Source organism: Phocoena phocoena, chromosome 14, assembly GCF_963924675.1.
Source record: "Phocoena phocoena chromosome 14, mPhoPho1.1, whole genome shotgun sequence".
NCBI lineage: Eukaryota > Metazoa > Chordata > Mammalia > Artiodactyla > Phocoenidae > Phocoena > Phocoena phocoena.
The window spans coordinates 58,169,500-58,313,678 of NC_089232.1; the positions used below are offsets into that span (position 1 = coordinate 58,169,500).

At 43.5% G+C, this 144,179-nt stretch overlaps 1 protein-coding gene and 1 pseudogene across 2 annotated transcripts; one reads left to right on the top strand and one right to left on the bottom strand.

The window, feature by feature from the left end:
- Window positions 1-16,648: 16,648 nt before the first annotated feature.
- On the bottom strand, window positions 16,649-63,263 carry TMEM178A (transmembrane protein 178A). Its single transcript, XM_065891548.1, has 4 exons — window positions 62,864-63,263; window positions 28,763-28,876; window positions 25,798-25,935; window positions 16,649-17,619 (listed from the first exon to the last, which is right to left on the bottom strand). The coding sequence occupies exons 1-4, from the start codon at window positions 63,261-63,263 to the stop codon at window positions 17,378-17,380; spliced, it is 894 nt and encodes a 297-aa protein (XP_065747620.1). The 3' UTR covers window positions 16,649-17,377.
- Window positions 63,264-115,743: 52,480 nt separating this feature from the next.
- On the top strand, window positions 115,744-118,681 carry LOC136134040 (josephin-1 pseudogene; annotated as a pseudogene). Its single transcript, XR_010656531.1, has one exon. The product of XR_010656531.1 is annotated as a josephin-1 pseudogene (transcript).
- The last annotated feature ends 25,498 nt before the right edge of the window (window positions 118,682-144,179 follow it).

Consider the following 144,179-nt stretch of genomic DNA (forward strand, 5'->3'; position numbering starts at 1 on the left):
CTCACAGTGGGCCCAGTGGGACTGTAGCCTATCACATATTTATATGGTAAATATTTATTGCAAACCTCCTATCTGCCAAGGCACTGTTCTAGGCCCTTGGAGCATATCAGTGAACCAAACAGATCCCTGCCCTCATAGGACTTAAATCTAGTGGGGGAGACAGATAAGAAATGATAGACATAACAGGTAATTTATTTGATAGGTTAAAAGATGAGGGGCCTTGCAGGGGGAGCAGTGATTAGGGGCGCACAGGAGGATGGGGACAAGTGTTTTGCATTCTTTTTTTTTTTTTTTTTTTTTTGCGGTACGCGGGCCTCTCACTGCTGTGGCCTCTCCCGTTGCGGAGCACAGGCTCCAGACGCACAGGCTCGGAGGCCATGGCTCACGGGCCCAGCCGCTCCGTGGCATGTGGGATCTTCCCGGACCGGGGCATGAACCCGTGTCCCCTGCATCGGCAGGCAGACTCTCAACCACTGCGCCACCAGGGAAGCCCCCTTGCATTCTTAATAGAGAATGTGAGATTTGAGGAAATATGTGAAGGGCATGGAAGAGTGTCCAGGCATATGGAACAGCCATTGCAAAGGCCCTGTGGCAAGAGGGTGGCTGATGTGTTTGAGGAACAGCAGAGAAGTACCAGTGGCTGGAGTAGAGTGAGTGGAGGGGAGAAAGAGGGGTTAAAGAGGAAGTGAGTGGTGGGGGGAAGGGGGGCAGGTTAGATCGCATAGGACCTTGAAGACTGTTAGAAGGCTTTGACTCAAAACCACTGTAGAGTTTTGAACAAGTCGCAGTCTAACATACATTTTACAGGATCACTGTGACCACTGTGTTGTGAATCAATGGGAGGGAGGCAAGGTGGGAAGTAGAGAGGCCAATTGGGAGTTTCTTGCAATAATCCAGTTTTTTGCAATAATCTTGTCCCAGGGCAGTAGCAGTAGAGGTGGCAAGAGGCAGCTGGATTCTGGGTATATTTTGCAAGTAGAATCAGCAGGACCTGCTGATGTGTTCGATGTGTGGCGTGATGAGTGGAGAAGAGGCAGGAATGACTCTAAGATTTTTGGCCGAGCACCTGAAACAGTGGAGTTTCCTAGTCAACTGATCAAGGAGAGACTACCGGAGGGCCGGGCTTGGTGGGAAATACCAGAAGTTTCGCTTCAGACTTGCTCAGTTTGAGATGGGCATTAAACATCCAAGTGCAGGTGCTGAGTAGGCAGTTGAATATACAGTCTGCAGTTTAAGCCAGACGTCCGTTCTGGAGACAGGAATTTGGGAATTTGCAGCGTAAAGGTGCCAGGAAACTGGATGGGATCACCAAAGGATGGAGTGGAGGAAAGAAGGGAAGAGGACCCGGGCCAAGCCCTAGGTTCCTCCAACAGAAGAGGGATCTGCAAGGGAGACTGAGAAGGAACAACCAGTGAGGCAGGAAGAAAACAAGAGCGGTGGCCTGGGAGGCAAATGAACAAAGAATACGGTGGAGGGAGCGACCAACTATTAAACGCTGCTAACCAGCCTCGTACGAGGAGGACTGGAAACTGACCGTTGGATTTAGCAATGAGGAGGTCACGAGTGACCTTGACAATGGGAATTTTGATGGCGTGGAGAAGAAGCAAAACCACACTGGGTTGGGCTTCAGAGAAAAGAGCCAGAGGTAGTGAGTACAGGCAACTCTTTCAACTAGTTTTGCTGAAAAGGGAGCAAAGAATGGAGGCAGTAGGTTGTGGCAGGGGACATGGAGTCGAGGGAGTGACTTTTTCTTAAGATGGGAGAAGTAGCAGCATGTTTTTTTTTATGTTGAAGAGAATGTTGCAGGAAAAGCAAAAAGCTGATGAGCTAGGAAAAGGGAGATAATAAACACCAGAGCCATGTCCTTGAATAAGGGGATGAGTCCACAGGAGGAGGAATTAGCTTTTGATAACAGCGTGAATAATTTCTCCATGGTTACAAGTGGGAAGAAGCATGCAGGCATTTCTGCCATAACAGGGTACAGGCGCTCCTGAACATTTTTTCATTCCCAAACTCATGCACTAAGAGTAACAATTTACGGAAAAAATAGCGTTGGGGCAGACCACTCCAAACCTATCCAACTTTGCAAACTGCACGCCAGCAAAAGCACCAACAAACATCGTTTTTAAAGAACTTTACACACCTAACAAATAAATGCGTCAGAAAATAAAGGATTCCACCTTTCCAAGAAAAGGGCAAAGACAGCTTGCTAGAATTTGGTAGGAGGGTAGAAGCTGCTGAGTTACACAGCAGGCACTTCCAAGACAGAATCTGTGGCCAAACCACCAAGACCTGGAAGGAGCAGTGGGCACGCATCATGTAAAGTACCTTATGCTTCTGCAGCTCCTCCAGTCAGCTCATGCTGTTGCTGTCCTGCACGTTCGGCTGCTTTTATCTGGTGGAACAAAACAATGTGCTGGGGGAAAAAAAATCACTTGTGATCCAACCCAATTTCCACGTTACAGTGACATCATCCCCCTACTTAGCAATAATATTTAATGTCCATTACAGAAACACGCAGTGTAGAACAGACTGTAAGTGGGAGATGCTGGAAGGTGGGCGGATGTGGTGGTGGAAGACCGTGGAAGTTCACTTCTGACTGTTTTAATTTTGTCAGTGAAAAAGTATGTGGTAATTTCCCCAGTTCCTGAGCCTGTAGTTGGAACGGTTCCCCTCGGCAATGAAAGAATCCGCACAATGGCTTCCGAACCCTGGGCCAAGGGTGTCTATTATTGGAGGACCGAGGTCACATACTCCCTAGGCTCCCCCTTCCTACCAAAATGGACAAACAAAAGCAATACTGTCTCTTTGTATGAACCGCGGCTATTAGTGCCACCAAGAAGAAAGAGGCACAGATGCTCAGTGGAGGTCTTTGGCATCTGAAGGCAAAGCTATGTCAGCCTGGGGTCTGCTGCTTTGACTCATTTACTTTTTTTGTTTGTTTGTTATTGCGGTACGCGGGCCTCTCACTGTTGTGGCCTCTCCCGTTGCGGAGCACAGGCTCCGGACGCGCAGGCTCAGCGGCCATGGCTCACGGGCCTAGCCGCTCCGCCGCATGTGGGATCTTCCCGGACCGGGGCGCGAACCCGTGTCCCCTGCATCGGCAGGCGGACTCTCAACCACTGCGCCACCAGGGAAGCCCTCATTTACTTTTAATGGAGGCCTGAGCAGGGGAGGGCTCTCTAGCTGGTCCAGGCACACTGTAAGCATCTCTGCATTTTGCCAGGAGGACCCGGGAGATCTAATTGCGCTCAGAGTGTCTGTGACCGGCCTGGATGCTGCGTGGAGCCAGCAGCAGACCCCAATAGGGAAAGTGCAGCTGTAGCCTCTTAGTTTTTGGAGCAAAGCCAGGCTTTCTTATGCAAGTAATTATTTTCCTCTTAGAAATAACTCTTGCTATGGAGGGCTCGACCACAGGAGACTAGGTGACCACGTGACCTAAACTGCCCATCTTGCAATTTGATCCACCAAGCCAGGAGTTCAGTGGGCCCAGCCCGGCAGCACGCCCTCATCAGGTGGGAGTGGTATATATCAGCACCGGAGGCCACGTGGCGGATGGTGCCCGTGAGCTGCAGGGACCTTATCCTGCGAGGCGCCTCCTGCCTGCCCCTCCCCGCCCCTCCCCTTCCTCACAACCATGGTCCTGTGGAGAATTCCCAATGAGCAGTTTGCCAGAGGAAAAAAAAAGTCAAATCTGGTTTGGAGACGGCTCTGCCAGTTTGGCTGGCACCTGCTGAGGTATTTCAGCCCCACTTGGGGCCGAGGGACAATGGGGAAAGGAGATCGTCTCAGGGACCAGAACTTGGAGTGGTCTGCATTGTATACTTTACCTAGAAGGAGAGATGACCTGGGAGGAAGATAACCCACCATGTCATGGGCAGTGGCTACCACTCGGAAAGGATGGTCGGCGACATGAAAGGAGGTCTGGGGTAGAGGAATGTGGCTGGACATCTCAGAACGGGCCCCAGTGTGGGAGAGTCTTTGGGTCTTAACCACTGGAAAAGTCAAGAATTCCCACCATGCATGAGGTTCTAAGTGTTCAAGCGGCAGATTGCCTGCCCTGTGCCTTCGGCCCCTGTCCTCAGCCACCCTCACTCAAAGTCCTCATGGACAAAGTGGCCATGGTTTCAGGGACACAGATGATGCATTGGCCCAACAAGGACTTCTCATCAAGGCTAACTGCCTACTGCCCCAGCTGATGAATTTTCAGCAGCAGTGACCAACCCCGAGACTTGTTATAATACCCCATCGAGGAGGGGGGTTAGAGTGGAGACCCTTCCCTTGCAGAGAGGGCAGTCATTTGTCCTCACTGGACTAACTGCTCACTCTGGACTTGGATTCTCCAGACCAGACACACCTTTCATGAACTTCCCAAATTGCCTTAATTCACTATCATTTGTTTCCCGGCAACAATGCTTTTCACCTGAGTTCAGTTACAGTGGTGTGTGTGAGGCAATAGACCTAGGCTCACAGAATTTCTAGTCTTATAGCATCTACCCATCACCTGAAACGTAAGGCCTGAGGGCAGGGTGGAATGGGCTACTCAACACTCAACTGTGCCGCAGAGAAGTCCTTGAGAGGCTGAGACGCCGCCCTGCAGGATGCTGTGTGTGCTATGACCCAGCGACCAGTAGATGGCGATCTTTCTCCAAAAGTCAGAAAAAAGGGACCAAGGGGTGAAAGTGGGAGGGATGCCTGTTACCATGTCCCTTCTAATGAAGCAGGCACCATGATGGAATCTGCTTTCCGGAAGGGTGTCAGAAGCATCTAGCCTCAGGAGTCAGTAGGGACAGAGCGCAGCATTCGGGGCCCAAAAGCAATGGCACAAGCTGTGCTATGGGCACCCAGCAGAGGCTGCAGTGGGTCATTGTGACAACAGCCCTGTCATGTCAGTTGGTTGGTGTTCCTGGTTGAGTAGCCACCTAGACTAATTTCCTGCCCTCTTGAACACCTTAATGTATTTTTTCAATGAACTCCTTTTCTGCTAAACTACCTAGAGCATATTCTGTCGATTGCAGCTGGAGACCCTGCCCCACACACCTGGGTTACTAAAGCCCACTCCTGTCCTCCAGGCACTGCCCATCTCATTCTCAGTAGGATGTTCACATCTGTTTTGCATTTATCCTTTTGCCAAATTTTCCAGGTCTGTTTAATATTCTTTGCCACCTCCCACCCAAAATTGCTTTTAATGCTTGGGCCTCTCAAAGATGTTGAACGATACAGTCTTCTTCATTCTGTGTCTAAGCCTTAATTGAATCTTTAGGAGAAAAAAAAATGTGTGAAGGTGGACATCTTTGTGTGTGTAACCAAGATGCAGCAAATGGCAGGTAGAAAATGTGTTTCTTCATGGACTTGAATGACAGTGGTAGACATATTAAAAGCGGTGGTTCTAATTACCTTTGCGTACTTGGCAGAATTAAATCATGGTTTCAGTGTCTGCCTAAGTAGCTTTAATATCAAATGCACAAGAGATAAAGCTTTTTGAGGATTTTCCCCAGTTTGAGGATATCTTCTAGTTGGAGTATTCTACAGGACTTTTTCCCCTTTGGCACAGGGTGTGGCCACCAAGAACAGTTAATATTTCTTGGACTAAATTAAACTGGCTCCTATTAGAAGATAACAGATGCCTGTGCATCTGAGGACAGTGAACCAAAGGGACACCCAGAAAGCCATGCGAGAGACGGACAGCTGTCAGGGGAGACACCTACTCTCTACATGGCCTGGAAAACTAAGCCTCAGGGATTCAAAATATATTGATTTTTCAAGAGGAAACACTCACTTGGATATTAGGTAAATATGATTGTGCAAGGAGCTATGCAAGAAAGCTTTGGGGCAAATATTAGGTGAGATGCAAGGTCTTCACAGAAAAATCTTGGTAATAAATCTTGAGTATTTTCATGCATGTTATACAAACACTACGTATTTTCAGAGTGTTTATAGCCTTTCCAATTCTCTTATTCTTTCTCTCATTCATTTGCTCCTTCATTCATTCGACTGCCAAGCGTCTCTGGGAACTTGCTGCATGTCAGGTTCTGGGGATGCTCGATGGTAAAGCAGCCCTGCCTGAAATGCTGCTGTGACAGCTCTCCAGGTGAAGAGGCAGGCAGGGAGCAGGAGAGTGATAGCCAGAGGTCCCAGTGTATGACCGATAGGAAAGGCTATCCTTTCCTATCCTCGACCTCTGGAAATAGAGGGATGAAAGCACTCTCTGGGTTATCCTCGACCTCTGGAAATAGAGGGATGAAAGCACTCTCTGAAAAAGCTCGACAAAGAGAGAAAGATGAACAGAGTCCAGGAAAGTATTTGAGAGTGAAGAAGAACTGATTTGTGGGGAGTTTAAAAAAAAAACGGGCTTCCCTGGTGGCGCAGTGGTTGAGAGTCCGCCTGCCGATGCAGGGGACACGGGTTCGTGCCCCGGTCTGGGAAGATCCCACATACCGTGGAGCGGCTGGGCCCGTGAGCCACGGCCGCTGAGCCTGCGCATCCAGAGCCTGTGCTCCGCAAAGGAAGAGGCCACAACAGTGAGAGGCCTGCGTACCGCAAAAACAAACAAACAAAACAACTGAAAACATGCCTAGGTGTGGTTAGCTTCGTCTTTTAGTTACATCCTATGAATTTAACGTGTTCAAGAAAATCAAGAATTTGAAGTGTCATTTTGCCACCTGAATGCCACAATCATTTAATATTGTCAGTTCTCATCAAGGTCCTTCAGCAAGTAACTGCCTTCTCAACTGTGTAACAAATGAGAGCAATTACAACGGGTCCACCCCCTGCCCATCCCCCTCCTCTTACACATTTTTTCCTACCACTGAGTAGCCATCCTTCTAGCTGCCCTTCTGTGGCTCCTGCCCTTGATATGTCTACGCTATTTGCAGTTGGGCACCTTGGAAGAGTGCGCATATTAACCACACGTTCTGCCAGGCGTCCCCAGATGCCCAGTCCTGGCCTCTGGGTACTAACATGACTCACTGGGCCAGAGGTTTTTTGGTTTTGTTTTTATGTAAGTCAGATGATATCACTCTCTTGCGCAAAACCCTCCAGTGATTTTCCATTTTCCTCAGAATAAACCCCAAAGTCTTGACCTGGCCCCTGGCACCCCTCTAACTCCATCTCTAACACACCCCCTTTCATTCTGGCTCCTTGCTGACACTGGAATGTTGCAAAGCTCTGTCCCATTTCAGGCCTTTGGACTTGCTGGCCCTCTCCCTGGACATTTCCCCGTACGCCTACACTGCTCAGGCTCTCTGCTCAAATGCCCGCTTATGAGCATGGCCCTCCCTGGCCTCCCAACCTAAGCCAGCCACCACGGCACCCTTCACGCCTAGTCTCCTAGCCACTCCTCCATGTCTCTTCACGTGGCTGACATGCTTGCCTGTTGGCTGTCTCTCAGCCATTTCATTGGCCACTCCATAAAGGCAGTGACCTCTTTGATTTGCTCACAGTTTATCCCCTGTACTGAAGTCAGTCTCTGACACATAATAGGCACTCAGTATAGATTTGGTAAATGATGGCCCACGTGAAGATTCCCTTCCATAGTCATCTGCCAACCAGACAAACAGAGCCAGAAAGGCCCCGGATGCTACAGCAAGTTCCCCCTCACTCTAACCAAATCCATGCCCTCCAAAAAGGAAATGTGTTCAACTGTTATTCCCTGCAGGGAAATTTTTTCCTTTGTGACATTCGAATGTATGGAATCAGGCAGCACGGAACAAGCTGCTCAGTCGTTACTAGGTAAAAGCCTGACATTTTCTGTGATACCCTTCTTGATTATGTAGGCGTATCACAGCCCCGCAGGCTGATTGCTTTTAGAAATAACGAAATTGTACTAAATTTCACCTCAACCCATGACATTCTTCACTCCTCTGGCTCCCCGCAGTATCTGACGTGTTGTTCTGTTTGTTTGTTTTGACAAGGTTGTGAGAAGAGGGCGTCCACTTGTCCCGCCCTGCACCCTCTCAGCCCCTCAGCCCATCCCACATTCTTCCCTCTCCTTCACTTCAGTTCTCTTGAAGACCCTTTTCCACTCCTGTGAACACTCTTTAAGCTGTCACTTGATTTGGAAAATTCTTTAAGAACTGGCTCATCCTTCAAATCAATACTGCGTTAATCACTTGTGTTATCTCCCCCAGATTACCTTGCATACTTGGTTTAGTTTCCATTCCCGAGTCCACTTTATCTGAGAAACATGTTGGCATGACAGCGATTTACTGTATTCACAGCAGAGACATATAAAGCAGAGGCTGATGCCACATCGACATGTTTGCAGGAATACAGATACCTACTTTGGCGACCTCAAAACCTCGTTAGCTCATCTGCTGGGGAAGATTAGACACCTCACCAGAGACTGGCTGAGAGACCTTGGGTTAATGCTCAGAGTCTCAGTTTCCTCTGTTGTCAACAGGATGACAATGAGAGCCTCCATATACCTCCCAAGGCTGTCTTGAGGTTTGGTTTGGTTTGGTTTGGTTTTGAAGTCACCATACAGCGACCAACCTCTCCGAGAGAAAATATAAAATGAAGTACTCTCCTTGATTCATAATAAAAAACTTGGAGGAGATCCTTATTTGACTCAACATCAGATGACTTGACTTTACTGTCTGTGTAATTTCCATGCCCTGTTTTCAAAATCAGTTCTCATTCAACTTGGATAAATAAAAGTTTATAGAGGTATTCAAAGTATTCAAAAGTGTGGTTATTGAAAACATCCCTGGAAATCACATCAGCTCATGGAAGTGTCCAGAAGTTCAGTAGAGATGACTGGCTTTCAGGACCACACATCAGGACTGCAGGACCTGCATCGGCAGGCGGACTCTCAACCACTGCGCCACCAGGGAAGCCCTATTTAATAATTTTTAAAAAGCCATCAGGAATGCTTTCACAGGACAAAGGAAGGAGGACCTGCCCACTTAAATATTAATCTTTGAGCCACACTGACATGGGAATTTCTCAAAATGTTCTGTCGGGGGAGTGCCAAGAAGGTAATTAAAATTGCTGTCATACCTTTAGGCTACTGCAGGGAGAGGGTCTGCTGAAGGTCACTCATGTAAGGAGAGTTTCCATGCTTATAAAAAGTCTGACATTCTTTACAGAATTACAAAGGGCAGTGTGTGCTCCGGTTTAGAAATGCAGCAGCCTGAGGCCTTCCCTGGGGGCGCAGTGGTTGAGAGTCCGCCTGCCGATGCAGCAGACGCGGGTTCGTGCCCCGGTCCAGAAGGATCCCACATGCCGCGGAGCGGCTGGGCCCGTGAGCCATGGCCGCTGAGCCTGTGCTCCGCAATGGGAGAGGCCACAGCAGTGAGAGGCCTGCATACCGCAAAAAAAAAAAAAGAAAAAAATAGAAATGCAGCAGCTTGATTAAAAACTGCAGAGCAATAATTTCCAAGGGGAACCATGAAAAATGTGGGGGCCGGTGAACCTATGTAGATGTATAAAATTTTGAAAACGAAGCTCAGATGTGGTTAAAAGTGCACTTTGGGTGTTTGTGCTGGGTTTCGTGTAGGTGATGTGGATGTCATGTGGAAAAGTGGAAAGAGAAATGACTTTGGAGTGAGCAGGCCAGAATCCAAACCTTGGCTTGGCTACTTGGTACCTTAGGGAAGGTGATTTAACCTCTAGGAGCCTTTGTTTCTCCATCTATAAAGCAGAGGCTATAAAACCAAGATAAGGTTTGTAAGGAACATGGCCTGGGACAGTCCCTGAGGAAACAGTCCATCCCTTCAGCATCTCATCAATGTTGAGAGACAGAACTGGAGAGGACTTGAGAATCAGAGCGTTCTTTTCCACTTCTCATTTATGTCTAACATTTACAAGACTGAAGGAGACCTAGGAATTGATAGGAACGGGACTCCAGCACCAGCCTCTTAGAATCAAGTGCTTTGAAAGTGGGAAGTGGTTTTTTGAGCACCTGAGAGAGTCCAGAACTAACAAATGGAAACCAGGGCTTAGGGGGAGACGAGAAAACCTCAACAACTTATGCAGGTGTCTGGGTCCCTTTCGTCCTCCTGTGCTTAACAGCTTCAATCGGTGTGATGAGCTGTGACGTGTTTCACATGTGGGGAATGAGTTTGAAGCCCACTGATGCCACAGCTGGGTGAATTTCAGTTCCGGCGTGGCCAAATCCCTAAAGCAAGTATTGAAGTGCTCATCACAGTCAACTTGATTGACAGGCAAAGCCATGAGGATAAAAATAAATGGTGTTTTATAATTCAAGAAATAAACATGCTAGGCGTGACATCTGTCTGTGATTGTGAGGGACTTATTGTGTTCTGAGGCCATCGTCAGCAGGGTCCCAGGCCCTTCTTGGCAGGATCTAGTGGAGTCTCCATGAACCCCCGATCCAGCAGTGCTTCCATGCATTTCCCAGAATCCCCAGAGGATGTCACTCCACATCTATGCAGCTATTGAAGGAATTTACCTCTATGGTCCTGTGTAGATTTAGAACGTTTCCTAAAGAGCCTGACGGTACAGTTCATCCATCCTCACCAACCCACGCTCAAGGTGGTGGCATCATCTGAGTTTTGGCCATCCAGAATGAGCAGATGACGGGGCAGTGGTCTGTGCATTTTGTGAATATCAGTAATGCCAGCCCTAAGACATGATGGAAACTTAACAAAAGCAGGGCAATAGTCTCTGAGGTAGGATTTAAGATGGGGGTGGCCAGGGCATGACATCTGCCTTACCATTCACTCACAATCACTATATCCTTTCCTCTGTGGCTGGACTGAAATCTTCCCAATCACCACTAATTGATCAAGTTCACACTCAAACTGAATCCTATTTGCCAACCCTGGTATAGGCAGCTTCTGGAGAACAACTAGAAACCAAAGAGGAAGAGGCTGGCCATTGGATCAGTTAGAGAAAAGGCGTGTTGGGGTCATTGGACCATATTCTCAACTACGGCTTTTCAATCCTGGGCTCCACTCAGTTAAGGATTTATCCTAACCTAGGTGCCATCCTAGGTGACACTGGGTTTGCCATAAAACTTTGTGTTTTTTCTTTTTTCAAATTATGGTATCCCCTTTTTGATACAAGAACCATAATTTCCTTAGTAAATAACCTAACTCTCAAAATTACTTAGTTGTCATCCTTGATAATATCCCTTCTTTCCCCGCTCCATCCACTTTACCAGCACACCTCATCAATTCCATCTCTAAAATCTATCCGCCCACTTCTATCTTCCTCGCCGTAGTCGTGGCCACCATCGCATCTCCTGAACTCCAGCAACAAACCCCTCCTCAACGGGCTTCTCCACCTCCAGTCTTGCCTTCTTCTAATCCATTCTCCATCCAGCGACAACACTGACAACGTTAAAGTAGAAATCAGACCCCACTGTTGTCCTTTAAAGACTCTCATTGCTTTCCATTGCCAGAATAAAACCCAGTGTCCTTATGGTGGCCAGCAAGGCTCTGGCTATCTTGGAAATCTCGCCTACACCACTTCCCCCCTGGCTCTTGCCACTGCATTCCTATCTGCAGAGAGGCCCTGACAAAAGTCCATGTGTAGCCCAAGGTCTTACACATAGCAGGCAACATTTTACAGTACATGCTGACAAGAGAAAAAAATAGGAAATAAAGACAGAAAGGTATCTTACTTTTTAGCCAACCAATTTTTTTTCCTCTTAAGGTTGTTATAAGAAGACATGTTCTATGAGGTTTTAGAACAATTAGAAATCTTGCTTTGAAGCATGGCAAAATATAGGTTGTGTATAAAGAGGAAGTATGTTGGATAGCCATGTTCCCAGTATGCAGTGGGGTGCCCTGAGTGTCTTCAAGCATTTGTGGTTGTCCTACAGCAAGGAGAACTTCCAGTCAAAGGACAGGGCCCTGGGGAAATTCAAATAATGCAATTTCAAAGGGTTAGGACTTTCCTGGTGGCGCATTGGTTAAGAATCCGCCTGCTAATGCAGGGGACACGGGTTCGATCCCTGGTCCGGGAAGATCCCACATGCCGCGGAGCAACTAAGACCGTGCGCCACAACTACTGAGTCTGCGCTCTAGAGCCCGCAAGCCACAACTACTGAGCCCGTGCACCACAGCTACTGAAGCCCGCATTCCTAGAGCCGGTGCTCTGCAACAAGAGAAGCCCAAGCGCCTAAACGAAGAGCAGCCCCTGCTCACTGCAACTAAAGCCCACGCGTAGCAACGAAGACCCGATGCAGCCAAAAATTAAAACATAAAATAATTTTTAAAAATAAAATAAAAGGGTTCTTGGTCAGTAAAGCTATTTATTTTCAAAGGAAATCCTTTTTGAAGCACTCCTTTCAGAATTCCAATTAGAGATTTGAGACGTATCGGCGCATAAATGGAAGAGCTTTAAATTGTAGAACAATATTGAGGACATCATACTGTTTGAGCCATCAAATAAACGTTCCACAGTATTTAGTTCATAACACATTTCAAGTTATATCTGTGTTAGTGTGTGTTAAGAGTCCCTTTAATTATTCTAATGAGACCTCCTTGCTTGCCAAGCTAGATTCTCATTCCATTTAGCCTGTTACGTTACTGTTCAGTTTTTCATGGGTTCCCTAAAATTGGTGGTAAGGGAGTCAGTTCTGTCCAGGGCAGCGGATAGTTTGTGTCTGTGACTCTGAATTCACGCATTTCTTCCACAAAGGTTTATGAGCACCTGTTGGGTTCCAGGACTAAAGCCTGGAGACAAAACTCAACCAAGACACAGTTTACACCTTGCAAGAAGAGTCTATGATCCAGTTAGGGGTGAGCAGGTGATTAGCATGCAGAGTGTAACTGGGCAGGAAAGGGGTTAAAGCAGGGGAGTGTGCTCAAGCCTGGCTTCTAGGAGTGTTGTGTTGAAGCTGAGACACAAGGAAAAGTCTAAGAGCAGGTGTCCCAGCTCAGAGGAAACAGCCTGAGAAAGACCTGGCGGCATTAGCATCCCATACGCACCGGCCTCCACTGGGTAGGTTACCTTGACCTTGTGGCCTGAGTCTCCAGGATCCCAGGTCCCTCTTCATTCTTAGCTCAGATAACCTTAGGAACCGGGTTCCCTAGCTCGGGTGACTGAGGCGTACTTGTGCAGTACACCTTTGTGTTCTCAGATTTCAGTTTCAACTGGGAAATCTTCGAGAGGCAAACTCATCCCCCAGCACCACAAAAAAAGTTAATAATGTACTTTTTATGTTACTGAGGATAGATTCAAATAAAATGACATGAAGTGAAATATACAGCCAATGAAAACATAAGTCAAAAGAAACTTATTTTAATAACTGGGTTCAACTACTTTAATCTGGGATTTATGAAATCATGTGGGGCTTGGAAGGGTGACTTGAATTTTTTACTTGTATTGTACTGAATTTTACTAGAATAAGCTTCACAGGGGCAAGAAGCTTGGTCTGTTTTGCTTCATGGATGTTTCCCAAGTGCCTAGAATACCACTTGGCACACAGTAGGAATTCAATAAATATTTGTTGACAGATACAAGGACTTTTATGGAGAAATTACATTCTGGGTAAGTTTCCTACATCCTGGACCCTTGATTATCAAGGGTCCATGGTGCTGTAAAGAAGGAGGGGGTAGGGTTCCCTTGGAGTGGGCAGCTATGTTCTAACATTGCAAATAAGCCAAAAATGACATTGGTAAGAGGAGGGGCCTATGGGGCCTATGGTTGTCTCATCAAGGGTTTGGGTAGAGCTCTTTTTTGGTAAATGTTGTCTATATATGGCAGATGGACATGAGGTGTCCTGTAAATCCATTTACTTTCTATTCACAGTCCTTTCTTGTAGGTTTAGGAGGAATTAGCCCTCATTCATTACTGCAGACACACACACAGCTGTACCAATATCCCTGGACCTTCCAAGGGTCAGACTGGCTGCCACTGAGAAGCCCATTATTCCAAGGCTTGGTTCTTCCCAGCCCATTGATTCTGCTGCTCTGAAACCATGGTTGGGTCATGAGAGCCACTGTACCAAGGGCTCCAGTATCTCTGGACACCCCATATAGCCATCCTTGCCGAGGTCCTGATAACCTCAAGAAATGCAAGGACCCAGCTAATCACAGGACTGCCATCCTTTTTCTTTCCAGTCTCCAGGATGCCCTTAAGTACTTCTAGCCCACAAAGTCAGCCCTCTGGCCTATCCTCCCTTTTGGACCCAATGCATCCTCACTTCAAGGAGATCAGCTACCTCTGCCTTCTGCCCTGCAAAAAAATGCCCAAGGCAAAAAAAAAAAAAAAAAAAAAAAAACCCACAGCCTGGCTATAGGCATGCAATTAGAATTGGGACAGAGAAAACATAAGAAGAACAAACAAACTATCTCAACGAATGCTTCTGCTCCTGCAGTACTGTGCAGCCATTTCAATTACTCCTCATTTGCAAGCCAGTTAAGAAAACACCCCTAAGAGAAGCCTAAGGACTGGGAACCAAATGCAAGACTGGCAACATTTACACTCTGAAATGTAAATAGAAAGCAAGGAAGCTTGCTCTGAGCTCACTTTGGCTGAAAGGCAGGGAAGCTCTGTTCTTGCCAACACACGCTTGAATCCGAAGTGAACTCCCCTGGCTTCTGGGCAAATCTTTCTGGTGTGTGAACCCTTCAACTTTCTGTCATTCCGAGGCTGTCTTCCACTCACACCTCAAACCCCTGGGAAGCTTCTCAGAAACTTCAAAAGTCACTCACTCAGACGCTGCTTTGGTGGTTGGAATATAAATGCTCAAGAGTCTTGACATCTTCTATGGGGAATCTTTAAAGAAAACTTCAAAGAAACAGCTCTCCTGCTTTGAAAAGTAAGTAATAAATGAAAGTAATAAATGAAAATAATTGCTCCTTTCTCTATGTCTCTGATCTCATCCAGAGGGATGGGTTTATTAAACAGGCCTGAGAGATTGCCAGGGAATACAGCCACAGGCCTTGGTGAGAGCTTGTGTGGTCACCGGGATCACCTAACCTCTTCCAAAAGGCTTACGTAACAATATGTGGACACCGTCACTTGGAAACCAGGCTTGATTTTGGGGTGGGGGTAGGTAGATTATCATTATCCTTTTACAAGTACCAAATCAGGTTTTATAATGAAGGGGAAAAAAGCATTTATTTTTTTTGCTTTTGTTTTTTGCGGTATGCGGGCTTCTCACTGTTGTGGCCTCTCCCACTGCGGAGCACAGGCTCCGGATGCGCAGGCTCAGCGGCCATGGCTCACGGGCCCAGCCGCTCCGCAGCATGTGGGATCCTCCTGGACCAGGCCACGAACCCGTGTCCCCGGCATTGGTAGGCGGACTCTCAACCACTGCGCCACCAGGGAAACCCGGAAAAAAGCATTTTTTATTAAATTAAAGTCTGAAGCACCGTTATACTTCTGGTATAGCACCTTCCCTCTTTTACAGACCATCTTTTTCGTGTGTACAATACAGCATAATGATGGAGTTAAAAGGAAAAGCGTAGAAGTTAGCTAGTGCCCACCCTTCCATTTAAAGATAAAGAAATACCATGGAAGGGTTTTAATTTTGTCCTATACCCACGCGTCGAAAAAAATGAAGCAAATGTTCTGAGTCTGCCCTTCAGCTTCATTATCAGTAAAATGGAAGAAGAGTTACCTACCTGTATGGTCAGGCCGCCCCAGATGGTTCTTCTCTTGCTCTTTGTACATTCTCTGCTCATCTCAACCAGTCCCTGCTTCACCTACACCCTTCTCACAGGAATGTGCTCGCCTCCTGACCCTTAGGCCAGAAGGGCTCCACCTGCTAGTTTATTAAAGCGAAACAAAAGCCCTGGTGATAGTCTTAACCTGAGGGGCTGTGAGGGACTTGCCTCGGCTGATGGTTTCCTTGGTAACTGAGGAGCCAACCTGTCATCAATTCCCCCTATAAATGGGGGAATTCCTCCTTCTCCCCCAGGTAGCAGAGTGCTGCTATGTCCTGCCTGCCGTCTATGGTGGGGTGTCCCTCCAGGACCTTTTGCTTCAGATGTGTAAGATCCCCTATCCAGTAAACAATTGATGTCTCTGTCGCTGTCTCTGGGCTCTTTCTTTGGTCTTGAGGCCGGGCATCCACAAGGCTTGCAGGCCTGCAGGGTGCGGCCCAACACTGCCTCATAGAGCTCTTGAGAGGATTAAATGCAATTATACCTGGAAAAAACAGAGCCCAGTTACTGGCACACAGTAAGCGCTAAGTAAATATTAGCTACCAAGGAGATAACTGTAGCTCTGACCCAGTACAGTGGCTCTAAATCCCAAATGAATATCAGAATTATGAGATTTTTTTTTTTTTGAAAAATACTCAAGCCCAGGCCCAGCTGCAGACACTCTAAGTCAATTGGTCTGGGGTGGGGCCCAGTTCAGGCACAGGTGAAGATGATTAAGCAGGTGATCGGATATGCAGCCAAGGCTGAAACCCACTGGGGTAGGAGGTTCAAGGATATGGCCGGAGCCTGTGAGTCCTTATCAGTGGCTAAATACCAGGCAGACGGTAAACACAGATGAAGAGGGAGAGAAGAAAACTCAAAATACTATGGTAAGGTTTTAAAAGAAGCTTGGAAAATGATCTCTGTTGTCAAGAGCATGTGTGTGATTGCTACAAATGATAAATAGAAATGACCAACCTAACTGAGAGGAAGCAAGTCTCTTAAAAACAAAGAGTTCTCACCTGTCTGAATGGCTAGGGAGACCTACTGCCACGGCTGAAAGACAGGAAAACACACCCAGATTAACAAGGGGGCAGTCATTTAATGCAGAAATCCAGTTAACGTAAAGAGACAGGTCGAACGACAGCTATGACTTCTCACAATACTGCATAGCATTACAGGTTAGCTCTTCCAGGGTTGATCTGTTTCTCTTATGATTTTGATTCCAGTACAAAGATGGAGAAGAGACTTCAATTAAAAATAAATAAGGCAACAGAAGAATCTCCCTGTGACAAAAAACATCCACAAATAATGCACACATGTTTGGTGCTGACACAACAAGACACCATAAGGACAAGTTCTGAAGGTGCTGCATTAAATTTAACAAGCATGGTACAATGACAAGAAAATTATACTCGCTTTGTCATGAATCCTTTTGCAAATAGAAATGACTCTCGGGTAACTGTTATGTACAAACTCTCTGAAATAAATGGTAATCATACAAAGTTTTCCATCGCGGTTTCCTCTTTTTCTGAACCCAGAAATGTTCCACGGCTCTGCTCCCTACTCCTCGCCGTCAAAGCATGAATAGTCATTAAAGCAGTTGAACCCACAGTAGTCTTGTCCTTAGAAAGGTATGGAGCTTCTGCATGATTTGACATCAGTCATCCAGAAGGGGCTGGCAGGCAACAGGCTGGAATGTACAAGACCGATTTTGTGCTTGGGATCCTGACTCAGACTCTGCTCCGTCCCCTTCAAGGTTCGTCCGCACTGTGGACGGGCCACCAAGCAGTGGACTTGAGTATGGACAGTCATACCGTGGAGTCCCTGCCAGACTTTAGATGTGCAATCTTGGTCCGGCTAATAAATGGGTAAGCGATGCAGAGACCTCCAGCTGCCACAATAAAGCCTAAACTACACCAGGCACAAAAGATAGACCAGCTGTAGCCGTGTTCCACATCATCAGGCAGGCTATAAATTAGCTTCGGGACCCGGTTCAAATCATAGGAGATGCTGGCGGCGTAAGTGCAGAGGGAGATGGTGCAAAATATTCCTATAAATAATACAAAGAGAGCAGGGTGATGGGTTACGGTTTTGCCCGCTACAAGGCAAATGCCAGACAGGCCTTCGTGAACATCAGATCAACAGATGAGATGATGAATCCAAATGAATAAAGGATTGACAATTCTTTCACTTGAGTTACTTCATTCAACAAACATTGGCAAAACCTTTATGCGCCAGACTGTATGCTAGGTTCTGGAGATATAGGAGTGAAAAAGATGGGAAAATTCTGATAACTTGAACTATTCAGACTTATCTCAATTAAATTGGTATGTATACATGAATTTTTTTTATACTTAAAAACAACGTAGTAGAAATTTTAATTATTTTTAAGGAAAAAAATAATCACTCAAACCTAATACAAACAATTTTCATTTCCCTTTGTTCTACAGCTGAGTTGACACAGTTTTCGGTAGTTGCAATCATCATACCAAGTCTTTTTCAATTACCGTTATCATTAGTATTTATCATGTTGCCTGATAATATCTTAAATGAATTTTTACAAGTTTTTTTTAAGGCACAGAGCCTGGCACATTCTAGGGCCTCAAAAATCACTTTTTTAAATAATGAATGGATAAAAAGATTTTAAATAATATAAATTAAATCCAGGATGTTGGAATTGTCGTAAAATAGCTGACATCATATATCAGCTACCGGATTGCTCCTTTGTCTTATTTGTATCCCTTATTTGTATTTATTTTATCTTGAAATATTATATACATCTCTGTGCCACTTAAGTTCTTTTAGGATTAGGACATCGCCAAACCTTGATGAAAACCTCCTTTATTTCCTTCTGCCTTTACTCACTCAGCTGAGATGGAGGGGTGGAGGAGGTTACGTGAGCCCATAAATATGCCTGATGTCTGCCCCTCCCCTTCCCACAAATGTCCCCAGAGACTGCTCTCCAAGGATATTTTTTCTCCCTCCAAGATGCTCCTGAAGTAGTTCTGAGTGAGAGAAAAGCAAAGATGAACCAAAGAGCATATCTAAGAATCTCCCCTTTCTGGACCCTCACATATCTAAGGAAGTTTGCAAATACATAGCTGCCATAGCTGTTATCTGTAGCATGGGCAGGACTGTTTGATTATTACAGAGAAATGTAGGGAGAGGAGACAAAGCAACGTTTCCAATGTAGGCAAACTAGCTTTTGTAAAAGAGGCCTAACCCATTCAAGATATCTTAATAAGGGGAAAGAAAAACCCTTCTAACTTTGAAGACACTAAGGAAAAGTGTTTAAAGGATGAAGACATCTTTGTTGTAGCTAGATTAGTAGTCATAGGTCAGTTTTGATCCTGCGGAATTCTATTTTAGTTCCATATGCATGTCTTACAGTCCTCAGTGTATTAGTTTGTTCGGGCTGCCTTAACAAAGTAGCAGCAGACTGGATGGCTGAAACAACAGAAATTTACTTTATCACAATTCGGGAGGCTAAAACTCTGAGATCAAGGTCCCAGCAGGGCTGGTCTCTTCCAAGGCCTCCCTCTTTAGCTTAAAGATGCTGGTCTTCTCCCTGTGCCTTCAGTCTTCCCTCTGTAACTATCTGTGCCCAAGTTTCCTCTTCTTTATGAGGACACCAATCGTACTGGATTATGGCCCCACCCTAATGACCTTATTTAGTTAATCACCTCTTTAAAGACCCTGTCTCCAAATACAGTCACATTCTGAGGTTCTCGGGGCTAGAACTTCAACATATGAATGGCAGGGCTGCAGGGCGGGCACACAATTCAGCTGATAACAACATGCGCACGGGCGAGTGCGTGTGTGTGGGGGGGGGGGGGAGAGAGAGAGAGTTTGTGTGTGTGGTCAATGTATGAAGTCTATTTCCATCCCTTTTACAGGCCTAAGCAAGGTTTTACTATTTTAAGTGTTATTTAATCAGTTATTCAAGAATTATTTATAAGCATCTACTATGTTCCAGACCCAGTTCTGATTATGTTAGAGGTAGTTAAGTTGAATGAGTTCTTGATGGTCACAGCCATCATTGCTTTGACGCTGATGTGATCAGGAACCCCAAGTGTTCTTTCCACTCACTTTCCAGCATGCATGTCAGGAAAAAGGAGTAGAGACCCCTGGACTTCCTGTAAGTTCCACATGGACCCTAATAGCACTGAGGACACGGAGTGTGCAAAACCTGCTTAAGAAAACTGAGTTCTGCAATACGGTGAGTTCTACACACCTAAGAATCAGTCCATCCTAAATCACCTCCTGTAGGATTTACCTAGATGGCAAGTTATTTCCGATAATGTTGCTTTCTTGTCAGTAGCAATCTAGTTAATGCAAGATATGGAATGAGGGCATGGAAAGATAAGGTACCAGCCTTGCATTTCAAAAGTTCAAAATCTAATGGTCATTCCTGAAAAGCCACGAGGAGAGAGGTCACCTCTCCTCCCTTCTTCTCTTAGACATTTCCTTCCCTTTCCCTTCTCCCCTGACCAGCCAGGAGTTCCCTTGGGCTACCACCAGATACTCTTCAGCCCAGCTGGTGGCGCCAGGGGAGAGGGGTTTATAAGTCCCAAACTCAGTCCTGGCTACTGCTGGTAGCATCTTCAAAAGGGTGAGTAACTACTTGTTCTGAAGAGCGCTGTATGCAGCGACTTTTCTTATAAAATATTAAAAGTTGTTCCACCAAAGTTCTTCATTAGAAGATACAGCGATATCACAGAATTACAAGACCGGAAAGGATATTTTTGGATCAGAAGAGAAATAAATTTATGCTGCCATCCCAGATCATCAACCTAATTTCCTTCCCTAAACTTCATGGTGCCTACGGCCAGCTGGCATGGTGTAGTTAGGGTAACGGCCCACTCTTTTGACCATCCTCTTTTGATGTGCTTGAAAGGCGGAAAGGAGTGGAAGTTGCTTCACCCTGGTTAGCCTGCTTGATAAACATAGCTGCAACACCCACAGACATAAACATTGATTTTTTTTTTTTTTCACTCCTTCAAAAGATGGCCTGCCCATCATTCTGGCCTCTTTGCAATTCCAGAAAAGAAAAACCGCCTCAAGCTAATTTTCACACAGATTGCTCAAAAAGCCATTGCTAAGTTGCCTTAACTAAATGACTGGGCAGGACTAATAGAGACAGACAACACTTTTTTAAAAAATCAGATACAAGACCCACAATCTGCAATTAACTAAATCCGAAAAACATCTGCTCTTTTTCCCAAAGATTGCAGCAACCTCACTGACCGGCAAATCTGGCCTGACGTGACACAGGCTATTTAGAGTCCTTACTGATCCCACCTAGTGTGAATATTCATGTGTTTGGCTGCAGAAATGTTAATGTATACTTGATTTCAGACCCTGCTCCAGGGTGTTAGATGATATAGAATACATGCACTATATTACCTTTCTAAAATAAAACTTAAAAATCCTGAATTCCAGGGACTTCCCTGGTGGTGCCGTGGTCAAGAGTCCACCTGCCAGTGCAGGGGACTGGGGTTCAAGCCCTGGTCCGGGAAGATCCACGGAACAACTAGGCCTGTGCGCCACAACTACTGAGCCTGCGCTCTAGAGCCCGTGAGCCACAACTACTGGGCCCATGCGCCGAGGGAACGTGCTCTGCAACAAGAGAAGCCACCGCAATGAGAAGCCCGCACACCACAACAAAGAGTAGCCCCCGCTCGCCACGACTAGAGAAAGCCCGCGCTCAACAACAAAGACCCAAGGCAGCCAAAAATAAATAAACTAAATAAATTTTTTTAAAAAAATCCTGAATTCCAAAATGCACCTGGTCCCAAGGGCTTCAGATATGGCATTAAGGACCTGTAGTTTTAGGTCATAATCAGTGGCTACCCTAGAGAATTCAATACACCTACAGAGGAGTCTTTGTTTTAATTTGAATGTATTGAAGCAAAACAATGGGTGGCCTAGCGTGGGTGTTACCTTCCCTGAGCTTTGCTGGGGCAGCCTGGGCCGTCTCTTCTTTCTCTACTGACCCGAAGGCCCTGCCTCGTCCGGCAGTAGCCACCCAGGGCACAGCCTACGAAGGGGAACGGAGGCCCCCATCAAGGGAGGACCAAGCTTTATCCAATTTTTGAGACTCCCAGTATATTAAAAGGTAATTAAAACCCTACTACAGAGACATAAAAATTGTATTTAAAAATATTTGCATTGAATAAATTAACCTTTTAAAATATTTACATTCCTAACAAATGATAATTATCATACTAGCACAACAGCAATCGAATAGAATGCGTCATTTAAAGCTGAGGGAATGCCCACTCGCAGTGCAGGAGGCAGTGCGGTCGGGTAAAGGGCAGCCCCTCACTGTTGGATCATGTCTTATTCCCTTATCTCTGGATATGCCTCCGTGACGGTGCGTGTGTAACTTCAGAGGACATGAGGTCAAAAGGCTACATTTGAGGCTCTGTGCCCCTGGCCCTGCTGGAGGACCCCTTGAGAGGCCCCAGGGAATTAGGGATGGGAAGTGACAGTCAGCAGCCCTGCTGCTCCACGTGTGGGTAGTCAAGAGCTGTCAGTATGCAGTAAGGCCTAAGGAGAGAGATTGTTTCCAAGTTTCCATTTTAACATCTCAAACTGTCACATCACTGATGATCTTCATTGAAGGTTTGGCTAATAAATTCAGGTAGAGAATGAAGATGCCAGCGCCTTAGAAGAGGCTACGTTTAGCATCAAAAATCTGTGGTGTGATGCCGACTAAGACTGCTGAAGACACTTCGGCTTCGTTAAAATCAATTCTTTTAACCCTATTTGCTCTCATCTCCTGCTGCTACGTGGGAAGGTCTTACAGCTAATTTATCTCATGCAATGGATTAACATAGTTATCTTGGTGTTTACAAAGGAAATGGAAAGGGATTATTTGTAGTAGCGGAAATGGAAAGGGATTATTTGCAGTAGCAAAATGAAACAAACCTCCCTAAATCCCACAGTAAGGGAACATAACGCGGCAAATCTACTCCATGGAAGAACATGCAGCTATTAAAAGCTATTACAAACCGAACACAGAACAATATAAGGCCACCGGGAATGCTTACGGTATGATGATAAATGGAAGCCCAGAAAACAACATATTCAATACTTTCCATGTGATGATGGGGGCAAACATTTTTTCTTTCCTTTTTTTCTGTTGTTGTTTTTTTCTTTTAAATTTTTATTTTGAAATAATTGTAGATTCACATGCAGTTGAAAGAGATAACACAGTGAGATCCTGTATACCCTTCACCCAATTTCCCCGAATAGTCACGTCTTGCACAACTCTAGTATAATAGCACAACCAGGAAACTTACGATGATACAATCCATCCACCTTATTCCGATCGCACCACTTTTACATGCACTCAGTCACTTGTGTGTGTGTGTGCACTTAGTTCCATGGAATGTCACCACGTGTGCAGATTATGTGGCCCACCATCACAGACCAGACACAGACCATTTCCATCGCAAGGATGCCCTGAGCTACCCTTTTAGAACCACAGCCACTTCTCTCCCTTTTGTTGTTGTCTTTAGTGAGACAAAGACTTGGGCAAGATTTGGTCCAGGATAAGGAAAATATTTTAACAACTAATTTTTCAGATGGTGAGATCTATAAGTGGGTTTTCCCTTTATTCCAAAAAAAAGCCAGTGTTATGTGGTAGGTCTGTCCACCCTTCCGGACTGGTCATCAAACTTCAAGTTTATAAGTTTAGGGTGTTTTGGGGTTGCAGTGGGTTTTTGCCACTCTGGCTATTGTTCTGCTTGTTTTGTTTTTAACGGTTGCACAGGGGCTTTTGATGATAAATCCTGCTGAGCCCTGAGCCAGTCTGGCCCAGAGCTACACAGATGGCTCAGGAATGAGGGCTGAGCAGGGGAAGGTGGGGCTGGCTTCAGAAACTCAGCTCCTAGCTCTCCTCTGAGCCAATGCAAGACTGAACTCCCATCCTCCTTTCATTTAAAACCAAACCAGCCCCTCTGCCTCCCAAGAAACGCTCACTGGGCCTGACTTCTATGGTCCTGTGATTTATTTTCATGCCAACAGTTGTCTGATATCTAAGAGCATCCTACATTATTCATGTATTACCCACATTACAAGGGTCCTTTAAAAACTGCTACTACTGAGGCTTTTGTCTGGCCCTCAGCTCCTTTCATTTCCCTGAGGATGCTATGTGGGGCCTTTCCAGGGCTGGGGGGTCGCGAATACTTCTTTGATGTATGTGAGGACAAGAGTTAGAAAAATGGGGGCCCAACTAATAAAGGAAGGGAAGAAAATGGGGGGAGATATTTCATGACCATTAATCTTCAAGAAATCCCCTGGGCAGCACCGGCCTCTCTGATTCTTTGACACCCTCACCTGTTCATTCTACACCCTGGATTTTTTTTTTTTTAATATTTATTCATTTATTTATTTGGCTGTGCCGGATCTGTGCTACTGCACGCAGGCTCTTAGTTGCGGCATGCGGGATCTAGTTCCCTGACCAGAGATCGAACCTGGACCCCCTGCATTGGAAGCGTGGAGTCTTAACCACTGGACCACCAGGGAAGTCCCTACACTTTGGATTTTAATGAATCCTTTAGGCAGGCACCCTCCCAAGGGCTGGTCTTGAAGGTTCAAATCCTCCTCCAAAACCTCAGAAACTAGAATTTTAGCCTCCCTGGGCTACAGTCCTGCAGCCTCTGTGTATTCACCCAAGTCTGGGAAAACTTAAGTTGTTTTTCTGCTAAGAATGATTCAAAGGCCAGGTGACTTTTTTTTTTTTAATGCTCTGTCGGGATGCTTACAATGATCATCCGTTATTCCAGGTCACTGCTGGTTACAGCGCCATCTCATGGGGTCGGAAAGGGGCCGACAGGACTTAGAAAGAAGGAAGGACGTCTGTCTGTGAATTGGGTTACAGGAGCTGACTGGTTGACCAACCAGAAGGCAAAGCACCACCTACCTGTCAGCCCTGAAAGACAGAAAAAATAGTGCCAGTCACCAAGCGGTGCTGCCGCCTCCAGGGAACACGGGCTTGAGTGAGTGACCATGACAGCAAGCAGTGCTAGAAACCCCAGTCGTGGTCGCTTGAGTAACAGAACTCCAGAGAAGCAGGAATAAGCTTATTCAAAACGGCTACACATCCAGAGTACTATTACCCCTGATGCTCAGCGTACTTTGTGAAACTGTTAACTTGGCATTCACTAATCACAGACACAATTTTCTGGGAAAAAGCAGGAGGAAAGATTTCTTCCCCGCAGCCACCTTCAGTCAATTTCAGCCATCAACTCAGCTGCTGACTCCTTCTTAGACAAAAATGTTCTTCACCCGACAATCGAAAAGACCATAGTCGTGTCTCCACACACCCCCTTCCAATCTCCTGATTTAACAGCAAGTCACTCCTTGGCATAAAACCTTCTGGTGGCTTCCACCACCCTTAGATTAAAATCCAAGCCCCTGCCTGCTTCTCCACCTCATGGGATGCTGTCCTCTCCTTCCCTGCCCTCGGCCACACTGGTCTCTCTGTGGCTCGAAACACATACGTCAAGCCATCCCTGCCTTAGGCCTTGGCACCGTTCCTTCCTCTGCCCGCAGCGCACTCCCTATGTGGAAGAGGGTCCCCTACACCACCTCCTTTACCTTCCTCACAGCTTTTATCGCTATCACAACTTATTATTTGTGTCTCGCCAAAACAGAAAGGGAGAAGGATTTTGTCTGCCTTAATCATTATGTGTCTTTAGTATGTAGAGAAGTGCCTGGTCCATAGTAAGTCCTCACAAAGTATCTGTGGAGTGAAATGAATGAATGTCTTGTGTGTAAAAATGACACCAATGACTCCATCACTAAGAAATAGACTTTGAGTTGACCTTCAGCCCAGAGGCGTGGGCTGTGCTGAGCTATCACCCTCTCCTGGAGGGCTCCTGATAAGCAATTGCCCATGTTTGCCAAGAGTCCATGCCAGGGTTAGGGGCACAATAGGAAAGAATGGGACAGAAAAATCAGACCTGCATCATATGGAGATTAAACCCAAGACATTTCCATCTAACCTTGTAACGGGCCGCAATGGGGAAATCAGGGCTGCGTTTTTAACACTGTTGTTTTCTTTAAATTCTGTATTGCCCACCAAAGCCAAATGACCTTCTGGTTGCTTTTCTCACAAGTGAAAACAAAATTAATGGAGAGATAACAAAGTGAAGCTAGCTGCCTGCAGAGAGGCCTTTGCTTTCACTGGGAGAGGTGTCAGAGGTGTTCCGCGTACCTGTCATGAGGAAAAGGAGTCCGGCCACATGCTGGGTCAGGCTTTCCTCCCAGAAGAAGCTGACCATGGCCACAATGCAGCCACAGAGCAGGACGGCCACAGCCATGCCCAGGAAGCCAGCAGTGATTCTTCTTAAATCTAATCTCAAAACACAAACATTCAAGATAATAAGCAGAAGAAGGAGAGTTATTGAAAATTCGAGAACGAAGAGCTTTGTATACATTGTGAAAACTAATACGTTACATGGACAGGTGCAGGGTCTTCAGGGCCACGGTGATTTAGGAAATAAACTTCCTAGGTATTTCATAAGAGGACAGATGGGGTGTAACAAGTTGAGGGGTCAGCATCTACCCTCCCTGAGTCCATGGAGAAGTCCGTATCAAGTAGAAAATAGACCAGCGGACACCAGGGTAAACAAGGGTAAGAGGTAAAAAGTTACTTAGTAAACTGAGAGTGAGGAAGGTTTGCAAAAGGTCTTTATTATCCTCCAAAGAGCAACAGAATCATAGGTCACCACCACTGTAGTGGCTGTAATTAATCTGACTTTGGGGAAAGAGCCTAAAAACTGAGATATAGTGAAATATGGTTTGACCTGTGCACCAAGGATGCCAATTACTTTATTTTTAAGTTATACTTCCTCCTGCCTATTTTCAAAAAGGATTTGAGAAAGTGAAGGCAACCGTAACTGAAATAGGGCCCAACATGCACATATAGGACATCTACTCATTAAGGCCCTCTTCCCTTAAACACAGGCCCTACAACCCAAGCTCCCAAGTACCCAGGTTAAGAAAAGGCTGTTCCCGTGGGCCAAGCCCCACTGAACACACAAGAAGTTTGGTCTATCACAAAAACACGACTGTGATCACTGGGCCAGGAACCCAGGCCCTGGCCCACCTTCTAGGCCAAAGCAAGAGATGGACTGGCTGGATGTATGGGTACACTTCCACTCCAGTTGCCCACCCTCCTGCTTTTTTCCTTTTTCTTTCTATTTCCCTCCCTCTTTTTTTTTTTTTTTTTTTTGAATGAAGCTAATTTTAAAAATCGTGAGCTAGATTTCTCGGATCCTTCTTGGAGCAACAGATCCCAAACACAAGTTTGCCGCTGAAGCCAGTGAACAGGTCTAGGCAAGGTGGACCGTGCACTCCTGCACACACATGGAACCAAGACCAGAGGCACACCCCGCTGTGTGAGCGTGGGCTGCTCTGCGAAGGCGCCCAGGCAGCCACCACCTCACTGTGTGTTCCTGTGGCCTCTGGCAACTCGGGATGATGTATACAGGGTGGATCACGGTAGCTTTCAGCCTTGCCCTTGTCACACGTGGTCCCTCCCTTTCTTTTCAAGGGATTTTTCATTTCTAGCTCAGAGCATCTAAACTGAAGCAGGGCGTTGCAGCCTAGAAGGGGCAGTGTAGACCACCACAGAACTAGGGGTCACGGGCACTGATCATTTAAAGGGGCTGTTTAATATTAAGGTGTAAGTCGTTTTGAGACATCCAGTGTAATCATAGCTCAGTCACCATTCTCTCACAACCTCCTAAACTCCCTGTGGTTCGAGTTTTATTTTCTATGGCCATTAAAAGGCACAAGGTTCAGATATAATCCACATGGGATTTGCCTTAGTACGGGATATGCTAAGCTTATCTGGTAAACATGGTACAGATCATCAAGTGTGACTTTCTTGGAAAAAGCCATGCCTGAGACTGCCGAAAGCATCTTTCCAGGAGAACCTCAGAGAGGATTAAGAGGAGAATGCTCAGTACTGGCTTGCTGGGCAGTAACAGGGTACAAACTCTTAAAGAGATAAGGTTCTTTTTCAGGATCCCGTGATGATCTTTTCTTGCCGAAAACCAGTGACTGTGTGGCTTTCTGCATAGATGATTAAGGCAAAGAACTCCAAACATGCTCATAAAGAATGAAGATGTAAGAAGACTTAGATAAGGCTCTAACTAAGATCTGCTGAGAAATGACCATTAAGATCAGCCAGCAAGAGATAATTTTCAGGAAGTGATACTACTCAGAAATAAACCACATTTTAGCCAATGACTTTCCAAGTCCTAAATTTGCAGATCATAATATTTATAACATTACACCACTGCTGTGGGCAATATCTTAAGAGCTTCCATTTACATCTTTGAGATTCAAAATAGAGCCCTTTGATCTGTAGAGAGACTTGACTTTACAAAATGAAACTCTACTTGGCTTCCTGTAGTGACTTGGGTCACCAAACAAGATCACTGAAGTCCTTGCGTTGATTGCATTGGAAATGACAATGTCAACGTCTGATTAGGGTAAACACTAAAAAGAATTAGGCCTAGTTTTTTGCTTTCCTGAATTATCTATCCCTAGGCAACATGAATCGACAGTTTTCAGGTAAATATCAGTCCTCTTTGGTGTCACACTGCACAATCCTTTCTACAGTTTCACATTTTCCTGAGGGTAAAAAAGATAGTTCCTGCCATCGAGATGTGGAGATAACAGACCCCTTCTGAGAAAATTACAACATACACTCATGAAGATATTTTAGCAGAAATACCAAGGTCTGAGATAGACACAGTAACTAAAATGAATATTGGATAAAGAAAACTAAAATAACACACCTAAGGTATAGTCTCCATGGTTTACTAAGACAAGCACCAGATCAGGGCCTTGTGCCACATGGCTTGGTAAAGAATGCACTCAGGAGGTGGATTGTATACCGATGCCACAAGGACAGACACGCTCGCGGCACTGTCTCACAAAGCCCCACGCCTGACTCTCACACATCTGATCTGCAAACAAGTTGTGACCATGGCACAGTGAAATGACTCTCTGAGTCTCTGACCAAGTCGGATGGGGCCCAGAGGCCCACGTAGGATCAGCACAGCATCTTTCGGTCCATATCTGAAAGGGCTGGTGGGAAGGCTTTTTGTTCAGAAAGACACCATTTCCTCTCTGACCCTCTCCGACCCTTTCCCAGAAATACTCACGAAGCAGGTGCCATTCATCTTGCTGGATTGTCTTGGTCAAATTGAAAGGAATGTTTCGTAAGCGTATCGGCTGAGAAAAGTGGTACTTGATAGCTGTACAGCGCTGTGCAATACCTTGAAGGAAATAAGAAATGTGATTTACTAGTCCACGCATTTGTAATAGAATTCTGGAAACTGAAGGCAGGACAATGCATCCTAAACTGGGTTGAAGGGGCAGGGGATAGGAATCTCTTGATTACTCTCATTAACAGAGACAAGTCAGAGTAGTAAAGACCCAAAACGTGAAATAATTTTTTAAATCATGTTTCATTTTTGAATGTATTAAATTTGATAAGAATCTAAACTCCCCTAATTATTTTTTCAATGTTGAATTTGTATGAACTAAACACAAAACTCCTCAAGGAGAAATGGCCTAAAAGTATACAGATGATTGGGAGAAATCAGCTTGGAATTTGAACACAGATAAATTTCACGCATCCAAATTTGATCCAACCTCAAACTCTCAAATGGGCTGAATCAAAAAGTATATCAGGAAGTGTGTTATTTGGAAACCAGAAGACATTTTTCAATAAAGAGCCTTCTATGTAGTGGTTTAAATAGTGATTAGGTCTCTAGACAGCCCACGAGAGCCTAAGTAGCCCTACAGCAGCTGATATAATTCCTTAATACACATTTTACTGATCTGAATTCTAGGTTCTAAGACAACGGGTAATATTAAAAGTAGAAAGGAGAAAGAAATTTTTTCCTCCCTTTCCTGGTTGTATGCACAGTATTTTGAAATGGGCAAGTATCCACTGCTTTATCTAGTGTCTTTTCCTACCTTCCCTCTCAATCCATGCTATTACTGCATAAATTAACACAGGCCTATTTTTCCCCTAAAGTCTTCTGAATCCCACGAAAGTATCTATCTTCCTGTCAAATTAAAATGAAACAAAACTTCCTTCTTTCCTTGTAAATCACCTTGACCAGCTGTTTGGATAAATGCAATCTGATTAGATTAATTTTAAAAGAGCTGTGAGTAAATGTTAATCTTTTCACTCCGGCAGCTGTTAAAAAATATTCTCATAGATGCAAATAAATCTCTAATTGGTGGAATTTGAGTAAATGTAATTAAAAAAGTGAAATTTTTTAAAACTCAGGCATTGAAAGGGGGGATTCGTATTTGAGCACAGTTAACAGCACGAGCCACTTAGTCCCTGATGGGAAGGCACCTACAGGATCACCTCCCTTGTCTCTCAATCATCAGTATGCATAAGAATCACCTGGGGAGCTAGTTTAAAATGTAGACTCCTGGACCCAACCCAAGATATTCTGACTCAAAAGATATGGGATGGAGCCAGGAACCTGACTTTTAACAAAACATCCCAAGTAATGCGGATGCAGGCAGCTAAGAAACTACCCAGGACTATCTCTGCTTTTTCGGAAGCTTTTTTTTTTTTTTCCTTATGAAACCACAGATTCTCTAAAAGCTCACAGCTCTTTCTATTTTTCTCTTTGTTTTTTCAACATAGGCCCCTGGCGGTGGTTGTGAGGTCTAAGGCATATAAGTTCGGTGTTTACATATGTGACGTGTTTATAAGTCAGAAAATGCCTGTGCTTACAAAGAGCAAATGACCTCGTCTGAGAATAATAAAAGATAACAGACTGCAATAATAGCTCTCATTTGTGTTTTTCAAAACTGTCATTCCACTTGATACTCATCCTCGGGCTAACCTTGAGGCTCTGTGTAAGCAGGAAGTGAAGGTTAAAGTAGAGTTGAACACATGCCCCAACACACACACAGAGCCCATTGGCAAAGGCTGGGGGACTTATTGGTTCCAGGCAGTTAAGAACACTTCTGTCCAATCATTAGCATCCCACTAAGCTAGCCAAGCAGAGGCTTCAGGGCTCACATATGACAAAGGATACAGACTTTACAGAGTTAGTTCAGTAGAGTCACTAAAGGAACAAACAACAACACAAAAACAATAACAAACCCTGAGGAGGAGGGAGAATCTAAATTCCAGAGTTGCTATATTATTTTAAATGTCCAGTTTCAATTAAAAAGTATAAAACATACACAGAAAAAGGCTCCTACATAGAAGAAAAATGTCAGTCCATAGAAACTGTCACTGAAGAAGCCCAGACATTGGATTTACCTAACCAAGACTTCCCGCGCGGCATGTGGAATCTTAGTTCCCTGACCAGGGATCGAACCTGCACCCCCTGCAGTGGAAGCACGGAGTCTCAACTACGGACCACCAGGGAAGTCCCTACCCAAGACTTTATATCAACTGTTTTAAATATGTTCAAAGAACTAAAGGAAACCATGTCCAAGGAACTAAAGACAAGTGTGAGAATGATGTCTCACCAAATAGAGAATATCAGTAAAGTGATGGAAAGTATGAAAAGAGACAGAAAAAAAACAAATAGAAATTCTGAAGTTGAAAAGTATAAAAATGGAAATTTAAAAATTTACTAGAGGGGCTCAACAAAATTTTGAGCAGGCCGAAAAAAGAATCAGCAAATTTGAAGACAGATCAATTGAGATTATCCAGTCTGAGGAGTATAATGGGAGACCCAAAAAGGAGGAGGGGAAAAGGGGACAAAAAGAATATTTGAAGAAACAGTTGTCAAAAACTTCCTAAATTTGATGAAAAACATGAATCTACACATCTAAGAAGTTTGATGAAGTACAAATAGGATAAACTCAAAGGGATCCATACCCAGACTGTTGAAAGCCAAAGATAGAGAATCTTGAAAACAGCAAGAAAAAAAGTAATGTATCATGTATAAGAGCTCCTCAGAAGATTAGAAACTGATTTCTCATCAGAAAACATGGAGGTCAAAGGGAGTGGAATGACATATTCAAAGCACTGAAAGAAAGATTATCAACCAAGAATTCTATATTCAGCAAAGCTATCCTTCAGAAATGAAGGGAAAATGAAGACATTTCCAGTTAAACAAAAACTGAGAGAATGTGTCACTAGCAGACCTACCCTACAAGAAATACTAAAGGGAGTCCTTCAGGCTGAATGAAAGGACAGTAACTGAATCCACATGAAGAAACAATGAACATTTGTAATGTTACAACACAGGTAAACATAAATGGACTAAAATATAAATAGACCAAACACTCCAACCAAAAGCAGAGATTGGCATTCTAGACAAAACAACATGATCCAACTATGTGATGTCCACTAGAGACACACTTTAGATTCAAAGACACAAGTAGGTTGGAAGCAAAAGGATGGAAAATGATATATCATGAAAACAGTCACCAAAAGAGAGACGGAATAGCTATACTAACATCAGGCAAAATAGACTTTAAGACCAAAAGTGTTATTAGAGACAAAGAAAGACGTTTTATAGTGATAAAAAGGTCAATCCACTAAGAAGATGTAACAACTATAAACATATTTTATCCGCTTACCAACAAAGCCCCAAAATACTTGAAAAAACTGACAGAATTAAAGGAAGAAATAGACAATTCAATAATAATAGTTGGACACTTCAGTATTCCACTTTCAATAATGGTGGAACAACTAGATAGAAGGTCAACAAGGAAACAGAAGATTTGAACAACACTATAAACCAACTAGACAAAACACACATCTATACACCACTTCACCAAACAGCAGAATATACATAATTTTCAAGTGCAAATAGAACACTTCCCAGCATACCCCATATTTTAGGCAATAAAACAAATCTCAATAAATTTAAAAGAAAGTCATACAAAGTATGTTCTCTGACCACAATACAATGAAATTAGAAATCAATAACAGAAGGAAAATTTGGAAATTCAGAAATTTGTGGAAATTAAGTAACACACTTCTAAACAACCAATGCATCCAAAACAAATCACAAGGGAAATTTAAAAACACTTTGAGATTAATGAAAACAAAATCACAATATATGAAAATTTATAGGATGCAGCTAAAGCAGTGCTTACAGGGAAATTTATACTTGCAAATGCCTACATTAAAAGAGAAAGTCTCAAATCAATAGCCTAACTTTCCACCTGAAGACATTAAAAAGAGAAGAAGAAACTAAACCCAAAGCAGAAGGAGAGAGATTACATAATTAGAGTGGAAATAAATGAAGTAGGGACTAGAAAAATAAGGAAAATTAAAAAAAAAACAAAACTTGGTTGTTTGAAAACATTAATAAAATTGACAAATCTTTATCTAGATCATTTAAGATAAAGAGAGAAGACTCAAGTTACTAAAATCAAGAATGAAACAGAAGACATTACTAACCGTCTTAGAGAAATAAAAAGTGGTATAAGAGAATACTGTGAAAAAATTATATGCCAACAAATTATATAATACAGATTAAATGATAACTTCCTAGAAAGACACAAATTACCAAGACTGACTCAAGAAGAAATAGAACATTTAAACAGATCTATATCAAGTAAAGAAAATGAGTTAATAATTAACTTAGTAAAAAAATTCCCACAAAGAAAAGTCCAGGACCAGAGAGCTTCACTGGTGAATTTTACCAAATGTTTAAAGACAAATTAACAATGTTTCATAAACGCTTCAAAAAAAAAAAAAAACAAAAACAGAAGAGGAGGGAACAATTCCCAAATCATTGTATGAGGCTAGTATTGCCCTGATACAAAAAACAAAGGTATCACAAGAAAAGAATATTACAAAATACTTCTTATGAATATGTATTCAGAAGTCCTCAACAAGGTACTAGCAAAGTGAATCAGCAACATATAAAAAGGATTGTACATCACGACCAAATGGGATTTATGCCAGGAATGTAAGGTTGGTTCAACATATGAAGATGAATTAATGTAATATACCTTATCGATAGAATAAAGCACAGAAATCACCTCATAGATGCCAAAAAAAAAAAGCATTGACAAAATCCATTTGATACTCACCAAAATCCCCTATGAGCTAAATATGAAATAGGTATTATTAGCTCCATTAAGCAGGTAGAAAAATCTGAAGCTCAGAGAGGTTAAGTAACTAGCCCAAGGCCACAGTGCAAAGCAATAACCAAGCTTTCAACATATATGGTGTTACCCAAACTTTGTATAATGCTCACTCAGGAAAGTTAGAAATCCTTACGCTTTTAGAAATGCATCTTAATTCTGTGGGTAGTGAGAACTGCAGCTTTTTTTTTTTTTCATGGAAAGGCATTTTATTTTAAACATAGCAGGGTGTACATGTCAATCCCAAACTCCCAATCTATCCCTCTCCCCCCACCCTTCCCCCCTGGTAACCATAAGTTCGAGAACCGCAGTTAGTAAATGAACTGTCAGTTTGAAGTGAAAAACAAATTTTTTCAGTTTAGTACAAACATATGCTCTTTTGGAAACAAAGCGGATACCTAACTGAGCCTTCTGTTTGTATATTATCCATACCTTTCAACACACATTATTTGGAGACTGGATTGGCTCGTGGCTGACTTAGTGGCTTCATCCTTCCTGCATCTCACGGAAGCTACTTAATGCTAGAGACAGGGTTTGGATTGGAGAGAAATTCTCCTCTCGGACTCAGCAGGGCTGGCCTTCCACCAACTCCTGTGCCAGGGAAATATGTGGTCCCTTGACATCATTGCTAATACTCTCAGAGCCCATCTCCTCCTCCGCCCCTTGCTGGGAACAGGCGTGATCCCAGTGGACAGAGAGAGTAGCAGAAAGGAGGCGGGCAGCCGGCCAGCCCAGTGCTCTCCTGCTCCCCCAGGAGAGCGCCACACGTGTGCCAGGAATGAGGTAAGCAGTGCACACATCACCAAATTACCTTTCCTTCCCCAGTAGGCTCCCAAGTTAAATTTAGACTGCCAAGAACTTGAAATGAGAAGAAAAAGGAAGTGGGAAGAGTGACAAGGTCTGGACTGGAGAGTAACAAGCAGTAACCCAAAGGTCCCAAAGACTGGGAGTGTGGTAGGGAACCCAGAGCTTCTCTCTTGAGTTTGCAAGAAAATGCTCTACAGCCCTGGTGCTCTACTCCCTTGGAAGATGATTAGAGACTTCAGGCAGAATTGGAAGAGAAAGATGGAGTAAAGGACAGATCAGCAGTAGTGTCAGAGGCCTGCGATTAGCTCTTTTATTTCCTTTTTCTTAAACACTTGTTCCACTGTTAAAGCAGAAAGTAAAATAGATTCGAAGAGTAAAGTATGCTATTAAGTCTTGGCTTCCTACAGCACACATGTAAAACTGACAAAATGAAACTTGACAAAAATCACACCAGAAAAGACCTCTAGTTGCTTAATTTGCCAAAAACAAATTAAGTCCTTTTGGTAAAAAGTATATATATATATATATATATATATATATATATATATATATATATATATATATATATATACACACATAGACAGTGGTAGAGACAGAAATGCCAGGCGATATGTTGAAGAGTGATACTGTGAAAATCCACAAGGAGGCATTAGATGCAAATTTTTTCAAAGCCATGCATGCGAACTTTGAAATGAACTGGCTTTCCGGGTTTAGAGAGCAATGAATCTGGCTCTTTCAAAAGGAACACAAAAAGCATGAGCTCATAGCACCAGATGGCATCTCACAATGGGGGGAAAGAGATACGCAGGGGGTTGAAAAGAACAACTTGTGGTCTATATTTAGTGATTAATTAGCTTTTTAAAGGGCCAAGTAGAGCCACTTTAATGATGATATAAACCATAGAATAAGATATATAAAATGCTGCACTAAAAATGGGGCTTAGGGGCTGGTGAACTTCTGTTGTTTCTGATGCTTAGAGAAAGGAATCAAATTCTAAGCTAACTTACAGAAACTCACACTCTAGGTTAAATGAGGGAGAAAAGTGAGAAACAGCAGAAGATGCTGTTAAAAGTCATTAGAGTCAATCAGTGATGAGGCAGTATATGCAGTGGCTAAAGGCTTTGAGGTCAGCCAGGCTCGGATTTGACTCCCAGCTGTGTGACTTTTGGTAAATTACCTTACCTCTCTGAGCCCGGGTTCCCTCATCTGTAAAAGAGGGGGAATAACGGCAGATACGTTATGGAGTTATTGTGAGGAAAGAAAGAGACATCGCACAGGATGTGGCCCACTCTAAGGCTCAATAAATGTCAGCGCTGGATTATGAGTTACCTCTCGGCATCTGCCCACGCTCACCAACAGAACAATCAGACGCACTAGGAGTCTGAGCCCTAAATGAGCATCGCAGATCGACCAAGTACACAGAGAGATAAACAGACACGTGAAACAGCTGCCTGAACAACGGTCTAACCAGTGGCTCTCATGTTTCCTCTCCATTCTCACCACTTCTCAAGACTCCTAAAGAGTCTTCACTTCACTCCTAAACAGTTGGCTAACTGGCCTCTTTGCCACTCTCTCCCCATTTTCCATCCCACCCTGCACGCCACTCTTAGATAAACCTGCTGTGTGAGGACCTGGGGCCTCTGGAGCCTCAGTTGCCCATCCGTAATGCAGAACATGAAAACCTTTAAGATTTCTGTTATATCCACCTGCCTTTCACAGTATCATGAGCTTGATATGTTTCTTTAAATTGATAACTAGAAGTGGGACACAGCTTTACTTGCCAGCATGTAACACTGTATTTATTTTAGAATTATGTGTTTATTGAAAAATAAGGTGCCTGGCAAAAGGTAGGTGCTCCATAACTGTATACTGAATAGCTTTAACGCTGTGCCAATGTACCAACTTCCACACTTAGGCAAATAGGAGATGAGAAAATTTCTGGTGGTCCCTGAGAGCAATAAGCCTGGGGTTTTCATCATCCAGCTCTGTTTTGCCCCATCGAGAACATACCATCAGCTTCCCCCGAATCAAGCCCAGGCTACGGGCCCCTATCATCTATCCCTGCCCCCCAGCTCACTTACACTTACATGTGACTGGTCCCCAGGGACTCCCCGCATCCCTCCCAGACGTGTCCCCTGGCAGTGTCATGCCCATTTCTTCCTATACCTACAGCCTTCACCTTAGAACGATCTACAACCTACTAAGCCCTCCAGGCCTACAGCCTTCATTCAAAAGGTCTTCCCCACGCATGCAGCCCATATAACTCCCCCCCCACCCCAGTTCTCTGGCTTTATTTTGATTTTAGAGGCTGAGCCACATAATCTGGCTCTAGTTACTCAGTCTTCGTTATTTCCTAATAGGTCAGCAAGTCTGCCTCCCCCTGAATGTCCCAAGTTCCTCAACAGTCGAGGCTGTGACTTCTCTCTGGATCCATGACGTTTAAGAGGTTGCTGACAACTACAGTATAATTGATGCTTTAGGTCCTCTAGCAGATGAAAGTGTCGGTGAACAGTCTGCATTGTTTCCTAAAACATTTCAAAGGCAACTTGGAATTCCATAACTAGCCCATGGGCAGAAAAATGAAGAACGCTTTTCCTACCAGCTCTGCCTGTGCACATCCCAGTTTAAAAGGAAAGATCAACTGTGGGGCACACAGGGCAGGGTGACTACCATGTTCTTGTCCATGAGATTTAATTTCTGAGGGAATCAGGTGCTAAACAGACAAAAGAAAAGGTTTTCCTCATCACCTCCTTGAATGAGTATGAACAGCCCTCGCTTAGATAAATAAACTCAGTAAGCTTGGTAGCTTAAAGCTGACTTTTAAGCCCCAGATGACCAAAACCAGTCCTGAAGGGCAAACCCATCACGAAGTCTTCAGAATTGAAAGGAGAAAGATATAAAATCGGTAAATCTAGAGTGTTAACGTCCAGTAGAAATAGAATGCAAGTCACATATACAATTTTAAATTTTCTTATAGTCACACTACAAAAATAAACAGGTGATATTAATTTTAATATATTTTAACATGCAATCAAGATTTTGAAAATTATTAATGAGGTATTTGACACGCTTTTTTTCACACCAAGTCTTTCATTTCAAGCTCTCAGTCGTCTCATGTGGTTGGTGGCTTCTGTACTGGAGAGAGGAGATTTCCAGATGAAGGTGAATAAGACTCCAATTAAAGCAAAAGCAACTAAGAGCAAGAGGGGGTGATACCGCAAGTGTCTGAAAGGTGTGAATGTTATTCTTTGCTTAGATTCTTTCTCCACAACATACTAGCATGTTCTGCTATAATTACTTCTTATTACTCATGGAGAATCAACTTCTTAGAAGCATAAAATTGTATTTGTGTTCCCTCTATACTCTCTTTGGAGCAAGACAGCATGGATTTGCATTCTGGTTTCACCGCTCACTAGCTGTGTGCCTCTGGCTAGTTCTTTAACCTCTCTGGGCATCAGTTTCCTCAGTTGTAGTATATAGACAGTAATAGCGCATCTATCTCATAGGAGGATTCAATATACCATACTTATATAATATAATGCTTATATAATACTATTACTGTAAGCTTCCATTATTATTATTATTATTACTACTACTACTACTATTACTGTTACTACTTCTGCTGCTGCTACTTTATTTACCTGGACAAACCCAGACAACTGGACTATTCCTTAAAGGCAAGACTGAAGTGAGTTCCTTGAACTGTAAACACATGATCTCTAGGGGCCAAAGAGGGAAGGTTCAATGCCAAGGCTGAGGGATTCAACCTATTGCAGAAAGAGTGAACATCATCACAGCAAGTTTTTTTAAAAAAAAGTAACAGTGGAGGGCTTCCCTGGTGGCGCAGTGGTTGAGAGTCCGCCTTCCAATTCAGGGGACACGGGTTCGTGCCCCAGTCCGGGAAGATCCCACATGCCATGGAGCGGCTGGGCCCGTGAGCCATGGCCGCTGAGCCTGCGCGTCCGGAGCCTGTGCTCCGCAACGGGAGAGGCCACAACAGTGAGAGGCCCGCGTACCACACACAAAAAAAAAGTAACAGTGGAGAAAACCAGAAATAACTGTTCAAACAGGCCTGATCCTGTACAAAGGTGGAAATTCTCACTGGGTCACGGTGGTGGATGATGACTGGTTTGCTGAATTAAAATTTAAATGTCCTTTAATTTAGTTATGTTGCTGTGTCTACAATAAAAACTAATACAATATTTAAAACTTTCAAGCCAGGGATTCTCAGTTTCTCAGAACCATCATGGCATACAGTCAATGATGTATCTGGTGGGTTGGGGATTTACAATTAGAGGCTGAAGAGAGGATGTGATTCTATGTGGCTTAATGGGGGATTTCAGCCCAGCTGGGTACTGTCTGCCTCTCTCTCCCTCCCCATTCTCTTATCCTCCCCTGCACCTTCTCTCTCTAGCAGGAGACCAGAGAATCGAAATGTGGAGACAGGCCCTGGCCTCTTTTTTGCCATCTCAGAGTTGCCAATGTGGGAAAGGGGGACACGATCATGCCATTGGAGAGAAGGCAGACACATTAATAACCGACACCCCATCCCATGCCTTGTGCCCTGAGCCCCATCTCATGTGAAACCAAATACAGCCATCGACTCAGTGGATGCAGGAGTCTCACACACTGTGGTATCTTCCCTCCCACAGGGGATACCGTGTTACAGGGACAGGCCAACAGTCACTTCTAGTTACTCTTGCTCTGGTCACAACATGCTGACCTCAGAGAGATCGATAAAGTCTGGACAAAAGCTGTCTTAATAGCACCTGGGTCTCAAGCTGTTGTTAATACACACTTGAAGTTAAAATCTCCTGGATTCGGGGAGACATCCAAATAGTCAGTGTGGGAAGCAAACCTAAGCTGTCTTCCCTCTCCCGTCCCCATGACTTTTTCAATCCGTGTGAATATGAATGAATACATATATTTTTTAATCGGAAGGTTAAACATTTACACTCTAAATATTGGGAGAAACTTGGGAATATGGGGCTTTTTGTGCATTTAACACGTGCGTATAAGAAGCAGCATGCACGAGTGCAAACGAGAATGTTGGCTTTGGAACCAGCTGTGTGATTTAGAACAATACACTGGACCACTCTGAGCCTCCATTTCCTCATCTGTAACATAGAGGTAATAAAACCTCACAGAACTGTCATGAGGATCAAACGAGATAACATACATAGAGCGTCCTAACACTGCCAAGTCCATAGCTGATGCTTAATAAAGGACAGTGTCTATCCACCCCTTCCCCTCCCATCCCCCTTCATAAGCAGGACCAGTGAAGCATGAGTCCTGACCTGAAGGACAGCAGTAATTTTGTCCTCATCTTCAGCACTGGCGAAAAAAATTTAGTGGCCAAGTGTCAGTCACTGCCTTTTGCCAACAACAATCACTTCACCATTTATTCTTTCTTTCACTTACTCATCTGTCCAACAAACATTTATTCAGCAAGTGCCTTTTAGACAGAGGACCTACTTTCTGAATCTAGAATATGGTTCCACAAAAACTGAAAAGTAACGAAGTGCAACTAAACAACAACTCTGACATGGGGAGAGGGGGAAGGAGGGAGAGAGAGAGAGAGGGAGAAAGCTATCTCCCACCTGCCACACGATGACCTATAAATACTGATACCTTTAGCAATTTCCCAAGTACTCAGAAAAGAGCAGCGTCCTGGAGAAAGGCTGCCCACTTTAGAGTGTGTTGGCAGTGTCCCAGGGCAAATGATCCTTAAAAACAATGCACTCGGGCTTCCCTGGTGGCGCAGTGGTTGAGAGTCCGCCTGCCGATGCAGGGGACGTGGGTTCGTGCCCCTGTCCGGGAGGATCCCACATGCCGCAGGGCGGCTGGGCTCGTGAGCCATGGCCGCTGAGCCTGCGTGTCCGGAGCCTGTGCTCCGCAACAGGAGAGGCCACAACAGTGAGAGGCCCATGTACCGCAAAAAAAACAAAACAAAACAAAAACAATGCACTCTTGGCCCCTTCCAGGTGCCTTGATAGAATCCTTCAAATTGAGCTACACTTTCAAAAGTTTGTTTCCTTCATGAAGATAAGTCCTGGATAGAGCTGAATTGACTAATTGCTACTGTACCTGGAGATGAGGAAAGCAACGTCTGGTAGAGCTCATTTATGAAAATATAGACAAGGGCAATAGCTTTGCTCAGACTGTGAAAAAATTTAAACATATTTGCTGCCGTGAACAATGTTCTTGTATCCTCTTCACCAGATGAGCTGCTGGATTTATGCTGGGAGGTGTCACAGATACACATCCAGATAAATGGAAACTAGGAGCCCCTTTAAAGCCAGGCTTCAGGATCTAAAGGGAAAGCCTATTCTATTGCTGGATCACTGATAGAATTGTACTCCTGGGCTTTGACAGATGATTGAAATCAATTTCCAAGAACAATACAAACTGTTTTTAAACGATATTTTCAACTTTTTCTAAGTAATGATCAAGGCTAAGCAATGATTAAGCAAACCTGACAAGTTCGAACTTCACTCCTTTTTTTACTAGCGATACTTCAGTCCACCCTCTCGTAGCTAGGTGGCCCGGTGGGTGCCAGAGACAAGAAGCAAAGGAGCAATAAAATCTCCAGATTGGATGAATTATCAAGGATTCGCTCCAACAAGAGCTGAGGATGGCACTCACCACCGTCCAGGGCAAGAACCTTACAGCAGAAGCAGCCAAATCTCAAAGCCATTTGTAGCAGCAGCAGGAAGATGACAGTCAGGACAGGACCGTTGTTTCTAGAAGCTTTTACACTATTTCCCATGTGTTCCGGCTCCTGCAACAGCTCCAGGCATCTCTAAATCAGGACATAAATCTGCAGATAAGCACATTTTTGAGACCCCCAGAATTGCTTTAGTGTAGTTATAGGAAAATGATAATCATGGTCTTATTTACTGTATGGCCTGTGATGCTGGATAGAAAGTGCCTTCTTCCGCATCCTTGTTAGTTACATAAGGCAGATATCCTGTGCCTCTTACAAATAAGGCACTAACTAAGGCACATAGCTAAATGGTGATGATGATAATTTACTGAGGACCTGCTATGTGCCAGGTTCTATCCCCCATGAGATAGGTTCTATTTTACAGAGGAGGAAACGGAGGCTCAGAGAGGTTAAATAATCTGCCTGAAATCCCACAACTAACAAGTGACAGAGCTGGCACTGAATTTGCATCTGCTTCCAAAACCAGTTCTTAGATATCTTAACAGACTTTGTCAGATGAGAGTCACTATGACTACATCTGATCATGCCTAATTAGTCCTCTTAAGTGAACAAGGACAGAGCAGGCGGGCATGGACTGACGCGTGGCATCGCTTTTCTCGTCATATTAATTTGTGTATTTCCATCCCCTTTGCTCTCACACTGCCCTCTACCCACAAGGAAGCACAAACAAAGACTGGAGGAAACCACTGTCTGAAGCGCTGCAGGCAAAGACTTCTTTCCCTGCTCGCCGAGCAGGGCAGAGGAAAAACAAAAGGGGCACAGGAGTGGCTGGGAAGACAGAGTAAGGTGTGGGAATCTTGCGACAGGAAGGAGGGCCATTTGGGGCAGAGATTCCACCCCAGAGCCCCAGACCCACATAGGTCCCAAACTGGGGGAGCGGTGTTGGGATTCAATACCTAAAGCGAGGATTGGAGGGGTGAACCTCCTCCTTGGCCAAGTGGAACCCACCTCCGAAGGGAATCTCTGTTGGAGGGAAGGCGGAGAGGGCCCACCCCACAGATGCACACTCCAAACTGAAGTCCCCATCCTTTCTCCTACCAGAACTACCCACCTACCCACATAGTTCAGGCAGCCAAGATAACCGTCGGGTGCTTGAGCCTGAAACACAAAGGTACCTCTGGTCCAGTTCCAGTGACAGCGTGAAGGAGAGCTTTAGTTCTCTTTCTGTTTTCCACCTGTGCTTATCACATCTAGTCGTCACAAGTCCTTGTCTGCGGATGGACAGGACAAGATAACTTGCATAGAGTCCAGAGCTGTAGCTTATTTACCTCAGTGCTCATCGCACCTTATAACGCACACACACACACACACACACACACACACACACACACACACACACCACATTTCAGCCCACATCTCATCCAAACATGCCCACGAAATGTTTCCGACCCTAATTTTACATCAAGCAGCATGAATGGCATAGACAACTGGGCAGGAAAAAAAAAAAAAGTGCCAATAGGCAGTTTTGCTAAGCATTACTTCAATCAGCTATTTGAGGATACGGTGCCAAGAACCCAGGAAGCAGGCAGAGTTGATCAGAATCACAAAAATTACAGGCTAACCCCCAGCCCCCATTCATCCAGTTGGGTCAGCACCCAGGCCATGAGCCTCTCCTCTGCTCCCCACATGGTCCCCCAGCCCTGTGCTCAGGGAGGCCTCTGAGCTGGCAGCCCATTAGCATTCCTATCACTCCCCTCAGCCCAAGGGGAAGAACTTCCAGCTGCCTCGTACTTAACATCCCCCTCAGCACGGTAAGCCTGAGCCTGTGCGTAATTGACAAGGAATATGCTGATGAGGAGCGGGGCTGTTCCAAGTTTCTGAAGGATAACTAGGTAATTAAAAGAAAAACCTAATTTAAGGAAATACGGAAGAAATGTTTTAAAACTCTCTGGCAGCATCCTTTATGGATTATTCTCTTTTACAGAGACTTCTGTTCTGTCTTTGTCTGGTTTTCAAAGCCTGAGGCTGGATCACCGGTGTTCCAGGGCATCCACAGCCCCCAGCCTCCTCTGGGGGGTAACTTTAAAAGCCCGGGACTAGAAGCAGTAAAGTCCACCTCCGTTGCCCTGCAGGGCTCAGAAGTACCTGAGTTTGCTCAGGTCTGAGCACCTGGGGATTTCTTCCTCGGGATTTAGCACTGTGCCCTCCGAGGACCCTGGGAACCTGGCCAACAGCTGCCCCCACTTCTATCCGGCACATGCAAAAGGACTCAGAGAACACCGCGAATTCCCAGGAGCACCAATGTGCAGAGATAAAATCAGCCCCTGCAGGGCTCCCTGCTTCTGGCCGCACCGCTTCTCTCTGCCTGGCTGGTTTAAGGCCATACAACGAGCCAGCCAGCTGCCCAAATGCATCCTGAGACACACAAACGAACACCTGGGGCTCCACCACCGCACACCAGGAGGTCCGTCACCTCCCAGTGGACAGCCTGGACCAGCATGTTCTTCATTCCACACAGCCCCCTCTCCTCGAGGTTGACTTAACATTAAATTATGGTCCTCCCCACTGCTACCTTCATGAAAATCTCTGAGTCTGAGTTAAAATGAGGCTGATAATGTTGATTTCATAGGCTATTCCAAGAACTATAGGAGATCACCTCTAATCCATGCGTCTGGCATTGCCCCACTTGGTGACTTGGGACGGACCTGGTCTCATCTAGCTTGATTTGTTGGTAGCTTTTCTAACGTCAGCTACTGGACCTTGCGATTTTCCCCCAAGCCAATCCTACCTATAAATGAAAACGAACACAAGTCTCACCCTCAGAGAGCTTAAAGTCTAGTGAAGGACAGTGGCATTATTGAAATAATAGCACAGACAGATGCCAAATCACAACTCTGACATAAGGGAGAAGCACACAGTGCTCTGAGAGCACAGAAGAGGGTGGCTGAGTGCTGAGGGAAAGGTGGAGGCCGTCCAAGAAGGCTGAGGTCCCAAGGATCATGAGAATTATCCTCGTGGAACAGAAGGAAGGGCGCGTATGAGGGCTTTGAAGAGGAAGGCCTGCGAGACTGGGCTGAGGAGATATCAGGGAAGATGGCGCTGGAGAAGAAGACGGGGGCTAGATCGCGGAGAGCCTGAACGTGGATCGAGACTTGGCCTCTGTTGTGAGCCTCAGTGGAAGCCACCCCAGATTGTAAATGACCAGAATCAATGATCAGAATTGATTTTTTAAAACAAACCGGCCAGAAAACATTTCCCTCTTGCCCTAGCATGGAGAATGCACTGGAGGGGGCCCAGAGTCATTTGAGTGATGGAGATCCAAGCAGGTCATTACAGAGCTGTCCAGTGAAACAGGTTCCCGATGAGGGAAAGGCAGAGAAGGCCTCCTGCAGGGAACCTTAGAAAGGAGCCAGAGACAGCCAGGTCACAGGGGTGGTAGCATCAGAGGCAGGAGTGGGCATCCCAGATGGCAGAAGAGCAAAAGGGAAGGTGCAGAGAGGTAAGGAGTGTTGAGAGGAACTGACAGACAGGAGGCTGTTCGGTGCTGTGTGAGATAGAGCGTGATGAGAAGTAAAGAGCTAAGAGGAGAGGTTGGCTGAGACCAGGCAAGAAAAGCTCCTTCCCCCACACAGCGAGACCTCATCCAGCAAGTAATCAGGAGCTGCAGAAGGATTTAAGCAGGGAAGTGATAGGATCAAGTTTTATTTCTGGGAGATGATTCCGTCAGGTAGACAAAAAAGGATATGAGGAGAGGCTCGAGTAGGGGAGATTAGTGATTAGTTAGCTAGAAGGCGATGCACCCACATATTAAAATACTTTGCAGATATTAAAAATGATTAAAATTGGAAAATTCTTGTGGCTCAATGCTGGATACAAAGCAGTATATATCACATTATAGAAACATGTCTTTGTATATATATTTGCATAAAGACTGGATGAAAAGAAATCAAACTTTGAACAGGATTATATAACTAAGTTGGAGGGCTACAGTTGATTTTTGTTTTCTTCTTTGCAGTTTTCTGCAGTTTCTATAATGAGCGTGTGTTTATGAAAGTTCATAATTAGAAAGAAAGATGTAAACTACATGGAGGCAGCATGAATGGTCCTATCAAACCGATAGCAACAATTTACATTTCAAGAGTGTGTGACACTTAGTGACCCTAAATCTTAAGTCACAAGATAAACATCATTCTCTCTGTGTTCACAGAGAGAAAAATGAAAAACAGGGAAGCAAAATGATTCATTTAATATGACACAAAGGGCTAGAGGCAGAAGCAGATAGGAACTAGGTAGATGCATGTACTCTTGACCTGGTTCAATTCTTTTTTGCTGAGAAATTATTTTAACAGAACAGGTCATGCACAATCCAATAATTAAGATAGCCAAAATAATTAGAACCAGCCCAACAGACTGCATGATTATCAGCCCAAATCAATAAAGAAGAAGTCGAAGCCGTGGATAAATAAGGCCTCAGGCTGCACTGCTACAAGGACTGTAATTCCAGAATCCTGAGAGCGATTATGGCAGTATTTTTCTAGAAGTCAGGAGGGGCCAGCCTTCGAAGGGAAGAAAGCAGATGTTGCTTCCTGTACCCATCCTCATCCTTCCCGATGGTGTTAAAAGAGAGGAAAATTCTAGCATAAGTGGGACACAACGGTGGCTCACTTAACTCCCATGCCAAAATGGGTGGCACCGTCCTGTTTCTCTAATTACCGATCATCTTCTGGCTTTTCCCCACACCCCCAGGAGTTACATAAACACAATCCTGGATGAAGCCACAGCTACATATATTGGACCCTCCTGGCTTCCTCCTGCCCAGGATGAGCTCCTATCCCCCTCTTGGGCAGGGGAGCTGTAGCCCCAGGATAGCACCAGGCCTGACTGCTTTTCTCCCATGAGTTCCCAGAAAACACAGCAAAGAGAGCCCCACAGGAGACTGGCCCATGTGACATTCATTCATTCATTCATTCATTTATAAACTTCAGAAAAGCTTAGAGAAGCCCAGTGGTATTTTTAAAATATGGCTCCTACAGCCTAAAATAACATTCTTGGCTTTGCTGGGTGGGAGAGGGGAGATCATGGGGAGGGAGGATGGAGGAGGTAGGAGGCTGCCCCAAATTGCCAAGTTTGCAGATTAAAGAAGTGCAAATTAGTCAGTGTCCACGTTTATGCTGAAAAGGATGACACTGTATTTTGCAAGCTAATAAAGCGGCATGTACATGTAAATACACAGAAATGAATAACCAATCTGCATTTTCTTAAGCAACCCGCAAGTGGTCCCGAGGATCAAAAGAATAACAATTAACCAGAAGTTCAGCATCCATGGGTCCTAATTCAACATTGCCACTGCCAATCCCCCTGTATCTGCTTCATCTAAAGAAGGCAGTAATGGGCTGTCATGGTGGAGAATGGCTGCAAGCCAAGGCTGTGAACAGGATGACCTTGTGGGACGCCCTACAAATGAGGCTTGGCCCTGCCTGTCCGTCACCTGGACACTGTCACGGATCCGCACACCTGCCCTCCTGCTGACACGCTTCTATTTCTGAGCCCTCTTGTAGTCCCTTGGGCTATGTCATTCCTGCCCAGCTCTCATTCTTATTTTCTCCTCTAGGAAGGATGGTCACAAACATTACATCATTCCATAAACAGGAAGAGCCAGACACCTCGATACTGTACTTATCCAAGGGCCGCTTACTGCGACACAGAACACCCCAAAGGCCTCAGGCAGTGACCTGAGGAAGTCACCAAATCTCCACCCTCAGGGCTGCCTCCTGAAACCTCACCTGGTGACCATTTGCCCTAACTTCAGACCTAATTCCAGCTTGCTTCATCTATGACCCCCTGTTCCTAGCCCACTAGAAGCAGCAAAGTGGAATACAAAAAGGGACAGCTCGAGACAGACAACGGAAACAGAAAGAAGTGATATTTAGAAAAGCAGCAAGCACACACACACACACACGAAAAATCAGAACCTCACAATCATTTTTGTGTAAAGGACAGTGTGCTGCGTCATTTGGTTCTGAGGCACACAGTTCTACACACCTCTATGTTCCCCAAGGGGACCTGGCTATTACATCATAGTTCATAGCTACAACCTTGAGTCATTCAGCAAAAGTTAAATTTAGTGCTCTCTGTTTCAGAAAGCAGAGATGTGCATAATGCATTGAATAATATATCCATCCAGTCAGATAAAAACAAGTTTTTGAGGCACGGAAAGGTAGGTTTTGGCTCTCTGGAAAACTCACCCTTTCCTTCTGATGCTCTAAATAATCATAAAAGGTAATAATCTGGAAAACTCTTTGAAATCATGAAGTTCAACTTTAAAAATGAGAAGCTGAGATCTAGAGAGGTTTAAATGACTTGCCAAGGTCCCACGGGTGGCGGAAAAGCCAGGACCAGGGCCACAGCTCCCAGTTCCCAAGGTTGCTCATCTCCCCCACTGCCCCCTCCACGGGGCCACCTTCCCCTCCGTATACAAGCAGTAATTAACAGCAGTCCCAATGTTATTCTCCTCAATCACGTATGCTTAGTCAGAGAACGTGTCTCCTTTTTCTCTTTGTAAAAACCGCTCTGGGTTATGAGGAAGGAATCTGCTGTGTAAATTTAAAGTGCTTTTTCTCATGAATTGCATGAATATCACACTCCTCGTCATATGGCTTCTACAGAGTAATTTCAGTTCCCTAGTTCATAATCTCCCACAGACTTTGTAAGACTCTTCCTAGTGTTACTGTTTGTAAGAGGAAACAAACAAACAAAATTCCAAAAGAATGAAGAGACTTTCTAAGAATCAAGAGACCAAAGTTGGGCTTCCCTGGTGGCGCAGTGGTTGAGAGTCCGCCTGCCGATGCAGGGGACATGGGTTCGTGCCCCGGTCCGGGAGGATCCCATGTGCCGCGGAGGGGCCGGGCCCGTGGGCCGTGGCCGCTGAGCCTGCGCGTCCGGAGCCTGTGCTCCGCAACGGGAGAGGCCACAGTGGTGAGAGGCCCGCGTACCGCAAAAAGAGACCAAAGTTAAGACGGTTATGTGATGACTCTCATTCTCCATGGGGTTGCCTCTTCCCCTATCTTCCCCATCACCATTCAGTGCAGTGCTGTCAACCTGTTTTGAGCAGGTTCTTTTTTCCTTCCTCTTAGATAAACTTCTAAGTCTTCCAAATGACCAAAATGCTTATGATGGGGCAAAGGTGAGGTAGTATGCTTGCTACCTTCAGCCATATCCTCTCTTGTCTTCTGGAACTCACACTCTCTCTCAATAAGAATCAGCCTGACTGTGATGGGGATGATACAGATGATTGTCTCGTCTACCTCATCTCTGCTCTGTGTGGAAGGATTTAAGTAAAAACTGGTCCAACCCAGCATCAGAAGTAGAGCAGCAGATCTGCCATTATAATCATTGCCATGGATGCCTAAAGAGGTTTACCTGGGCGTATCCTTTCATCTACACAAAGGAAGAAATTGGGGGTCAAGGAAAGTCATATCATGTTCAAATTTTTTGAATAGGGCTTTCAGTGAAATTAACTATTATGCCAATTACAATGTGTGGCAAGCCACCTAAAATATCATCTGAGGGGAAAAAAGAAACGAGCGAATAATCAAGATTCATAGTATGAATTAAAGTGGTCAAATATAACTTCCAGGTATTTAACACAGCAGATTATTAAATTCAGAAAGCGTATCTCTAAAACTTCTGAACGGCACGAATCGTAATAGATAATTGTGGATTTCTATTTAACTTCACGTGGCTTATGAGTATTAAATACTCTCATGAAGCAAAAAAGGAATAAACCTAGGATTTTTTTACCTGTAGTAACAAAAAGAAAGTATATGATTTTCTTTCTTCCATCAAAAGCTCTCAAACTTCATCAAAAAAATTTTAAATGAGCAGGTAAGGCAAAATTTAAATTATACGATGCAATTTTCTAAAGGGTGCTCCTTTTTTGCTCTCTATTATGAACTCTAACTTCAGTTCCTAAAACCAGATATAACTTATTATTACCAATTCCCTGTGAAATCATCTAACAAGGAAAATATTATACAGTTCAGTCCTTCCAACCACATGGCAAACACTGCTCCTACAGAAGAGAATTCCTGGAACAATACAGAAAGTCCTGTTTTCTCCTTTGAAACCCTCAGGAAATGAAAAAGAAAATTAGCAGTAAGAAAGCATGTCACATTCAAAAGAGCAAAGGAAAGGCATGTGGGTGAACAACTGAAAAGAGACAAAGGCTCTTAGATTTGGATTGTCCTAACACTTACCTGCTTCTAGGGAGAACCGACCTTTTTCTATCCTTACACTTTGTGGAGTTAATTAAGCTGCTGTTTGCTGGGCATCCTATAGTTACAGCCAGTTAATGCTCCAAGAGACCCAGCAGGTTACACTGATCCAACCTCTGTATGTACAAATGAGAAAATGCAGATCTGCAGAGGTGAGGTGACTTGCTCAAGGTCACACAGCTAGTTAATAGCAGAGGGAAGAAGATGCCCCAAATCTCTGCCTGCTGTCACCTCAATAACCTTCAAAATAAACTTGCTGAGAGGGAGATCATTTCAGCACACCAGAAAAGCCACCAGTCTCTTGGAGAGCTATCTCAGCTTGAAGAGTCTGAAAAGCCCACTTGAACCCCAGCTGCCCCTCCAGGCTTTCTTTCAGCATACAGGAGCCTCCCTCTTAAGACGTCTGACACAGCATCAGAATAGCTCAGTAAAGAGCCTGATGAAGGGCAGCCACCAAGAGTTTCTCGGATTCATTCTAGCTATTGTGCTTGCTGGTGAAAGGAAGTATATAACTGGACTTGCAACAGTTTTACTGAAAAACAGAATATTTAATAAGTCAAAACTGTACAAGAAAATACTTGGAATAAACCCAGGAAAACAATACCCATCTATTGAGTTCCTAGTATCTGAAAACCACCCAGCTAGGTCCTGTGAGAGAACAAAGGAACAGTTCCTTGAAGGTAGGGACTTCCAATGGGGTATAAGCAGAAAGACAAGAAAATCGCAATAATAATGTAATCTGTTTGTTAAGGATTAAGAACATTTTATGAGGCAAATCCTCCATAAAAAGCACCCTGTTAGTTTTACGCTGATTTCTGGAATACGTTCAATATAAAAACCACCATAAACGCTTCTTTTTTTACATATACTACTACTACTGCTTTTTTTTTTTAATGCCAATTACTTCATCTCCTTTGAGTTAATTATTAGTGTCCTAGTCTCTGAAAGATTAGAATAAGTCTCTCTTCTCCTTGTCCTTGAATTGAACGAGAAACTCTGGAGTGGGTGAAAAAGAATGGACCAGATATGACGGTGATTTGAATCAATCCAGTGGAATTTTTTCAACAGCTATTCTATGGGAAGATCGCCATGTGCCAGATACTGAGCTGGGTGGCATCCATCCCCAACCTTAAGGTAGGGGGTAAAGTGGACAAGGAACTAAACCACAATACAATGTAGAAAGCACTATAATAGTACAAAGCACACTGGGGTCCCAACTAATAAAGCAATTAATTCTGCAGGTAATGAGAGGCTAAGGGGAGAGTCAAGGAAGTCTAGAGAGGAAGTAACAATGGCACTAGGAAGCTTTCAAGGAAGAGCGACCAGATGGACAAGAGAAGGTGGCATTTCAGGCAGAGGAAACAAGTTCCACAATGACACAGAGTGAAGGGAACATGTATTGAGGGAAAAGCAAATGGTCTGGTGGAGCCTGACCCTAGATTTCATGGAGAAGTGTCTCGCTACACAACCAGAAAGGGAATTGGAGCCACACGGCAAAGGCTTTTTTATGACCTTCGAAGAAGTTTAGACTTGTAGATGTGGACAGTGCAAAACCATGAGAGGTTTTGGTTTTGGTTTTGGTTTTGTTTTGATCACATTTTTTAAAGTGTGTAATTCCTTGTCCTTTAGTACGTTGTACAACCATCCCCACTATCTATCTCCAGAACATAGGTATCAACCCAAAAGAAAACCCTATACCCATGAAGCGGTCACTCCACATTCCTCCTTCCTTGTTTTCTGTCTCTATGGATTGGCTTATCCTGGATATTTCATATAAATGGAATCTTACAATACTTTGCCTTTTGTGTCTGGCTTGTTTCACCGAGCACAGTGTTTTCACGGTTCATCCGTGTTGTGGCATGTACCAGTACATCGTTCCTTTTCATAGCTGAGTAATGTTCCATTATATAGACATAGCACATTTTGTTTATCCATTCATCAACTCATGGACATTTGGGTTGTACCCACCTTTTGGCTATTATGAACAGTGCTGCTATGAACATTCATGTATAAGTTTTTGTTTGAGTCCCTATTTTCCATTCCAGGGTATATTCCATTCTAGGGTATATTCCTAGGAGTGGAACTGCTGGATCATTGAGTCAGTCTATTTTTAACTTATTGGGGAATCCATCAGACCGTGATTTTTAATCAAAGGAAAGACATGATACGATTTTATATTAGAAAGATAAACCTGATAGATATTTAAAGAAACAAGATCCCAGAGAGCTGGTTCCCCAAAGATCCACCAAATAGTTGTTCATTTGCTCCTTCCTGCTTTCCTCTCTTTCCTTCCTCCTCACTTGCTTTTTTTCTTTTTGAACCTACAAATTGGCATGCAATCTGGTGGTCCAAATATATGTCCTCCCACATACCTTGTGGCTCTACACCATCTTTTGAGGCTTCTATGCTAACACCCTGCTAGCTCAGCCCATCTGCAATAGTTCAGATTGTTTTCTTGCTTTGTAATTCCTGCTCTAAAGAGGTATCCAGCTTTAATAAATAGGCCTCTCAGTTTCAAATGAGAGGTCCAAGAAGAGCATAGCAATTCCATCAGGAAAGGTGAAGTGCCCTGGAGTGGTCTGACTCGAACATTCCTGCCGAGATGCCTGAGCTCCATCAGAACACACTCTCCCTCCATCCCACTCCTCCAAACACAGAATCATATGTTGCTAAATAACCACTTCCTCAGGTGGCCTTCCAGGTGTGTAACAACACTGACCTCATCAGTACAGTGTGTATCAAATGAATAACAACTGCACTATCAGATCTTGGAGTACATCAAAATCCCCTAAAATGCACAGTTTTGAACATTTTACATCCTTTTTTTTTCCCCGTACGCGGGCCTCTCACTGTTGTGGCGTCTCCTGTTGTGGAGCACAGGCTCCGGACGCGCAGGCTCAGCGGCCATGGCTCACGGGCCCAGCCGCTCCGCGGCATGTGGGATCTTCCCGGACCGGGACACGAACCTGTGTCCCCTGCATCGGCAGGCGGACTCTCAACCACTGCGCCACCGGGGAAGCCCTACGCTCATTTTAAGAATGGTTTAGGAAAAAGGGGCATGGCCTCTCTCTCCTGCTTTAGTAGCCTTTGAACTATTGCTATGTGATGAAGTGACTGACACTCCTGCTGACGACCAGCAAGAGACAAGCCTGAAGCCCCTGTTGCGACAACTAAAGCCCAACAGAATTCAATCTTTAATTAACCAGCCCAGGTACAGGCTTCCTCCAGAGTTCTTGTTATGGGAGATGATACACTTTCCTTGTAGGTTAAGCCATTTTTATTTGGGTTTTCTACTATTCGGCACTAAAAGATCCTTAACTGATAAACCCACATATGTGAGTGGATGAATGTTTATCAAGCACTTTATTAATTGCATTTAAAAAAATGAGACTGACAACCCAAATTATAATGCTTCATACCTGACCTTTTCAGGAATAAAAACAACTCCGGAAAGCTAGATATATGGGAGAATACTTAGCCAGGGGGGAGAAAAATTAGGTCTGCCATTTTAACCTGCAAATAGAACTGGAAGAGTGCTAAAACAAGAACTGTGTGATAATTTAGGAAATAAAAACATGCTCTAGAAAATACCTATGCCACAAATTTCCGAAATGAAAATCTGGGGCATATTAGTAAGAAGCATCAATTTCTCCCATGGCATATAATCAAATATGACTGCAGAATCCTCTTGTATGTGTGGTTTACTGAATAGTCAGCTACTCTGTTTAACGGCTTTCAGGGGCTCTCAGACAGATTTATTTCAAGAACTCTGTCACACTTGGAGGGCAAACAAAACTGTGACCTTTTATGATTTCTCCTGTCATTTTTTTTTAACTTTCTCAAATCAGGTATGTTGGGACCTGTTCATAAGGCCAACAGGTAATGAGTTATTAATACAGCTCCCAATTTCCAAATCAGTGGTGGTGCCTGGGGACGACTTTGGGAGACTGAAGTACGCATGCTCACAGTGTCCACCAGCTCCCTGTACCAGCCTCACCCCTGAAAAACACACAACCTGGATAAAGCCGCCACTCCCACAGCCAATCAGATGCCTGTCTCTAAGCCTCCTCTATACAAGATCAAAGGGCCTCCCCTGTCCAAAAGCTAGACTCCGTTTTATAAATTAAAACTGATCGAGATTATGCTGATAACAACATGCCCTCCGTCACAGGCATTCTGAAAACACGCGCTCAGAGAGAAAAGGAGGGAGTCAGAGCTGGTGTGCTAGGAATTGCATGTAATTGACAGAAGTCTGTAGGGCACATGAAAATCCTCTATCACGGCATCACAGGAAAAAAAATTAGGTGAGGATCACGGCTCAAAGTTCCTTTCAACTCTGTGAATCTTTGATTCTACATGTGCTTACCCATTTTCCTCCAACCAATCTGAGTTTCTTTCAGAAAGAAAAGGTAACACTGAGGAAAAAAGGAAAGAAATACATGACTTTGAGGCTTCTTCAGCAGACATCTTCTGGCTGGATTTTATCTTTTACTGCTGAATAGTAAACAGTTTCCTTGTGCCCTTTTTGTTTTGTTTGTTTCAAACACCCGAACAGAAAGACAGTATTTTTCAGAAACGTTCCTGTCAGCAGTCACTGTCGCTTCTCCTGCCACTCTAGTTCAGCCTAGCTCTATATTTGTCTAGTATTTGTTCGTTTTAGCTTCTTTCAACCAACACTTCCATTGTCTGAACACCAAACAAACTCTCCCTAAAATATGTTAGATGCTAAGGATTAAATCACCTGGAATAAGTGATTAAGTATCAGGGGCATAAAACAAACATACTGAGCTTCAATTGGCCCACACTCAATTATTATCATTGACCATTGTATTTTTAGTTTCTTCCCCCCTTACAGTTTATCTTCCACTAGGTCAAACTGTCTCTCTGATGATGAGTTCCATAATTTTTCAAACCCATGACAAGTGATCGATTCTGTTGCTTTTCAGGATAACCTCCTTGAGTAGCATTTAACAGGATGCCCATGCTGAAAAATTCCATGACAACTGTAAACATGACTGTAAGCAGTTTTCAAAATTGTGAGAACATAAGAAATGGCATTCGAACTCAAATTAACCAACAGCCCCATCCGCCTGCTCAGACCCTCTTCCTCACTACTCTGGGGGTCCTTAGAGAAAGCACAACCTCACGGGGCAAGGAGGATACCGCACCCGTGTTTTTCACTGAGCAGCCTCTTCTCTGCAAAAGCAATTCGTTTCAACACTCATTAGTAACATTTGTTGACTGATTTCTGAGTGAAGCAAATGTTTACATCCCCCGCACCAAACAAAAATTCCTTAAAATGTAGACAAGAGAGATCCAAGTCACATACAGCCTCCCACCCCTACCCTCACGCCCCACTCTCCCAATCTTGCCTGCTATAGACGCTAAGGATACAAGTCAGTGCTTACTGGCATGGCAGATGGAGGCATCAGTGTTGATTTACAGTTGAGGTACCTGTCGTAAAGGGACAATGAAGCCTTCTGGAATTATCTATACATCCAGAATTTCCCACATACTTCTCGAATCGCTTCCCCGTCTACCTATGTGGTATCAAATAACCCAGAGAAACCAAAAGGGAACATATTACAACCTTCTGGTCCTTGAAGGAGAAATGAGTTGATTGATTTTTTCCCATGAACAAAATACTTAAAAGTCTGAACACTGGGGGACATCCAGCAAATTACAGAAAATAATTCAGTGTGTCCTCAGTCAGTCAAGATAACGGAAACTGAAATATGGTTTGTATTGTTCCCCTTTTTTCACTTGCTAATGCATTCCCTGATGGGTGTCCCCATGACATTATTATTTGGTCTGCAATCAGCTTATCTGGCTGAGTTACAAGAAAGATGGAGTGCAGCCTGTAGTTTCCCCGTACTCTGCAGCAAACAAAGGCTGTCAGCTTCAAGAGGGCCGATGTGGGCTCTCTCAGGATCCAAGAAGTTCAGCTACATCCTTTTAGTTAAAACTTGCAATAGAACAGATTAATCACTGCAATCACTTTTAACCACAGGGAAACACTGTAAAAGAGTGAAAAAATAAACCATCATAAATTTTACGAGGTTTTGAAGATAAAGTCCATTTTCTACTGAAAAACGCCTTTATTTTGATAAAAATCTTTACAACCAGTTGTGCAAAGCTTTAGACAATAGCAATGGTGTAGTGGGTTTTTCTTATGGGTTTATTTATTTATTTATTTTGCGGTACGCGGGCCCTCACTGTTGTGGCCTCTCCCGTTGTGGAGCACAGGCTCCGGACGCGCAGGCTCAGCGGCCATGGCTCACGGGCCCAGCCGCTCCGCGGCACGTGGGATCTTCCCGGACCAGGGCACGAACCCGTGTCCCCTGCATCGCCAGGCAGACTCTCAACTACTGCGCCACCAGGGAAGCCCTATTTTTATTCTTTTAACCAGCAAATAATACAGGAAAATGGGCCTCAGATGGTCACACAATTGAGTGTCAAAGAAGGACAGTGGAATCTCTCTGAAAGACAAGGTGGACAGACACAAGAAAGATGGACTCAGGAATAAGGACACAGTCAACCCGAGGTCACAGTTTGCTTGGCAGAGGTCAAAGGTCAGTAACCTGGGGTATACCACACTGCAGGCGGGTTCAAAGAGGAAAGGAGCGTTCACCCTTGGTAACTGTTGGGAAAACCCTAGGACCTGCCTAAATTCTTTCAATGTGGCCACTCCCCATGGCCTCCCATTTAGCATTGACACTGGGAGACTCGGTTACTCCCTCAGTGGAACGTAACTTCCAGATGCTCCCCAAACAAAAGCATATCTTCTGTGGTAATCAAGAACGCTTGCAATTATGAGCAGTCTGCCTGATGGGGTTTAACGGCTCATTTTGAGCTTTGAAAAAGAAAAATCAGGAGCTAAGGAAAAAATCACAGCCACTCGGGTATAACTGGTTGTGAACTTTCTATGGCATAGCCAAAAACTCTTCCGTTTTTCCCCTCAAGGCCATTGCTAAATGTTATCCATGAGACATGGTGGATACAAATGGCACTGACTCTGGCAATTTTGATCACAAACCACTTAAAGCACCAACCACTTTTGTGTTAATGAATCACTTTTAAAAGGTGACTTCCCTGTGCAGATGGAAAGAATGGAAGCAAGTATCTTTTTTTTTTGATAGCAGAGAGGCGAGTAAGAATATAATTTCTATGCAAGATAACCTTCAGGAGTGTTAGCAACAGGATGTGTTGAAACATAGGCTATCACACTTGGGTAATGCTGTGCCTAATGTCAGAAATGATACAGAAATAAAATGCATCTTCTTCTCTCCCCTGTGCAAGAAGAATACATGTGATACAACGGTGGCCTGGGAGACCCACCACAGAGGTCAGCCATGATAGTAAACAAACAATCCTCCTTCTTCTGCCAAGATGAGAAGCTCAGCTTTGCTGATGTGCAGTGAGAACAGCAGTCTTCCAAGAGGAGTGTATACATGCCAGGGGGTACACAAGCAGTCCTTTGGAAAGTGTGGGTGAAAATAGTTGAACTTCTTTTTCTGTTTATTACCCCATCCCTTCAAGGTTTGCTTTTGTCTGTGTTTCATGATGTATATGTCAGGACAGTCCATGCACCTAATTTTAAAATGAATAAATATAAATTACATAGAGTGAGGCTGAAGACAAGTTTGGAGACCACTGCCTTGAGAAGTAAAGAAAGAAAAAGGAAGTCTTAATGATACCCCCAGCACCCCCAAAACTGAGGAATCCCTTTGCCAGCAGCATCTTCTGGTCCAAGAGAAGGTCTGAGACCAGTATGTGAACAAATGGGTCAGAGAAGAGAAACAGTGCTTGCCTCTCAGATTTCCCAGATACATCTGCTCTTGGGAGATAATTATTCTAACACAAATGATACTTTGGTCTACAAATGAGCTGAAGAAAATCATCAATCTATTTCTGTGTCAGGTAGAACGTAGTGTGTCCTGTACAGACTATTAATTTCATGGAAAATAAGCCAACAGGGGAAACAGATATATCATTAGCAGAGTGAAGAAGAGACCCAATGAATTCCTACCAATCCTCCTACTTTCTTTTACTTGCAGAGAGAGAAATGACAAAGTATTTATGTCCTACTGTCTTTGATATCTCTGTTTATCTCATTAAAGGAAAAATGCTTCTGAAACCACAAGGACATGCTGTATTTCAAGTTTCAAGAATTCAATCCCAAATGATTTATACAGGTTAACAGTATGCCTACAGAATTAGAATCTTCACATTGCTGAAATTCTATCACTTTTAATTTCATAAAAACAAAACACTACAACATTCATTTTCCTTTTGTTTATTGCAGGCAATATATAATATTAGGATTTGGTTTACATAAACAAAGTACATCTATTTGAAAAATAGTGTTAATTGTTTTTAATGAAATTTTTTAATTAAAATTTTTTTTTCAATTAAAGTTAAGGCTAGTAAGAACAGTTGGCACTTTTGATATCATTTCAATGTCTAACTCCTATTCAAAATTAATTTCTCCAAAGTTCCACATAATGTATTCACAAGACTCTTCAATGTTTATTTATTAAACTCAGTGTTTTCAGTAACTGAAAGAAGCATTATAGAATGTTTCCAACTGAGTCTCCTTCCATCTGTCCTCCTATTTTACTGTTCAACCAGTAGTTTAAACCTAAGAATTGCACTTGGAACAGAATGGCCGGGCGTCCCCCAAAGGGTACAGCTCTCCATCACTCTGCACTGTATTTTCTGTCACATACTTACCAGCTCTAGCAGCTTGCACAGCGTTCTTCCCACAGCCTACTAAGAATAATGACTGTATAATCCACTAGAAAATAACTCCACCACTTGATATAAACTCTATTAGGGCAGGCGTTTTTATCCATTTTGTTCAATCCTGTATCTTCTATACCTAAAACAATACCTGGCTTTCAATATATATTTATTGAGGGAATAAACTGGATGAATGAAGGAATAAAGAACCTATTCTTTTTTTTTTTTTTGCGTTACACGGGCCTCTCACTGTTGTGGCCTCTCCCGTTGCGGAGCACAGGCTCCGGATGCACAGGCTCAGCGGCCATGGCTCACGGGCCCAGCCGCTCCGCGGCACGTGGGATCTTCCCGGGCCGGGGCACGAACCCGTGTCCCCTGCATCGGCAGGCAGACTCTCAACCACTGCGCCACCAGGGAAGCCCAAGAACCTACTCTTTAAACCCATTCTCTCAAGTTCCTGCCACAAGGCTCCTTCAACTATTCTAGCCGCCCTGTTGCTGGGTGGAGGATGACTTCATTTGCATACTTATCAGAGACTGTCTTTACTGTGACAAGCAAAGCTTCCTTAGCAACAACAGTTAACTGTAAGAAGGGTCTATGTATGGAAGAATAAGTTAGTCAATTGACCAGCTCAAACACAAAAGAATCCCCACATGTGTAGCCGAAATCTCCCTAATATGACCTTGCACATAACAGCCTTTCGATGGGCATTTGTTTTATTGGATAGTAAACTACGATAATATAGTGTGAACTTAATATCTCTACAGCATTTGTAAGTTCCCATGTTATCCCAGTGGGCAAGATAGTGAAATGTGGATTAGTTAATACAGTAAGAGGAAAGACAACGGTATGCAAACCGCGCTGGTGGCTGGTCTTTCGTCAGCCTGGGAGAGTAGCATCGAGTTCTAGTCTTGGTCCTTAATGGATTTATCTATAACTTTACCTCCATTCTTACTGAAGGTCCTGGTTGGAGGTCCAATCTAGGGGAGACCTTCTAGGGTCACTCTGGGCTAGAAGTAAACAGAATCATAATGAAAGGGTGACAATCAGAGTTTGATGATTTTCCCAAATACTTGTCCCAATGAGACCGCTGCTCTTCTGGCTCACGTGATTTCTCTTAAGTAGATGAACACTACAGAGCCTATATGCTACACTTCTAAGCCAATCTCTTATTCTCCACATTGTCTGTTTCTTTTTCCTCTCCATCTCTCAGAAATAGTTTCCCAGCCTCCAGGAAATGCAAACAATTCCAATTGTGAGAGGTCTTCCGTATTATCAACTCTACATTTTCCCCTCTGTAACTTTCACCCACCTCCTGGCTTTGTTTTTGCGGTACGCGGGCCTCTCACTGTTGTGGCGTCTCCCGTTGCGGAGCACAGGCTCCAGACGCGCAGGCTCAGCGGCCATGGCTCACGGGCCCAGCCGCTCCGCGGCATGTGGGATCTTCCCGGACCGGGACACGAACCCATGTCCCCTGCATAGGCAGGCGGACTCTCAATCACTGAGCCACCAGGGAAGCCCCCACCTCCTGGCTTTGTGCTCTAAGTCCACACGAAGAAAGGCTGACCTCTTTTTCCCTCAAAAGCTCATTAAGTATGTCAGGCACTTCTTGTGGCCCTTTCCACCCCTCCCCACTCTCCCATCTGAGTCTACTTTTCTTCATTTCCTATCGTTAACATTTCTAAATCTTAGGACTCATAAGGTAGTTCAGAGAAGAAAGTAAGAATGAAATGTGGGACCCTAGTTGTCCAAATTTTTAAATTAGATGTCATGTTGATTTCTAGTTATACAGGGCTCATTTAAGAAATTCATACCACAGCCACAGATGTCAAAATACACCACAAATGCCAAATTCATATCACAGATGCCAAAACAAAGGTAATAATGTTTACCTAACGTGGGTGTCAAAATCATCTGTTGAAATTATTCTTAGAATCACAGAATTTTAAAGCTGTTCATTTCACCCATTCATCTCACAGATGATGAAACTGAGATCTAGAAGAGTTATGTAGGTAGCCCAAGGTAGATGAGTAGCAATACTGAAAGTACTTGAGGCCCTTCTGGCCATCTCCCAAACAACAAATTATGATCAAGGACGTAACGTACTGAACGTCTGTCATTTCATCCAAACTCCTCATGTCAATAATGTCAGGGCGTTAACTTCCCAGGAAGCTAAATTTACATTGCTATTAGTACAACAATGACAGATTTTAGAACTAGAAAATCCCCTAAAGAACAGTGAGCCTTCCTACTATGAACTAGAAAACTGAAGGCCAAGGAGGCCTGGACACTTGTTGGAGGAAGCCCTGCGATTTAGCAGTAGAGCCAGCAATGGAGCCCAGGTCTTCTGATGACAACCTAGAACCCTTTAGTATCCTACAAAAAGGATTAGCTAAACACCATCAGTATTACAAATCTGAGATCGTTTTTCTTTTTTTTTTTTTTGCGGTACGCGGGCCTCACTGCTGTGGCCTCTCCCGTTGTGGAGCACAGGCTCCAGATGCGCAGGCTCAGCGGCCATGGCTCACGGGCCCAGCCTCTCCGCGGCACGTGGGATCCTCCCAGACCGGGGCACGAACCCGTGTCCCCTGCATCGGCAGGCGGACTCTCAACCGCTGCGCCACCAGGGAAGCCCTGAGATTGTTTTAATACAAACTTGCATTTATGACTAGAAAACTATAATTCTTTTAATTAGCACACAAGTTCTGTCTTAGGAAAGTGCTAGGCTGGACAACTGTGTGTCAGAAAGGTGTAGAAGAAGGGAGTCAACAGTGCGGGGGAGGTTGGATTGAATGACCACTAAAGTCCCTTCAGCCTCCAGGATTATTCGATTCTGAGCTTCCCTGGAGCTCGGCACCTCAGCTAGCCAGCCCAGGTGGGGAGGTGGGGAATGTGCAAGTGTCCTGTGGGACACCCTCTCCTGCCTGCCATTGGATTGAATGAACTCTACCCTGCTGTTTCGGGCGTTATTCTATATCCAGATTACATGCAATCACTTACTCTCGGCAGAGGAAGAGCGTAAGGAGATGCAGCTCTGTCATTTCCAAAGACAGACTGCACTGCTAAACTTTCAAAATTGCCTTGCCTAAACGAGCATTCCATAACCGAACCTCCAAACTCAGCTTTTACAGTTTGTTCATGTACCATCAAAATTAATTATGCAGCATCTTCACGAGGAGAAATCGGATTTGGATGTGAGTTAGGAGAGGAAAGAATACAGCGCCCTTCCCAAAGGAAGGTTAGTGTATCTGCTTCCCCCCAAGAGCGCTGGAGTCCTTCCACACACAGACAGATTTCAGATGGCAGTCCCCAGCTGAGCTAGCCATGGGAAGGAAGAAGTTGACATGTTTGAGAAATGAGGAATACGCCAACGAACAACACTCTCAGGCCAACATGTTATTAACCCCCTCCTTTCCATGTAATTCCATTCCAAACTGGAATTCAACACAAATCTGCTTCTTTGCTTTCCTGAATGGCTACTAAATCTTTAAATGTACTGATTTTAGACGTCTTCTTTTTTCGCAATAATGAGTCCCAGGAAAGAAGGTGGGTTGTTTTATTTTTTCCGTCTCAGAGAAAAAGAATTTGTAATAAGGGTCAAGCTCGGAAAGTTAGAAGGAAGCCTCAGCAGTAGGACTGTCACATTGAATATTCTTACATGAATGACATTTACCAAAAAAAATTCAAACGATCCGATTACGCACATGGGAGCCAGGTGTCACCTAGACCTCAGAAGAGCAAATTGATGCTCTACAACTCAGTGTCAAATAACAAAACAACAACAAAAACAGCCTTACGAGGTATCACAAATTTAAGAGAGAGTGATTCTGTAGAGACTCCATGTGCAAATACGGAAAGCTCTACTTTAAAAGGCTTGGACCGGTTTTCCACTCTCCTCGCCCTGGTGTGACTAGCCTAAGGATGATGTGCCCAGTCATCAGGAAGGCTGGAAAAAAGTAGATGTCCTATCAGCATTCAGCTGCCTCCACCAATGCATTAATGTTATCTGAGGTCTAACCCAAAGGAACCCTGCACTTCGGGGGTTTAAGAGGAAGGTTCCTCCCGCCTCCTGAGCTCCCCATTAGCCTGCCAGGCTGGCATACCACATCAGTCCCGTCTGCCACCAACATCAGCACAATACAAGAAAAAGCCCTTTTCCTCCTCTTCTGAGGTTTGCACCACTTTTCCTTCAAAGGTATTTCTAAAAGGAAAGTACAACTTAAGGGAAGGAGCCCAACTGGGAAAGGTCGGGTCTTTTTGATGTTTACCTTCCCGGGGAGCAGCGTCCAGAAAACAGACCCGTGCGTTCCAAGTCAGGCACGTGTACAAAGACAGCGAAGGACGAGAGGCGAGGAGAAGGGGGGGAAAGGAGGCCAAGGAAGCAAAGGAGATAGAGGCGGGGGGCTGAAGCCCAGACTTGAGGGAAGACGGGAAAAGGAAAAGGAGGATGGAGAGGAAAGAAGAGAGCCGGGGAAAGAAAGAGGAGCGGGAGAGAACAAGGGAGGGACGGGGAAAGAAAGAGAGAGGGGAGGGGTAAAAAAAGGAGGCGGCGGGGGAGACGAAAGAATGTGCCGGGGACGCGGCGGGGAGGCGGCCGCGGGGACAGGCGCGCCCCTGGGGAGCCGCGGGCTGCGCTCCACACGCGGGCGCCCGGGGCGCAGGGCGCGCCCGCCGCTCACCTTTCAGGATGAGGGTGTCGATGTCCCGGTCGATGCCCAGGAAGTAGCACTTCCTCCAGAGGCCCGAATAGGTGGCGAAGAGCGGCCGGCCGCACTCGGCGTCCAGCCCACCGAGCCCCAGCAGCGAGCGCCAGGACTCGGGGTCGGCGCGCCCGGGGCCGCCCGGGAGCAGCCGGCGCCCGAGGGGGGGCGAGTCCCGCAGCGGCAGGTGAGATAGCGGCATCAGGCGGTTCTTCTGGTCCGGGGGGTCGGCGCCCGCGCGGCTGCGCTCGCAGCTCTCCTTGTGGCGCCGGGGGTCGGTCTCGTACCAGTGGTCGGTGAAGATGGCCGTGACCAGCAGCCCCAGGGAGCAGAGGCTGAGGCCGAGGCTGAGCGCCGTGACGAGCGCCCGCGGCTCCATGGCTGCCCGCCCCGCCGCGGCCGCCGGTGGGCTCGCGCGCCGCCGCCAGACACAATGCACTTGGCCTCCGCTCGCTCCGCGCTCCCCCACCTGCCCCCCACCTCCCGCCCGCCCTCGGCTCCCGGCCCGGCGCGCTCCCTCCTCGGCTCCCTTTCGACCGCGCGCCCGCCCCCTCCCCGGTCCGCCGCTCCGCGCCTCCCCGAGCCTCGAGCGCTCCCTCGCCCCCCGCCTCTCCCGCAGCCCCTTCGCCTCCCTCCCGGCGCCGCCACCCCCGCGCACCCCTGTGCCCGCTCTGCACCTCGCGACCAACCCGTCCTCCCTGCTCTCCCGCGATCCCCTTCCCTTGTGGATCCCTCCTCGCCGCCCTCACTTCTCCCTCGTCCCTTCCTCTCTCCTCTTCACCCTGTCCCTACTTTCCCCCTACTTTTCTTCAACTCTTCCTCCCTCTCTTTTCGTCCCTCTGTTGGCCTCCTCCTTGTCGCTTTCTGTCGCTGCCCTGGACGCGATGTTTCTCTCCAGCTACCCCCGAGCACACTGCCTGCCGTCCTCTCCCCTCCAACGACCTGAAAAGACATCCACCAACATCAGACCTAGTCTTGTCACTTGTCCAAGTTGGTGTTGATCAGTGTCGCGTTTTCTACCCAGAAACAAATCCCATCCGGGTCGGGCTGCGTGGTGGTATTTAACTCTTAGGAATCTCGATCTGGAGACGAAGACCCTTTCTCCGTCCTCCTGAAGGATGCAGCCTCGGAGACCCCTCGGCAGCTCTGTCTCCCTGTCATCCTCCCTTTCTCTCTCACTTGCCCACGGCAGCCTCTCAGCGCTCTCTCCGCTCCAGCCCCTCTTCTGAAAGAAAGGCACCGAGCGTCGCTGGAGCCATAGGTCTCTAGGGCCAGAGATTTTCTCCCACTCCAGCCTGCTCGGAGATGGACTTCTTTTTCGTTGACCACCTCCATCTCCCGCCGGAGTGACGGCCTCCTGGCATTTCTAGAAGCGCACAGGATCAATAAGCCCTTGCAATGGCACCTGCTCTGTGAGGTGATTACTGCCTTTGAATAAAGAAAGCCCTTAGTAATAAATCAGAGGAATGATTTGTTTTTTATCTCCTGTGCAAGTTTCTTGCATGGACTGTGAGGGTCAGCAGCGAAGCAAAGTCAACATCTCAGCTTGCTTCTGTTTTCCAGGGCACTGGGCAGTCGCAGATGTTAATTCGGAGAATGGCAGGCAGATTCGCATTTTCTAAAATGAGGAAACGTTCGTTAGGACTCAGGGTCCTGAGTTAATTGTGTTGTGCAGCCTCACGACAAAGGAGCAATACCCTCGTGCTACTTAGTGCCCTTGGGGCTACATCACAGACAGAAAACCATGCTGCGTGAGCCCAGGGATGCCAATTCTTGTGTTCTTATGCTGTGAAATATTAATGATCAAAAGATGATGAGGCATTCATTAGATGCTGAATATCATTACTCCACGATTTAATGGGACTTACTAATTAGTGCCCCACATCAATTGGTATGAATGTGATTTATATATTTCCTCTGAAATGACATCTGTAAGGGTGATATAAGAAACTTGCTGGGATTTATTTTCGTTGCTGTTTGTACTCAGCATCTTCAGAGGGTTTATTTCCCATGAAGACTGTGTACCTCTCCTGAGCACCTCCGTTCACAGATAGATCACGTAAGCAAATCCTTCAGTCATACTGGATGCCCCGTGCCCATTTCTGCTGACCTGACAATGTGAATTATTACTTGAATTTTATCACAGCTTCAGCAAGATCTATGGTGAGCTTCAGTCTAATTAAGGAAGACAAAGAATTATAATTTTAGTGTTCCTCTCACCTATAAGCTTTTCCTTAACAGGAACCGCTAAGCTCATCAAAGGAGTCTTATCTGGATTTACACAAAAATGATGAGACTTAGAAGCTCTCTTTTATTTATACTCTCTCTATACTATGTGTAAATTCCTAAATCTTTATGGATACAGAGAGAATATCTTTAACTGTGAGCCCACGGCCGATATCTGAAATTCGCTCAAGTTGTCATGTGTCCTTTTATTTTTTAAAACACCTCTTGAGATAAAGATATTAGATAAAGATATTACAAACCCTACAAGTTCCAAGGGTGGTCAAACCTTTAGCAACTCTTCACCCCCTTTTCAAACCCTGAGGTACTCTAAGAAAAAAATATTCTGCCACATTTCAGAGTCATCTGATTATCTTCACACAATAACCGTGCCCCGACTGGGGCTGACAGAAGGAAACCTCTTTTTCAGGCACTTATATTTAACTTAAAAGAAAATAATGTTCTGCTTCATTTTCCTAGCCAGAACCCTTGATCACACCCTTCTCAGAAAATAGCACGATCCTTGAAGTTTATTTATGTCTATGTTGAAGACCAGTCTCAGCATATAATCCAAAGGTTACTATGTGATGGATTACCCTTGACAATATTCCATAAAAAATGTCACACGTTACAAATATGGGCCAGCAGCATGTAATGAGAGCACTGCCTCTGCTGGTGTAGCATTAACAGCATCAGCGGGATGTGACATATGATGTATATACAGGTTTTGCTACAGCAACTGCCTATCGTTCCATCCACGTTCTTAAATCTTCTCTTTTGGATATTTCCAACAATGAACTATCACCCACGAGCCCCACTCTGTTAAGGGAGTGGGAAATACAAAGATGAATCAATGGTTCCCATCTTCTGGATGCTCCCAGTCTAGTGGTGAGAGACAGACACATAGATTTTTCTGTGCACTGTAGCACAAAGCAGAACAAAGTGTGTGGCAACGTGGACAATGAAAAGACCAACCACCTGGGGAAGTCAGGAAGGCTACTTAGAGGCAGTAACTTTTGAGTTAACTCTCAAAGGATGAGTTAAACTTTACCAAGAGGACTAGATCAGAGACACTGGCATGCCACTCAATATAAGTCTGACTTACATATCTACCCGACAGATTTGGAGGCTTCCATATTTGAGCCCACTGTAAGAGAAGAATGCTCTTCTGTGTTTTTAAGTCATAAAGTTGACATCTTCTAATCCCTGACCACAAGGAAGGCGAGGAGAAGCAGGAATCTAAGCCAGAGCACGGTCGATGTATGACGGCATTTAGCCTGGCAGGTAGTCAAGATGATGGGAGATCACATACCCAACCAGAACACGGAGGCATGTCTCAGCAGTGCTGAGGGCGGTGCTGTGCCCTCAACGTTTTCAAACTTAGCTTGTTCTTCACTTGTCTTAAATTTCCCTTTGCCATCTCCAGATCTGATATCACCAATATCTCCCTTGGAGAATAACAGTGTCCTAAAACGACAGGGATAGAGCTAGAGAATTTCCACCTGGGCGTTTCACTGTGTTGTAGAACTCAGTATGTCTAAAGGTCAACTCATATTTCCCTGTGGTCCAACTGCCCCTCCTCACTTCTCTCTCTTTCTGGTGTTGACAAGTCAGTCAAGACACTCAGACCCAATATTTTAGAATTCTCTATCGCATTCACAAAGTGGTAGGGATTCTTCCTTTTATAAATGCCTGTATAGCCAATCTTTCCTCTTCATTTCTACCACTTGCTATCACTGTGCCTCTATCACCTCACATCTGGATTATTATTCCAGCTCCCTCCTTGGCCCCAGTGATTCCAGGACAGCTGGGTTCACGGGCAGATCATCCTGCAGTTATCCTGGACACTGATGCCAAATGCATCTTCCTCCAATGTTGTTTTGATGACGTCATCCTTCAGCACCCAACTCTCCTTTCTAGGTTAGAGAGAATTATCCTCTATATTACACTAGAGTCCTTCTTTGTTACTGTCAGTATTCCCGTAGCATTTAAACATCCCAATTTATGTGTTGGCCATGTTTAAATATTGAGAAAACAAAACACTTTTGCCTTCTCCAAACACACTTATCATAATATCTAGGTGCTTTATGACATTCACCGTATTTCTCTACACAGAAAGTTCTTAAATATTTTCTTACAAAAAGGTACACACACACACAGGGAGAGAGAGAGAGAGACAGGGAGAGAGGGGGAGAGGGGGAGAGAGAGAGAGAGAGAGAGAGAGAGAGAGAGAGAGAGAGAGAGATCTCCAATTATCACAGAGCTATGGCAATGATTTATTGACATACCTATGCTAAGCTAACCATGCTAGCCATGAATATTCTAAAAGGCTTTCACCCTTTTGCCCCAGTGCTAAGACCAAAAGCAATATCTTTCCTCATCTCAAACATTTAAATTCCGTAGAATTTACACTATGACGTTTAACCAAAACCACACACTGGACTTCCCTGGTGCCTCAGTGGTTAAGAACCCACCTGCCAGTGCAGGGGACATAGGTTCAAGCCCTGGTCCAGGAAGATCCCACATGCCGCAGAACAACTAAGCCCATGCGCCACAACTACTGAGCCTGTGCTCTAGGGCCCGCGAACCACAACTACTGAGCCTGCGTGCCACAACTACTGAAGCCCATGCGCCTAGAGCCCGTGCTCTGCAACAAGAGAAGCGACCGCAATGAGAAGCCCGCACGCCACAATGAGAGAGTAGCCCCCGCTCGCTGCAACTAGAGAAAGTCCTCCCACAGCAACGAAGACCCAATGCAGCCATAACTAAATTTAATTAATTAATTAATTAAAAAACCAAAACAAAACCACACGCTGGCTCTCAAAAAGAGGAGGGGTTTATTCATGGTACTATCAGACATTTTTCCAGAATTTAATGTAAGGATAGAGTCAATTATGTTATTGATCTACAATATGTCATTTCGGCAAATAATTGAGATATCTTATTTTAACATGATCATTCTAAACTGTTCCCCTCTAACAATTTTATTTTAATTCAATAACATTTCTTGAGCACCTCCAGGGTAAGTTATTGTGCTGGGTCCCACTGCATTATGCAAAGATGAAACGAAACCCATGGCCTGTGCCCTCAGGGAGCTTTAGGTTAGTGGAGGAGAAAGATAGAAATGCAAGAGGCTATAAAGAGGGATGCCTGGACTGAGTGCTGTCGCAGAGGTGCAGACAAAATTCAACAGGGAAACCTAGTGCAGGGAGATCAATTTCCAGTGGGAAGAATATGGTTAAGCCAAGTAGATAGACGCTATCTCAGGGAGGCCTTGGAGGAAACAAGGCATTTTCTGTATATGTGTCAATTTAGTCCGGGGCAAAGCCAAAAGTAAATTTTAGAAGTAGCACCTACCATGGTCCTCCTCTCTACCCCACACATGTGGTAATTCCTCTTGCCATTTTGTCACTAACTGGAAGCCTGGAACCAGAAAATACCACAAAGCCCTGAAATAGATGGTGCCTGATAGTTTCTCATTTCACTGACACACCACGGAATGTCACCGTTCTTTTTCACATTCCTGGATTAAGCTGTTTCCTTTTCGGAGCCTTTAAGCACATATGGTGGAAAAAAAAAAAAAAAAAACACGTTCAAAGAAACCCAAAACCATGTTAAGTCCCACTCAGAGTGTGATGTTTTAGCAGATGGTAGCTCATTATTGCCATACCTAACTGTATTCCCCGCCTTATCTGTGTGTCTGGATACTGGCTTTCTAAGTAGAGGGCTAGTTCAGCTCGTTCAGGCCATGTTTGACAACCAAGGCAGAGCTGGACATAACTAAGATAGGTATCTACTCTCTCCGATGACGCTGCCCAGGTGAACAAAATCTATTCTTTCCAGGTGTCTCTCCTTTTTCTTACCCTTGAACCTCATCTCTGAGTTGTATCTACTCAGAGGCACCAGGATCTGGGGGATACACGTGCACTGGAGTCAGACGACCTATAAATTCCAGACCTACTACTTCTTACCTGCTCATCCTTAGCCAGTTACTCTGAGCAAGTTCTGAAAACCAGGGATATCAACATCTACCTCTCAGGATTCATGAGTCATCATTACCACATGGTAAATATGTTTCCTCCCACTCTTCCCTACTCCATCCACGTAAACACAGAAACATGCTTCAGAAAACCCACAGCCTAATCATATTAAGCCCACGTCATTTAAATGTCATAAATACAAATAGCTAAATAAGTTATTGATGACATGATTTTTTTCATGTTACTTATTATTCATCTTATTCTTGTAGGAGAGGCAACCTACTATTCTTGTTTGTAGTGAGCACCTGTGGGCCAGGGAGAGCGCATTCCCGGGAGAGGGAACTGCCAGTGCAAAGGTCCTGAGGCATGAAAGAGCTCTGTATCACTGGGGAACTGGAAAGACACCACTGTAGCTACAGAGTAGTGAATGAGGCAGTGAGCAGTATGAGATTCAGCTGCAAAGTTGGTCAACAGCCAGTTCACACATGGCCTAGAAGGGCATCCTATGAAGTTTGGACTTCGGTCATAAGAAAACCTTTGCAGAGTTTTAAGGAGGGGAGGGGCACGAGTTGATTCATATATTAAACGTCACAGACGACTAAGTGAAAAATGAACTGGGGCTGGGGATGGCAAGTATGAAAGCAGGGAAACCAGCCAGGAGGCTATTGCAATAGTTCAGACAAGGGATGTTAGTAGCTCAGACTAAAGACACAGCAGTGGAGGAAGAGAGGTGGGTCGAGGTTGAACTCATGGAATTACTGGGAGTCCAGATGAGGAAAAGGAAAAATCAAGAACCAGGCCTACATTTCTGGTTTGAGTGTTTGAATGGCAGTATCATGAAGTGAGGTGTGGAACATTCTTGAGAAAAAAGTAAAAAATTCTGTTTGGGGCATGTTAAGTTTGAGATGCCATTTAGAAATCTCAATTGGATGTATGAATCTGAGAGTAAGGGCAGCAGTCTGGAAGGGAAGATTTCGATTGTGGAATGTCAGCAGATAGGTGTTAAATGCATGTTGATATTTAAATTCGCAGGACTAGGTGAGATTGCTTAGGGGAGAGTGTGGTTAGAAAAACTAGTAGGTTTGGGTCAAGGCAGGCTCGAAGACACTGGGGCGTTAAAACCTCCATGGGGGAGGCAGAACCACAGAGGAGACCAGGAAGGAAGGTAGGAAGGAAGCCAAGAAAATGCATGTCCCCAAAGCCAAGGCAGGGGAGTCTGACGATATGCTCTGATGACACAGCAACAAGACATACAGAGTCTGGGCTGTGGGGTTGGAGGGACTTGGGCTCAAATTCTATGTGATTATTTTGTGGGGAGTAGGATTTGCTTAGCCTCTCCAAGCTTCTGTTTCCTCATCTATAAAATGGGGATCAGAGTAATGATAGAGCTGCTATGAGAATCAAACACACAATGAAAATAAAGCATTAGCAACACAGTGAATGTACAGGCTGACGTTTAATAAGTGCCCTGTGTATATGGCAGCTGTTGTGATTGTTGTTATTTACCATCTCCAACAATAATATTTCGTGGCTGCTCACATCTGCAGGTCATGACCCTCGTGCGGTACAGAACATTACTCTCCCAAGGGTTGAACCCCAGTGAAAAGCCTGGAGGCTTACCATAAGCCTCCTGCAACATAAATCATCTATAGCATTGGTGGAACGATGGGCGTTCAAAAGTGCAAGAAACCATTATGCTCTTTCAATAGGCTATTTTGTTATGAGCCCATAAAGGGGTTCAATGGTGTTTTCTTTTTTGCGGCACACGGGCCTTTTACTGTTGTGGCCTCTCCCATTGCGGAGCACAGGCTCCGGACGCGCAGGCTCAGCGGCCATGGCTCACGGGCCCAACCGCTCTGCGGCATGTGGGATCTTCCCGGCCCGGGGCACGAACCCATGACCCCTGCATCGGCAGGCGGACTCTCAACCACTGCGCCACCAGGGAAGCCCTCAATGGTGTTTTGTAAATAACCAAAATGAACTGCCAGAGTACGATAAGGTATCTCCAGTCCTCAAGGTCTCTAAATGGATTAGAGAGAAAGGCCTCTGTAGAAAATGACTGCCCATTTATATGGAAACCAAACACATTAGGGGAACCTAGGTAGAACCTGGATGTCCCCTCCCCATGCAAGGGGCTGGGAAAGCCCAGAGAGGACAGGGGGACATTAAGCCAGCTGTAAACAGCATCTGGATGAGAGGAGAAAAAGAGACAGCCTCCTCTAAAAAGGGGCAGGCAGAAAAAGGCAGACTCAGGAAGGACCCAAGACCCAGCCACGATGCGGCTCCTAGAAGCCATGAGGCAGCTCTGCACAAGTGATGAGAGATCCAAACTTTGCCCACGTGACCAAAGTCGACATTCCAGAATCACATCTGGAATGTCACCAGGGGACGAAGATTGAGTCAAATGACCCCGAATATGTGAATTCAACCCAGGTCTGGAGGCATTTTCCCCCCACTTCAGAGAGCGACATCACCCCCCCGGACAACTCTGGTGTCTTCTTCAGTTCTTGATTTGGATAAGCCTCTTGAAAAATTATTTGAGTCCAGGTAATCATTAGCCAGTATGTGAACAGCTATTATGAATCAGATACTCCGAAGAACACAGAACAATGTGTCGTGTTCTTTACAGCTCTCGGCATGCCGGTATTTCATCAGGCACTGTGGCGTGTAGTCACCTGCTGCGCACGATGCTTGGAGAACCATCCTGTTCTTTTGGAAGGAGTCACCGGTTTGGCAGGACTTGGTACACACCTCCCCACAGCCACACCTGAGCCCCTGAAATGAATGGGTGCCGCGTGGCACTGACGGTCACTCAAGTGGAGAAGCAGATGAAAGCTTGAGGACAAATTACCATCTCACCTCTGACTGCTGGTATAGAGAGGTAGGGCCTTGTCAGGGTCAGATTTATGAGGCCGATTAAAAAAGAGAGAAAATGTACCAATGGCCAAAAAGGAGTCCAAGTAGGTGGCTTTGATGTATGAGTTCCATCTACCTAATTTATTTGGTGTCTGTAGTCTGCATGTGATCAAGAGCCCTGGACTAGGTGAGTGGCAAGTCAGGGAGGGGGCTGACAGTGGGGGAGATGTCACTTAGTGTTTTCCAGCCAGGCCACCATGTGCCCTTATGAGCCCTGCTGAGACAAAAACACAACAGAAAGGGATTCTCTCCAAAGAATCCTGGAATTTAGCCAAAAGAAATCCCTGAAGTTTCAAACAGTGAAGTTTAATCCCCACTTCTGAACTTTCTGAATATTTAGGGAAATGCTTCCATTTCTCAATTTCCTTTTCTGAACACTGCCTGGCTTTTTTGGTTCTGAATAATGTGGACATAGTTTGAATTACTTCCTTTTTCCATCCTCACTCAGCAGTTTACCCTTTTCCATATCAACCACTTTTGCAAAGAAGCCCAGGTTCTTTGTGTCAATAAAATGACAATTGAAAATGGCTCTCACGGCAGTATTGTTAACTGGGTTTATAGAACACTCTTTTAAATGTTATATTTGGTAGCAATGACAGCAAACTCTAGATATAGAATCCTGAAAGGGGGAGGTCAACACAGAATAGAGCCAGGATCAGGACTAAGGAGATTTGGAGAAGAGGAGCTATCGGAAGTACTCTAGAGACAAAAGAAAAGAGGTGACAATAGCAAATAGCGCACGATCAAGAAATGTTAGAGGGGGCTTCCCTGGTGGCGCAGTGGTTAGGAATCCAGCTGCCAATGCAGGGGACACAGGTTTGAGCCCTGATGCAGGAAGATCCCACATACTGCAGAGCAACTAAGCCCACGCACCACAACTACTGAGCCTCCACTCTAGAGCCCACGAGCCACAACTACTGAAGCCCACACACCTAGAGCCCGTGCTCCACAACAAGAGAAGCCACCACAATGAGAAGCCCAGGCACCACAACGAAGAGTAGCCCCCGCTTGTCACAACTAGAGAAAGCCCGCACACAGCAACGAAGACCCAACGCAGCCATAAATAAAATAAATAAATATTTTTTAAAAAGAAAGAAATTTTAGAGGGACTTTCCTGGTGGTGCAGTGGGTAAGAATCTGCCTGCCAATGCAGGGGATACTGGTTTGAGCCCTGGTCCAGGAAAATCCCACACACTGCAGAGCAGCTAAGCCCGTGTGCCACAACTACTGAGCCTGTGCTCTAGAGCCCACAAGCCACAACTGAAGCCCGCGTGCCTAGAGCCCGTGCTCCGCAACAACAGAAGCCACGAAAATGAGAAGCCCCCACTCGCCACAACTAGAGAAAGCCCACACACAGCAACAAAGACCCGACGCAGCCAAAAATAAATTAATTTTTAAAAAGATGGCTAGCATAAATTAAAAAAAAGAAATGCTAGCTATGTACTATTATTCTATAAATCAGTAGGTAAAAACTGAACAAAATAAGCAGCATATCAAGTGGTAGGCACAGGTCAGAGTTGGTGGGAACAATTATCCCCCAGCCTGGTTCAGCATGGGTTTGGGTATTTAAAGATCTAGATGGCTTATGCTTAGGAGAATGGCGATTTCCACGGTTTCCCTGATCTTCCTGCCTACTACTTCCCACCTACAGTCATGGAGCTTTCATGGATTTATAGAATAATAGTATGGATCTGACATTTGTTGATCACATACCATTTGCCAGGCATTGTTCTAAGCACTTTATATGGTTTTTCACTTAATCCTTGTAACAGTTATCATCATCATCATCCTTACTTTATAAATGAGGAAACTGAAGCACAGAAAGGGTAAATAACTTGCCCAAGGTCATACCCTTAGTAAGTGGCAGAGCCAGGACTGAGCCCTGCATGCTATGACTCCAGGGCCTGCACTCGTATCTGTTATTTGTATCATTACAGAGAGAGAGGACCGTGTTTTAGACCAGGTGACAATAGTAGAACGACAATGAGTGGTTGGATTCCAGATAGGTATTGAGAGTAGTGCCCACAGGATTTGCTGATGGTAAGAGAGAAAGAAAGGGACTGGGTGGAGTTGTCATCAGTGGACACGGGGAGACTATGGGAAGTGTAGGTTGGAGCAGTGACGCTCTCAAGAGCTAGGTTTGGGATGCACTAAATTGAGAGGCCTATTAGATCTCTAAGTGGAGATGCTGAGTGAGCAACTGGAAACACACATCTAGGGCTTGGGGAAGGGGTTCAGGCAAAGAGATAAATTTGAGAGCCAACACAATCCACATATAGATGGTACTTTAAACCATGAGACTGGATGATGTCACCCCGGGAGTGAGTGTTGATAGAAAAGAAAAAAGGGCCAAGGACTGAGACATGGAAATCTGCTACAAGCTGAGAAGCATGATGAGTTGAGTAAGAACTAGCAAAGGAGACTGGAGGGGCCTGGACAGAGAGACAGGAGAGGGTGGGGCCTGGAACACCAAGTGAAGAAGGTGTTTCAAATAGAAGAGAGTCATCAAGGTCACAACGTTTCTGATTGGTCAAGCAAGATGGGAACTGACCACTGGATTTAGCAAAGAGGAGGTCCTTGGTGACCTTAATAAGAGCATTTTCAGCAGACTGTTGGGGATGTAAGCTCAACTGGAGTGCGTTCCAGACAGAATAGGAAGAGAGAAGTTAGAGCAGTGCAGATAGATCACTTTTTCAAAGGAGTTTTGCTGTAAAGGGAAGGAGAAAAAATGAATAGCTAGAGGCAGGAGTGGGATTAAGAGAGGTTTGTTTGTTTGTCTGAAGATATGAAGATAACAGCATGCTCATGTACTGATGGAAATGATCCAGGAGGGATGGAGAAATTGATACAGAAAAGAGAAGCAGAAATACTGGAGTGGGATCTGGTAGATAAATGGAGAGGCTGTCTTGGGTAGGTGCCTGCAGAGTTCATCCATAGTAACAGTGGAAAGAAATGAGGACATGGTGACAGTTGCGGGAAGATGAGTGGGTGGATGATTGGACCTTATGGAAGTTCTCTGCTGATTTGCCATGTGCTCTGCAAATTTTAATACGTTCAGAGGAAGGAGAAATCTTAAAAATGGAGACGGCCAAAGAAGTATTGATGGGGAGATTGGTACTTGAGCTTCAAAAGATCTATGAGAGTAAATAGGTGGTGAAGGAGATAGTATTTCAGGAATGGAAAACCATGTGAACCCAGAGATAGTAATGAACAAGGTATGTTCATGGGATAGTGAACACCCTGGTCCTCCTAGAATTTTTGTCATGAAAAGTTTGATAAACTTGGAAATATTGATTAGATTCAGACAGCAGAGGGTTTAAACGATAGGAAATGAAGAAAGGAAGAATGACATGATGGAAGAAGAGAGATTAGGAATTAATCTCGCAGTGGTGGTAAAGTAAGTGCTGAGAAGGACTTCAGGTCACCCAGGCCATGGTGGTGAGAATCACGAGGGCAGCACTGGAAGCAAAGGAAGAGATGCCAGAAACAGTATGAATAAAAATAGATAAGTCTGGGCTTCCCTGGTGGCGCAGTGGTTGAGAGTCCGCCTGCCAATGCAGGGGACGCGGGTTCATGCCCCAGCCTGGGAAGATCCCACATGCCGCGGAGCGGCTGGGCCTGCGCGTCCGGAGCCTGTGCTCCACAGCGGGAGAGGCCGCAACAGTGAGAGGCCCGTGTACCGCAAAAAAAAAAAAAAAAAAAAAAAAAAAAAAAAAAAAAAATAGTGAATAAGTCAACCAAATGGGATAAAAGAAGTTCCACACCAACGCTGGAATTCAAGCCAAGACGATTAGGATCGTGATGGATCTGTTGACTAAAATGAATAAAAAACCTTTATATAAACAAGTCGGTACATAAATCAGGAAGGAGAAGAGATGTGGAGATTTAAGCTCTGGTCATTTGGGTTTGAGAGGGCAGAAGGATACCTGTGTAGAAATGTCCACCAAATAGTTAGAAAAGTAGATTCGGCGGGTGTCTGTGGGAGTCTGGGTAGAAAAGAAGAGCAGAGGTCATGTCTGGAGGCGAGGGCTGGGTGGAGGACGAGGGACCAGGGTCTGAGACAGCATGGTGTGAGTGACTCAGGAGAGCCACACAAGCCAGGGATGGGGAGTTTCAAGAAAGGCCTGGTCAACGGTGTTGAGAATCATGGGAATATCCAATAGCAGATAGAAAAGTGAGAAAGTGTCTCAGTGACATAATACCTGGGGCCTTCGGCAGGTCGTCATCCATTGAGGAGTTAAGGCAGGAGCCAAACTTCTGAGGTCTGAGGGATGGATAGAAGGTGAAGGAAAAAACGGTAACACGCTGATTAATTTTTGGAGAACTTTGGCAGTCAAAGGCAGGAGGGAATCATTCTACAGCTAGGGAGGTCAAGAAGATTAAAGTTTCTTGAAGGCAGAGGAAGCTACTGGATGTGTGAAGGAGAGACATGGAGAAGGAGAAATGAAAGTTACCCCTAAACCTTAAAGTAGTAATTTGAATAAAGAAAAACTGTGATGGAACTGATAATATTATTATTGCTTGCCTATAATAAAATTTCACTTGTCACCTATTTGATGTCAAAAAGAGAATTTTTAAAGATCTATGGCTGTCCCATTAGATCTGAGGGAGACAAAGAAGGTAGGTCTAAAGGTAGAAACTTCTTTTTTCTGTCTCAGTGAGGATATCGACTTCGTGGTGTGGTAGGATAGAATAACCTGCCCACTCCACCCCTGGGACCTATGAATGTGTTACCTTACATGGCAAAAGGGACTTGGCAGATGTGATTAAGCATCTTGAAATGGGGAGTTTATCCTGGATTACTCCAGTGGGTCCAATCTAATCAAATCACACGCATTCCTAAAACCAGAGAACATTTTCTGGGTACCGTCAGAGAGACGTGTAAAATGGAAAAAGTGTTAGAGAGATGCATTGTTGCTGGCGTTGAAGATAGAGGAAGTAGACCGCAAGTCAAGGAATGCAGGAAACCTCTGGAAAAGACAAGGAAACAGATTCTCCCCTAGAGCTTTTAGACAGGAATGCAGCCCCGCTGATGCCTTGGCTTTAGCCAGGTGAGACTAACTTTGGACTTCTGACCTACACAACTGTTAGGTAATAAACTGTCTTAAGTCCTTAAGGTGGGGGTAATTCGTTATAACAGCAATTGGAAACTAATACTTTAGTTAAGTTGCTTTCTTTGTAGGACGGTAGCCCGCAATTCTCCACTACTTCCCCTCCTCCCTGACCCTGTTCCCCCTTTGATCATGCTCCAAGGTTCTACTGAGTTCCAAGACAGGACAATTAAAATTCCTAACAGCTGGAGAGTGAATGCCTTGGCCAATCCTCCTGCACCGCAGGCATCCGTCTTCTCCGGGCATTTATTTCAGCGGAGCACTCATTCCTTCCCCCAAGGTGCTGCTCTGGCTGCCATCCAGGAATGGGAAAGGCTGGAGAATGACTGTGGGTGGACGCTCCAGGAAGCAACAGAGAAACCTGAGCGCCAACGATGTGTCCACTACAGTCACAGGAAAGATGCATAGGGTGAGCTCTTCAGATCTGTGCAGAGCAATGAGCTCTTTCCTGTATCAAACAGCTGGAAAGATTATTTTTTTCACCTTCACTTTGAATGTAGTCAGAATGGATTTCCACCTGAAAGGAATTTAAAACAATGGAGCATATGTAGCTATTGCCCTGATTACCTGAACCAAGTTATCAAAGCCCTAGAGGTTGCTTTGAACTGTGAACATGGACTCTGAAAAGGGACCCAAGTATCTTGAGAGTTACTTATAAGGCAGGCGTGTACTGAATGAGGAGTGTTGATCCAGAGGAGGAATTTATTGTACAGGAGGAAGGAAAGACATCAAGGTTAACTAGTAGATACAAAGGAGCTAAGTTAATAAATCCAGGGGAACGTGGACAGGTCATGAATACTTCATGGAGAAACAGCCAAAAGCAAACATACAAAAGAAAAGGAAGGAGACACTGAAGAATGTTTATATTCTTAGCACCGTAACAGTGAAGGGTGTGAAGAATACAGTTGGGGTGTAGACATAAAGCGCAGAAGGTCTGCCCCAGTCACTGCTGCATTGGGGCTTATTTCCCTTGTTAATGATGTTATGACAAGAGGAAAAGCGCATTAGGTTGGTTATTAGAAACTGAGTTACATGTGTCTGATTGGCACCATCTTGAGAGGAGATTTGAGCAAGGGTTTAGAGGAAGGTGGCTGTGCAGCCATGAGCGAGGTCATGAAAGAAAGGAATTAGTTACCTCTAAGAGGTTAATAAGCTGGACTCTTCCAACAGAGGGAGCTTCTGGCTCAGAAACCACCCTACCCCGGCCCCGTCGCTTCTCTGGCTGGACCAGCAAACGGGTATAAAACATGTTTGTGTATAAGCATTGTCTTGCCAGACCTACAGGGGAGAAAATTCTCGGAACACAGGCCAGTGGTGCTCTGTAGAAGCCAGTGGCTCGACCCGTCTCACTGGTGTTCAAGAGGGTGTGCCTGCCCCGTGGGTGTGTGTAAAAGAGGATAGAGTCAAATGGCGCTCATAATTCACATGTAAAAATAAGACCAGTGTTCAATAATACATGTGGGCTAATTTTTTAAGTAGACTTGCTCAAGGGCATCATACATTACAGCACACAAATCTATTGATCCTGATGATGTCTTTACATAAGTCATTCCTGAAAAAATGAAAGATGTGTGCTTACTTGTATGTTGTTCAGAGATCTCTAACTAGACAAGGGAAGGGGCAGGTGTTGGGAGTGGAGGGGCAATAAAGTGATAAATCCTGTTCAACTTTAAGATGCATTTTTGTTGAAAGTCCATGGTACTTAAATTAAGGTTTATGTTTTGTCTTCCTATACCTTGATTAAAGGTATGTATATATATCAGCTTGCACTCACACATATTTGTAAGTATGTACTACCTCTCAATATATATGTTAATAATGTGTGTATGTATAGGGGGTGAGGTGGGAGGGGCTAGAAAATCCCACCACTAAGAACCCACCGCCACCTGTTAATTGTATAGCTTCATTGCTGGAGAACTGAAGAAATAAACTAGCTCATAGGACAAAGTGATCTAGTGCTCTTGGAAGAAAACACGTACAAGCCTTTCCCAGACTTACTAATGCCAAACCAGTGATCCACGATGAAAGTGTGCTATGTCAGTACACATAATATTATACAGAATGATAGGTTATATACCCAATTTTTATTAGCACCGCTGCTTGACAATTCTTTGCTTCCTTCTAAGGCTACCCTAATTTAGATCAGCCTTGTAGCATGCCTTTTTATTCTGAAGCTTGGACACCTGGGGTCTTGTTGACCCTGGAGAGACTGCCTCTCCCAGGGCCAGCCAATTCCAGAGAGAATTAAGGACCGGGCCAGGAGCACGCCTTTCATATGCAAACCAACCCACTCAGAGCCATGGGAGCCTAACCACCGCCTTTATTGGGCTTCTGCACGCTGAGCCACTGTCCCCCTGCCCTAATCACACCAGGGCCAGGGTACCAAAGAGCCAGAGACAGCCCTTATATCCCAGAACCCATTGGAGTTATTCAAACTAGTCAATCCTAAACTTGTTTACCCTGCCTCACCTGCTTCTCCCCGCGGAAACCACAAAGAGGGATCTTGCCGTTGTTTTCCCCTTGGTCCTTCCGCCTCCTGACTGATTCCGCCGCTTCCCCGCATTCTCCTCCCCCTCCCCCAGGCATGGCGGAGCCCCTCCCCTTGGGAACTGTGAGTAACAAACTAATTTTTCAATGACAGTCATCTCTTGATCTATTGTCCTCACCATTCCTGAATAAAAACAAAAAGCTATGTCTTAAAACACAGCCCAGGCTTCACTGGTGGCGCAGTGGTTGAGAGTCCGCCTGCCGATGCAGGGGATACGGGTTCGTGCCCCGTTCCGGAAAGATCCCACATGCCGCAGAGCGGCTGAGCCCGTGAGCCATGGCCGCTGAGCTTGCGCGTCCGGAGCCTGTGCTCCGCAACGCGAGAGGCCACAACAGTGAGAGGCCCGGGTACCGCAAAAAACAAAACAAAACAAAAACACAGCCTTATGGCGGTAGGTTCATGAAAATTGTGTTGATTAGTGAAAAGATTAGGAATCGGTTACTTGGGAGATGGTACTAATAACACCAATAGTTCAGTCATAGGAAAAGTAAATTTCTTTTATGACCCATTGCCAAATATTTACACTGCAAATCCAGTTATTAGCAAACATTTATTTAGAACTACCATGTACCAACTAGACCTGTATAAAACCATCTCTCGACTCTAATTCACGTGGAATGCTTATATAAGTAGCTGGAATTACCAAGGCCAGGAAAGAAGAACTACAATTCACCTCTGGTGGGCCATGACCATCTGTGCCACCTGGGATGGAGGGTCATGGCAGGGATGTGACCATATCACCTTGGGTTCCTTCCAACCAATCTGCAATAATTTGTCCTTTGAATCACTTCACAAATATACAGCCTTTAACTTCACACCTAAATATGCTAATAGAAAGAATGACTGCCATGGCTTTACAATGTATCTTTAAACACATCCATAGAATTGTCCCAAAGTTAATTGCAGGGTGTTAGATAGGAAGGATCTACTTGGTTTCACTTAAACAATTGTATACTTTTATACTTGGAGAACTTCACCATCCCAGTTGCATAGTTGAGGAATCTGAGACCTAGAAAAACAGTGACTTCTAGAATTAATGGCTAACTGGGGATAGAATCCCTATTTGACTCCTACTGCATTTCTGCCCTAATTGTGTGATTTAGAACATATCTCCAAATTTCCCTGAACCCCAATTACTTTTTCTGAAAACAAGGATACTAGTACCCCTTCACAGCTTTGTTGTATTATTCAAGACGTGAAAAGTGCTTTGTAAACCATAAAATAGGAAATGAATAATGAATGTTATTAATAGTATCACTAAGCTGTTAGAACAAAGGGGTCAGGCCAATAAACAACTTGGACTTATAGTTGCACCTTCTCTTAAAAGACAGAACACATATTCCTAGAAATACACTCGGATGAAATGCTTCATTCAAGAGCCTGGAGCAACGATGGAACCTCTGTTTATAATTATGGATTTACTCTTTTTGGCTACTGTGTAATCCCAGGATTACTCTGGGCATCTTGACTGAAAAGCTTTTAAATTATTTAATCTCCTTTTTGCAAATATATATTTAGTTACAAAAGTAATACATGTTAACTGCAAACTTCCCAGTAATGTAGAAAGAAATGTAGAAAGCCAGAAATGTAGAAAGCCAAAGTGATGATCGTTCCCTCAGCTTTCCCAATTCCAGTCCCCCAGGGCAGCACTGCTACACACACATAATTTTTTAAACACAGAAATGGGATCATGATAGATAGATAGATAGATAGATAGATTAGACAGATAGTGTTTTCCTCAGCAATCTACAGTGGGCAGCTTTATTCACATAAAACTGCTTGGCTGTTTTCACAGCTACATAATATTCCATTGCATAAATAATACCATAATTTATGGCCCCCCTCCCATTTAGGTTGTTTCCAATTTGTCATTCTTGTACATGTCTTCATTGCGGATGGACTTGTAGACACTTGTTTGAGTATTTCTGTAGAACTGATTCCTGGAAGTCAAAGTGCAGACACCTTTATGGGGGCTCAGAGGACCTAGACTTGGGGGTTTCCACTTTAAGTAACTGTCCTCACTTTCACCATTCTTTATCACCAACTATGCTTCCAGGCAGACAATGGTGCAGAGTCCAAGGCAGACGAGTCTAGATGGGGCAGTCAGTAAGGGCACGAGAATAGAACCCGTTACATGAGAGGGGTTGTGTGGCGTGCTCTGCAGTGACTCAGCCCTCGCATCATTTGCCGCTCACCCTGTCAAACTCTGCGTTCCTGCTGACTTGCAGCATCTGTGTGTACAATGAAACTTTTGACAACACCAGCCTAGGGTTGCTTTAAATACACCAAGGATGTCATGTCACATTTAGTGAACATTCATAAATAACTTCCTAATGAATAGAAACAAGAGGAAGCTGAAACTCCCATCCTCCTAAAAGGTCAGACTTGGTCTCTATTTGGAGACAAGGAATATCCACGCTTCATCAGTCTGGCAAAGCCCTGGCCCGTCCAAGGCATGGTTCTACCCAGTGGGCTGTTCACTACTACGGCCTTTCTCAGCTCCCACAGTCCCAGTCCATGCATGTGAACTCCAACACTTGGGAAAATGCTGGAACAAATCCCAACTTTTGGAGTTGTCTTCAGCTTTGAGAAAATGCCTTCAGTGGTCCAGCCGTATTTACTGAACATTCATGGAACAATTCCTGATGCATCTAATTTTCTATACCAACTGTAATTCACCTGCTACATTGGGACTTTTGGGCATGCTATGGTTTTCCTAAATTGAAATGTTTCTTACGCTCAAAGATCTCCCTGGTGTTTAAAAGCAAAATTGGTTTCCTATAAAAACTTGGCATCACTATCATTAATTAACACAAAGTAGGATGCCTCTGTGTGTTTACCTTCACAAAGTGTATCCATGCAATGCATTTCTTTCCCAGAGGCATGGTTTATTCCTATGGACCAGAAATTAAGAATGTATTTTAAAAAATAAATGCATGCTTTTCACCAGCAGGGAAGTTTTGAGAAGTAGACTACTATATTTCATGAAAAGACATCAGACACAGGGGTGTGAAAATTAAATAGAGCCTCTCACTATGAGAAAGTAAATTATGTTAAATCGCTCACTTTATCTGAGGCTACTTTTCTGTGGCTTGATCCAATTTGCCGAACAATGTATGGGCTGATCAGCCAGCCAGCCAGGAGCTATTCACTGGCCAGCGTTATGGCTGATCTGACTTGCTAGTAACATTGCAAGGTAGAAGTGTGTGTGTGTGTGTGTGTGTGTGTGTGTATGTGAGAGAGAGAGAGAGATAGAGAGGGAGAGAGAGGGAGAGAGATTTTATTACTAGTTATAACAAAGGGACTCTTGGAACTTTGGGGCTTAAAGTTAGAATTCCTTTAGAGACTGGTGCTAGAAAGCAAGATTACAACAAAGTTTCTCTGTGTGGTTTCTTTTTGGTTGGTATAATTTGAGTCATGGTATATCTAAACCCATAAATCATATTGTGATAGTAGTTATACTTCTATATACATTAAAGACTTTAATTCATAATGATTTCTGGGTAAGCCCCTGAAGTCTAGAACCATATTTTATATCATTTTTGCCTCTGTGACTTTTATAACAAGGTTAGGGATACAAGTAAGACCAATAACTAACAGACATTTGATAAACACTTGCTGACTTTAATTAGAGATGATCTCTTCCCTCCACTATTTATGTTCTATGATAGACAAACATAAAATGAAACACTTTAATCGAAAAATGCTACTCAGAATCCTTCAGGCTTGTCACTTATAAGAAGCCGGGGGCACAGTGGGACTTAGAGTTGAAGGAAATGGCCTTGTTGGCAGCCCTCTTTTCTTTTCCCCTTCTGTTGAAATCAGGACCAGGGCCAAACAGGGCAATGCCATGTGTCCTGGGAGCACTGAGCAACATCAATTCTATTAAACTGAAAATGGGACAGAGCCCAGACTCGGGCAGGCAGGAGGCTTGCTGAGGCCTTGGCAGCCAAGAGCAGGCAGGAATGGGCATCCTGAACCAGAGTACAAGCCTGGCCAGCTGCACAGTTGAAGGTCCTGAGCCCATCCTGACAGGTACACTCCCTGGCATACAAAAGGGTCACAGGGCCCACAGGACTCGTCCTTTCTACCACCATCCCTCACCTAGTGCCCTGCCTGGCCTCTGTGCTAGCCAACCATTCATTTCAGCTCCAGTTGCAGTCTGGGCACCTCTGTCCACCTGTTCTTTTGTACAATAATGCACCCCTTCAACTCTAAGCTCGTGACATTTCTCCGTCCTCGTTTAGTGATGCTTCAACTCCTTTTCTAGAATCTCGGGCATCGCGGCCCCTTGAGCCTATCCTTGGCACGCACTCCTATAACTGCCCCCATAGGCAAACAGAGTGTTCAGCCCAGCATTCCCAGCTTATGCTTTGCCCTTGGCTCTGGGCGGAGAGAGTCAGACTCAGTCTCGAGGCATAATTATCCAAGGGCATAATGAGGTCAGGCGCAGTTTGTGGATATGCAGAGTTTCAGCCCAAAGGGAGGAACAGAGTAGCAAGAGAGTCTTAGGGCAGGCTCAACTGCAATGTCAGGTAAGAGGCTGCTATCAGGATTGGGTGACGAGGAAGAGCATAGGGCCCACCATGTCACTGGGTGCCCAGGCCGGGGATGTGAACTAATCCCAGAGGTGAGACTGATACACTTCCTGCCAGGATTGATTCTGGAACTGAGGTGGAAAGGAAGTTGGAATTAGGGCCATTTTTAAGTCCAGCTTTCAGGAGTTATGGAGGGTGAAGTCAGAGGAATAAAGATGGTCCAAGAAGCAAGTGATCTAGATGCCTCTTGGAGGAGATGCAGACTTAAAAGATGACTATTTCAGTTTCATTAGGTTCCATTTGTTTATTTTTGGTTTTATTTCCATTACTCTAGGAGGTGGGTCAAAAAAGATCCTGCTGGGATTTATGTCAAAGAGTGTTCTTCCTATGTTTTCCTCTAAGAGTTTTATAGTGTCTGGTCTTACATTTAGGTCTTTAATCCATTTTGAGTTTATTTTTGTGTATGGTGTTAGGGAGTGTTCTAATTTCATTCTTTTACGTGTAGCTGTAAAAGACAACCCTCAGAATGGGGGAAAATATTTGCAAACGAAGTAACTGACAAAGGATTAATCTCCAAAATATACAAACAGCTCATGCAGCTCAGTATCAAAAAAACCCCAAACAGCCCAATCAAAAAATGGGCAGAAGACCTAAATAGACATTTCTCCAAAGAAGACATACAGATGACCAAGAGGCACATGAAAAGATGCTCAACATCACTAATCATTAGAGAAATGCAAATCAAACTACAAAGAGGTATCACCTCACACCGGTCAGAATGGTCATCATCAAAAAATCTACAAACAATAAATGCTGGAGAGGGTGTGGAGAAAGGGAACCCTCTTGCACTGTTGGTGGGAATGGAAATTGATACAGCCACTATGGAGAACATTATGGAGGTTCTTTAAAAAACTAAAAGTAGAGCTACCATATGACCCAGCAATCCCACTACTGAGAAAAGAGTCAAAAAGAGTCATGTACCACAATGTTCACTGCAGCTCTATTTACAATAGCCAGGTCATGGAAGCAACCTAAGTGTCCATCGACAGATGAATGGATAAAGAAGATGTGGCACATATATACAATGGAGTATTACTCAGCCATAAAAAGAAATGGAGTTATTTGTAGTGAGGTGGATGGACCTAGAGTCTGTCATACAGAGTGAAGTAAGTCAGAAAGAGAAAAACAAATACCATATGCTAACACATATATATATGGAATCTAAAAAAAAAAATGGTTCTGATGAACCTAGGAGCAGGACAGGAATAAAGAAGCAGATGTAGAGAATGGACTTGAGGACACAGGGAGGGGGAAGGTTAAGCTGGGATGAAGTGAGAGAGTGGCATGGACATATATACACTACCAAATGTAAAATAGATAGCTAGTGGGAAGCAGCCGCATAGCACAGGGAGATCAGCTCTGTGCTTTGTGACCACCTAGAGGGGTGGGATAGGGAGGGTGGGAGGGAGGGAGACGCAAGAGGGAAGAGATATGGGGATATATGTATATGTACAGCTGATTCACTTTCTTATAAAGCAGAAACTAACACACCATTGTAAAGCAATTATACTCCAATAAAGATGTTTTAAAAAAAATGAATTAGCAAAAAAAAAAAAAAAAAAAGTCATGTACCACAATGGTCATTGCAGCTCTGTTTACAATAGCCAGGACATGGAAGCAACCTAAGTGTCCACTGACAGATGAATGGATAAAGAAGATGTGGTACATATATATAATATGGAATATTAGCCATAAAAAGGAACGAAACTGGGTCATTTGTAGAGACATGGATGGACCTAGAGTCTGTCATACAGAGTGAAGTGAGTCAGAAAGAGAAAAACGAATATCGTATATTAACGCATATATGTGGAATCTAGAAAAATGGCATAGATGAACCTATTTGCAGGAATAGAGACACAGACGTAGAGAACAGACATGTGGACATGGGTTGGGGGGAGGAGACGGGAGATGAATTGGGAGATTGGGATTGACATATATCCATTACCATGTGTAAAATAGATAGCTGGTGGGAACCTGTTGTATAGCACAGGGAGCTCAGCTCGGTGCTCTGTGGTGACCTAGATGGGTGGGATGGGGAGTGGGGAGGGAGGTCCAAGAGGGAGGGGATATAGTTATACATAGAGCTGATTCACTTCGTTGTACAGCAGAAACACAACATTGTAAAGCAACTATACCCCAATTAAAAAAAAAGATGACTATTTATAGTATATTAAGACAGAAAATAAATCTTTTATTCCACTAAAAGAATTATGTTTGAAAGAACTTTTAGGAAGAAAAAAAAAGATGGAGTAGGTAGCAGTTTGGAGTTTTCCAAACTAAACAAAAAGTGGTTATGATAGCAGCTCTAAACTTACAAACCAAGAGCATTTATTTCTGGTGGCATGCATCCTGCAGAAGGAAAAAGAATAAATGTCCCTTTCAGAACTCACAAGTTCAAGTTAAATGACAACTCTCTCCATAGAGCAGATAGTTCAAAGGAAATAGACAAGGAGAAGGCCTGCTCCTTATAAGGGAACATCTGAACTCCCAAACCAAGATCAAAAGGTGTCCTCCCCAAAGTGTGTGTCAGTAACTTAATCCTCCTCACTGTGTAATCTGATTTGCCGCTATAAATCAATGCAATAATCACAGCAGCAAATACTTAAATATATGCTTCAGACCAGGATCATTGCCCAGAAGTAAAGTGCATCCAAATATCTGATATTCTGACATTTAATAAAAGTTTGAATTATATTTGCAGTCCCCTGTGATTTAATTTTCTTGAGCTCAATATTTAATAAAACAATAGAAAATTATTACAAGTATCTTGTGCCATTCAGAAACCACTGGATATGTGCCTCGTTCTGGGGTCAGACGGTAAGATTAAATCCCAATTTAGCCACGTACTAGTTGTCTGACTAGCAGCTGACTCAACCTGTCTGTCCCTCAGTTTTTCTCACTAGCAAAACGGGAATTATCCTCGAATCTATTTACCATGGCTATGGTGAGGATTAATAAATGATTATATATAAATTGCTTTGAGCACTGCCTGTTTATATTATAAAGAGGACTCAGCAGAAGTTAACTAAGGTTATTATTTTTTAAAGTGGAACCGGGCTACTCACTCTTCTCGTTTTGTTTGTTTGCTTGTTTGTTTCAAATAGCTGTACAAACATCTGCACACTTTCCCAGTTTGTTTCAAATATTCTTAACTCTTTTTAGAAAGAGAAGAATTGAACCGATAACAGACTTCAACACAGAGAATCTGAAGTTATGTGGTTTGAGAAGATACCCAGTGAGGCATCTGAACTTCAGATCACAGAGAAATCTGACTTTAAGGCAAACTTAAAATGGGCATCAGCCTCTGAGTTCCAAATCTGAAAGAATTTCCAGAAAGCACAAAGAAAGAAAGAACTGGTGAAGAAAGTAATTCGATAATATTGCTTAGGTCTACCTCTGCCCTCTCTACTGTAAGCCCCGTGATAGCAGGAAAGATGGCACATTTGCCTTTTCATCCTCAAGGCCAGTAGGATCTCAAGGACCTAGAGGGCACTGGGTGAATGCTGGCTGGTTGTTTAAATGAATGAAATTAGAAATGAACCACAGACACGGCACTGAGCTCATAACGCATCTTCATGCATGCTAGCACTGGATCAGAGCAAAGTACTTGTGAAAATATTGCTAGCTGGGGACAGGGATCTTGCTTCATTTTCCAGTAAAATGTTGTTGAGGGCTTTGTTTTTCTTCCTGGATCTCTGATTATTTAGGTACCAAGAGCACATAATAGGAAGAAATCCCATTTATTGAGTTTAAATGTGCCAGGAACTATGTGAAGCACAATACATTTGATCTAATAGTTCTTGGCTGAACTATTACTACTGTACTAGTTTTACAAACTGTGAAGATGGAGAACAGAAAGGTTAAGTGAATTTTTTAAGATCACACAGCTAACAGGCAGCTGACATAGGCCTGAAACCCAGCTTTATCCAACTCCTAAAGACTTGCTTTTAACCACTGCATTGCATTAAACCCTCTTAAAGTCCCAAAATATCAGAGACTAAGAAGATCATTAAACCCTTACCTGTATTTTACAGGTAAGGAAACTGAGACCAGAGTTGTGAGGTGCCTTGCCAAATATAGCCTGGTTCATCAAAGCAGAGCCTGGGAGTTGAAATTAAGACTCTTATCTGACAATCCAAAATGATTTCCCCTGTACCTAATCACTTCCTTTTTAACAAAAGCAGCCTTATTCTAACTTTGGTAAACCCAATCAATCTCTTTACTGAATGCTAGAGAGAATTTCCCTTCCAGAAATGACTTACTCTTGTTTCATAAGCTGAATCAGTTCTTTTGTAATTGAAAATATGCACCACAAAATAAAGTCCATAGGTTAGTAGTCTAAGCACTCATTTTTGGTTTTTGGTTTTTTCTTTCCCCTACCTTCAAAATCGCTACTCAGAGCATGCTGCCTGAGACAGACTCCTTTCCAGGGGCTGGGACTGATGGAGAATAAGGAGAAAAAAAAAAGACAAAGTGCAAATCTATTTTCACAGCCAGATCTAGCATTCACCAGATGATTGCCACATAATAGATGTGGGTGACAATAGTCACCCAGTGAGGTCTAGCATCTTAACCAAGATGTCTATTGTGTCCAGTCCATTTGCTAAAGATGGTCTTACTACACCGACCATGTGATGATTAAGGCATTGTTCACCAAACCAGGCATTATGACTGATGTTTAAAAAAAAAGTGCGTATGTGCAAAATGCAAATCTGACTACCGCAATAATAATCCTGTCTCTGTTTAAAAGGAGATGCTATTCCAGCATATATGTGGGGCTGTTCTACTCCAGCAGTGATGGAGGCTGGATCACAGGCCCGACACTCACTCTCCTGTTAGAATCAAGGGGTGTCTTCACAACGGAGGGAGGAGAGAAGATCCAGTTTATGGATATAGGACAAGGGGAAATGGACAAAGGATTTATATAGTCTCTTTGGAATCACCCACAGAGCCCCCCAGTAAAAGTGTCCTTTGCGTGTAGCTTATGTGGCAAAATGTCGATGATTACTGAATGTGGAGGATGAGTAAAAGAGTCTATTATTCTGTTCTCTCTGTTTTTGTGAATTTGAAAACTTTCACAATAAAGGTTCTTTTTTTTTTTCCTTAAAGTAATCCTTTCCTTGGGAAGAAGCTTCGCAGAGTCTTGTCTTAGTGATGACGCTCATCTAGGAGGGAAGGATTAGTAGAGGGCGCTGGACTTGAACTCAGAAGTCCATGACCTTAGCGGTCCAGCAATCTCCCGAGCCACAGAACCCTGAGGGTTCAACCTTCCCTAACTCCTACTTTGTTTCATATTCTCCCCTCCATTTGCTCCCATCATACCCCCGATAGTCCTTATCATTTCATATTTCCTTTGTCTTCTTCCCTATTCCCCCAGAAGTACAAGAACTCCTTGAGAGGTGGTATCATGACCCATTTAATGCTAAATCACCAACACCTAGTATGACGTCTGCACGTATCCAATGCTCAGTAAATACCTACTCTGTCAAGGAAAAGAGCAACTGACATTAAGTATACATTTATTAGCAGTACCCATTTCCTATTGCTGTTGTCAAGATTGAGACCACTTAGCACAGTGGCTGGTGTGTAATAAGTACTCATTTAATGGTGGCTGCTTTAATAACAATTATTATTACTACTATCATTATTATTACCGACCTATCATATGCTATTTAATCATGACCTGAAAGACAGTTCTCACAGAGGACCCAGTCACACCGTTACTGACAGAATTCGAACGTAAGACCATTTGTGGCCAAAGTTCATGCTCTTAGCTCTGCATCATTCTGATTTATTTCTCGTAGATGGGCCTAAAGAAAGCCAAAGGATCTCAGTTGTGGATTGTTATCCTCACCAACAGGATGTCAGATTCTAGAGGCAAGCCACCTGGCACCTTCCATGGCTGAAAGGAGAAGGCATCAAACTGTTCCAGGCTGCTTAAACTCAATTTAATCCCTGAGTGAACAGAGAGAAACAAATAGCAGTCACTATAGCTCACGTGGTGGAAATAAATGTATATTTCGCGAGTCAGCAGTTCTCTCCCCCCAAAATGCATCAGTGTTCGTTTACTGTACATATACTTTTCTCCTTAGACTTACTCATCACCATATTAAATCACATGGGGGCTGCTAGTCCAACAGCACAGGTTTGAATTAAATGTTGAGAGAACACTGGATTGAAACAATGTCCTTTTCCTTCATCTATGCTTGAATTTCCCTTTTCCTAAGGAGCTGTGGATGGCAGCTGTCAGGGAAGACTAAGGGTGAGGGTGACTTGCTGGGCAAGAGGTGCAGTAAGAGATAATTAGTCTATGAGCTCTGCCTATTTCACTAACTCGGTGATCTCAGACCATTCATTGCTGCTCTTTATGCTTCTGTTTGCCCAGCCATAAATGAGAAAAATCATGCACAGTGAGAGTTAGGAGTTCGCATTTGCAAAGTGCTCTGAAAACTAAGAGTTAATAAAAATTTATTACACATGCAAATCTCCATATTGTTACACCCCTTCCTTAAGAAGGTGTCAAGACAAAGGTCATAGGATATCTCTTATATGTGGAATCTAAAAAAGATACAAATGACCTTATTTACAAAACAGAAACAGACTCACAGACATAGAAAACAAGCTTATGGTTACCAGAGGGGAAGTGGGAGAGGGATAAATTAGGAGCTTGGGATTAACAGATACACACTACTGTATATAAAACAGATAAACAAAAAGGTCCTACTGTATAGCACAGGGAACCATATTCAGTATCTTGTAATAACCTATAATGGAAAAGAATCTGAAAAAGAATATACATATATACATACACACACACACACACACACGCATATAAAACTGAATCACCTTACTGTACACCAGAAACTAACACAACATTGTAAACCAACTATACTTCAATTAAAAATTTTTTTTTAATTTTTAAAAAAATTTTAAAAAAAGCTCTCAAGAAAGCACAGATTTTCTTAGCTTCATTCTAGTATGCCTTCCCAGCCCACAGCTGAAGAGCATCAGGGAGCCACAGCCAGCCATTCTCAGGCAGAATGTAACCTTAGGGTCGTTTTGGCTCCCAGAGATCAGATATGTCCTCCTTGCGATGTGTTTTCCTTGTGAACTCAGCCAGGGACCTAGAACTGGACCTCCAGGACCAGCCCTCAGATACTCCTTTTCTAAACGTATCACCCAGACCATCAGATAAAATTATAATTGCATCAAGCAAGCTAGATTAAGCTCACATTTGTAGCTTTCTGGGGAACTTAGAGTGAAATTCAAAAGTACCTTCCTAGCAAAGGAAGGGAGGTCCCTAAAACAACAAAATGAATCATTGGTGTGGCAATAAAGGGTTAAAGGCAGCAGTGCCTCAGATCCTGAAAGGTTTGCCAATGTCTTCAAAGCTCGATGGCCTTTCCTCCTTCCATGGGTTGCGTTTTTTTGTTTTTTTCCTTTTCTTTTCAGCCGCACCACCGGCATGCAGGATCTTAATTCCCTGACCAGGGATTAAACCCACACCCCGCCCCACTGGCCCCCCGCAGTGGAAGCGCAGAGCCTTAACCACTGGACCGCCCGGGAAGTCCCATGTTGGGGCTTGTTTTAAAAGAATATGAAGAACCTTAAGCTCCTGGGAAGTCAGATATTTCCCTCTTCAACAGCAAGCCTTCCTGGGAGATATGGAGCTCCCCTTCCAGCTACACACATGAAATAAAAATAGGAAAATAGTGGGAAAAACAGGAGATAGTAGAATGGATGAGGACCAAATGTGCAGAAAGCAAAAGAGAAATCTCAGGAACCAGAAGGTGAGCTTTTAACAAGTTACTGACCTGGTAGGAAAGTCTAGAAACTGTGATGCTAATGGAATTCTGAGACAACTTCCTGAAGGAGTCTATAGCCCTTTAATCATGAACAAAAGGGAAAAATGGATCAAGACACCCAGAAGAGATATGCACTCAGCCCTGAGAGTTAGGGAGGAAAAATTTGTCTTGCCCTTGTGTGATGAGAAAGAGCTAAACATAACTACCTGTGTAATGAGCTGACTAGTTGAATGAACACTAAATCAACTCTACTAAGCACACTGTGTTGTCTTCAAATAACCCACGCATGTTTTTAATCTTCAGTTCGAGAATCCTAACCAGGTATTATTTACAGCAGCAAAAACTGAAACTGACAGATCCTAAATGCCACCTGACATTCACACTGGTGGTTAGATCAGCCTAGATTGGAAATACCTGCACACTCTCCAGCACAAGGGGAAAATGTGTAAACACCACATAGAAGTGACCATATCCAGGCTCCGTGCTCCCTTTTTAGTCTCTAAAACCACTGCTGTGACTCTTCACCTATTTTGCCTCTCCTCACATCACCTTCATGGCCCACTTCCCACCCTCTTCCCTAAAAATAACACTCCTGTTGCCAGAGTTTGCAGTAATCTGGTTAAAGTAATTTATATTAAATTATGTATTTTTGATAGCCCTAATCTTTCCAGAATAATTTTCACTTTTAAAATAGAAGACCCAGAGTCTGTCCCATCAGGAAACTTGCACAATCCTCTTAGATAGCCTCATCCACCAGAGGGCAGACAGCAGAAGCAAGAAGAACTACAATCCTGCAGCCTGTGGAACGAAAACCACATTCACAGAAAGATAGACAAGATGAAAAGGCAGAGGGCTATGTACCAGATGAAGGAACAAGATAAAACCCCAGAAAGACAACTAAATGAAGTGGAGATAGGCAACCTTCCAGAAAAAGAATTCAGAATAATAATACTGAAGATGACCCAGGACCTCAGAAAAAGAATGGAGGCAAAGATTGAGAAGATGCAAGAAATGTTGAACAAAGACCCAGAAGAATTAAAGAACAAACAAACAGAGATGAACAATACAATAACTGAAATGAAAACTACACTAAAAGGAAGCAATAGCAGAATAACTGAGGCAGAAGAACAGATAAGTGACCTGGAAGACAGAATGGTGGAATTCACTCCTGTGGAAGAGAATAAAGAAAAAAGAATGAAAAGAAATGAAGACAGCCTAAGAGACTTCTGGGAAAACATTAAACGCAACAACATTCGCATTACAGGGGTCCCAGAAGGAGAAGAGAGAGAGAAAGGACACGAGAAAATATTTGAAGAGATTATAGTCGAAAACTTCCCTAACATGGGAAAGGAAATAGCCACCCAAGTCCAGGGAGCGCAGAGAGTCCCATACAGGATAAACCCAAGGAGAAACATGCTGAGACACATACTAATCAAATTGCCAAAAATTAAAGACAAAGAAAAATTATTGAAAGCAGCAAGGGAAAAATGACAAATAACATACAAGGGAACTCCCATAAGGTTAACAGCTGATTTCTCAGTAGAAACTCTACAAGCCAGAGGGAGTGGCATGATATACTTAAAGTGATGAAATGGAAGAACCTACAACCAAGATTACTCTACCCAGCAAGGATCTCATTCAGATTCTATGGAGAAATCAAAAGCTTTACAGACAAGCAAAAGCTAAGAGAATTCAGCACCACCAAATCAGCTCTACAACAAATGCTAAAGGAACTTCTCAAACTGAGAAACACAAGAGAAGAAAAGGACCTACAAAAACAAACGCAAAACAATTAAGAAAATGGTCATAGGAACATACATATCGATAATCACCTTAAACGTGAATGGATTAAATGCTCCAAACAAAAGACACAGGCTTGCTGAATGGATACAAAAATAAGACCCATATATATGCTGTCTACAAGTGACTCACTTCAGACCTAGGGACACATACAGACTGAAAGTGACGGGATGGAAAAAGATATTAAATGCATATGGAAATCAAAAGAAAACTGGAGTAGCAATACTCATATCAGATAAAATAGACTGTAAAATAAAGAATGTTACAAGAGACAAGGAAGGACACTACATAATGATCAAGGGATCAATCCAAGAAGAAGATATAACAATTATAAATATATATGCACCTAACATAGAAGCACCTCAACATAAGGCAACTGCTAACAGCTATAAAAGAGGAAATCGACAGTAACACAATAACTGTGGGGGACTTTAACACCTCACTTACACCAATGGACAGATCATCCAGACAGAAAATAAATAAGGAAACAGAAGCTTTAAATGACACAATAGACCAGATAGATTTAATTGATATTTATAGGACATTCCATCCAAAAACAGCAGTTTACACTTTCTTCTCAAGTGCGCATGGAACATTCTCCAGGATAGAACATATCTTGGGTCCGAAATCAAGCCTCAGTACATTTAAGAAAATTGAAATCATTTCAAGCATCTTTTCTGACCACAACACTATGAGATTAGAAATGAATTAGAGGGGAAAAAACGTAAAAAACACAAACACATGGAGGCTAAACAATACGTTACTAAATAACCAAGAGATCACTGAAGAAATCAAAGAGGAAATCAAAAAATACCCAGAGACAAATGAAAACCCGACAATCCCAAGCCTATGGGATGCAGCAAAAGCAGTCCTAAGAGGGAAGTTTATAGCTACACAAGCCTACATCAAGAAACAAAAATATCTCAAATAAACAATCTAACCTTACACCTAAAGGATCTAGAGAAAGAAGAACGAACAAAACCCAAAGTTAGCAGAAGGAAAGAAATCATAAAGATCAGAGCAGAAATAAATGAAATGGAAACTAAGAAAACAATAGCAAAGATCAATAAAACTAAAAGCTAGTTCTTTGAGAAGATAAACAAAATTGATAAACCATTAGCCAGACTCGGCAAGAAGAAAAGGGAGAGGATTCAAATCAATAAAATTAAAAATGAAAAAGTAGAAGTTACAACAGACACTGCAGAAATACAAAGCATCCTAAGAGACTACTACAAGCAACTCTATGCCAATAAAATGGACAACCTGGAAGAAATGGACAAATTCTTAGAAAGGTATAACTTCCCAAGACTGAACCAGGAAGAAATAGAAAATATGAACAGGCCAATCACAAGTCATGAAATTGAAACTGTGGTTAAAAATCTTCCAACAAACAGAAGTCTAGGACCAGATGGCCTCACAGGTGAATTCTATGACACATTTACAGAAGAGGTAACACCCATCCTTCTCAAACTCTTCCAAAAAATTTCGGAGGAAAGAACACTCTCAAACTCATTCTATGAGGCCACCATCACCCTGACACCAAAACCAGAAAAAGATACTACAAAAAAAGAAAATTTCAGACCAGTATCACTGATGAATATAGATGCAAAAATCCTCAACAAAATACTAGCAAACAGAATCCAACAACACACTAAAAGGATCATACACCATGATCAAGTGGGATTGATCCCAGGGATGCAAGGATTCTTCAACATACGCAAATCAATCAATGTGATACACCATTATTAACAAAGTGAAGAATAAAAACCATATGATCATCTCAATAGATGCAGAAAAAGCTTTTGACAAAATTCAACACCCATTTATGATAAAAACTCTCCAGAAAGTGGGCATAGAGGGAACCTACCTCAACATAATAAAGGCCATATACGACAAACCCACAGCAAACATCATTCTCAATGGTGAAAAATTGAAAGCATTTCCTCTAAGATCAGGAACAAGACAAGGATGTCCACTCTCACCACTATTATTCAACATAGTTTTAGAAGTCCTAGCCATGGCAATCAGAGAAGAAAAAGAAATAAAAGGAATACAAATTGGAAAAGAAGAAGTAAAACTGTCACTGTTTGCAGATGACATGATACTATACATAGAGAATCCTAAAGATGCCACCAGAAAACTACTAGAGCTAGTTAATGAATTTGGTAAAGTTGCAGGATACAAAATTAATGCACAGAAATCTCTTGCATTCCTATACACTAATGATGAAAAATCTGAAAGAGAAATTAAGGAAACACTTCCATTTACCACTGCAACAAAAAGAATAAAATATCTAGGAATAAACCTACCTAGGGAGACAAAAGACCTGTATGCAAAAAACTATAAGACACTGATGAAAGAAATTAAAGATGATACCCACAGATGGAGAGATATACCATGTTCTTGGATTGGAAGAATCAACATTGTGAAAATGACTCTACTACCCAAAGCAATCTACGGATTCAATGCAATCCCTATCAAATTACCAATGGCATTTTTTACAGAAGTAGAACAAAAAATCTTAAAATCTGTATGGAGACACAAAAGACCCCGAATAGCCAAAGCAGTCTTGAGGGAAAAAAGCAGAGTTGGAGGAATCAGACTCCCTGACTTCAGACTACACTACAAAGTTACAGTAATCAAGACAATATGGTACTGGAACAAAAACAGAAACATAGATCAATGGAACAAGATAGAAAGCCCAGAGGTAAACCCACACACCTATGGTCAACTCATCTATGACAAAGGAGGCAAGGATATACAATGGAGAAAAGACAGTCTCTTCAATAAGTGGCGCTGGGAAAACTGGACAGCTACATGTAAAAGAATGAAATTATAACACTCCCTAACACCATACACAAAAATAAACTCAAAATGGATTAGAGGCCTAAATGTAAGACCGGACACTATAAAACTCTTAGAGGAAAACGTAAGAAGAACACTCTTTGACATAAATCACAGCAAGATCTTTTTTGATCCACCTCCTAGAGTAATGGAAATAAAAACAAAAATAAACAAATGGGGCCTAATGAAACTTAAAAGCTTCTGCACAGCAAAGGAAACCATAAACAAGACAAAAAGACAACCCTCAGAATGGGAGAAAATATTTGCAAACAAATCCACAGACAAAGGATTAATCTCCAAAATATATAAACAGCTCATGCAGGTCAATATTAAGAAAACAAACAACCCAATCCAAAAATGGGCAGAAGACCTAAATAGACATTTCTCCAAAGAAGACATACAGATGGCCAAGAAGCACATGAAAAGCTGCTCAACATCACTAATTATAAGAGAAATGCAAATCAAAACTACAATGAGGTTCTAACCTCACACCAGTTAGAATGGGCATCATCAGAAAATCTACAAACAACAAATGCTGGAGAGGGTGTGGAGAAAAGGGAACCCTCTTGCATGGTTGGTGGGAATGGAAATTGATACAGCCAGTATGGAGAACAGTATGGAGGTTCCTCAAAAAACTAAAAATAGAATTACCATATGACCCAGCAATCCCACTACTGGGCATATACCTAGAGAAAACCATAATTCAAAAAGACACATGCACCCCAGTGTTCATTGCAGCACTATTTACAATAGCCAGGTCATGGAAGCAACCTAAATGCCCAACAACAGACGAATGGATAAAGAAGTTGTGGTACATATATACAATGGAATATTACTCAGCCATAAAAAGGAACGAAATTGGGTCATTTGTAGAGACGTGGATGGATCTAGAGAATGTCATACAGAGTGAAGTAAGTCAGAGAGAGAAAAACAAATATAGTATATTAACACATATATGTGGAACCTAGAAAAATGGTACAGATGAACCTGTTTGCAAGGCAGAAATAGAGACACAGATGTAGAGAACAAACGTATGGATACCAAGGGGGGAAGCGGCAGGGGGTGGGGGTGGGGGTGTGATGAGTTGGGCGATTGGGATTGACATGTATACACTGATGTGTATAAAACTGATGGCTAATAAGAACCTGCTGAATAAAAAATAAATAAAATGCAAAAATTTTTAAATAATTAATTTAAAAAATAAAATAAAACAGAAGACCCATTAACTTCACTTGATGTTCAAGGTAAAGGTTTTAGTTACATGCAGATGATTTTTTTTTATAGTAGAGTGTCTTAGTAGAGATACATGTTATTGAAAGCAAGTCAAGAGGGCATCTGTGTTTCATTCTTCTGTCTTCCTGTATACCATCTTAACAGCTTCTTCATCCACATGGCAGAATATAGCTGCCCCATGCTCTTGAGATTCCATACTGCAATTCTAGAGACAGACTGGCTACCTCTAAATACCATTTTTAATTTACAAAGAGAAAATCTGACTGGCACAGCCTGGCTTCCTTTGCAGCCAGGGACATGGGTATGACAAAGCCCAACCATGAATACTAAGGTCCGACCTAGGGGTAGGGAATTGTATTGTATTGTATTGGTGGCTGAATGGACATCCAAAAAGCTATCTGCTATAAAAGGCCTTCCCGCAGAACCTCTGAATCTGTGTTTTCCAAATTTCTCTGATGGTAGAATCATCAGGCCCTTGCCTGAAGAGTCTGAATCAGTGGGCCTGGAATGTTTGTTTTTAGTGAATACATCAGGTGATCATTATCATGAGGGAAGCTTGGGAAACCCTGTTGAATCAAACCAGAGGCTACTGCCTATACAGAAGGACATCTCTGACCGGTGTAGCCAAGCTCCACCAGCCCGCATTCCTCAAAATGTCTTGACCTGTGATTCTCAATGAGCCTACTGTCACCTCAATCTGATCTCTTGGGAGTCTTCTATCCTGAATCATTTTCAAAGTCCCAGGAAGTAATTGCGAGGAGACTCAAAACTACCCACACTTCAACTTGAACAGGAGATAGGGGTCCATCCTTTCAATGCTGGATGTAAAGCAAGGATTAAAAAGAAACAGTCAACTTCCCATACAGATTCCTCTCCCCGTCCTTAGAGATCAGGATAGTACGAAAAACTCTCTTCCCTTAAGAACTCCAACTGCTTTGACATCTTTCATATTCTCACTTCACCCCATCCCACCATTTCAGCCAACTAGGTATTCTGGTCTCAGACATTTTATCACATAGCTTGGAAGATCGATTCGCCTCTCCTAGAACATCTTCATAAAGGACAGTGTAACAAACTAAAGGCTTAGCTTTACATGTTGTTTGAAGACTCAAATACTATTATCCTAATAATGCGATGCTGGTTTACCTTCAGGTTGGGGTAATCAACTAAAGGACTCCACTAGAATAAGGAACAAGCAGACATTTAATGACAACTGCCAAAATCTTTTTCCTCTGTAAAGTACAGCTGAGGTTTTCAAAAGACATATGTTGCAAAACCAGAAATACAAAAGGCCAGTGAACATGTGAAAAAATTGTTCCACCTCAGCCAGAACACAAATTAAAAGAACAATGAGCTCAATTTTTACCTATAAAATTGGCAAAGATAAAAAAGAATAATCCCCAGTGCTGGTGAGGTTGTGGGAAGGTTTACTCCCTTGTCGGTAGGAGTCTGAACTGGGACAGCTTTTCCAGAAGGTAATTGGTGTACGTATTTCTAAAGCCTTAAAAATGGCCACACTTCTTCACATAGCAGTTTTGCCTTTTAAGAATTTATCCTAAAAAAAGAACTAAGACTGGGCACAAAGATTTATGGCAAAGTTGTTCATTACAACATTGACAATATTGGCTAATACCTGGAGGAAAGAAAACCCACCAACAGAAACTGGTTGAGCAAACCGAGGCAAAGCCATACAGTGGATATGCTGATTGTATCACCATCACAAAAACTGAGGAGGTATGATATTATTTATAGGCAGGGAAGTATTTTGGCAAAATAGTAAAAAAAAAAAAAAAAGCTACAAGAGGTATGATCTTATTTTTTTTTAAAATGTAGTAGAACATTTGGGCAGGGTTGCCTACTCTATAATCCACTATTTGGAATTACCCCTATGCCCCTACTGAAAGGGGTAGCCTTCTTGCCTTTGTTTTAATAACAACTTGACTTGGCTGATTAATATGAGAGATCATTGAATAGCCTAGAATTCTCTGACTGGAGAATTAGAAATAAGAGACACAAAACCATGCTCACATGATTGCTGGTGTGTGAAATGAAGGATGTTGTCCAATCAGGGCTGGGGTGGCCATTTTCATTCACCCATAAGCAGAGGAGTAGTGGAGACAGCCTTGCCTGCAGAAGGGAGAAGAAGAGAACAGAGAAACAGAACGTGTGCTTCACGAGACTGTGATGGGTGAAAGGAGGGGTGTCACTGACTCCCTCCACCCCCACTTTTAAATAAGTCCCCTTTCCTTGAGCTATCTTGAGTCATATAAGAGTAAACCTCCAAATTTAATAGACATTATTCCTAAAAGACGGTATTTCAGTTCAATTTTATGGTCTCAGTTTTGCTTTTTGGTATTTTTTTTTTATTGTAACATATGAGATGAAAGGTCAGAGAGCCTGCACTCCAGCCAGGATTATGCCATTAACTATGTGATCTGGGGAAGTCACTCCACCACCTAGATTCTGTGGGACTTTTAAGCAGGAAATCCCAGGCTTTTTGGAAAGGACAAAGCAAACCCATGTGGGTAGGACCCACAGAACTCCCTATCTGCCCATCTTGTAGATGGCTCAAAACCCAAGTGAAGGGCTCCCCTGATGGCGCAGTGGTTGGGGGTCCGCCTGCCGATGCAGGGGACACAGGTTCGTGCCCTGGTCCGGGAGGATCCCACATGCCGCGGAGCAGCTGGGCCCGTGAGCCATGGCCGCTGAGCCTGCGCGTCCGGAGCCTGTGCTCCACAACGGGAGAGGCCACAACAGTGAGAGGCCTGCGTACCGCAAAAAAAAAAAAAAAAAAAAAAAAAAAAAAAAAAAAACCCAAGTGAAAAAGACTGAATCACGTCCTGCCAAAGAGTGGCAGCCTAGATGTAAATCCCGGTTCTCCTACTTAGGGCATGTGGGTTTGGGCAAATTGCTTAATGATTTTATATCTCAGTTTCCTTATCTGTAAAGTGGCATTAATTCTAATACTGCCTCCTTAGAACTGCTGAAGGATTAAAACGAGGTAAGTTGTTTAAGTTCTTAGCCCAGTGCCTAGAACATAAAATAAGGATTACCTGTGGTCCCCAGAGGCCCTGTTCAAGGAAAGGGTGTTCCTTCCTTTCCAAGAGACACACTAGGCCCCTAGGCCCGTGCTTCTCAAACTTCAGCGTGCCTAGAATCCCCTAAAGATGTTGATAACATGCAGATTTTGGGGTGGGCCCTGAGAATTTGCATTTCTAACTAGTTCTAGCTAAACCGATGCAGGTGGTCCACCAGGTGGGTAGTGTTAACAATTTTGCCTCAGAGAACCCTTAACACATAAAAGCTTTTCATACCTGTTTCCAATATGCAAAGCACCTTCAATCAACCAGAAAGCATTAAGAGTGGGGCCTTTTAATTACTTGGATGTTCTCATTAAATTGGAGTTAAACATCACCATGTTTTCAGTTTCAGCTCTTGGAGCAACTGTTTCTAAAATATATTATTAGTTCACTTTTTGGCTTTGGTAAGTTCAGGACATAATTTAGTCTTTCTTTGATGATTTGTTAGGCCCTTCAGACCCTTGCAGTGCCTCCGGTCATTCATTTTAACTGCCTGGCTCCATAGACACAGGAGTTATGGGATGAGAAATTGGACTGAACTTGTTCAGACCCAGAGCAGAGGCGGTACTCCACTGAAGGGTTTTACGTGTTTCTACTAACTCTTTGGAATGAGTGTCTTTGCTGGCCGTAAAGTGAAATGAAGGGTGTTATTCTGGTTACTTGAAGGGCCCAGTCGCGCTCCAAATAGTTGAGCGAGATATATACACACCGCTACAGAATAACACTCTGCCAGGGATGCAGCCAGGGACTCCCTGGCCTCCTATGGAGGGCGCTAAAGGATGTATCCCTGGGACGCATTCAACTTTGAGGACGCCAGCAGCCCTTTCACCTCATCACTTATGCAAATACTCCTTTCTCCCCAGTCTTGTCTTAACAAAGAATTGGGGCAGCTTCAAAGCCGTTTCTCAAATAAATAGATTCACGACTGCTGCTACTGAACATTCAGGAAACCTGTTTTTTCTTTACTTGTGGGGGTTTTACAGAGGATTTCTGCTCCGTGGAGTGGTCATTTCTCAAGTTGTTTCAAACTCACAAGATCTATCAGGGACCACATGAACCACGTCTAGCCTTGCGTGGCTATTTTTCTCAATTCAGTTCTATTTCCTTTCTTCTCCTCTCTCCCCCTCCATCCTTTCTTCTTTTCCTCTTTCTCCTCCCTCCCAGGCATCAGGCATTCTTGTTTTTGTTTTTTTTAAAAACAGCTTTATTGGAGTATAATTGCTTTACAATGGTGTGTTAGTTTCTGCTTTATAACAAAGTGAATCAATCAGCTATACGTATACATATATCCCCATATCTCCTTCCACTTGCATCTCCCTCCCACCCTCCCTATCCCACCCCTCTAGGTGGTCACAAAGCACCAAGCTGATCTCCCTGTGCTATGCGCTGCTTCCCACTAGCTCTCTATTTTACATTTGGTAGTGTATATATGTCCATGCCACTTTCTCACTTTGTCACAGCTTATCCTTCCCCCTCCCCGAGTCCTCAAGTCCATTCTCTAGTAGGTCTGTGTCTTTATTCCCGTCTTACTGAGCCATGACACACTCGCAGAGAAGGCTGCACCTTCTCTCCCATCCCCGCTGTTTCCCATCTTTGCCCTCTGAGGTTTCTCTGTTAATACCAGTTCTGTTCTTGTAGGAAAACTTGGTCTCCTTTCGATATATTTAAGTCAGGCCCCATTTCTCCCAGGTATTTCTCTGACTCTGAATCTTTCCAAATGTCTGCAGGTCTCGGCACACAGATGTACTTACCAGAGCCTGCTGACCAATGCTCCTTTTGGAGCCTGAGATTTATCAAGTCTGACCCTCCCTTCCATTTTGGCCATCAACAGACAAGGGTGTGAGTGTCTGCTTGTACAACCCTGTAGCACCACCAATACTAACCCAAAATAAACACAAATCTAACTCCAGTAGCTTTGAAGAATCATTTAGATTAGTGCTATCCAGTAGAAATATAACATCAGTCACATTATGTTTTAAGCGTTCTAGTAGACACATTTTTTTAAAGTAAAAAGAAACAGGTAAAATTAACGTTAATGATATACTTTAACCCAATATATTAAAAATATTATCGTTTCAACAAGTATTCAATGTAAAAAATTATCAATGCAATAGATATTTTACATTCTTTTTTCTACACTAAGTCGCCAAAAATCCAGTGCGTATGTTACACTTGCTGCGCATCTCAGTTCGGACCAGCCACACTTCAACGGCTCAGTAGCCAAAGGTGGGTCCTGACGCCCACACTGGAAAGAGCACAATGTAGATGTTTACTGTGATTTTCAGGAAGCAGCAGGGTGAGAGGTTTTACAAGCATATCATAAAGGCTACATCCTTAAAATCTTTCTTAGACAACTCTCTCCACCCGAGTGCTAAGAATCTCTCAGCCCGTTCACCCCCCAACTCACCCCCTCACTTCTTCGTTCTGTTCTTCCTCTTCCCTCCTCCTTCTCCACTCACCATTCCTGCCCTAGGCCCCTGACACTGAAAACGCTTCTCTGACAGCATTTCCTCCAAAACTTAGTCCTCCTGGAATTGTACTGAGTAAAATTATCTATTTTGTTGGCTGATTCTTAAAGGTTCCCGGTTCAGCCAGCACCTGCTCACCAGTCTCCCAGGTTTCTCATGGGTGCCTGGGTGAGCACAAGCGATCCCCAGCCGGAAACAGATGAGCCACTCTTCAGATGCGTGGGGACTTCACCAAGGCAACGGAACCTGCCTGCAGTGAAAATGCTCCTGCAAACCAGCCCACGTTGCAGAGCCCTTCTCAGGACCACTGCCAGCACTGCAGCTCTAACAGGCGAGTTACTCAGAAGAGGAAGGGTTCTGCTCTATGGCAAACGCCATTCCCTCCCTCTGACACCTAGAGTCTCGGGAACAAGCGGGTAGAGAACATGGAGGCAAAGCAACAGTCCCTGGACCCCAGTTTTGTTATATTCAGCTGTAAGGACTACAGAATTAATCACGATCTGTTTGTACAACTTTTCTGTCAATACCAGTTATATCTACTCTGTTTCTCTAAGACTCAGTCAGATGGGCTGTCCCCCAGAGACTATGCAGGTGGAGTTACAGCTTCCGGTGGTGAGAATGGATTTGCTCACGTTCAGCCCTATTTTCCCTTAAGATTCCTTTTGCAGCTCATAGTTTCAGATCATTTGGTTGGAATGAAGATGGCAAACTTTGCTCATGAAATAGATCCTCTATCTATGGAAAACAGATACACAGCATAACTAGATAAGTAGCCTTGACCTTCTTGAGACACTATTGGATCTAACTGAATGGACCCTCATTATTACCATATCCACACAGAAGATATGATTGGACCAGGCAAGATCTACCCCCAAATGACCCAAATTTTCACAGGAATCAAAATCAACTCAGACTCCCAAGGGTCATCCAGATCAAAAGAGACCTAAAGCTAGTCTAGGAAACCCATGAAGTTTTCTAACCGAGTGCAGTACTGGCAGAAATGGGTCACCCAGGGAGAGCACGGATCTGAACCGCACTCTGTTCAGCCTCTTTCACGCCGTATCAAGCACTCAGAGAAAACAGGCTGAAGACTTGGCGACTCTCAATACAACCTCTTGTATCTAAACATTAATAAATATCCAGGAAATATCAATTGTTCTTTTCTTCTTTCCCTAGCTGAATCGCATCATTCTCACACTGAATGGCTTTTTAATATCTCTGACACACTCCCCCTCCTGTGTCTGCCAGTATTAGAACGGATGATTTGGCTGGTGATTTTTCTCATTTCTCTTCTCAACTCAGCAGCCAGAACTGCTCCTCCTGACTTGGCAGAAGTTGAGGATGTCCATTCTTGCTGACTTTTGTGCCCGTTCATTGCCAAAAACCCATAATATTTAAGGTTTTTAATTCTTCCTCTGCATTTTTTTTTGAGAGGGGTTATTATTTGTGGCCAGAAAGTCAACGTTTTTCATATTCACTCCACAGTTTATCAAGTACCTAACACAGGTCTCTACTTCCTTGCAATCCTCAAGAAATATGTAATTGTCAAGTGAGACAAGTTATGCAAGAATTCTATATACAATCTAATTAACTACATACAATCTAATTAATTCTATATACAAACTAATTAATTAATCTAATTGATCTGTTTTGTTATTGTTATATACAGGAGCATGTTTTCCTGTGTGTGGTACACAATCATAGTTTCCTCTGAGCTAGTTCATTTACAGTACCTCTCTCTGCTGATCTGGATGAATAATAATTTCAGATAAGTTTAAGACAGCTGAGGCACAGTGGAAAAGGTGTCAAAGAACTGGACTCTGCCACTAACTAGCTGTATCCTTAGAAAGTCACTTAATATCCACAAACCACATTTATCTTCATCTGTTAAAATAGGAGACTGGATTAGATCAATGGTTTCCAAGGTGCAGGTCCCCAGGGTCCTCCAAATTCATGGGATCTCCAAATCCATGTGTATACCTAGCAGGCTATAGATGAAATAAGTGATATGTCTCACTCATACAGGTATAGCTATTTGTTTCAAATATATGTAATTGCTGTTCTGATTAACGAAGTTTAAATTCATGCAAATTGAACTCATAGTGGCATATTGTCATTATATACCTTCTCAATCCATGCATACTACAAGTTCAAGTCCTACTAAATGGGAATCCAAAAAACGTTGAGATTGAAAAGGGGTTCTCACACTTGAAAAGGCTTGGGAATCTCTGTGGTATAATGCTCTGTAAGATCCCTTTCAGCAATAAAATTCTGTGTCTAAACATTTCTATTTTGATAGGGGGTCTTCCATGCTCTAACTCAAAAGCCAGTAAGGGAAATAGCTGAGCACGGGGTGGACTTGGAGTAACCCTCAGCCGGCAGCATGCAAACCAGAGCTCCATCCAGCCACACTGCACTCTAAGTGCAAAAGCTCTTACAGAGGAGAGGAAAATTCCAGATGGGGGCTATTACTGTCTTAGAAGATTTCTTGAGACTTTTTTTTTTTTCCTCTTCTCTGTTCCATTTAACTGTTGACTCACTTCTGGCTATACGTTTCTGGAATCGGTATCAATTATGGCAGCCAAACATGAAGCAAGAAATCTGCTCTCATTTATAGCCTTAGTGTTTTAACTTGAAACACTAGGTCTTTTCAAAATAGGCATATGCAAATACTAAGCAAATTATACCCAAACCACAAACCACTTCTTTTGGGAACCATCTAATATTTTTTTCACCTTAATATAAGCCTTAGGATAGTCCTGATGGTAAGAATTATTCCAAGGATGTAGGACTAGATACTCATTTATGTAAGAAGCCAAGTTTAACGATTATGAAAATAAAACGATATGAATGTCTTTTAAAGAAATAAGGAAGGGACAACTTACTTATTATGGGTTCCTTGAAGGATGGACCATGTTTTTTATCCCTCTGTGTCCCTGTATCCTAGCATTTATGGTTGTTGTTATATCTGTTAAATGGTGAGTTTCCTGAATATAAAAAGAAGCATTAGAATTGGAAGAGGATCTTGACCGCCCTTCAACTAAAAGGGACAGGATTGGAAATAATCAATCACAGCCTATGAAATTAATATGAATAATACAGATTTGAAGAATATTTATGTGAATGCATTTTCTAAAAGCTTGGGGGGAAAACAGGAAACGAGCCAATAGAACTACCAGAGCAAATCACTGTAAAGTGATAGATACCAATTTTTCCACTATCTTAAAACTGACTTCTTGGGAACTGGTTTATCAGATTGTATATGGAGTTAGCAAACTACTGAGAGAATATAAAGTGGCTAAAAATGTCAGAGGAATGACTCAAAGGGACCATTTGCTCCAATCTAAAGATGCCAGAGAGTAGTAGGCCCTAAAACTCATAGGAAAAGAATGAAGCAAAATAATTAAAAAGAGAGCTGGGGGGCTTCCCTGGTGGCGCAGTGGTTGAGAGTCCGCCTGCCGATGCAGGGGACACGGGTTCGTGCCCCGGTCCGGGAGGATCCCACATGCCGCGGAGCGGCTGGGCCCGTGAGCCATGGCCGCTGAGCCTGCGCGTCCGGAGCCTGTGCTCCGGAACGGGAGAGGCCACAACAGTGAGAGAGAGGCCCGCGTACCGCAAAAAAAAAAAAAAAAAAAAAAAGAGAGCTGGGTCAAGATGCTCAAGAAATAGAGTTTAGGCAAAAACAAAACAACTGACTTACAATGTTTCAAAAGAGAGAAGGCAGTGGTGAGTTTGTGATATATGACTGAATGGTTAGCTTGACAACAAAGAGAAACTTCAACCAAAGAAAGGATTATTTACAAGAATAATAAAAGTGGCAATCAACATTCTTTTTAGTAAACATTATGTATCTGGCACTATTCTCATCTAATTCCATCTTCTTGGGACTTCCCTGGCAGTCCAGTGGTTAAGACTCTGTGCTTCCAATGCAGGGGGCGTGGGTTCGATCCCTGGTCAGGGAACTGAGATCCCACATGCCATGTGGTGTGGCTGAAAAACACAATGGTAATTCCATCTTCTCAATTCTGCCATTAGGTATGTGTGATGTGATCCCGTTTTACAGACGAGGTTGGAAAAGTTTGCCCCAGATGACTCAACCAGAAAGTGGCAGGGTCAGGATTCGAAAATAGAACTCTTTGAGATGATGGGTGTTCAACATCACTCCCATTAGGGATCCTAATGGAAACTAAAGGAGCAAGAGAAGAAGCACCTTTGTGAAAATTTCAAGATCAGCTTCTACTAAATCCATGAGAAAAGCCTAGCTAGCTGCACGTGGTAGAAAGATGAAATGGTCCACTTCATAAAACAAGGGGACCGAGCCTCATATTAAAAGAAAGAAAAGGGAGACATTAGTAGCAGAGGCCACTAACATTGCAACACACTGTTCACAAGATTTTTGCAAAAATTCTGCTTCAGTTGTTGACAAGAACAGCCAAAGGCATGATTTATACAATCTGGCAATCTGCCATGGAGAGGCGGGAAAGAGCTGACAGTTGGTGAACTTAAAAGAAGTCACAAAGAGGGGGTGTAATAGAAAATTACTAGATTTTGAACAGGGAAAAGGCTTTTTGCTCAGATAACACAAATCATATAAATACAAACTAGACAATAATACAAAGCAGTATAATATCAAGGAGTATGGGAAATATTACCTGTGATATGGACTATAAGAAATATAGGAAATCAGATATTGGGCTAGATACCATTTATGCATTTTATTATTTTTTTAAAAGATAATCCTAAAAGAAAAAAAACACAAAAAGAAAAAAAGATAATCCTAGATCCTAGTTTGAAAAGTATTTTTAATTAGAATTCAATTAAACAAACGAAAACCAATGAGGTTTCACTGAGTAACAAAGAAAGTACTAGACTGAAAGTCCAGAGATTTAATACAACATTTTAAAACAAATACCTTGGTATTGCTAAGTTTAATTTCCTCCCTGGTAAATGGGGTATAATAATAATACAAGGCTCAGAGGATCTTTGTGAACATTAAATGCAACAATGTTTGTGAAAATTGCCAGTGCTGTGCAATCTTCATCATCGTGATTGTAATTCCTGCTCTGGTCCTACTTAGCTGTATGACCTTAACAACTAGAAAATGGAACTGGAAATGAGGAGGTTAGACTAGATTACCCCTTTAAACTCTCCCATTCTCTGCTAATATAAATCACTGCTTTCCTTCAAAATTACATAAATATATTTTGCAATAGATAAGCAATTAAAATGTGTAAAAACCCAGCATCTCCACACCCAGTGAGTGGGTAGAGAAAAAGCAAAATTAAACTGACAAGGAGAGAGGCAAAACTGCCCGTCTCATCCCATATACTGTGTGTGGCATGCAGATCGGTCAGTTGTAAGAAACCGCTTGTGAAATTTAAAGGCAGTGGAGTGAAATTTTGAAAAGAAATATCCATATACAGGCAGAGGCCCCATCACATCCCATTCAAAGGACACAGGTCAATGATAGTAGAATAATACAGCAATGCTTCTTTTCCATTTATTTGGTAAGCTCCTACTGATTCTACAAAGCTGGATACAATTGTCTGTCACCTCCCAATTTGCTCCCAGAGCACTGTGTATATCATAGGCTTACCAGTCCTTTGTAGTTGGTTGTTTTGTACATCTATCTACCCACTAGATTGCTAGGTCCTTAAGAATTAGAATAGCAACTTATTCAATTTTATCGCCTAGCCAACCACAGGGTCTGCCATATAAAAGGTGCTCAATAATGCTGGCTTGAGAATTGAATTAATTAATTAAGTAAATGCTGAAAACACAAAGTACATGATAGAAACTAGCTCTTAAGTTAACAGAAAAGACTTTCAACTTTAAATGGCATCTGACAGTCTCTCTAAAATTTCCCTTAAAATAAGCATGAATCAGAAGGGAGGGGGGGAATTAAAAACTAACATTTTCATTAACCACCATACTGATGGAACTGCGCTGAAGAGTGCAGTTGGTAAATCCTTGTGTTATGCTGCCTTAATAGAAAGACTACCCATCTGAAAAAAAGGTACAAAGTCCGTTCAATTCTCCCAAACGTTCTGGCTCCCTGGAATAAGAATGCAAGACCTGTCCCAACCCAGAAACTGGATAGCTGACCTTTACTGACTAGCTGTTGCTTTTGGAGGCTGTCAGAATATTGCTATTTCCCACCATCCCCAATGTATAAACATCCAACCTATGAATTATAGGCGAAAGAAACCAAAGCAAGTGGAATAGAAATTATAATCAAAGACACAGTTGAAAAAAAATCACAAATTGGAAAAAGCCTCAATTATGCAGGTGTAAGGAGCCCATAATGTTTCAGAGGGAAAATATATATAAAGAAAAAACTCTTCAAGCATCCAGACAGGAATAATGAATTGCATAATAAAGGGAGGGAAGTCAGGCTGATCACAAACTTCTCCTTCGTATTATTATTATTATTTTGGCCGTGCCACATGGCTTGAAGGATCTTAGTTCCCCAACCAGGGATGGAACCCCAGCCCCTGGCACTGGAAGCTCAGAATCCTAACCACTGGACCACCAGGAATTCCACTCTTTTGCATTATTAAATGTTAGAAGGAAATTAAGCAGAGTATATAGAATTTTGAGGGGCAAAAGTTGTAATTCAAGATTTTTATACCCAGTTTTTATGACTCTTTTAGTTGCAACCGAGAGGAAACCCAGTTCTAACTAGCTTAAGGGGAAATAAATGAATATATTGTTTCACAAAACTTCCAAGGTAACTTTAGGTACAGCTAAACCCAAGGGCTCAAATATTGTCATTGCCCCTCTCTCTCTTCCTCCCTGCCATCAACCCCGCCAACTCTTGCTTCATCCTGTCTCTGCTTTTCTCTCTATGTTGGCCTCATTCTCTCCCACTGTTATGTACACTCTTTCCCTATCCCAGGGAGTGTGGCCAAGGAAAAAATTCCATACCCACATTGTTTTAGCTCATGATTCAAATGGATGACAGACTCCCTGCATCCGTGAGATTTTCAATCTCATGAGAATACTTTGGTTGCTTGTATTCAGACCATGTCTAATCACCATGGATGCGAAGTTGGCCCATTATTGGTCAGGCCTGAGTCACACACTGGTCCTGCAGACAGTGCATACACTGTGATTAACAGTCTCACAAGAACCTAATGAGATGGGAGGGAGACAGTTCCTTCATAGAAAGAAAGAGTGGGCAGACAATAAGAGCAAATATGAACTACATTTCCCCCATGCCTACTTAACACAAACTCAAACAATTTCAAAAGTCCCTCCACCTGATATTTGTCCAACAAATGTATGTCCAACTAATGTATAACTAAAGTCACACTTACTCCAAAAAGAGACAACACAGAATCACATCCAGTTACTACCCCACCTCCATGCCCAGGATCTCTGGGTGATGTACACATCTCTGATATCCAGATATGGTTTCTCTTGATTCAATAATCTGCAATATATATTTTTTAAATTACATTCAAGAAACAACTGGAAGTCTGAACACTGCCTGGATATTTAATAATAATAATGAATCATTGTTAATTTTGGGGGTGTTATTGTATTACGGGTTTTTTAAAATAATACTTACGACTTATTAACAGATGTAATGATACGATGCGTAGGGTTTGCTTCAAAATAATCTAGTGAGTGGAGAGATGCATAAAACCAGATTGACTATAAGCTGACCATTGTTGAGGTTGGATACATCAGGGTTCATTATTCTATTGATATTTATAGTGGTTGTTTGAAATTTTTCACTATAAAGGTACAATAATAATAGTTATAATAAAAAAATAACCTGCAGGGCTTCCCTGGTGGCGCAGTGGTTGAGAGTCCGCCTGCCGATGCAGAGGACACGGATTTGTGCCCCGGTCCGGGAAGATCCCACATGCTGCGGAGCGGCTGGGCCCGTGAGCCATGGCCGCTGAGCCTGCGCATCCGGAACCTGTGCTCCACAACGGGAGAGGCCCCAACAGTGAGAGGCCCGCCTACCGCAAAAAAACAAACAAACAAAAAAAAAAACCCTGCAGTTTAAATGATCAATGTAATGATCCCCTACAGCTCCCTTACACAGTAGAGGAGGAAAAACAGCATATCTTCCAATAAAACTCCATTCAGGGGACTTTCCTGGCGGTCCAGTGGTTAAGACTCCGTGCTTCTACTGCAGGGGGCGCAGTTCAATCCCCGGTCTGGGAACTAAGATACCACATGCCTCGCGGTGCGGCCAAAAAAACTAAAAAACAAAAACTCCATTCAGAAAGGGTGCCATGATGTATGCCACAGCATGTACCAGACCCTACAGAATAACACAGCAAGAATTTACATCTTGACAGTGAAACCAATCTGACAACCTCAGGCTTCTCCCTGTGCACAGATCACCCACATTCATTATTCTTCAAGGCTGTGCCTAAAATGAATGTAGGAAAAAATCCTTCTGGACGTCCTGCCCCTTAACATCTCTCTTGCATTTGGTGTTATTACAAGGACCTGGGGATTGCCTTAGAAATCCAACAATCCCAAATGCTTTCCAGTTGATATTTCTCTGGAAGTTCAATACTTTTAAACCCCTAGACATCTACTGATTGGGTCTACTTCTGTAGGTGAAAATCAGAAATCTTGTCTTGTCCTTGATTATAGACCAGACTCTTCTGCATACCTGTTTCTTAGCAGCAGTTCTTAGCCTTCAGCTATGAGAGTCCTAAATGACTCAGGCTGAGGTACTGAGGCAGAACTGATCAGTGCTGTGCCCAGGCTGAACCGGCTGTTTACTAGGGAATGAATTGTTACCTTCCCCACCAGCCAGTGCTCAGCAGGACAGTTTGGGGAGGGGCTTAAAGGATCAGGCTTCTGGATCTCTCAAATTCCTCCTGAGTCCCAATCACAACCCCTACTCCATCTCCCACCTCCCAACCTCTGCCAACACTAACTTCAGCTTGGGTCAGGGATTTTGGCTTTTGTAGTTCCATGAGGTGCATGATTTATCTGACCCCCAGCAGTCTTAGCTTACTGCCCACATCCAAATGGAGGAAAGGCACCTCTTAACGAAGTTATATACTATTTCCTTCCTGCTTTCACAGGGACCAATTTATACTGAAGCTTTTTCTTTTCTTGAATGACATGCAAGAAGCAGGCAACATCCTGAAATTCTGACAATTCCTCTAAAGCTCCAGTCTCAGCAGGCACATGTCTGAGTCCAAAGAAAGAAGAGGTCACCCTTTAACCATATGTTTTGGAACAGCATAGCAAAGATGGACTATTTTCTTGCCCTTGGTATGGGGGTCCTCTCCATCCTGTGATATACTTAGATTCAACCAAATCTTTACTGTAGAGTTTATTCCTAGCAATGGCCTTTTCCTAATAGCAATTCTATACTTACTTTTTTTTAGTTGTAAAGGACAGAAAACCAACTCAAACTATCTTAAGAAAAACAAAGGAAATTTATTGGCTTGTCTGACTGGAAGGTCCAAGAGTAAGACTTCCAGCGCAGCTGATCAAAGATCTCAAACAGTTCTGCTAGCTCCACTCTCATTTTCTCATTCTCCTCCCTCCAGCACTCAGGTTCTCTCTCTCTCCATCTCTAAGATCTGCGTGTTTCATTTTGTTTGTTTCATTTTGCTTATGTTGGCCTCATTCTCTCTTGCCACAGATGAACTCTGTTCACAAGGCAGAGAAGATGGCCCCTCGCAGCCCAGCTCTACATCCATACAGCTCACAAGCCATGCATGTAATTTAATTCAAAGGCCCTGACTGGCCCTATTTGGATTATATCCCCACCCCTTGTAGAAGTCATTAAGGACAGGTTATCACAGTTAACCAGGTCTAGGAACATACTGACTCTGAAGTGATAATTATACCAAAAATACATGGGTTGAGGGAGTAAACGTTCCTCAATTGAAAACAAAACAAAACAAAAACAACAACAACGACAACAAAAGACAAACAGGAAAAGCTGAGCAGAAGAGCACAACAGATGTTCCACTACTCCAACTTACTTGTCTTCTATGCCTGAAGGCATTCCCAACATTCCCAATATTCACGGGGTCAGAAAATACATTACGCATTTATCTTTTCTGATAAATGTACTTGAAGAAGAAATTCCAGCTAACCAAAATTAAGACACTAAGACAGATGTCCACATACTAAAAAATACCAATGTACTTCCTTTCCTCAGTTTGACTCTAGACTTGGGAATTAAGTTTTATTTGTGCTTTCAGGTAGATTTTGCCATACTGGGCTGAGACTTGGTCCCTCTTTTTTTGTTTTCAACTTAGCTTCTGCTTTGGCTCCTTTCCCAATTCCAAGAAATCTGATTCTCAAGTCACATCCTTCATCAAACATTTCAGACAGCACCTTTTATTGAATTTGACCAGTTAAACAACACAGTTGGTACATAACTACTAGCATGGATAAAATCCAAAATACTGACAACACCAAATGCTGAAGGATGTTAAGACAACAAGAATTCACTGCTGATGAGAATGCAAAATGGTACAGCCACTTCGGGAGACAACTTGGCAGTTGCTTACAAAGTTAAACATAGTCTCACCATATGAGGCAACAATCACACTCCTAGGTATTTATGCCAATGAGTTGAAAACGTATGTCCTACAAAAACCTGCACATAAATGTTTACAGAAGCTTTATTCATAATTGCCAAAACTTGGAAGCACCCAAGATGTCCTTCAGTCAGTGAGTGGATAAATGGTGGTACATCCATACAATGAAATATTATACAGTAATAATAAGAAATGAGCTATGAAGCCATGAAAAGACATAGAAGAACCTCACATGCCTATTGCTAAGTGAAAGAAGACACATCATACTGTATGATTCCAACAATGTGACATTCTGGAAAAGGCAAATCTACAGAGACAGTGAGAAGGTCAGTGGTTTCCAGCAGTTTGGGTTGGGGGGAAGGAGGGAAGAATAGATGGAACACAGGGAATTTTTAGGCTAGTGAAACTCGTCTATATGCTACTGTCATTGTGGACACATGACATTATGCATTTGTCAAAACCCACAGAACTAGACAGCACAAAGAGTGAACCCTAATTTAAACTATGGACTTAAGTTAATAGTAATATATCAATATTGGTTCATCAATTGTAATAAATACACCATATCAATGCAAGATATTAATAGTAGGGGAAACCGAGGGGTGTATATGGGAACTCCCTGTACTTTTTGCTCACTTTCTTTGTAAACCTGAAACTGCTCTAAAAAATAAAGTCTACTCATTTAAAAAAAGAAAAACACAAATAGCAGAAGCATCTTTTGGTGCCAGAAATAAGGAAGTGCTCAAAAATGTGTGTATGTGAAAAGGACATAGGATCCAGTCTAAAAGAGCTCCCAATAGCCAAAGTTGGACCAACTTCATAAATAATGATAGCGTGGGGTTGTATATAATCCTAATAATAAAATAAATATCCACAAGTCCATACTGAAATAAATAAATAAGATACAACTCTTCCTTATGGAAGAATGAATTCCAATTAAGAAATATGGGGGACTTCCCTGGTGGCGCAGTGGTTAAGAATCCGCCTGCCAATGCAGGGGATAGGGGTTCGAGCCCTGGTCTGGTAAGATCCCACATGCCGCGGAACAACTAAGCCCATGCGCCACAACTACTGAGCCTGCGCTCTAGAGCCCACGAGCCACACCTACTGAAGCCGGCGCACCTAGAGCCCGTGCTCCGCAACAAGAGAAGCCACCACAATGAGAAGCCCGCGCACCGCAACGAAGAGTAGCCCCTGCTCGCAGCACCTAGAGAAAGCCCGTGCACAGCAATGAAGACCCAACGCAGCTAAAAATAAATAAATAAATAAATAAAATAATTTTTTAAAAAAATGGGCCGGAGCCGCTGACGTCGGGCTCAGGTGCACGCGCTCGCTCGCCCGCCCGAGCGCGGCCCAGGTGGCGGCTCGCAGCTCCAGGTGGCGGCCTGCAGCGGGCCGCGACGAGAGGGTGAGAGTCCGCGCTTTCCGAGGGAGCTGCGCCGGCCTTGGCCCCGCGGGGTCCCACCGCACCCGAGAGGATGGAGAGCCTCCCCCGACGCCCCAGCAGGGCTCGCGATCCCACGCTGGCCGTCCCTCACTAGCTGCTCGAAATTTGCGTTTTACCCACCACTTGGCCTTGTCTGCTGAGTCAGTGGCGTTGTGGTTCCAAAGAAATGGAAGAAAAGGAGAAAAGGAGCGATGTGACCGACTCCGTTCGGTCCTCCTGCCTTGAGGTCTGGTTGGCATTTGCAGAAAGGAAAATACAGCAAGAAAATCGTGTGTTTTTGGAAGGGGTAGAAGAGGAAGGTGGAAGAAGGAAAACAAGGTCTTAGATTTTATATGATTTTTTAAAACTTCTGCACTTCGACAGTGGTGGCAAAATATACTAAATCCAAAAGTTATCTTTGTTTTGAGAAGAGGGGGATTATTTTGCCTTTTGATTACAACCTTTTCTCCCCGTGACAAAGCATAAATCATGGACATCAGAAAATAAGGTAGACCTCAGGAATCCTGCAAAGACTGAGAAGCTTACATTCCTCCTCAGGAGGAAAGAGTGGGGTGTTTTTAGCCCTCTCTGGAACCTAAAACGAAAAACATGAGTTGCGTGCCATGGAAAGGAGACAAGGCCAAATCCGAATCATTGGAGCTGTCCCAGGCTGCACCCCTACAAATCTACCATGAGAAACAGCGCAGGGAGCTTTGTGCTCTGCACGCCCTCAATAACGTCTTCCAGGACAGCAATGCCTTCACCCGAGACACGCTGCAAGAGATTTTCCAGAGGTTGTCTCCAAACACCATGGTGACCCCCCACAAGAAGAGCATGCTGGGAAATGGAAACTATGATGTGAACGTCATTATGGCAGCACTTCAAACCAAAGGCTATGAAGCTGTTTGGTGGGACAAGCGCAGGGATGTCGGCGCCATTGCTCTCGCTAACGTCATGGGCTTCATCATGAATCTGCCCTCCAGCCTGTGTTGGGGTCCACTGAAGTTGCCACTCAAAAGGCAGCACTGGATCTGTGTTCGAGAGGTGGGAGGTGCCTACTACAACCTCGACTCCAAACTGAAGATGCCCGAATGGATTGGAGGTGAGGGCGAGCTCAGGAAATTTTTAAAACATCATTTGCGAGGAAAGAACTGTGAACTCCTGCTGGTGGTACCAGAAGAGGTGGAGGCCCATCAGAGTTGGAGGGCTGATGTGTAACACAGTTCTACCCAGCCTTCCCTCACCTCAACCCCCGAAATCCTCTGTGATGTGCTGTGGCCTCTACAGTGGGTCTGCCCTTGCCACGTCCCCAAACATCTCATCGGGTTTTTCCCCTCAGATTTGACAGTGCAATAGGACAGACGTGTAGACTGTTACAGAACCAACCAGCGTTACTTGTTCTGGGAAAGGAAAGTAGGAGCTGTGTGTGCTTAGGGCAAGCTATGGAAGACATTGGTTTTATTTAAGAGAGGAGAAAGAAAGGTGGGTCTTAGCTTATTTCCCCGTTTCTCTGAGGACTTGGCAGAGGCTCTGCTGGAGTTCACTGCTGCTCTGACTCACCTGGAGATGCTGCCTTCACTTCCCCTTTCCTGGCAACCAGTGGGTCTGAAGACACAGTACAGGCAAAGCCCATGTGACGGGTTTGAAGGACTTAGAGCAAAAAGGCCTCTCAGGAAACCATCTCCAAAACTGCAGCAGCAGTACAGCATGCTGTCTCCAACCCTTAATGCCGCCCTTACCCTGTTTTTAAGAGTGGTTTATGGCCATCCTTGGAGTTTTATAATGAAAAGTTCTCTAATATTCCATGCCGGGCGGTTGAATCCTGCGATATTCTAGTGTGACAGGGTGAGCTAGATACCTAAGAGGATGTGGCCAGAACCAGGCTGGGGCAGGCATGGGCAGCCTGTCCGCCTCACTCCAGCATCATTCCTCCCACTTCACTGCATTGCACTGGTTTAGGAGGCTTTGAGGCACAAGATAGGCAAAAGGGCAGTTTTCCCAGCTGACCCACCCTGGCAAAAATCAGGAAAAAATAAGACTGCCTTTGACATCAAATTCTACTAGTTTGAGACAGAGTTGGGCAAGGAAAGTATTGGGAAGACAAGCCTTCAGAGACTTGGAGCAGCTAGAATGGGTAGACGTCCTAGGCTCGGAGTCACTATAGTGGCAAGCAGCAGAGCCCTCACATTGGGTGGACATGTGCGTTACGCTTTGTCATCTCTCTGTAGCTTCCTTTACAGATCAACTGAGAATGGACCCGCCCCCTACCTCTTTAAATAGTTGTAGGCCACTTTTCTCCCCGTAACTTGGGAAAACAAAAGGAGAAGTAAGGGTCATACTACACCGCCTGTCACCACAGTGGCTGTGGTTGTCTCAGGGCAGGCGGGCAGGCAAGGATGGCCTGTCCAGCCCTCACAGGTCAGTGGTTTCGGCAGGTCTGAGAGCTGCCCCACTGGCCAGACCTCTCCAATAGCAGAGCCAGCCTGGGGCTTGCATGTCCAGTCTGAGCAAGCTTAACGGGATGAAGCTGAGGCTTTCTCCCCACTGTGACTGGAGTGCACGTTTACGCCAGCACTTTCTCTGCACATGTATCTTCCATCCAACAAGGCCATTTTTTCTACTGAGTAACAGAGGCCACCAAGCGGCAACTGCATTACACCCTCTCAGCAAGTGGCCGCATTGTCTTCTGCACCATTTTCTACACCAGACCTGCTTGGCACCACAGGGAGCTCTTCGCCCCCGCACAATGACATTCCAACCACCACCAGCCAGAAGTTACAGCCAACCTTGCTCATTGTCACAAGCAGGACCTTGGGTCCACCTGCACTGTCAGTGATGTAAGCCATTTCCTGGGAGGAGAAGGAAACTCCTTGCCACCAATCTGCTTGGGCCTGTGCAAACGGCACTTCAAAGGAGTCCCCATGCACTTGGAGTCCATGAGCCAGTGGGATATATGCAAAGACGCTTAAACATTTCAGGGCTGGTTTCTCTGTTCATATCCAATTCTGGTGCTTAGGAACAGGGACCTATGCTGATGCCCAAGGGCAAAAAGCCCCACTTCCTTTAAGAAAGGGGGCAGGCCTGACCCTGAGGCCCAGTAAGGGGCAACCCTAGGCTTTTTGTTTTTCTTGCTTTGATTCCTTTTTGTTGGCCTTGTGCTGGGTTTGTTTACAAAAGATGTATTTTGTTTAACCAAATATTAAAAATGGAAAACTCCATACATAGAAAAAAAAAAGAAATATGGAAGGAATGAGGGAAATAGAAAATTGGCATTAGAACACTACCGTGTTAACTGTTGCAGGCAAGATCTGCTGATGAATGCTCAAACTAATGAGTGAAAGCTTGAAGAGAAACAGGATATTTGCATAGTCTCAAAATATTGTCCTTGGGCTTCCCTGGTGGCACAGTGGTTGAGAGTCCGCCTGCAGGTGCAGGGGACGCGGGTTCGCGCCCCGGTCTGGGAAGATCCCACATGCCGCGGAGCGGCTGGGCCCGTGAGCCATGGCCGCTGAGCCTGCGCGTCCGGAGCCTGTGCTCCACAACGGGAGAGGCCACAACAGTGAGAGGCCCGCATACCGCAAAAAAAAAAAAAAAAAATATATATATATATATATATATATAGAGAGAGAGAGAGAGAGAGTCCAAAAATTACTTATTAATTACAATGGAAAATAGTAACGGTATAATAAAGTAAAGCAGACATCACCTTAACCAAGTGATCAAGGTTAACATCACTAGTAATAAAACATTGAATCATGTATCCACCAATACGATGCACTGAGATGGGTACATGACCCCTAAAGTATCCTTCCCAAAATGCAAAATTGCAAGCTCACCGTGAAAAAACACCAGGCAAACCCAAACTGAGCAACATTCTACAAAATATCTGATCAGACTCTTCAAAAATATCAAAGTCATGGAAGACAAAGAAAGCCACGTTCACATTGGATAATTTGAGGGGACTTTAAACAGGGGTAATTTAAGGTGTCGGCAGAGTGTAGGGGCCAGCACTGGGCTTGAGCAGGCAAAGGGAGGAAGTAGTCAGTGACGCCTGGATAGAAAGCTTGTGGAGAGGCCATCCGACAGGACCTGTGACTTTCAGTCAAGGACACAGCCATCCTGATGTGACTCGCCCAGGGAGGGATCTAGAGGAACAAATTCCCCAAACTCACTCTCCCTGCTCCCTCCAGTCTCCTGCCAGCACTCCACAAGGAGCAAAACCCAACCTGGAGCCACAGGTAAGGACTGTTGATGTGGTCCATACAACACCTGTCTGCTGGGTCAACGCACAGGGTGGAGAAGGCAGAGCATGGACCTGGAGGGCCAAATGCAAGCTGTTCAGCACAGAGCTTGCCCTCACAGAGCACACATTTTCGTGGAGGAAGACAAACGACATAGTAACAGCAAACATTCAGTGAATGCTGACCACGTGCCAGATGCACTCAGCACTTTACAGTGTTATAACTCACTTACCCCTCACAATAGTTAATGAACTCAAATTAACTTATGAGGAAACTGAGGCACAGAGAGGTTAGAAACCTTGTGCAGAGTTTATATGTGCATGAGTTGGTATCAACTATTATAATTTGAAAAAAGACGAAGCCACATCTAAACTCTTAAGTAAATCACAGCAAAATGTTTTTGGAAATTATAAACTAGCATTTGGGGAGGATGGAAAATGACGGCAAAATGAATATTATGGGTAAAAGACAGAGGGTTTATTTTTTTTTTATTTTTTTTTTATAAATTTATTTATTTATTTATTTTTAGTTTTGGCTGTGTTGGGTCTTCGTTTCTGTGCGAGGGCTTTCTCTAGTTGTGGCAAGCGGGGGCCACTCTTCATAGCGGTGCGCGGGCCTCTCACTGTCGCGGCCTCTCTTGCTGCGGAGCACAGGCTCCAGACGCACAGGCTCAGTAGTTGTGGCTCACGGGCCCAGTTGCTGCACGGCATGTGGGATCTTCCCGGACCAGGGCTCGAACCCGTGTCCGCTGCATTGGCAGGCAGACTCTCAACCACTGTGCCACCAGGGAAGCCCCAGAGGGTTTATTTTTAAGTTTTAAGATTAAGACTAATAGTCCTGGGGATCAATTGAAATATAGTTGCCAATGGATGTGTAAAAAAAAAGTCAAAAAAAAAAAGGCAGAAGAGCTGGATCAAAAAGGAAAACACATTATAGTAAAAGAAAAGAGAGAAACAGGGGTGGGGAAAGTAATATGAGCATATTCTGTTAAACAAAATTAATATGCAATTATAACTATTTGAATATTCATACTATGTAAATTCTCTTTGCAAATGAGATTATAGACTTGCTTGCAAACAGTAATCGTGCTAAATAAATGTAAGGTGCTATTATTTAAAACAACAACAATAACTAGTGGATAATATTGGCAGCAGTCCCTATAGAAAGCTCAAGCTTCCAGGAAGATACTATCTATAAAGAAATATGCAGGGCTCACAGCATCCCCACAGCTAGAAGGGGCTTAGAAATGAGAAACATTCCTTTCTGAGTTCTCCCTTGAATTGAAATTGATTGGCTTCCTGGACAGTAACATGGCGAGTTTCAGGATGGAGGTTCTGAGGACAGAATCCTCCGGGCTTATGACTGCCCCACAAAGTTTCTCTGTGGGACCAGGACAAACTTAAACAGTTCAAGTAAATGGCCATTCAGCTCTGGTCCTTGTAACTGTAAACATGTCTGTGCGGCCCCGTCCACTCAAGCCCCTCCTCCCCTTCATCCACAGAGCTGACGAAGCACAAGGAAGTTGAAGTCGCTGTGTGTTTAGATCAGTTCTGCAGGACACAGCAAAATCCGAAATGGATTGTGACCTGCTGATAATCTTTCACAGCGAACCAAGTGATCATTGATTAAAAATAGCTTTGAACATGTATTGCATATCTATTTCAGGCCTCGTTTTATTTGGAATGCAAATACTGCTGGAAGCCAGAGCTACGCGAGCAGCAGCTGGAAAGCTACTCAGACATTCTAGCCAATTCTTGTCAAGCCCAGTTGGCGAAATGAATGCCATTCTGCGGTCTCAGTGAAGGAGAGATTGTTAATTATGCCCCACTGCCCAGTGGTTTCTATTATGGACACATCTGAAATGAGAGGCTCATTTGAAATTCCCAATTTCACTGCTTCCCGGAGCCTAAACCAAGTTTAAAAACTGATTTGCGAGGATGAGAGGGTAGTGCATACAAACTGCCTTGCCCACAGACTCCAGGTAGGGCTCTAATGAAAGTCTGTCCTAGTTTCAAAGGCTCTTTCATGCCCCGGGTGCTCATATTTTCATCGGTATTTCTTACCAGTTCCTAAAATGCAGTGTTTGGGCAGGCTTCTCAGTAAATAATAAATAAAACACACACACCCATCCCTACACCTCAAGGCTAAGGAATTTAGTTTTCACGGCGCTCTCAACCACCACAGGCTGTGATATTTTCATCTCTCTGAAAGGAAGGAAGGCTGGGATCTTGTCTGTTTCGACAGAAAGCCTTTCAAGGAATGTGTATGCCCTGCATTAAAAGACACGGCTGTTTTTTCTGAGGAAAACTCCTATCCAAATGATCGTTGACTCCTGTTTTGGCAGCGGGAAGGGTGGAGTGGAGACTGCACTGTGGGCGTTGCCATCTTTGAGAAGGGAATGAAAACAGATCATCAGTCAAACTGAGGGTGGCTATTCGAATCCTACTGGGCTTATACTTTGAGCCAACCAGCCACTTTCTATTTCACTTAGACCTCAAGTAACACAGGTCCCTGATCTCCCTATGCTCTTCTATTCCATCTTCCCATGAGACCACCGGTGTTCACAGAGCGGAGATCGTCATCTGACCAGGCAGCAGCCCAGCATGGAGACGTAGGACCAGGCTCACGTTGGCGAGTCAGGTGTCCTACGTGACGCAATATTGCTACCGAGCAAGGGCTGGCTGCCCCAGGCGCACAGAAGCCAATATTACGGCATTAGCTTTTGAGAAAAGGAAGAGCTTTATTGTGAGATTGACCGGCAAGGAAACTGGAGACAAAGTTCTCAAATCTGTCTCTCTATCCAGGCTTCAGGGCAAAATTTAAGGAGTTAGGGGAATTTCAAACTTGGAAGCTGATTGGCTAGTCTTGAATTAGTCCATATAAGCTACTTACGGTGCAGGAGGCCAGATTTTCCTTATTGAAGGACTTCTTGCTTCGTAAGGGGCTCCGGTGGCAACACTTCTATTCTTTGAGTTCTGTGGACTGAAGATCCTAGGTTCTGGGGTCATCCTGGAGAGGTGGGTTCGCGTCTTGCACATGCGCAGTGCTGCCTCTGTAAAGTAACTCAAGGTTTGATTAATCAACCTAGTTACAGAAGCAAAACCAGTTTAAGCTGGTGCTGTTTCAATTTGATTAATCAACACTCTGTTTAAGGAGGCAAAACTAGCTGAAGCTGATCAATGTTTTACGTGCTGTTTCAATATCAGAATTGCTGGGAAGCTATGTTCCCTTACCCCACCCTCCCTTAAACTGCCTGATGACTAAGATTCATTTTATTCCTTTATGCCAAACCTTTCAAGCCTTCATCCTTAAAAAAAAAAAAAAAGTATAAATGCTCTTAGGAGGAGACAATCATGTTTCATCATTCACTTACTCCTGGTGGCTAAGTTTCCAACTTTTTTCTGACAGCGGGAATTCTGATGGGGGAAGAAAAGTTAGACTGGAGAGGGTGAGAAGGGGCTGTCCCTAAAGGAAAACACATGATTAAGGACAATGAAAGTAAACTCCGCTGGAGAACCTTATTCGTAATTTGGCCTGGAACTGACCTTGCTTAGTCCAACCTAATTTGTACCAAATACTTGGATGATGGATCAACTTTATAGAAATTAGTCCTTGATAAGACTGAGGAAAATCAATCAGCTGAAGAACTTGAAAATTATAGAGAGCAATATACAGGCTTCATTTTAAAAGTGTTTCTGAGCTGCATAACAATGTATCAATTAATGGGAGAGATTGTGCCATTCCTTCCCCAGGAAATATTTAAACAGTCTCATTTGTTTCAGACAATGGTGCTCCACAGGGCTTTTTGGCCCTAGGGAGGTGTGGAACTAAATCAAGCTGGAGGTCCAATCCAGCTCTGAGGTTCTCCTGTTTACTCAGCTATCTCATGGAGACTCATGATTCTGACCTAAGGAGCTGAAGTCAATGTGACATTAAAACAGCCAAGCAGGCACACAGGTGCCCTCAATTAACAGGATTAGGACCTCAGGCCACAACTCTTCTGTATCTCTTTGAACTGCCCGGTGTCCAAAGAAGGGACTCCACACTTATCTGGCCTGGACATCAGAGATCCTGCAGTCAAGGTCACTGTGCAGGATCCCTGGCTCTGGAAACAGCCTTACTCTGAGCTGCCCAAAGCCCACAGGATAGGAGGTGGTAACTTTAGGGAGCGCCTCTTGCATTTCTCGACCATGAAACCAAATGCTCAGAATGGTGCTTCCAGCTGAAGCTGGAACCAAGTCAAGGAAGGGAATGACAAGTTGGGGTCAGATATGGAAACTAGGCAGAATCCAGATTTGCTCAAAACTAAGGTTAAGGGTGGAGCCTTGGTTCAGAAACTTAACCAAAAAAAAGCATGGTGCCATGGAAAGAGCAAGTACTTTGGAAGCAAACAGACTTGCATTCAAATCCCAGTTCTACTGCAAGATCTTCAGGAATTTCTTTGTTTTATGAGCCTCCATTTTCCTCATAGGTAAAAAGAGGCTAATAGTTTTTTCTTTGAGAAATTACATGAGAATTAAATTAGATAGAATATGGCAGGGCAGGGAGCTAGGCTCAGAATGGGCATTCTATAAATATAAATTATCCTGCTCCCTACTCCTTGGCCCAGTGACTGCAGATTAGAATCAACTGGAAAAATTTTAACCCATTCCTATGCCTGAGTCTCCCCTACCCCAGAGGTTCTGATGTAATTGACAAGATGCGGTCATCAAAATTTTCAAATGTTTTTAAAATCTTTCCAGGAGATTCTAATATGTTCCTAAGAGTGAGAACCACTGTCCAAGTATATCAGAATGAGTATCACCCTTGGATTTGAGACGTTCTATTATGGTTTAGGCAAATATTTTCTTCTCTGAGGCTTAATTTCTTTATTATTTTAAGAAGGGGAATAATATTCTGATCTTCTAAGATTGTTTTGAATATATCATGAGAGATATTTAATACAGCTCCTAAAAGAAGGAACTGACAATTAGTAGATGTTCGATGAATATTCATTTTTCTCTTTCTTTCTTGTTATTCGTCAGAGAACACACTTGGCCAAAATATTAATAAAATAAATAAGGACAACAGACACGAGATACTGCCAATCAGGCAGTTTTGAAGTTAATTACTGTCTACCTCAGGCAAAACTTTCTTACCTATCTTGTGGTGGAACATGAGGTTAAATCCTAGGATAGGGATGACAAATATGGTGCCCATCTACCCCAGTCCTCCCTGCCATGCTCACGGCAGACATAACTAATCAATTACAGTACTCTTTCCTATTGAGCCCTGATGAGGCCACAAAGTCCTTTACTATACAGCTCTCTCAGGCCTATGCAAACAATTAATCAGAGCTACTACATGTCTTGAAACAAATCTGCCATCCTTATTTTAGGTCAGGGCTGCCTTAAGCCTACAAATGTGGCATATTTCAGAGATGATCAAGTGGGTTCCCTGGTCAGAAGGAAGTGTGTGGCCAGAGATAGAAGCAGACCCTGAGAGCACCCAGCTTTATGCAATCTGATAAGCCAATTAAGCTACTCGAAATGAAAGAGCCAACCGTACACGCTGCTTGGTGCACTCAAGGTGTCGCTACCTCCCACAACTTCCAGAAAGAGTTATCAGATTGTTTTCCAAAAGCCAGATTATTTCTTGGACTTAGGAAATGTGAAAGGAACTGTGGCAGGGTTTCCCCCCCTAAGGTGATAGGCAAAGGCTCTGATGAGAAACCCCAAGGAAGCTCAAGTCAGTGGGTGAAAGCCTGACCTTGATGCCTACAGGCCTGTCACAGCTGAGACCTCGTGAATGCCAAGGCCGGAGGACTGGTGCAAATGGCTGGGACCCTCGCCTGCTGTGCCCGCCCAAGGACAGCCAACACTTCGGCAATGGAAGCTTCTGCTAATACTCCTTATGACTGATTGACGCCTTTGAAGGCCATCAGTGTGTTCACTTGTTACAGAGCAGCGTTAGCCCGTGCTGGGCAACATCAGGAAGGCTTTGAGCTGATTCCACAGCAAGCACAGGTTATCATTCTAATAGCCTGTTAAAAGTCTTCTGCCTGGGCCGCATAGCACAGGCAGATCAGCTCTGTGCTTTGTGACCACCTAGAGGGGTGGGATAGGGAGGGTGGGAGATGCAAGAGGGAGGGGATATGGGGATATATGTATACATATAGTTGATTCACTTTGTTATACAGTGGAAACTAACACAACCTTGCAAAGCAATTATACTCCAATAAAGATATAAGTCTTCTGCTTGGGACTTTAAATAAAATTGTAACTTGCTCCACTCCATCGTTCCCTTTCTCTTTTTTTAAAGACTCAGTGCTTTTCTCTGTAAAAATTTAGGAACAGGACTTCCCAGTGACGCAGTGGTGAAGAATCCACCTGCCAATGCAGGGGACACAGGTTCATTCCCTGGTCCGGGAAGATCCCACATGCCACAGAGCAACTAAGCCCGGGCGCTGCAACTACAGAAGCTCACGCACTCCAGGGCCCACGAGCCGCAACTACTGAGCCCGCGTGTTGCTACTGAAGCCCACGTTCCTAGAGCAGACTATCTGTCTGACCATTGATAGATACATGATAGAGCCCCTGCTGCACAACAAGAGAAGCCACCACAATGAGAAGACCTCACACTGCAATGAAGAGTAGCCCCAGCTCACCACAACTAGAGAAAGCCCGTGCACAGCAACAAAGACCCAACGCAGCCAAAAAAAAAAAAAAATTTAAGAACAGGAATTAAGAAATAGAACTACTGCAAATGGAGTAAATGGTTTTGTTCACTTGGGTTTTATCCCTTCAAAATGTATTGCCTGCTCCCTCTACTTCCCTTCCCAGCATGGAGAACTCAGCACAGCAACTGAAATCACAGGATAGTGAGAGGGTTGAGGAAGCCATGCAGAGGCATGGATGCAGGGCAGGAAGCGGTGAGACACAGGGTAAAGAGGCGGGATGTGAAGGTGGTGGGCGGAAGAGACAGCGGGCGTGGTTGGGAGATTGAGCCAATACATAAATATACTAGGATAATAGGAGCCAAAATTCTCATTGCCAGAGAAGGTATTTACAAACATTGAAACAGGAAGTCTAGAAAACCATGAGGGTTTGGATTGAAACCACAGTATCAGTATGAACTTAGCTTTTATTATTATGTGTGTTGGTGTGTGTGAATATATACATACACACAGATAAATATAGAAATAGTTACAGATGTATATGTGTGTATGTATATATACATATATTAGCACACATATATATCTCATATATATGTGTGTGTGTACGTGTGTGTGTGTGTATGTGTGTGTATTTCCTATGTCTGTCCACGGAGTGAATGAGCCTAAAAGCAATAACACCCCAGTAGCAATTAAAACATTGAGTGCCCAAATCTTGGTCTCTGAATATACCCTTTATTAAAGGAAACCAGAGGTCCTTGGGAAAATGGCTGATTCCAGGCCTAGAACAGGGAAAGTACAAGTTGAACCTGAATGCCCGAAAATAAGGAAACGCTTAACAAACAATGGGGACATGCAATACCATGGATGCGTCACAAAAACGCAAAAACGTTAGGCCGAGTAAAAGACATATTGTATTATTCTATCTCCATGAGGTTCTAGAATGGATATCTGTGATGGAAAAAAATCAGAGCAGTGATTGTCTGGTGGGGGAGCGGTGCGGAGGCAGGGAAGTACCCCAGGGCGGAGGCATGAGGGGACCCGCAGGTACAGTAAAGTGCTCTCTGGACAGAAGTTTGAGTTATGAAGATGCACACATTAGTTAAAACTCATCAAATGGTTCACCTAAGATTTGTGCATTTCCTGTGTGTAAATTTTACCTCACAGGGAAAGAAAATGAACTATAAATAAATATTAAACTATAGTTGTTGATATGTATACTGAAGCATTTAAGGAAAAATGTACTGACTGATGTCAGCAAATTACTTTGAAATGCGTCCCCAAAAATGAAGTGGATCAATGGATGCATAGAGAAATACGTAGATTTGTAATAAAGCAAGTATTGTAAACTGTACAATCCGATGATAGATATGTGTGTTCCCTGTAGATTTCTTTTATCTGTTCTGTATGTTTAAAACTTCCCATAATAAAGTGCTGGAAAATTTTTTAAACCTTGCCGTGGACTAAAAGTAAGCGTGGAATGAGCTTGCTAAGGTGAGACAGCATAAGGCAAAGAGCTGGACCAACCGAGAAGCCCAGACAAATTGCACTGGAGTGTTTCTCCCAAGAGTGTGTCCTAAAGAAATGAGATATAGGAACATCTGTGGGTCAGTTCTTCCCATCATCCCTAATGTTGAGATCATTCAGAATGACTATCCGTCGGACCATTGACAGAATACTCTAAACCAACAAATCAACCTAATCATTTTTACTTTCTCTTCTTCTGAAAGTGTTACCAGTTCATCAAATTGCATGAAAACAGCGTGTTTGGATATAACTGAATGTCCTTTCATTCCTATTCTAGATCAGTAGTTATCTACTGGGACTGTGTCTCAGATTTTAATATATCATTTTTTGAATGTCCTTTCATTCCTATTCTAGATCAGTAGTTATCTACTGGGACTGTGTCTCAGATTTTAATATATCATTGTTTGCTATTGTATTATAATGGTAATGCATGATATACTATATATAATGTTCTGCTAGTTGCTTTTTGCCTGTTATATCCCTGGACAGCTTTCCATGTCAATACCTATAAATTACATCATCTGTAAATGGAAACATGATAATTGTGAAGACAAATTTAGTTAATTTGTAATTTAATTTATAAATAACTTAGAGCAATGTCTGGCACATAGTAATTGTTTAACTAAGATTAGCTATTTTTATTTCATTGTAAGGACGTTTCATGATTTGAATAATTTATTGATGGACGGGTTACTGTTAGTTTTCCCCAACTACAAATAATGTGGAATTAAACAATCTTATACATATGTCTTGATACGTATAAATATTACTAGGATAAATTCCTAGAAGTGGAAGTTCTGGGTCACAGAGAATGTACCCTGTACCAATTATATATCTATTGTCTCTCAGCCAAACCCCATCCTCCCACACTTTTTTTTTCCCACCCTGGGGTAGGAATCTGTAAATTCCCTTTCCCAGACTGCCTTACAAGCTGGCTTCTTTTGGGTTTCCAGGAAGATATTGCTAAATCAACCTCCAAAATGGTTGCATCAGTTTGAATTCCCACCAACAGTGTATCAAAGGGTCTATTTCCCTACTTAAGGAATTTTTAAACAAGAAAAAAATATAGCTAAAGGGCCCCAATCTAGACCTCCTAAGTAAGAATCTTCAAGGGTACGGCCCAGGCATCTGTGTTTTCTAAGAGCATCGCAAGTGATTCCAATGCACAGCCAGACAGGAACCATTGTTCTAGATCTTTGATTCTCAAAGTGTGTCCCTAGACCAGCAGTGTGGGCACCACCTGGGAGTTGGTTAGAAATACAGAATCTCAGGAGCTGCATCTTAACAAGATCCCCAAGGGATTCAAATGCACATTAAGGCTTGAGAAACACTGCTCTATAAAGGATGCTATCAGATGAGCAGCAACAGATCCAGTTCTTGTGGGGCCTAAAGCTTATACAATTTGGGGGCCCTTTTTACCGAAAGAAATACAAAATCACAGACAAGAACTGAGCACAGATTGAACATTTGTTTCCAATGAAGTAAGAAATCATAATAAAATACTAATTTCTAAAACTGAAAAATTCCACAAACATCACAAAATCCAGGGGGGAAAAATGACAAAACATGTTTCCTAATGAGCTGCCTAAAATACATGTTTAATATTTTTCTAAATCTGTAGTCATCTCTTTATATGATAAGCCACTTTGTTCTGCAGTCTTTCTATAAGGAGATGAGAAAGATAATTCAGTCTAGCGGAAATTTGTTTTTTCATTATTGATAATTTAGAAAAGTTTTTTCCAACTTCCAACTCATTACAGTGTCATGTAACATTTTTAGAGTTTTGTCAAATTTGCGCTAAGCTCTATCCAGTTTTCTTCACCTATGAGCTAAAAGAGTCATGGTATTTCAGGCTTCTTGAGCAGTGGCTAATTTTATTTTATTTATTTATTTATTTTTTTGCAGTATGCGGGCCTCTCACTGTTGTGGCCTCTCCCATTGTGGAGCACAGGCTCCGGACGCGCAGGCTCAGAGGCCATGGCTCATGTGCCCAGCTGCTCCGCGGCATGTGGGATCTTCCCGGACCGGGGCACGAACCCGTGTCCCCTGCATCGGCAGGTGGACTCCCAACCACTGCACCACGAGGGAAGCCCATCAGTGGCTAATTTAAATACCCTTTGACACAATGACCGACTCATTAACTTGTAGTCCATGTCCTCGTGCAGACCATTACTTTCCTCCTCCTGTTCTTCTGTTCTTTGTCCTGGAAATGTCCCAAATTACATAAATTTTCTCTCTCTTCTGTTATTGTTTTATCTATATTTTCCTTGCTGTTGTGATCCTGTTTCTTGTCTTTATGACTCTGGCCATCAGAGTTTTTAGCTTCTGTTGTGATAAGAGAGTTTTCAACATTTTGAAGTCTCTGCTACTCTCCTTTCTTTTAGTTTAGATCATCAGTTTCCAATAGGATACATCCTTCCTTTCCTCTTTGAGTTTTAGTGTATCAACCATTCTGAAAATAGATACAAAATTAATCCAAAATTAAGGCATGCCCAAGAGCAAGTCAAATACATTTCTAAATTGTGTCTACAATATATTAAGCTGTGTAACAGTATAATCGAACGACTCTTATTCTCCATCTATCACCTTACAGAGCAATATAGGAGTTCTGTCACTAGAACCCTTGTTTCTTGAAGACTTTTTAATGCGTTGTGTCAATACTGCATGCTGTTTCATCTAAAACCAGCACAATTCATCTTGACAAGATGTGTCAGATATGCTAAGACTTATTTTGAGATGCATAAAACCTACAAAATCACAGATTACTGCTTATAGTACTGTACTTAGCAGTACTTACTGCTTATAGCACTTAAAGGTTTTTGCTCCTACAAACACAGGCATTCTGGAAAATTCTATTTCAAGCACATATAATAAAAAAAATAGAGAAAAGAGTGTGTTTATAATTGTATATGCTACATTATTAAGCATATTTCTGATGGAAGAACACTTCCATTTTGTTTAGGCATCATTGAGAACTGAAACCTGCATTTATAACTTTGTGTCAGACGACTGGAAGAATTTTCAACAGACTAGCTTCTGGCTCTGTACATTTCACACTTGTCTCTCTCCCAATCCCCACATGCTTCCAGTGCCAAGAGTTGTAGGATAAGTTCATTCCATGGCACCATGTGTGCCTTGCACCTTCATGCCACACTGGTGAGGGAGCATGCATTGATATAACGCATTAAAAAGTCCTGAAGAAACAAGGCTTCTAGTGGCAGAACTCCTATATTCATCAGTAAAGTGATAGACGTAGTAGAAGAGCAATTTGATTATATTCTTATGTAGCTCAAAATGTTATAGACACAATTTAAAAATGTATTTGACTTGCTCTTGTGTGTGCTGGATGGCATGAAATATTCTTGGAAGCCATACCTAGATTAGAATGACTAGTAACAAGGTAACTCTACACAAAAGTAACTCTAGACTACATAGAAATGTATCATTAATATCCTCAACACAATTTCCCTTTATCTGAATCCCAAAAATGCCCACAGCTGTTTCAAGGCCACCCCACACCTGGGGAATTATAATGAAGGGAGAGAGGGAGTAAAAAGAGACAGCTGTCGTAACCAATTTCAGTTAAAATATTTTACTTTTGGAACTTTACAAAAATATACGACCATGTGAAAGATCTTATGGGGCCCTTCCCAGGGCTTCCGAAAAGAGCTGTGCAAGCAAAGATCCCTGAAGCTTAAGCTTCATTACGTTCACAATCTGTCCCTACAGAGCAGCATGTAGGATCAAAGTGATAAAGCAGAGAACTATCTTCAGAGATCCCTAGTAGAACCCTCTTGATATAAAGATGGAGAAGCTGAGGCCCTCAGAGGTTGTGTGACTCCCCCAGGATCACCCACTGGGGTAGTATCAGAGCTGGGACCGGACTCTTGACTCTTAAGTCCAGTGCTTTTCTCTAGAGTGCTTCTAGCTTTGTGGGTTTTCCCATTAAGACCTTTAGGCTTTGAGAGCTAAATTTAAATGTGTACTGAAGGAAATAAAGTATTAGAAGAGGTATCCCTCCAGATTTCATTTAGGCAAAGTGCCAAAAAAATACCCTTTACTCCTGTGACCAGTTTCACAGCCTCTCACAAAGTACTTGCCAACAGAGATTTTTTTTGCTGATCCACTGAATCTTACATGGCAAAGAAAATAACCCTTTCTATAAGTCACAACACACGTGTTGATGAGATGTGGTTTGATACCAAAACAGGCATTCTCTACCACAAAGAAGGAAGGATTACCTAATGCTAATACTGATGTTGATGTTATCCTGTTACAGGGGTCTCGTGCTGTGGCTCTATTCTGATTTGTGCCTTGAGATAAAGATTTACTATCCCTCATTTAAATTATAGTATCTATTGGGTCTTTATGGGCTGCCCCATGTTCCTATACTAACATTTCAATGCGGTCATTTCTACCCCAAAGATTTATTTCGTCTGACAATTCAAACACATCCCACAATTAACTCAAATATCAGCTCTCTGGGCTGTATTCTATTGTCCTCGTGCATGCAACAGTCATTTATTGGATGCCCCTGCTGTGCTGGGTGCTGTAATAGGGGAAATAGGAAAGGCATGTGACATTGAAGAGGGACTACAAAGGTGAAAGACACAAGATGTTTGCCCTCGTGGAGCTCCTAGACAGGAGGTAGAAACAGATACCTGGCCCGCTGGTTGCAATGCAATAGGGTAGAATCTGAGAGCACAGAAGAAGGGAACTGTTACTGAACTGGGGAGAAGGAAATTCAAGAAGACTGGAGAGCTGACCTTTGAGTTAATTCTCAAAATAAAATGTTCACCAGAGAGAGAAGAGGAAGGGCATTAGAAGTGGAAGGGCCAAACTGTGCAAAGGTTTGGAGATGTGTTGGAGAATATTTAGGAGACAACTAAACCTTTATTTAAGCTACAACCTAGAAGCCTGGGGGCAGGGAGGGTGATAGCAGGAAAAAAAACTGAAATGCAAAGAGTGTCATACCTGCCTGCTAAGTCTTTGTGGACTTGCTTCTGCAGGAAAGGGTAAGCTTTTAGGCAGCGTGGTGACATAATCAGACCTGGGTTTAGGAAAGCCAAGTATAGGAGGCACGGACTTAAAATGCTGTGTGTGGCAAAGGTCCAGGCAAGAAATAAAGAACCTGTACTAGGAAATTCCCAGTGACTAGGATGACGGCATCCACTGGATATCAAGAGATATCTTCCGAAAATCATCTCTTTGTAGAGGTCTATAAATAGAATTGTCAGGGCTGGATAACCGGACTAGAGCCCTCCCCATTGTCTTTCATATAGCAAGCAGTCATTTACAACATAAAGTTCCCAGATCATTTCTCTAAGTAAATGAGAAGTGTCCCAGGATGACCTGTATCTGACCATTCTCACCTGTTCTAGCCTGATGACATCACATGCTGTTCACTCTTTTTTCTTCTTTTTCTTTTTTTTCATTTGGGGCTGGATCTAGATAGGCCAATAAGTCTGATCCGTAGAGAAAACAACCACCTACGAGGCTTGGGACCTGAGTCTCAAAGCTCCTCCCTTCTAGGTCAGACGGGAAAACACAGAGATGCACTGGCCCGGTGGGAATGAAATTATCAGTTTATTACTAGGCCAGCAAGCACCCAATAATCCCCCAAATGCAGAGTTCACTGGTGAAAGCTAAACTGAAGAAAAAAAGATTAAACTTTAAGATAAATGGGGCCTTTGCTCCCCTCCCAAATCTATACCTTGGAGCCAGAACACTCTGGCATATCTATGATAAATGGGCCCTCAGAACGGACTGCAAGTTCACTGAATCATTGGGATGGATGTGTTCTGTGGTGGGCAGCAGGACAAAGGGAGAGTTATCTACCTCTTCCCCATGAGCAGCCCTGCTCGGGGGCTCTTTCAAGAGAGGGGGAGAGGAAGAGACACCTCAGCGCTTGTGTCTGGGCAGTGTAAGCCAAAGGAAGTCAAAGGCCTTGCCTTAAACACAGTTATCCTTGTCAGTCAAATGCAGCCAAGGAATTTTGCAGATTCTGACCAATCAGAGTAATCAGAAGGTCCCAGTAAAAGGATGGAGAGAGACAGAAACACCCTCCCCACGTAGTGAGAGGGGCAGCTATGTTTGGTGGAAGGCAGAAGTCGCCAAATAGGATATAGAATGCCCAGTAAATTTGGATTTCAGATAAACAGCAGATAATTTCATAGTATAGGTATGTCCCAAATATGGCATGGGACAATGCACTAAAAAAATTTATTCATTGTTTATCTGAAATCCAAATGAACTGGGCATCCCATACTTTATATGAGAAATCTGACACTGCTAGTAGAAGAATCTTCCTCCATGGCCTAGATGTTCATATCCCCCCATCTAAATTAGAATCTCAGGGTTCCAGAAATGGAGAACTTTAAAATCACCCAGTCCATCAGCTTAAATGTATCCATGATGGGAGTAAGGAGACCCAGAAAACTGCAGTAGCTTGGCCCAAAGTCACACTTACAATTAATGGCAGACCAGGGCATAAACTACATCTGCAGATCCTACTGCAATGCTCTTTCCCCTCTGCCACCTAAGCCCCTTTGTCCCTTGGCTCACTAGCTCCTGAATTACATGAAAATTCCCTAAGGGCAAAGAGAATTATTTTTTAATACCTTCTCCCAACGCCTAACACAATGCTTTATGAGCCCTGGCAGCAAAATCTATATTGTGGAGTGGCATGCCATGGGGCCAAATTACCCGGATGACGGCCACCTCTCTCCACTCCACTCACACCTGTGTCCTCTGCTACTGAACCCATTTGGGGGGCATGGCTAGGAGGCTGACACAGCCTCCAGCCAGGTGTGAAAATTGTCTCAGCCCTCCTGAGAGGCCGTGAAGTATGACTTTCTGAATAACACACAGCCTTTGGGAGGGATCCTCTCTGTGGAGGTAATGGGTTCAAGGAAAACACAGCTGAGACCTGCGAGCTTCTGTGAAAGGGAGTCTTATTTTAATCAGAATTTTCAGCTTCCTCCACAGCAAACCTTTGACCAGAGCTGCCAGCAAAGAGCCAGCTGGACTTGTAGGATTTCCTTCTCTCCTTTCCCTTGCCTCCCTCTTGTGGACAAGCAGGCAAGAAGTTAGCACAAGGAACATGAGGAGGTAGGAGCCTTTAAACACACGCTCAGACTGATAGAGCAACGGCTCTGCTAAGTAAGACACTTGTCTGCCAGCCCTTGACAAATATGAAGTGGGGTGATCTCGACTGCCCTCTGGCACTTCTCACAGCTCACACCACTGTGTCTTCTCCTTGTTCCCAGGACCCTGATCATCTTCCCTCCGCCCCAGCCTCTCCTCATCTCCCTCTCTCTGTTCCTGACCTCCTTCTTCTATAACGCATCCAAGACCTAGGCTTCTTGGCGTCCTAGTGCCCCCGGCAAGCAATTCCTTACTCTGCCAGGGGACAAACTGCATCATTTCAATTAGAAGAAGCAGCACAGTCTTAAGCAGGATACTGAGATGCTTAATGACAATGATAATAACATTTATTTAGTGCTTAATAAGTGTAAGCTCCTTTTGCGAAACACATGACACACATTATCTCATTTACACTCATACTCCTCACAGCAAACCAGTGAGGCAGATACGGTGCTTATGTCCATTTTACAGAGGAGGAAATCGAGGTTTGGAAACATTAAATAATACACTCGAACTTTTACTCTAAGTGGCAGAACTGGAATTCAGACTGAGAAAATCTGATTCTAGACTCTAGAAAGCCCCGCAGTAATGGATATGTTCTTTGCTGTCCAATATGGTAGCCACCAGCCACAAGTAGCTACTGAGCATTTGAAATGTGACTACTGCAACTCAATTTTAAATTTTATTTCATTTTAATTTAAATAGCCACAGATGACTAGTGGCTGCTCTAATGACTAACACAGCTTGGAGTATAAGCCCTGTGTTATTCTCGTTACTTGCTTTCCCCTTCCCCACACACAGACACACAAGCACACCCTGAGTGGGTTAGGGAGATATTTTGTTTACATCATTCCCCTGGCCCTTACTCCACATAGATTTAAAGTAGACCCTGACGAGAAAATTGATAGTTGATTTATGTCCTCTTTGATGCAATAAGGCAAGGGAAAGTGAATCTGTGACATAAGAGATACGAGCTCTTATCCTCACTCTGCTAGTGACAAGTCACGTAATTTCTCTGGGCCTCAGTTTCTGCCTCTGGACAAGGACAGACTATACTCCCTGATCTCAAAGACCATGTCCAGCTTTAGTGTTCTGCAGTTGGAAAGTGCCTCCACAGAACCCCTCTCTGGCTCTCAAGGTGGCACATTGAAAACAAGACCCCCAGGTGAGGAGTCTGGCACCAGCAGTGATTACCTGGAGGAAGAGTCAGCAAGCACGCTTGATTGTGCACATCCAACACCCCATAATATATGGGGTTCTTTTTTTAGAATCCTAATCAGAGATTCCATTTGCATAATTAACATCTTTAGGCTTAATTGCAAATGACACATCTGTTCACCATCACCCCCTCCTTGGCAAACTATGTGTTATAAACACAGCTTCTTCAGCTCTGTAAACACTTGGTGCCTGTCCTTTGCTTGTTGCTTTAGTCACTTTCCACCTTGGGGCAGTAGTAACCCCGTGTGACCTGTCCCTGTGTGGTCCCATCCCTTCTGCCTGCAGTGCTCAAACCAGATTAGGACCTGCTTGCGACAACTACCCATTTTGACTGGCCACAGTGCATGAGTTCTTAATCTTGGCTTCCTAAAGATGCTCCCTAAAGGCTTCAAAAGATGCACAAAAATTTTTGAAGTTCTGGGTAAATACACTTGTGTATGTATGTTCTGCGGAGAGGGTTCATTTCTTCCATTTGAGTTTCGATGGGTCCTCATGATCTGAAAACCTGTTAAGAAGCACATGCTCCGTGATTTCATTCATAGGAAAGTCTAGAATAGGTAAATCTACAGAGATAGAAAGTAGATTAGTAGTTCCTTAAGGCAAGATGCAAGGGGGGTATGGATAGAAGGATGAGGGAGTAATCGCTAAAGGCTCCTAAATTTCTTCTTGAGGTGATGAAAATGTTCTAAAACTGACCGTGGTGGTTGCACGTATCTGTAAATAAATACCACTGAATTGTACACTTTAAATAGATGAATTGTATAGGTGGATTATATCTCAATAAAACTATTTTTTAAAATGGCTAAGAACCCCTGCTTAGAGAAAAGAGCTGTAGACTGTGGGTGACCACAGACAGTGAGGCTGAGCCTCTCTGCCCCCAGAAAGCCTTGGGTGGTACCAAGCACAGTTCTTTACTGGAAGTAAGGCCACGTTTATGTGGGTCTCCCGTGGGGTAAGAATTAAAGGCATCAAGAAGGCTCTCTAGACTCACGCTCCTCAAACTTCAACAAGCATGTGAGGCACTTGATCTTGTTAAAATGCAGATTCTCATCATGTTCTGGGGTGGCTCCAAGATTCTCCTGGTGGTCCAGTGAATACACTACAAATAACAAGGCCCGAGACCAAAACTGCGATAGCACCCTTTTGCCTCCCTGGAATCTTCATGTCATCTAGCTACTTATGACGATACTTAATTTCCTGAGATATATGGCCCTGGGTACACTTTCTTCCTGACTGCGGCTTTCTCCCAACTAACTTATCTGCTCTCTTGCTCTAGTGAACTAAGCTGAACAGCTTGGAAACCTCAAGGGCCCCCTTTATCCTTCTCCCTGAAGTCTAAGCCAGATACAGACCCAATCAGCTCATTAGTTTTATTTCCCCTCAGTCCCACACTGGCCCAATTTAGCTCTTCAGAATGAGGTAGTCTCCTGCAAAAGGCACACCTAGCTCAAATAGAACTTTGACAGAATAAGTTAGTCCATCTGTGTGTCCTAAATGTAAATTTTCTTTTGCTCATCTCACTAAAGATTTCCCTTCCCCAGTACTGGATAAGGAAAGATGTGACCCTAATGCTTATTTTGAACCAAGGGGATGTTCATCTAAAGGGAGAAGGCTGTGGGTGTTCTCCATGAAAAAGATACCTCTAGAAAGAATAAGGACCCTTTCACCAGCCTTATTCAATTAGAACAATACCACAGATGCTATAGCAGGGATTAAATGGTGTAGTAGGTTGAAAAATATGATTGCAATATTTGGCAAAACTCCCATCAAAGCGTGGTGTCTGTTTCTATGCCTCGAATCTGGGCTGGTCCCATAATTTGTTTTCACTAATCGAATACTGGCAGAAGTGCCGCTGTATGAGCTCCAGAGCCCAGCCCTCAAGAGGCCTAGCAGCTTCCTCACTCTTGAAACACTGCCCTGAGAACGCCATGTAAAGAACCCAGTCTAGCCAACTAGGATGAGAGGCTGAGGGAGGAGAACAAGGCACCCCAGCTGACAGCCAGGGCCATCTGAAGGGCAGACCAGTGAATGAGGCCATCTTGGATCCCCTCCCTGACCCAGTTTAACAGAGACACTGAAGTGAGTCCAGGTGAAAACAACAGAGGAACTACTCAACCACCACACCGAACTGTGAGGAATAACACACCACTGTCATTCTAAGTCACTAATTTTTGAGGTCGTTTGTCATACAACGCAGATAAATAAAATAGATGGGATGATGAACTAGATAACATCTAAAGGTTCTTCAAACACGATTCTGTGTTTTAAGAAATGCTGGGGGGGGAGTTGATTAAGCCCCAGTCAAGCTTTTTTCTTCTGTCTACTTACAGCTCTCTTCTCCATTCACAACCAGTTGGCTTCCACATGTGCTTGTTGCCGACCTACCATGTGAGGAAAACAGTGAATGCCCCCAAAGGGCCTCTTCACATCTTTAGTGACACTATTGCAGCAGGATGTCTTGCTTGAACTGCTGCGGGATTCAGGTAGGTTCTAAGGGACTAGAGTTAGGTCACATCTCCCCCCTGCCAGGAAGTGCAGTGCCTGGGGGCTTTGGGATTTAGATTGAACAGACTTGGGAGAGTGCTGATATGGGGTGCCTAGGGGAAGAGAAGGGACAGCAGGATGGCAATGGTGGGGACTGAGTAATAGACCCCCTTCCCCCGACTTCAAGCTCACTGCACAGGACTAATTTTGAATCTCTAAGAAAAGAGGCATTATGGTAGAAGTTGAAGGAAGACCTTAAGAAAATCTAGGTACCCAGGCTGCTTTAGAGTCCCAGAGACAAAGCTGGAGACACGCCTCTCTTCCTTTACTCATCCTATCCCAACTCTGCCATGCGTGCAAAGCAGCTTGGGCTTTCTAAGAAGGGAAGACGACGGATGTGATTAGTGGGGTCCCATTCTCACTAAGGGCTCGGTCATCCAACACAGGGAAAGGGCCCCTGACAATGGAGCCAAAGCACATGAGCAAACTCATTTCTGAGCCCAAGTGATGTATTGTACAAACACCCCAGGGACCCGCTTGAAATAACTAGAGGAGCCTCTGAGGGGAAGGTGTTGGAGGTCCAGCGCAGGCAGATAGAGAGCATTGATGTGAATATGTTCAAACATGTACACACAGGCTGGTTACACAATGAAATAAAGACCTTTTTCAGTTTCTATTCTGATGGTCAGAGGTCTCCTTGACCCTGAATCAGATGTTCCGATATTAACCAGGTGCTTTGTACATTCTTCCATTTTCAAGAGCTGTTTTTCTACAGGTGTTTTAGGTTATGTGAAAAGCAAAGCTAGTTGCCCAACCTGGGTATATATTTTAACTAAGTTTGAAGATAAAGCTATGGAATGAAGGTTTGGTGTTCAGAGGGATAACTTAGATCCTCTCCTCCAGCTACTTATGGTAGAATAATATAGAGATGTATTATTATAGAGACTCTAATAATATAGAGTCTAGGTATTTTACCTCAAGGAGGATACAGATTGTATTATACTCCTGTTTCAAGAAGGGAAATACAACCATAAATATCATGAACCAGGTTACAGGAAATAACCACAATTTGCCTGATTCAGCTAGTTTTTTGTTATGTCTTGTTGCTATTGGTTTACTACAGCTTATTCCTCTATTAGTCTAACTACTAGGGGAATGCTATATGAACTATTTTTAAGTGCACAGTTTAACAATTTGGTAATTAAATGTAAAATTTAAGAAACCTCGTAACCCAGCGATTCCACTCTTAGGTATAGACGGACCCTGAAGAGAAAACCTCATACATGGGCCTGAGGAGACTTCAACAAGAAGATGTACTGCAGCACTTTTTGTAGTAGGGAAAACATGTTTATCAATAGGGTAGAGTGAAATAAATTTGGAGTTATTCATACAAAGCAATACAATGCAGCAGTTAAAATCATTGAACTAGATCAACTGGTATTAACATGGGTAAATTGCAACATAATGTCACACGTAAAAAGTGGTTAAAGGTGGACCTAGAAATAATCATACTAAGTGAAGTAAGTCAGAAAGAGAAAGACAAATACCATATGATATCACTTATATGTGGAATCTAAAATATGACACAAATGAACTTATCTATGAAACAGAAACAGACTCACGGATACAGAAAACAGACTTCTTGTTGCCAAGGGGGAGAGAGGTGGGGGAGGGATGGATCGGGAGTTCGGGATTAGCAGATGCAAACTATTACATATAGAATGGATAAACAACAAGGTCCTACTGTACAGCACAGAGAACTATATTCAATATCCTGTGATAAACCATAATGGAAAAGAATATAAAAAAGAATGTGAATATACATACATATATATATATATATATATAAAACTGAATCACTTTGCTGTATAGCAGAAATTAACACAGCATTGTAAATCGACTATACTTCAATAAAATAAAATTTTTAAAAGGTTAAATTGAGTTACAAACACATTTTTTAAGTTGTTACAAGATACGTTCCGGGGCTTCCCTGGTGGCGCAGTGGTTGAGAGTCCGCCTGCCGATGCAGGGGACACAGGTTCGTGCCCCGGTCTGGGAAGATCCCACATGCCGCGGAGCGGCTGGGCCCATGAGCCATGGCCGCTAAGCCTGCGCATCCGGAGCCTATGCTCCGCAACGGGAGAGGCCACAACAGTGAGAGGCCCGCGTACCGCAAAGAAAAAAAAAAAAAGATACGTTCAGAATATATCCCAAAGGTTAATATTAAAAGTCCACCTTCAAAGAGGGCTACATATTCTGTCTGCATATATATCTATATAGTAGAAGTAATTTTAATGAACAAGAAAGATAAAGTCTAATGCTGTAATAGCACTTCTCTCTGGAAAGAAAGAGAAAGGAATAAAACAGTGGGATGGAAGTATAGAGATGTAGCTATATTGTAACATTTTGTTTCTAAGGAAGGAAGGCAGGGAAGACTGGGAAGGGAATAATAATAACAATAATATGGCAAAATAGCAACTCTTCAATCTGGGTAGTTGATACATGAGTGTCAATTATGTTTTTTCACAGTTTTCTTATGTATTTAAACTATTTTTTTTTAATTTAAAAATGGACAGCTCACCAGCAAAAGGACTTCACCCCCTCTGCTGTAGTGCCTACTCACTTCTTGGGTTTATTAAAGACCAAGGCACAAATAGGCACACCCGTGGATTAAACACTTATACCCATCTCTTCTCATCCCTACACAAGCTATTTTTCCTCACTGTTGCACACATGCATCACCTTTGGTTTCTGCGGAGGATACTAGCCCCAGGAGACAGGATAAGAAGGAAAAGGGGGGAAAACACGAAACCAAACCCTTGTAAGACAGAAAGAAACACTTGCTCGGTTAGAGCCCACTCTGGAACCTCTGCGTTTCTGTCACCTCAGGCACCCTGAGTCATTCTGAGCATCTCCTCCAGATACAAGTCACTCGGCCAGCCAACAGGAGTAACAATCACTGCTGCCTTAAAAGATTGGTTGATTTCTCTAGCGTCTATTTGCCTGCAGTTCTGGCTCTCTGACAAATCAAGTCAGATCAATTTGTACCCTAAAGGGTAAGTGGGAGGATGTGATTATTTTCTGGTTCAATAGAAAAACATTTCATCTCAAAAGGCTGCTGCATAGCATTTCTTCTGGGATTCACTAGGAAGGGGTCAGGTCTGTAGAGAGTAAATGATGGGTTCTCAGGAGGACAGCTCGGTTTTGCTTCCCACCTAAGCTTTGGGAACAGAGGCAGTATGTGGGGTTGAGCAGAAAGCATGCCCCACCGAGAGGAAGGCTCTATATATCCCATTGTCTTAGTTCAGGCTGCTGTAACAAAATACTATAGACTGGATGGCTTATCAACAACACAAACTTGTTTCTTGCAGTTCTAGAGGCTGGAGATCTGAGTTCAGGGCCCTGGTAAGGGTCCTCTTCCAGGCTGCAAGTAGCTGACATCTCTTTCTATCCTCACAAGAAAAGAGAGCTAGCTAGCTCTCTGGCCTCTTCTTATAAGGGCACTAATCTCATTCATGAGGGCTCTACCATCATGACCTAATTACCTCCCAAAGGCCCCACTTTCAACTACCATCACATTGGGATTAGGGTTTCAACATATGAATTTTGGAAGGACACAAACATTCAGTCTGTTGCGCCCGTGTTTAAGGGATATTTTCTTTGTCTCATCAGGTGCAGCGAGTCTTCTAAGAGTTAGAAAACCTGCTAGAGATTCTGGAGGATTGAAATATAATTTTACAGGCAGGCACGTCAAGATCTAGAAAATTACCCCTGAAATGGAACAACAACGACCACAACAAAAACCCAGAAAGTTCTGAAGAACAAGAGGAAAACAGAGGTGGGAAAACATTAGAAGCAGTTTGGTCCTTGACATTCAGATGCCCTTTACTTGCCTGCTAACAGATCTGTTGGTTGAGACACAGCACTGGGGGCTGCTTCTGGGTTCCCGTGACTGAGGGCTTTCCCTGTGGGCTCTGCCTTCTCAGATGTTACCCGACACTTGAACTCAATGTTCAGGGTTAGACTCAACCCTCACTCCTGCACATTTCCCATTCCCTCACCCCACAGACATTACAGTTGACACATAGGAGTTGGAATAATGTAGGGGAAACACTGCAGCTTTGGAGGCAGGCTGCGTGGGTTCAGTTCTCTGCTCCGTGGTTTATTAGTCATAAGACCTTGACAAATAGTCTATGCTTCAGTTTCCTCATCTGTATCACAACAGTATCAGTGCCTTCCTCAAAGGGTTGTTGTTAAAGGACATGGTGGGTATGAAGCTCCTAGCACAGTATCTGGTGTGGGTCAAGCGCTCCATAGATGTTCACTTTGATTACCGTTGTTGTCTACTGCTTTGGCTATGTGATGCTCTTTGGTTTCCTATGAAGGACTTGGAGATTCTAAATCCAAATTTTTGTGGGAATATGTTTGTTACATGAACATCAGATATATCCGTTTTAGTGGGGCTCTAACCTTAGAGGTACCATCAAGGTTGCCTCTGAGTCATTCCAGTCTGTCATGGAATTGTCATCCTTCCTTACAGTGATCTCCATGGCAACCAGATATTTACTCTTGCTCCCCAAGTCTACAACACAATCTCTATGTGAGATATGTTTATTCAGGAGCACCATCGTGTAGCAATGGACACGAAGGCTGAAGGCAAGAGTTCTGGTTCTTTCTGTGGCGATAACCAGTGGTCTGTGAGCAATTTGTTGACCATCTCTGCCTTTCGGTTTCCTCATCAGTAGACTGAGGGTCATTTTTCATGCTCTATTTACTTCATCGGGTTATGAAAAACTGAAAAAATGAATGTGAAGGTATGTTGACTTGTAAAGAGTGAGGAGGAAACGCAAGAGACCACAGCTGGCTGATTATCTTTATTCTGACATCTGCAAGTCCTTGAATGCATGAACCCAAACGTCCAACATGATAACACAGAAGGCAAGAAGCACATCTACATGATACTGCTTTCACCGGCCTCATACTGTAACAACAAGGGGCTTCATAAATATTGTTGGTAGTGGTGGATCCCCAAGTAAAGTTTAAAACTTTTCAATATAAACTATAATTTCTATCTGTAAACTGTTAGTTGCTGCCACACATTACATAAACTTGGCAAATTAAAAGCCTTCCTTCCTTAAATTAGAAACCGATCATGCACAGTTTCTGGTTGGTTCATATATCGCATTTATGTCTGATTTTAAAGTCTAATTTTCATAAAGGATTGCTAAGGGAGAAATAAATTTTTGGCTTGCTTTCTTTTTATTTTCAAAACACAATTGTCATGTAAAGGATTAACCAACTTTGTGTTTTCTGCCTATATTCTGAAAGTCTCTCGAACTGTCGCCAAGCCCATTAAAACTTTGTTTGTAATGGGAAATGACTGCCACTTATGAACATTTTCTTTGTGTTTCTGTTAAGACTGGGCTAACACCTACTGTTACCATTATCTGCCGC

Bases quoted from the DNA above. Each gene is read 5' to 3' on its own strand.
- TMEM178A (XM_065891548.1), bottom strand. From the start codon at position 63,263: ATGGAGCCGCGGGCGCTCGTCACGGCGCTCAGCCTCGGCCTCAGCCTC. The intron at 28,877-62,863 runs GTGAGCGGCGGG...ATTTCCTTCAAG, and splicing joins CGACACCCTCATCCTGAAAG to GTATTGCACAGCGCTGTACA. The intron at 25,936-28,762 runs GTGAGTATTTCT...TTTTGAGATTAG, and splicing joins AGATGAATGGCACCTGCTTC to ATTTAAGAAGAATCACTGCT.